This window comes from Bufo bufo, chromosome 6 (genome assembly GCF_905171765.1).
Source record: "Bufo bufo chromosome 6, aBufBuf1.1, whole genome shotgun sequence".
NCBI classification, from domain to species: Eukaryota; Metazoa; Chordata; class Amphibia; order Anura; family Bufonidae; genus Bufo; species Bufo bufo.
The window spans coordinates 301,433,303-301,577,481 of NC_053394.1; the positions used below are offsets into that span (position 1 = coordinate 301,433,303).

General features: G+C 43.9%; 1 protein-coding gene across 1 annotated transcript; it reads right to left on the reverse strand.

Moving 5' to 3' along the window:
* Window positions 1-26,500: 26,500 nt before the first annotated feature.
* Window positions 26,501-118,625, reverse strand: ZPBP2 (zona pellucida binding protein 2). The gene is made up of 3 exons (XM_040437935.1): window positions 118,549-118,625; window positions 80,069-80,246; window positions 26,501-26,783 (listed from the first exon to the last, which is right to left on the reverse strand). Exons 2-3 carry the CDS (start codon window positions 80,214-80,216, stop codon window positions 26,686-26,688), a joined length of 246 nt encoding a protein of 81 aa, XP_040293869.1. The 5' UTR covers window positions 80,217-80,246; window positions 118,549-118,625; the 3' UTR covers window positions 26,501-26,685.
* Between the last annotated feature and the right edge of the window lie 25,554 nt (window positions 118,626-144,179).

A 144,179-nucleotide genomic window follows, 5' to 3' on the forward strand; every position in this document is an offset into this window, starting at 1 on the left:
TCAATGGGGGATGGATCAGTTTTCTATTGTCCAAGAAAATCCAGCCGACACTCGATCAAACTAACAGCGGGAAGGAGCAAACTCCACGTGGAATATATGAAGAAATCTCGGCAACCGAATCTTGCTTCAATCATGTTCTTTTATTATATCACCATGTTATACATATTTCAAATAACACGTGTTCCGGCTATTAGCCTTTCTCAATCATGGGAGAGAAAGGCTAATATCCAGAACGCGTGTTATTTAAAATATGTATAACATGGTGATATAATAAAAGTACACAATTGAAGCAAGATTCGGTTGCCGTTTTCTATTGTGTCCGAGAAAACGGATCCGTCCCCATTGACTTACATTGTGAGTCATGAAAAATGCTGCTTGCAGCGTTATTCTCTCCGCGATGGGGACGCAACCAGATGGAATGGAATGCATTCTGATGCATTCTGTTTTGCTCAGTTCAGTTTTGTCCCCATTGACAATGAATGGCGACAAAACTGAGGTGTTTTCCCCTGCTATTGAGGTCCTATGACGGATCTCAATAGCTGAAAGGAAAAGCGCAGATGTGAAAATAGCCTTACAGTCTCCTTCTAGACTAGGAACATACAGCACGTCTTTCACTGGTACAACCATATTATGTCCGTTTTGTCTGGGGCACACTAACATCCCATGTTAGGGTTCTTCTGAATTTATGCTGCTTCCATTTGCCAGATAGATTGACTCCTTGTTATTTAACCACCTCAGCTCCCCTAGCTTAAACACCCTTAATGACCAGACCACTTTTTACACTTCTGCACTACACTACTTTCACCGTTTATTGCTCGGTCATACAACTTACCACCCAAATGAATTGTATCTCCTTTTCTTCTCACTAATAGAGCTTTCATTTGGTGGTATTTCATTGTTGCTGACATTTTTACTTTTTTTGTTATTAATCAAAATTTAACGAAATTTTTGCAAAAAAATTACATTTTTCAATTTCAGTTGTAAAATTTATTTTAAAAAAACGACATATATATATAAATTTTTATCTAAATTTATTGTTCTACATGTCTTTGATAAAAAAAAAATGTTTGGGTAAAAAAAAATGGTTTGGGTAAAAGTTATAGCGTTTACAAACTATGGTACAAAAATGTGAATTTCCGCTTTTTGAAGCAGCTCTGACTTTCTGAGCACCTGTCATGATTCCTGAGGTTCTACAATGCCCAGACAGTAGAAAAACCTCACAAATAACCCCATTTCGGAAAGTAGACACCCTAAGGTATTCGCTGATGGGCATAGTGAGTTCATAGAACTTTTTATTTTTTGTCACAAGTTAGCGGAAAATGAGGATTTTTTTTTTCCTTAAGAAGTCTCATATTCCACTAACTTGTGACAAAAAATAAAAACTTCCATGAAATCACTATGCCCATCACAAAATACCTTGGGGTGTCTTCTTTCCAAAATGGGGTCACTTGTGGGGTAGTTATACTGCCACAAAAATTTGTGGCAGTATTTTTTGCCACAAGTTAGCGAAAAAATTTTGCCACAAGTTAGCGAAAATTGATTTTTTGTTTTTTTTTCTCACAAAGTCTCCCTTTCCGCTAACTTGGGACAAAAATTTCAATCTTTCATGGACTCAATATGCCCCTCACGGAATACCTTGGGGTGTCTTCTTTCTGAAATGGGGTCACATGTGGGGTATTTATACTGCCCTGGCATTTTAGGGGCCCTAAAGCGTGAGAAGAAGTCTGGAATATAAATGTCTAAAAAATTTTACGCATTTGGATTCCGTGAGGGGTATGGGGTGTTCATGTGAGATTTTATTTTTTGTCACAAGTTAGTGGAATATGAGACTTTGTAACAAAAAACAAAAAAACTAAAAATCAATTTCCACTAACTTGTGCCATAAAAATGTCGGAATGGAGCCTTACAGGGGGGTGATCAATGACAGGGGGGTGATCAATGACAGGGGGGTGATCAGGGAGTCTATATGGGGTGATCACCCCCCTGTCATTGATCACCCCCCTGTAAGGCTCCATTCAGACGTCCGTATGTGTTTTGCGGATCCGATCCATGTATCCGTGGATCCGTAAAACACATACGGACATCTGAATGGAGCCTTACAGGGGGGTGATCAATGACAGGGGGGTGATCAATGACAGGGGGGTGATCAATGACAGGGGGGTGATCAGGGAGTCTATATGGGGTGATCAGGGGTTAATAAGTGACAGGAAGGGTGTAGTGTAGTGTGGTGCTTGGTGTACTTATTACAGAGCTGCCTGTGTCCTCTGGTGGTCGATCCAAGCAAAGGGGACCACCAGAGGACCAAGTAGCAGGTATATTAGACTCTGTTATCAAAACAGCGTCTAATATACCTGTTAGGGGTTAAAAAAAAATCGCATCTACAGCCAGCCTGAACGATCGTCGCTGGCAGGCTGTAGATCCACTCGCTTACCTGCCTGTGTGCGCGCGTTCACAGGAAATCTCGCGTCTCGCGAGATGACGCGTATATGCGTGACTCTGCCTGGAGCTGCCGCCTCCGGAACGCGATCCTGCGTTAGGCGGTCAAGTCAAGTTCTGTGAAGAAGTTTCTATCACCATCATGTGACTGGTTGCTCCAGAGTCAATGCACCAGCCTTGCAGAATCTCACTGGTTGTTACTTTAAATGTGCCAATCCAATTATCTGTATATGGATCAAAGATAGTGGTTTTGACCTTTTGTTTGGTCCCTTTCAGATGTAGCTTTAGCTGTCCTGCTTTTCATATTGTACAGTTTATTGTACTGTTTCTTTAGGTGTCCCTGTTTAAATCTGAAACATGTTCTTTTTTCCTTTTTGTAATATCTTGTCTCTGTAGCTTCAAAGGGGTTTTGTCACTTCAGCAAATAGCATTTATCATGTAGAGAAAGTTAATACAAGGCAGTTACTAATGTATTTTTACTATCCATATTGCCTCCTTTGCTGGCTGGACTCAATTTTTCCATCACATTATACACTGTTTCCATGGTTATGACCACCCTGCAATCCTTCAGTGGTGGCTGTGCTTGCATACTATAAAAAAAGTACCAGCCTATGTGAGCTCCCACGGTCCCGGTCACCAAAGAGGTCAGCATTTTTTTCCTATAGTGACTGTACAAGCAGGGCCGGTACAAGGCAGGGGCCGAAGGAGCGGGTGCCCTGGGCGCTACCATTTGCGGACAGGAGGGGGGCGCAGGCAGGGCCGCTGATAGGCCAGTACAGCTGGCCCAGTTGTACCGGGCCCGGGTGGCAGGGGGGTCCGGGCTGCCGACTCCCGAGCCATTTTAATTTTTTTGCTGCGCGCTTCTAAAGGTTAAAGGGGCGGGGACTGAGTCAGTGACGTCACGGGGGAAGCCTCTCTGGGCGGCGCTGTAATCGGCTGGTGCGCTGGAGGCCGGGGAGATCCTCCTGCTGCAGTGTTGTTGTGCCGAACGAGCGCTCAGGCTGGTGCTCCGGGGGTAGCGCAAGTTGGAAACGGCAGATCAAAGGGGGTGGATCAGGCTGATGTGCTGATATCGTAGTGGCGATCTCCAGTAACAGCAGGCAGTGTGGGGGCGGCGCTCACTCACTGACGTCACACGCTTCTCCTCCCACTAGGCGGCGCAGGCGCGTGACGTCAGTGAGTGAGCGCTGCCGCCCGCACTTGTTACTGGAGGGTGGAGGGAGGAGGCAGGAGCTGAATGTAAGGTCGGTATGTGTCATCCACAGATCCCCCTCTATAACAGTGCCATCCACAGATCCCCCCATAACAGTGCCATCCACAGATCCCCTCCATAACAGTGCCAGATCCACAGATCCTCTCCATAACAGTGCCATCCACAGATCCCCTCCATAACAGTGCCATCCACAGATCCCCTCCATAACAGTGCCATCCACAGATCCCCTCCATAACAGTGCCATCCACAGATCCCCTCCATAACAGTGCCATCCACAGATCCCCTCCATAACAGTGCCATCCACAGATCCCCTCCATAACAGTGCCATCCACAGATCCCCTCCATAAAAAGTGCCATTCACAGATCCCCTCCATAACAGTGCCATTCACAGATCCCCTCCATAACAGCGCCATTCACAGACGACCCCCCAGCGCCATAAATATCACTTGTAGACAAATCTGCATGTTGTTTCAAGGCGGCGTCTGGGGAGGGGCCAAGGGCGGGGCCAGGGGTGTGGCTGAAGGAGGGATCAGGGGGTGGAGCTGAAGGGGGCCCCGTCATGTATGCTGTACGGGGCCCCATGATTTCTATCAGCGGCCCTGGGCGCAGGTGAAGTGCCAGCAGTGTACAGCTTCACTGTACCACATTAGCCAAGCGCCACTTGCTGTACTTGCTGTGCTTGCTGTGCTGAGTGCGCTCCTGCACCCGCCTACACCGTCCACACCAGCCATGTCAGCGCTGCTCCTTCTCTCCCCCTATGAATTTTGTGCCGACTGCGCTCCTGGCTCGGGCTCCCTTTCCTCCTCTGCGTTTCCTCGCCCCCCCCCCCCCCCCCCCATGGAGGATTCATTTGGTTGATACCACCGGCGTGCGCCGTGTGACGTCACGCGGCTCACGCCGGAGGCGAGGTGTGAGGTGAGAGAGGGAGGACTCGCGCAGCCTACAGGGAGCTGTGTCGGCGCGTGAAGAACAAGCCACGAGGAGCCTGCCTTCACTAGCTGCTACTCACACACAGACTGTAAAAAGTAAGAAAATAATGTAATACAAATAACAAACTAATTTTTTTCTTAAAAAGGGGGGGGGGGGGGGGCGCAGTTTGCCATCTTCGCCCTGGGCACCAAATGGCCTTGTCCCAGCCCTGTGTACAAGCACGAGCACCACTGATGGACTGCAGGGTGGTTGTAACCATGGAAACTAGCAGTGTATAATGTGATAGAAAAATGAATCCAGCCAGTAAAGGAAGCAATATGGATAATAACAATACATTAGTAAGTGCCTTGTAATAACTTTCTTTACATGATAAATGCCACTTGCTGAAGTGACAAAACCCCTTTAATAGCTATTCCAAAGTCATGTACTGTGGGGTCCTGCATGACTTGCTTTCTTTGTTTATATTTATCTATTACCCTGTTTTTCACAAATTCTAGTGTCAGATCTGTCTCAGGTCGTGTCTCAAGCATGTTGATCAGTAAACTATATGAATCAGGAAAACTGCAAAGCAGCGTGGCTACAATAAGACTGTCTTTAATATCCTCACCGACTGACCTTAGTTGTGTTACCACCTCCAGCATTGCATTTATATGCTCCTGCATTTTCTTTGTTATACCTCATTTTGTACAGTTTCCTCAGCAGAAATAGCTTACTATTCAGACTGGATCTTTCATGCAATTTCTGTAGTGCATTCCACATGCCCTTTGCAGTGCTCTCATGTCTGATGTGGATCGGTTGGTCATCCTCCACTAATAAGCTTATTGTGGCCCTTGCCTGTTTTTCTTGCCCGATTCCTGACAATTGATCTCTGGTCTCTCTGTACTATAACCTCCCATAAGTTATCTCTGGAAAGTAATATTTCCACTCTAAATTTCCACTGTTAAGGTTGGCTACTGTAAGTTTCAGTTCTGAGCTGCCAGCCATATTTCCCTTTATATGTACAGAGTGTCTCTTCCTTATATTCTGAGGATGAGACTTCTAGAAGATTCCTGGTGTATGTCCACTCATCAAGCTGTGCTGTTCTGTTTTCTTGTGTGTGTCCTGGGACCATAACCTGTTGCAGTGTTTGCAGCTTTTAAGAACAGCACTCAGACCTTGTGGTAGAACACAAACTGGTTTACTTTACTTGGGACAAAACAGCAACCTTTAAATGTAGACCTCACAGAGAATATGGTATTGAAGCACAATAGGGGAAAATTATAAACTATCACTGAACGAACACAAAACCCCTAAAATATAACTTTTAATATAGACCTTAAAATTATATCAGATAAACCTTTAAATGTAATATCATCATCTAGATTGAGATAACATCTACATCATCACCATACAGTACATACACTGGAATAAACAGTGATTCTTAACACAGTGCCGTCTGCTGTCAGCTTAACCACCTCAGCTCCCCTAGCTTAAAGAGGACCTTTCACTTGTAAAAACTATGTGAACTAAGTATGCTGCCATGTAGAGCGGCGCCCGGGGATCTCACTGCACTTACTATTATCCCCGGCGCCGCTCCGTTCTCCCCTTATGCCCTCCAGTACCTTTGCTCCTTTAGTTATAGTAGGCGGGTCTTCCCTTGTCCTGTGGGCATCTCCTTCTCCTAGGCTGCAGCACTGGCCAATCGCAGCGCACAGCTCACAGCCTGGGAGGTTTTTTTCTCCCAGGCTGTGAGCTGTGCGCTGCGATTGGCCAGCGCTGCAGCCTAGGAGAAGGTGATACCCACAGGACAAGGGAAGACCCGCCTACTATAACTTAAGGAGCAAAGGTACCGGAGGGCATAATGGGAGAACGGAGCGGCGCCCGGGGATAATAGTAAGTGCAGGGAGATCCCCCGGGCGCTGCTCTACAAGGCAGCATACTTAGTTCACATAGTTTTTACAAGTGAAAGGTCCTCTTTAAACCCCCTTAATGACCAGACCGCTTTTTACAATTCTGCACTCCACTACTTTCACGGTTTATTGCTCGGTCATACAACTTACCACCTAAATGAATTTTACCTCCTTTTCTTCTCACTAATAGAGCTTTCATTTGGTGGTATTTCATTGCTGCTGACATTTTTAATTTTTTTGATATTAATCGAAATTGACCAAAATTTTTGCCAAAAAATGTCATTTTTCACTTTTTGTTGTAAAATTTTTCAAATATAACTACATTTCTATATAAATTTTTCTCTAAATTTATTGTTCTACATGTCTTTGATAAAAGAAAATGCAATAAGTGTATATTTATTGGTTTGGGTAAAAGTTATAGCGTTTACAAACTATGATGCAAAAATGTGAATTTACGCACTTTGACTTTCTGAGCACCTGTCATGTTTCCTGATGTTCTACAATGCCCAGACAGTAGAAACACCCCACAAATGACCCCATTTTGGAAAGTAGACACCCTAATGTATTCGCTGATGGGCATAGTGAGTTCATGGAAGTTTTTATTTTTGTCACAAGTTAGCGGAAAATGTTTTTTTTTTGTTTTTTTTCTTACAAAGTCTCATATTCCACTAACTTGTGACAAAAAATAAAATTTTACATGAACTCACCATACCCCTCACGGAATACCTTGGGGTGTCTTCTTTCTAAAATGGGGTCACTTGTGGGGTATTTATACTGCCCTTGCATTTTAGGGGCCCTAAAGCGCGAGAAGTAGTTTGGAATCTAAATGCGTAAAAAAATGCCCTGTGAAATCGTAAAGATTCTCATTGGAATTTGGGCCCCTTTGCGCACCTAGGCTGCAAAAAAGTGTCACATGTGGTATCGCCGTACTCAGAAGAAGTAGGGCAATGTGTTTTGAGGTGTATTTTTATATATACCCATGCTGGGTGAGATAAATATCTCTGTAAAAGACAACTTTTCCAATTTTTTTTATACAAAGTTGTCATTTTACAGAGATATTTCTCACACACAGTATATACTGATATACTGTACAGTATGGAATCCAATGACTCAACCTGGTCCAGTCTAGAACTTACCCCTCATAAGAACTGACTAGATTAGTTTGACAGGACTGATACCTCATAAGTGTGTGCTGATACAATATTATACACCTATTTTCAATTGGATGCTCCAACATAGCATCTCTTTGAAAACCTTCAAACAGTTTATCCACAACAGGAGAGACTTACTGGCCTATAGTTTCCAGACTCAGTTTTTGACCCCTATCTGCATATTGGCACCACATTTGCTAAGTGCCAATCCTGTGGAACAGACTCTATCATTAAAGAGTCCATAAATATAAGACATAAGTGTCTGTTTATTACATTACTTAAAAAGGTTTTCCGAGATATTTTTCTGAGATCAGTATCTGATTGGTGGGATCCGACACCCTGGACCCCCACGATCTGCTGTTTGAGAAGGCACTGGTGCTCCTGTGAGCGGCATGGCCATCTCTGTGCCTAGGCCACATGACCGATGAACGTGCCCTCACTTGGCAGGTCATGTGGTCATGGTGCTACTGCGAGCGCCGCAGCCTTCTCAAACAGCTGATCGATGGGGGTCCCGGGTGTCGGACATCCACTGATCAGATACTGATGACCTTTCCTGAAGATGTCATGAATTACCATTTCAGAAAACCTGTTTCATTTTCTTTAGATATGGGGATGTATGTCAGATGGCCCCAGCGATATGTCTATTTTAATCTTTTTAAGACGTTGCTGCACTGGTTCAGACAAGCTACATTTAATGAAGCGTTTACTTTGACACTCTGCATTTCATCTAATATTTCATTTTCCTCAGTGAAGTGGACAATTTTTTTTAAATAAATTTGCATTCTCCTCATCGCCCTCGAAACCCTTCTCTTGTCACACTTTAAAGGTATGATGCAGTTTTGGATGCCAAAATCCAAAGTGAATTAAAAAAAAATATATAAGAAGTCATATCTGCCCTTTATACTTACCATATTTTTCGCCCTATAAGACACACTTTTTTCACCCAAAGTGGGGGAAAAATGTAATTGCGTCTTATGGGGCAAATACTAATTATTATTATTATTTATTATTAAAGCGCCATTCATTCCATAGCGCTGTACATGTGCACATACATAATACAGACAATTGCACTAATCATAAACAAGACAAGTTACAAACTGGTACAGAAGGAGAGAGGGCCCTGCCCGTGAGGGCTTACAATCTACATGGTATGGGAGAAGGACACAGTAGGAGACGGTAAAGTTGGTCATGGTGGTATAGAGGCAGCAGGGTCACTGGTTGTAGGCTTGTCTAAAGAGGTGGGTTTTTAGGTTTCTTCTGAAGGATTTCACTATAGGTGAGAGTCTAATATGTTGGGGTAGCGAGTGTGGGGGATGTACGGGAGAAATCTTGGAGGCAAAACGGAAAAAAAAAACCGGTAGTGTGAAAGAAGCCTTAAGCATTAAGAAAGACGAGTTAATGAGGCTTTACTCTGCAAATTCAGCATTACCAACAATCTGATTGTTGTTCTGATTCAACAGGGTTAGTAGGAGGTGCGTGATTTATCAACATGGTCGGAATTGCCAAAAAATTTCTTTGTGACCAAAAGTATTTATCATAGAGGAAGTGAAACACAGGTACAAAATTAGATAAAGATCTCATAATATGTGTTTCTTAAGAAATTGACTAATAAGCTATAGGAGGTTTAAAAGATCTACCAAGAAGTGGAATATAGAAATGTGTGCCACAATAGTAGTGGTCAGAACACAAGACCGCCTTGGCAGTATATAGACAAAAATGTGGAAGTATAAATAGTACATAAAGCTAGAACACCTTCCCATATAATAAAATATAACTTTTAATAATATCTTTAAAACGTATGCTCACATAAAGCTCAGACCCCATGGGTCAAGATACCAGATACGAATGGGATACCTATTTCAGAACAATGGGTTATTTATTCTGGAATTACTCACGGTTTGATGAATAAGGCCCATAAATTTGCAGGGGACTCACCGCAGAGACGGACGTACAGGGAGTGCAGAATTATTAGGCAAATGAGTATTTTGACCACATCATCCTCTTTATGCATGTTGTCTTACTCCAAGCTGTATAGGCTCGAAAGCCTACTACCAATTAAGCATATTAGGTGATGTGCATCTCTGTAATGATAAGGGGTGTGGTCTAATGACATCAACACCCTATATTAGGTGTGCATAATTATTAGGCAACTTCCTTTCCTTTGGCAAAATGGGTCAAAAGAAGGACTTGACAGGCTCAGAAAAGTCAAAAATAGTGAGATATCTTGCAGAGGGATGCAGCACTCTTAAAATTGCAAAGCTTCTGAAGCGTGATCATCGAACAATCAAGAGGTTTCATTCAAAATAGTCAACAGGGTCGCAAGAAGCGTGTGGAAAAACCAAGGCGCAAAATAACTGCCCATGAACTGAGAAAAGTCAAGCGTGCAGCTGCCAAGATGCCACTTGCCACCAGTTTGGCCATATTTCAGAGCTGCAACATCACTGGAGTGCCCAAAAGCACAAGGTGTGCAATACTCAGAGACATGGCCAAGGTAAGAAAGGCTGAAAGACGACCACCACTGAACAAGACACACAAGCTGAAACGTCAAGACTGGGCAAAGAAATATCTCAAGACTGATTTTTCTAAGGTTTTATGGACTGATGAAATGAGAGTGAGTCTTGATGGGCCAGATGGATGGGCCCGTGGCTGGATTGGTAAAGGGCAGAGAGCTCTAGTCCGACTCAAACGCCAGCAAGGTGGAGGTGGAGTACTGGTTTGGGCTGGTATCATCAAAGATGAGCTTGTGGGGCCTTTTCGGGTTGAGGATGGAGTCAAGCTCAACTCCCAGTCGTACTGCCAGTTTCTGGAAGACACCTTCTTCAAGCAGTGGTACAGGAAGAAGTCTGCATCCTTCAAGAAAAACATGATTTTCATGCAGGACAATGCTCCATCACACGCATCCAAGTACTCCACAGCGTGGCTGGCAAGAAAGGGTATAAAAGAAGAAAATCTAATGACATGGCCTCCTTGTTCACCTGATCTGAACCCCATTGAGAACCTGTGGTCCATCATCAAATGTGAGATTTACAAGGAGGGAAAACAGTACACCTCTCTGAACAGTGTCTGGGAGGCTGTGGTTGCTGCTGCACGCAATGTTGATGGTGAACAGATCAAAACACTGACAGAATCCATGGATGGCAGGCTTTTGAGTGTCCTTGCAAAGAAAGGTGGCTATATTGGTCACTGATTTGTTTTTGTTTTTGAATGTCAGAAATGTATATTTGTGAATGTTGAGATGTTATATTGGTTTCACTGGTAAAAATAAATAATTGAAATGTGTATATATTTGTTTTTTGTTAAGTTGCCTAATAATTATGCACAGTAATAGTCACCTGCACACACAGATATCCCCCTAAAATAGCTAAAACTAAAAACTAAAAACTACTTCCAAAAATATTCAGCTTTGATATTAATGAGTTTTTTGGGTTCATTGAGAACATGGTTGTTGTTCAATAATAAAATTAATCCTCAAAAATACAACTTGCCTAATAATTCTGCACTCCCTGTATTGCTAGTAACCGGACGTAGTGAGGATGTTTGCTGATAAACAATCTGTAATGGCGACAAATAGGGAGCACATAGAACTAATGAGGATACCTAGTTTTCCCTATACATCCCTCGCTAGATCTCAGCCCAGGGACACCCCTTAGTGGTAGGGGTTCCCTGTCCTCGTTCCTTGTCTCTATATCCCTGTAGAGCCCTATTACAACGGCTAAACAAGAAATAATATAAATCTCCTGAGTAATACTGAATGTCAAATAGGTATACCACTAGATACAAAGACCAAACAAATCTTGGAAGATATGAAAATAAAAAACATTAAACCCGACGCAGCGTTTCCCCAGTCAATGTGTATTAAGACCGATTCGTCAGGGGACCATATATACTTAGCTTAAGTTTCATGATGGAGACTGTCACTTTCTGTCCCTCAATCATAACCCTCTGGGAGACTTGAGCCAAGATGTGGGCTTTTGGGATGTCAGGTGTCTCACTCTTAGTTTCATACTGGCGCCTTAAATCTCATTTCCTCCCCTCTGGGTCCGCCCCCCTCCCACCCCCAGTCCAGCAGGATTGTCCTCCCCCTCTTCTACCACTTATATATTGCCAGAATCAATTTATATGGGTCACTCCAGTATTATATAATAAAGTAGGACCTACTTATCCTCTTTTCGCTCCACATGTTTCTTTATTATTATAACCCAACGATATAGGGAAAAACGCCTCTGTGAGACGCATATGCGTTCCACAGACTGGAAGTGACGTCGCACATGCGTTCCACAGACCGAAAGTGACGCCGCGTATGCGCTCCACAAACCGGATATTGCATCACCGCCATGCGCTCCACAGCCCGATGCTGCGTTCCATAGACAGGAAGTGTCAATGCATTGCTCAGAATAACTGAGATAGATAAAGCCAGTAAATCACTAGAGCAGATACACACTCCATATTCAAACACTGGGGCAATATGTGGGCTCATCATTAGTTATTTCTTTATCCATGTTATATCTGGCTAGGTAGATATATATATAAGGGAGAAAGAGTTAGAGAAGGGGGGGGGGAGGGGGCATAACGATGAGAGGGATATATGATAAATATATGCAAGGCTCTAAACACCTATATTATTAACGTTGCCCACAGGAATAATCCTAGATGGGGGACACCTCATTTAAATTTGAGTAACACCATCCTGGATTAGATAAATCATCTTGGATCAATTCCGATCCAATATATATACAAATGACAATTCTTCAATGTATATTAAGACCATATTTGACAGTTGCCCAGGAGGGCGAGGAGAAGGACCGGAGACATAAAAGGATTCCAGGGTAGGTAAGGGGATTTTATATGGAGAAGAAAAAAAGTAAAGTCCATAGGACTCAGGAGAACATTACGTAGTGACCCTATGATGCTTTCTATTTATAAAAAACATCCAAACAATATTTGTTCGTTAAGGCCATCAGAGCTAGATGTCTTAAGTCTATAAATCCATTGGCATTCTTTTTGTAGTATCCTCCTGTCCCAATCACCCCTACGTGGTGAGAAAGAGAGTAACCTCAATGATTTGGAACCTCAAAGAGTTTGGATTCCCCTCATGGAATTCATGAACGTGATTAGCCACCGGTTTATCTCTTCTATGTTCAACCCCTTAAGGACACAGCCTTATTTCACCTTAACCCCTTAAGGACATAGGACGTACCGGTACGCCCTATTTCCCGAGTCCTTAAGGACACAGGACGTACCGGTACGTCCTGACTTAAAATCTGTATTCCGGCGCCCGAGGGGTTAAACGGAACGGGATTTCGGCTGAAATCCTTCAGCCGGCATCCTGTGACAACGCCAGGGGGGGTCATGTGACCCCCCCGTGTCGGCGATCGCAGCAAACCGCAGGTCAATTCAGACCTGCGGTTTGCTGCGCTTTTTGCAGTTTCTGATCCCCGCGGTCCCTGACCGCGGCGATCAGAAACTTTAGAGTGGCTAAAATCTATATTTTTCACCCCCCCCTGCACCCCTGCATGATTTGATGCCGGCGGGTGGTGCGGGGGGGGGGTGTCGCATGCGGTGGGGGCGTTGCGGGAGGCGGGCGGTGCGGCAGGCGGGATCGCGATCCCCCGCCCGCCTCCCCATGAATGATCGTTGGCTTCTAGTGGGTATACCAGGGTGCCAGCACATTGCTGGCACCCTGGTATAAACGGCTGACATCTGTGCAGATGTCAGCCGTTTAACCCTTTCCATACCGCGGTCCGTACGGACCGCTGTATGGAAAAAGTTAACTGTCGTCGGTCAGGGAGCTCCCTCCCTCTCCATCGGGGGGCTGCTGTGCCTTTGCAGCCCCCCGATGGAGAGGGAGAGAGCCCCCAGAGAGCCCCCCTCAGCCCCGTGCTTACCCTTCCCCGTCTGCGAAGTTCTGAGCAGACGGGGAGGGTTCCCATGGCAACAGGACGCCTGCTCAGGCGTCCTGCTGTCCATGGTGCTGAACAGATCTATGCTGAAAGCATAGATCTGTTCAGTGTAAGTAAAATACAGTACAGAACAATATATATTGTACTGTACTGTATTATACAGACATCAGACCCACTGGATCTTCAAGAACCAAGCGGGTCTGGGTCAAAAAAATGTAAAAAAAAGTGAAAAAAGTTAAGATAAAAAAAAATAACATTTATCACTGAATAAAAATTAAAAAAATAAAATAAACTACACATATTAGGTATCGCCGCGTCCGTAACGACCTGATCTATAAAATGGTCATGTTACTTTCCCCGCACGGTGAACGCCATAAAAATAAAAAAATAAAAACTATGAGAAAATTGAAATTTTGCCCACCTTACTTCCCAAAAAAGGTAATAAAAGTGATCAAAAAAGTCGCATGTACGCCAAAATAGTACCAATCAAACCGTCATCTCATCCCGCAAAAAATGAGACCCTACTCAAGATAATCGCCCAAAAGCTGAAAAAACTATGGCTCTTAGACTATGGAAACACTAAAACATGATTTTTTTTTGTTTCAAAAATGAAATCATTGTGTAAAACTTACATAAATAAAAAAAAAAGTATACATATTAGGTATCGCCGCGTCCGTATCGACCGGCTCTATAAAAATATCACATGACCTAACCCCTCAGATGACCACCGTAAAAAAATAAAAATAAAAACAGTGTAAAAAAAAGCCATTTTTTGCCATCTTATGTCACAAAAAGTGTAATAGCAAGCGATCAAAAAGTCATATGCACCCCAAAATAGTGCCAATCAAACCGTCATCTCATCCCGCAAAAAATGAGACCCTACTCAAGATAATCGCCCAAAAACTGAAAAAACTATGGCTCTTAGACTATGGAGACACTAAAACATTTTTTTGGTTTTAAAAATGAAGTTATTGTATAAAACTTACATAAATAAAAAAAATGGTATACATATTAGGTATCGCCGCGTCCGTGACAACCTGCTCTATAAAATTACCACATGATCTAACCTGTCAGATGAATGTTGTAAATAACAAAAAAAAAAAACGTGCCAAAAAAGCTATTTCTTGTTACCTTGCTGCACAAAAAGTGTAATATAGAGCAACCAAAAATCATATGTACCCTAAACTAGTACCAACAAAACTGCCACCCTATCCCGTAGTTTCTAAAATGGAGTCACTTTTTTGGAGTTTCCACTCTAGGGGTGCATCAGGGGGGCTTCAAATGGGACATGGTGTCAAAAAAACAGTCCAGCAAAACCTGCCTTCCAAAAACCGTATGGCATTCCTTTCCTTCTGCGCCCTGCCGTGTGCCCGTACAGCGGTTTACGAACACATATGGGGTGTTTCTGTAAACTACAGAATCAGGGCCATAAATAATGAGTTTTGTTTGGCTGTTAACCCTTGCTTTGTAACTGGAAAAAAAATATTAAAATGGAAAATCTGCCAAAAATTTGAAATTTTGAAATTGTGTCTCTATTTTCCATTAAATCTTGTGCAACACCTAAAGGGTTAACAACGTTTGTAAAATCAGTTTTGAATACCTTGAAGGGTGTAGTTTCTTAGATGGGGTCACTTTTATGGAGTTTCTACTCTAGGGGTGCATCAGCGGGGCTTCAAATGGGACATGGTGTCAAAAAAACAGTCCAGCAAAATCAGCCTTCCAAAAACCAAACGGCGCACCTTTCACTCTGCGCCCCGCTGTGTGGCCGTACAGTAGTTTACGGCCACATATGGGGTGTTTATGTAAACAGCAGAGTCAGGGCAATTAAGATACAGTCTTGTTTGGCTGTTAACCCTTGCTTTGTTAGTGGAAAAAATGGGTTAAAATTGAAAATTAGGCAAAAAAATGAAATTCTCAAATTTCATCCCCATTTGCCAATAACTCTTGTGCAACACCTAAAGGGTTAACGACGTATGTAAAATCAGTTTTGAATACCTTGAGGGGTGTAGTTTCTTAGATGGGGTCACTTTTAGGGAGTTTCTCCTCTAGGGGTGCATCAGGGGGCTTCAAATGGGACATGGTGTCAAAAAACCAGTCCATAAAAATCAGCCCTCCAAAAACAAAACGGCGCACCTTTCACTCTACGCCCTACTGTGTGCCCGTACAGTAGTTTACGGCCACATATGGGGTGTTTCTGTAAACGGCAGAGTCAGGGCAATAAAGATACAATCTTGTTTGGCTGTTAACCCTTGCTTTGTTAGTGGAAAAAATGTGTTAAAATGAAAAATTTGACAAAAAAATTAAATTCTCAAATTTCCTCCCCATTTGCCAATAACTCTTGTGCAACACCTAAAGGGTTAATAATGTATGCAAAATCAGTTTTGAATACCTTGAGGGGTGTAGTTTCTTAGATGGGGTCATTTTTGGGTGGTTTCTATTATGTAAGCCTCGCAAATCGACTTCAGACCTGAACTGGTCCCTAAAAATTGAGTTTTTGTAAATTTCTGAAAAATTTCAAGATTTGCTTCTAAACTTCTAAGCCTTATAACATCCCCAAAAAATAAAATATCATTCCCAAAACAATTCAAACATGAAGTAGACATATGGGGAATGTAAAGTCATCACAATTTTTTGGGGTATTACTATGTATTACAGAAGTAGAGAAACTGAAACTTTGAAATTTGCAAATTTTTCCAAATTTTTGGTAAATTAGGTATTTTTTTGTGCAAAAAAAAATAATTTTTTTGACTTCATTTTACCAGTGTCATGAAGTACAATATGTGACGAAAAAACAATCTCAGAACGGCCTGGATAAGTCAAAGCGTTTTAAAGTTATTAGCACTTAAAGTGACAATGGTCAGATTTCCAAAAAATGGCCTGGTCCTTAAGGTGAAAATGAGCCCGGTCCTTAAGGGGTTAAGGACCAGGCCATTTTTTGCAAATCTGACCAGTTTCACTTTATGTGGTGATAACTTTAAAACGCTTTTACTTATCCAGGCCATTCTGAGATAGTTTTTTCGTCACATATTGTACTTCATAACACTGGGAAAATTGAGTAAAAAAAAATCATTTTTATTTATAAAAAAATACCAAATTTACCAAAATTTTGGAAAAATTTGCAAATTTCCAAGTTTCAATTTCTCCACTTCAATAATACATAGTACCGTATTTTTCGCCCCATAAGACGCACTTCCCACCCCCCTTCCCCAAAAGTGGGGGAAAAGTGCGCCTGCGTCTTATGGGGCGAATGCTGGTAATTTACATGGCAGTCTGTGATGTATTAGTGAGGATGGAGGAGGGACTGTAGTAGGCGGGGAGAGCGGAGGGCCGTGCAGGCACTGTACTCTGGCCCCGCAGCTCAGTATGTACTGTATTATATGTAGTGTTAATCATCAGATCTAAACTGAATAATGATGCGCTCCCCCTGTGTACCGTACTTACATGTCACGCTCCTGTATGGCCCCGCAGCTCTCCCCGCCTACTACAGTCCCTCCCTAGGAATCTGTGAATGGGATAATGATGGGGGGGGGGGGATCTGTGGATGGCATTATGATGGTGGGGGCGGGATCTGTGGATGGCATTATGATGGGGGGGGGGGTCTGTGGATGGCATTATGATGGGGGGATCTGTGGATGGGACTGTTATGGGGGGATCTGTGGATGACACATATAGCAGTGTCATCCACAGATCCACCACCCCATAACAGTGCCATCCACAGATCCCCCCCCCATCATAATGCCATCCACAGATCCCCCCCACCATCATAATGCTATCCACAGATCCCCCCCACCATCATAATGCCATCCACAGATCCCCCCCCACCATCATAATGCCATCCACAGACCCCCCCATCATAATGCCATCCACAGCTCCCCCCATAACAGTGCCCTCCACAGATCCCCCCCATAACAGTGCCATCCACAAATCCCCCACCCCATAACAGTGCATCATCCACAGATCCCCCATAATAGTGTCATGCACAGACCGCCATTAGTTCAAACACACCAAAAGCACACCTTTTGGTTAAAAATATATTTTTTCTTATTTTCCTCCTCAAAAACCTAGGTGCGTCTTATAGGCCGGTAAGTCATAGATGGCGAAAAATACGGTAATACCTCCAAAAATAGTTATTAGTTTACATTCCCCATATGTCTACTTCATGTTTGGATCATTTGGGGAATGCCATTTTATTTTTTGGGGACGTTACAAGGCTTAGAAGTTTAGATGCAAATCTTGAAAATTTTCAGAAATTTTTAAAAACCCACTTTTTAGTGATCCAGTTCAGGTCTGAAGTCACTTTGTGAGTCTTACAAAATAGATACCACCCAAAAGTGACCCCATTCTAGAAACTACACCCCTCAAGGTATTCAAAACTGATTATACAAACACCATTAACCCTTTAGGTGTTCCCCAAGAGTTGATGGGAAATAAAGATGAAATTTCTTAATTTCAATTTTTTGCCAAATTTTCCATTTTAATCCATTTTTTCCACTAACAAAGCAAGGGTTAACAGCAAAACAAAACTCTATATTTATTGCCCTGATTCTGCGTGTGCCCGTACGGCAGTTTAGGACCACATATGGGGTGTTTCTGTAAACTAAAGAATCAGGGCAATAAATATTGAGTTTTGTTTGGCTGTTAACCTATGCTTTGTTACGGGAAAAATGGATTAAAATGGAAAATTTGCCAAAAATACCTGTTTTAGCACAGTTTTTATTATTTACAATGTTTATCTGACAGATTAGATCATGTGCTATTTTTATAGAGCAGGTTGTTACGGACGCAAGGATACCTAATATGTTTACTTTTTTAAATTTATTTAAGTTTTACAAAATAATTATATTTTTGAAACAAAAGAAATCATCTTAGTGTCTCCATAGTCTGAGAGTCATAGTTTTTTATTTTTTGGGCGATTGTCTTAGTTAGGGTCTCATTTTTTGCAGGATGAGATGACTGTTTTAATGGTATGATTTTGGGGTGCGCATACCTTTTTGATCACTTGCTATTACACTTTTTGTGATGTAAGGTGACAAAACTCATGTGATATTTTTATAGAGCAGGTTCTTCCGGACACGGCAATACCTAATATGTATACCTTTTTTTATTTATTAAGGTTTTACACAATAATATCATTTTTGAAACCAAAAAAACTTGTTTTAGTGTCTCCATAGTCTGAGAGACATATTTTTTTTTTTGGGGGCCATTGTCTCATGTAGGGGCTCATGAGGCGACAGTTCGAATGGTACTATTTTGGCGTACATATGACTTTTTTGATCACTTTTATTACCTTTTTTGGGAAGTAAGGTGGGCAAAATTTCAATTTCATCATAGTTTTTATTTTTTATGGCGTTCACCGTGCGGGAAATGTAACATGACCATTATAGATCAGGTCGTCACGGACGCAGTGATACATAACATGTGTAGGGAATTTTTTTTTTTTAATCAGGGATAAAAGTGTTTTGTTTTTTACTTTTTTTCACTTTTTTAACATTTTTTTTTTCCCAGACCCACTTGGTTCTTGTAGATCCAGTGGGTCTGATGTCTGTATAATACAGTACAGTACACTATATAGTGTACTGTACTGTATTTCACTTACACTTTGTCTGAACAGATCTCTGCCTTTAGCACAGATCTGTTCAGCACCCTCCCTGCAGGCACAAAAACAGAGGGCTGCAGGGAGGGGGGGAAATTAACTTTGAAATACAGGCACTTTTAGGTTTCTGATCTCTGCGGTCACGGACCGCAGGGATCAGAAACTTGCATGAGCGCTACAAACCGCAGGTCTGAATTGACCTGCGGTTTGTATCGATCGGCAATGCGGGGTGGGGGGGGTCACAGAGCCCCCTAGGCATTGTCACAGGGTGCCTGCTGAATGATTTCAACAGGCACCCCGTTCTGATCACTGCCGGCCGTGCGGCAGTGATCGGAACTACACAGGACGTACAGGTACACCATGTATCCTTAAGTACCAGGACATCAGGGAAAAGCTGTATGCCCTGTGTCCTTAAGGGGTTAATGTCTCCTAGATGTTCCCCAATTCTTCTCCTCAGCTCCCTTTTCGTCTTCCCCACATAATTGAGGGGACACTGGCAAGTAATCAGGTATACCACTCCAGAGGTTCTGCAATTCACAAAAACTCTGATCTCATAGTTCCTTCCCGTCGAGACACTTTTAAATATCTTGGATGCTGCAACGAAGGGGCATGCTACGCATCCACTGCATCTAAATATTCAGAGAGGTCTCCTGTCTAGCCACGTTCCTAGAGCTTTTGGTTTAGTGTATAAGCTGTGTACGAGATGGTCCTTGATGGATTTCCCTCTTCTAAAGGTGATAGCTGGTCTCAATGGTAGTAGATCCATCAAGTCCCTATCAGTTCGTAAAATGCCCCAATGTCTTCTGAGGATTTCAAATATCCTCTCATGGGCATTATCATATGTCCCAATCACTCTTATTATCTTTTTTTCTTGATCCTTTATTTGGGGCCCCAAAAACTGATCTCTATCCGTGACCATGGAATGCTTAAAAGCTCTTTTTAGTGTCTCATCCGGGTATCCTCTCCTCAGAAATCTGTTCTTAAGATCCCTTGATTGTGAGAAAAAGGTAGATGTATCAGTACAATTTCTTCTGATGCGTATGTACTGGCCCTTTGGAATGCCCTTCTTTACCGGTTCTGCATGGAAACTTCCCCAAGGTAAAAGGCTGTTTGTGGCCGTTGGTTTCCCAAAGGTCTCAGTACATAACATCTCCTTCCTCTTTGAAATTCTCACATCCAAAAAAGGAAATCTCTCTCTCACTGATCTCACATGTAAATTGTAATCCTATAGGATTCTGGTTTAAGGAGTCGACAAATGATCTGAAGGCCACCTCTGGACCATCCCACAGTATAAAGATATCATCAATGTATCTTCCCCAGAAGATAATGTGGGTGGTCCAGGGTTCCTCCACGTCAGTAAATACCAGCCGGTCCTCCCACCAGCCCAGGAGCAAAATTTTCAAAGGTGGGCGCACAAGGGCTGGTGGTAGAACACATCCCTAAATAGAAAAAAAATTGTGAGTCAGAACAAATCTGAGGAGGGATACAATTAACGAGTTATGGGCCCTAAATTGGATACCCCTAGTCTCCAGGAAAGAGAGTACAGCCTATATCCCCCATTCATGTGGTATGCTGCTGTAAAGGGCCTCGACATCTATAGAGGCAAGCAAAGTGCTATTCTCCATAGCAACATCCTGAATTTTTAACAATAGATCAGTCGTGTCCCTAATGCAGGAGGGTAAAGACGAGACAAACGGTCGGAGGATTTTATCTATATATATACTGGTATTCTGTGAAAATGAGTCTATCCCAAACACTATTGGTCTTCTTTTTAGTGGGTTCCTTCCCTTATGAATCTTCGGGAGCGCATAGAATGTCAGTATTTGTGGATTTTTTGGAGTCATAAATTTAAGTTCCTCACAGGAAATCAATTTATTCTCAAAGGCCTCAACCAAAATCCGCTCCAATGCGCAAATGAACTCTGAGGGATCCCTCTGTAACCGTCCATAGCATTTGGTGTCATTCAATAAGGAGTCACACATCCCATTATACAAAAGATGGTCCATTATCACAATGTTCCCCCCTTTGTCTGAGGGTTTCACAATCATATTACTGTCCCTTTGCAAACCTTTCAGGGCCTCCCTTTCTCCCCACGTTAAATTACATTCTTGGTCCCTATGCGGGTGTATTCTTTCAATTTCTTGTGTTACTAGCCTAGAAAAAATATCAATAGCAGAGTTTTCTTGGGGGGAAGGGGGACATTCTTCTACTCTTAGGATGTAAATCTGTGAAGGGACCCAGTCCATCTTGTTCGGCTATATCTTCGCTTAGCGATAGCAATAGCCTGGTATCTTCAAGACATTCCATTGGTATACCAAGTTTGGTGCACTCCTCCCTATCATTATTTTTATAGAACTTATGCCACTTCAATTTCCGTGTGAAGAGGCTCAGGTCTTTCACCCAGGAAAATGTGTCAAAGTTCACAGTGGGGACAAAGGACAAGCCAGCTGTCAAAATCCGATTTGTAAGATTAATAATAAATTTTTAATCTCTTTGCGCCTTTCCTCCCTCTGTGTATAATCTCTGTCCCTCAGATGATAGGGTGGACCCACTTGGTCCTTCCCTCCTTTCTCTAAAAAAACGGTGGATGTCCCTTCCCCCCCAGCAACAGCAACAGTATCCGATGAGGAGGAGGAATATCCTCTGCCATTTCGTTGCCATCTCGTCCCTCATCTAGGGTGAAACCCGCGTCTATTTCGACCCCTATCAGGCACTCTTGCCCTGGTAAGTTTTTCTGTATCAGAGGAATCGATATCTGTGCTCGAGTCCTCAATAACTCTACCTTCAGATTTTTCTTTTAAGAAATCAAATGCTCTCTTTTCCCTAAATGCAGTTAGTTCAGTAACAAACTGTCTGTGTTTCCTATCTTTAATCTGTGTTTGAAACCGTTCAACAGAGGGTTGTAACGTGGCTTCTCTTCTATTAAAGTCAGGATCACTTTTAAACGTGAGTGCTAGTTCTATTTGTTTATTGAGTTTACTGCATATATTATTGAGGATTTCTTTCTCCTCTTCTAGCAGTACCCTCATAAATCTAATAGAACTATCAATGGATTCCTTTTCCCATTTTTCTAATAGTCGTGGGGAACTAGATCTTAAAGCAGGGACTATTCGTATTCTCAGACCCTTAGGTACAATCCCGTTTTTGATATAATTCTCTATTGTGGTCGGGGCTATGTGTGAAAGAACCTACCCCCTAATGTACGCCCCAACAGAACTAGCGGCTTGAGTTGTGCCATAACCGCTTCTGTCGAGAGTACACCTGAAAGAGGGCATACCCTGTAGGAGAGTGAAAGGAAAAGGGCGGGCTGGGAGGGGAACACTGCTGCCGTCCGTCCCCTCTGGAGAAAAGTGCGTGCCAGATATAGGGCAGGGCGCCCCTCCCACAAATACAGGCCAATTAATCGGCCTTAAAACTTGTGGTCGGGGCTATGTGTGAAAGAACCTACCCCCTAATGTACGCCCCAACAGAACTAGCGGCTTGAGTTGTGCCATAACCGCTTCCGTCGAGAGTACACCTGAAAGAGGCCAAAAACCCAGCATGAAAATACAAAGCGTGTTCATTGACGTATTACAACGCCAAATTCTGAAAGGCACAAGAAATCTCGCTAACGGGGTTCGGAACATAACGGCTGTAACAAGACGAGCGCCACCGGCCCAACTTACGGATAATGTGTGCTGGCACCTGATTCCTGAAGCGGCCGAGGCTGCCCCAATCCTGAACGAATGCCCTGACACCGTGAGGGGGTCAAAACCTAGATTGACCGCCAGTATACGCGCATGCGCTATGAATTGGGAGGTGGACAACGCTGCTGTCCCGAAGGATAACAGTGGGGTGTTAGTGCCGCGACCGGCCAGTGCCCCTGACAATTCCTGCAGGACGTGGACCGGACCCCATTTGTGAGACGAGGGGGAAGAATTTGACCTGGGTAGGGGGACCTGACTGGGAGGTCTTGGTCATTTAGACCACAGTACGGCCTGTCCAATGGTTACCCCAAACATGCGCTGCTGCCACCAAATTCCCGTGGCCTCGCAAATCTCCTCCGGCCACGCCCCATTCAGCCAATGGGGGCCAAAAATAGCAGCGAAACCAGTGCTGACCCCGCTGTTGGAGAATATGACGGGGGAGTTGTGCAAGACCGCCGGGTCAAACATGGACACGCCATTCCAATGACTCAAGAAGTGGTCCCACATGCTCAAATCCGCTTGCGCTTGACTGTCCAGGAACACTGGACTATCCTGACAAGGGGCTGCTGAGAGGAGTGGTAACAATCTGGCTACGAAAACCTACCCTGAGGAATGACGCGCATCGCAAAATTTACATGCCTAACAACGACTGCAGTTCCACCTTGGTGGTGACCCTACCAGTGACGAAACTGTGAATGACTGCGCGGACCCAACCAACTTGTCTTCCGGCAACCTAGCTGACATGCTCTCTGTGGCTGTAAAACAAGCAAAAAGACGGACCGTCACTACCACTGTTTAGCAACAATTTGACTACCACCCGTGCCTTGACACCACCACCGCCACTGCAGAAACCATCATGCAAAGGTAACTGACCCTGGTGACCACCTGACAGCTGAGGTACGGAGAAAGAGGAGACGTGTGACAGTGGAAAATAAATTGGAGACAAAGAAGGAGGACCTTACCGGAAACAGGACACGATGCTGATATGAGAAGAACACAAGGAACCAACCGTGGAAATAGACCTATCCGCATGAATTAAGCAGAATAAGTATTTTTTATTTTTTTTTTAACAACGCTTGCGCCTGCGTTCAAGTGACCCGAAGCTGGGTGACGAGACACGATTGTCAGATTGCCGGGGTTCTCACGGAGTTGGATGAACGGCTGACGTGCATATGCAAAAATAAAAACACAGCTATCTATGTAGCAAGCAAATTGCGACAAGTGTATGAAGACAGGCAAATGAGAAACCTGCCCATCTGAAACAGAACAATGAAATAAAATGCCATACAATGTGAAGGGTCTGGCGTGCCCCTGCTGGCCTACGTCTAGGGGCGCCTGTTACTGGGGGTACTACCCCCAACAACTCATCACCATCACGCTGTATGGCATTAACCCCCTACCTAACTGACAGCACGGCGGCCCGTGCCAGACTTTGCCCCCCATATAACAGTCATGGTGATTATACAAAATTCGTCTTGACAGAAAAGTTTAAAACAGCTAGGCTGTGATTAATCAGGCAGATTGAAACTCCGCCCTCAAAGACTAGCCTTCTCATTGACATTCCCCCCCCCCCCTCCCCCCGTCCTTACTCCCTTACAAGCCTCCCCCAATGCAGAAAGATAGAGCCTAATGCGAGTAGCCCCAGCAAATATACGAACGGAGTCCCGCTGACTCCTGCTACCTGCGTGCAAGTCACGTGGGAGCGGGGCGTGCTGCCAGACTGCCGTTCCGGTGTGGGGATGTCCCTCTCATACCTTAGAGGGACCGACCCCACCGACCGGACTAAGGAGCCGATACTGCGCTGAGGCAGCAGCTACTTACGCGCCGCACGAGGAGGAACAGGACGCCGGACTGCAGGAGGAAGCGCCGACCGGAAGTGATGCTCTGTCGCCTAGGAGATGCTGACGCCGCCGGCTGTAACAGGAACACTGCTGCCGTCCATCCCCTCTGGAGAAAGGTGCGTGCCAGATATAGGGCAGGGCGCCGCTCCCACAAATACAGGCCAATTAATCGGCCTTAATACATGTACGTGTTTCCCACCAGGACTTCAAAATCTCCTTATAATCATCGTACAGATCTTTAAATATTGTTTTCAGCTAAGTATATATGGTCCCCTGACGAACCGGTCTTAATACACATTGACTGGGGAAACGCTGCATCGGGATTAATGTTTTTGATTTTCATATCTTCCAAGATTTGTTTGGTCTTTGTATCTAGTGGTATACCTATTTGACATTCAGTATTACTCAGGAGATTTATATTATTTCTTGTTTAGGCGTTGTAATAGGGCTCTACAGGGATATAGAGACAAGGAACGAGGACAGGGAACCCCTACCACTAAGGGGTGTCCCTGGGCTGAGATCTAGTGAGGGATGTATAGGGAAAACTAGGTATCCTCATTAGTTCTATGTGCGTTCCCTATATGTCGCCATTACAGATTGTTTACCAGCAAGCATCCTCACTACGTCCGTCTCTGCGGTGAGTCCCCTGCAAATTTATGGGCCTTATTCATCAAACCGTGAGTAATTCCAGAATAAATAACCCATTGTTCTGAAATAATAGGTATCCCATTCGTATCTGGTATCTTGACCCATGGGGTCTGAGCTTTATGTGAGCATACGTTTTTAAGATATTATTAAAAGTTATATTTTATTATATGGGAAGGTGTTCTAGCTTTATGTACATAATAGTAGTGGCCTTGATTAAAAAAAAAAGATTTTCTATCAAGCAGGTTATTGTGGTTTACTCACTAATACAGAGAATGACATGCCTAATTCCTGCAGTGAGTGGAGACGTGGCCGCACATGTGTTGTCAACCTTGATTACAGTCTTCGAGTCGTAACATGGAAATAGCTGAGCGATGCATTTATGTATTTCCCATAGACATTACTGAAGAATGAGAACTAAATCTCTGAATTGGCAGATTTCCTGTGGATGGCCTCCACAAATCAGACATTTGTGCAATGCGCATTCTTCTGAAAAACTGTTCAAGTGCTGTGTCATTACCACGGACAGAACTCCATATCAGCATAACATATAAAAACGAGGTTGGTGCTAGAATGGTACTTACTCTACTTGCTTATTTGAAAGCGAGAAGACAGAGTAAAATCATGTGATTAGAGGGGTTTCCCATAAAGGACATTTATCAACTTTCCACAAGATAGGAGATACATTTCTGATTGATGGGGGCCCCACCACTGAAGCTTCTCGGAACAGGGTTCCTGATTCCTCCTCAATGCATAACCAGTTTCTGTCAGGCCCGTGGACATTAAATGAAGCATGCTCCATTTAAAATTATCATTGTGGTCATGCAATAAGAAGGAATTGGGGGCTTGGAACCCCTATTCTAGCGGTTAGGGGATGTCCATAATGTGTATAAGCAATAATATTGTTACAAACATGCGAACAAAGAAACTATATAATTGTAATCCCTTCCTGCCATGAGGGGGCAGAAAAGATTCACTAAATTATCCTTCTTTCCAATCTCTAACTCTTTAATAAATGGAGCAAATTACACTGAAGGAGACAATGTATATAATGCAAAATGTGGCCTTTGTAAAAAAAACTAACAAAAAAAAAAAAAACATTGACCTTAAGTTATCTCCATATACATCATTGCCAATGGTGATATTTGTTATGTTTAAATTAACAACCAATACAAAGTGAACTAAATATACAAACCAATGTACTTTTGCTCAAATTAGCTTTAATCAATATTATCTAGACTCTCATGCTGAGTTTGAAGATGATGTATGCACCAAGATGGCTCTTGAATATGAAGGTGGTTCTATCATGGTAAAACAGTACATTAACGAACAGTGAGTTAGAACTTATCCAAGCTGAAAGGCAGAGAAGATAAGAAGTATGATGATGTATAATGTTACCCGTCAGCAATCTGTTGCTCCATAGTAGGTAATCTTGATGTCTTTGCAAACCTCACACTGAGAGCTGTTGTCTGAGCTATACGTTCCTGGATCACAAACCACTACCAAGAAAAACAAGACATTACAACTAGAACTAATACATTTCATATCATAATACAGAATTGCATAACATAGTATATTTACTATAATACCATTGCAGACAATTCAAATGAAAATACATTTTTATATGAGTATACCAAGCACAGTGCTGGATAGTGTACTGTAGCTGACCCCTACTGATCAGATATTGCTGATCTGTCCTTGGTCTTCGGAAAACTTTTTGATCAATCATGTATCTGCACGGTGACAGGGAGGGTAGGGTAATTTCACTACCAAGGGAAGCTGAAAGAGGAAGGGAGGGACTATACATACTTGCCATACAGGCACACTGTCAATTTCTTACATTCCCCTGGAGGTACACATTGAATAAGTTACCAAGACCAAAAAGATTTAAATACTTAGGAATTGGTAATTGGTTAAAAAAGAGAGATCAATGAGCATGTACCACTAGGGTTAAGGCCAAGGTGTGCTGTTCTATAAAAGGGGTTACTTCATGAAGATAAGCCCTGTCATGTTCTACTAGGGTACATACACTACTCCACAAAATGTTAGGGATATTTGGCTTGTGGGAGAAATTTCAGCATGAACCTAAAATGGACGCTAACCTTTACAGGTGAACTTAACTGCCTCCGGACCGCCTAACGCAGGATCGCGTTCCGGAGGCGGCAGCTGCAGGCAGAGTAACGCATATACGCGTCATCTCGCGAGACGCGAGATTTCGCTCAAAGCCGGCCCGCGCATCGCGGGCCGGCAAAAGTTCAAGGAGTATTTAGTCAGCAACCTGCCAGCCAATGATCGTTGCTGGCAGGTTGCTGATTTTTAAAAAATCGAATCACAAGCCATCTAACACCTTATATTTATAAATATAAGGTGTTAAATGGCTTCTCTGCTCCTCTGCTGGTCCTTTTGGTCGGTTGGTTCCAGCAGAGGAGCAGACATCACAGTGAGTACACCCAACACCACACTTACCCCCCAGATCACCCCCATCACCCCAATAAACCCCTTGATCACCCCTTGATCGCCCCTGTCAATCACCAATGAAAGGGAAAAAAGTGATCAGTGTAAACTGTCACTTTTTTCCCCCACTAGTATTGACTGTTAGGTTTTAGGATAGTTTAGGTCCCTTGGTTAGGTAGTTAGCGTCAGTTAGCGCCCAGCCCACCGCACCGCAGTCACTTATTCGCTGATCAGCGTATCGCTAATCAGCATTTGTACTTTTATAGTATCTGTAAGTGATCAAAACTGATCACAGTCAGATCTATAATAGTATTAGTGTCACCTTAGTTCACCCTCCACCCAAAACGCAGTGTTTGCCCGATCAGGCCTGATCGGTCGCCCACACGTGCGTTCACCCATGCCCGCCCCGCCGCAGTGACAAAAAAATTATTTTTTATCACTTTACAAGCGCTGCGGCGATAAAAAAAAAATCAGTTTTGATATTTTTTATCAATCGCAGCGGCCTTCGGTACTTCGATAGCCTCCCATTTGTAAGACAGGCTTGCTTTTTTTCTTGGGTAGTCTCAGGGAATACCCCTAAATTTAGTAGTCCAAATGTCAAACAGGGGGTATTCTTCTGAAGAGGCCTACAGGCTTCTGACCCAGTCGGATGAGGAATGGCAACCCTCATCTGACGAATCTAGCGGGTCAGAATATGAACCTGTAGAAAGCAGTGGCAGTCTGACCCAAAGTTCGGACGAGGAGGTTGAGGTCCCTGATAGCACCAGGCGTACCCGGCCCCTTGTTGCTAGACCACAGGTTGCGCAGGATCCGCTTCAAGAGCAGCAGAGTGGGGCTGGCGCTGTCGCATTATGTGGCGAGGCATACACCAGCAGCGCAGCCCTCCCTGGACCTAGTACCAGCACTGCCGTACAACATGGTGAAGTGGTGAGCACCAGAAGGGCAGTTGGAGCTGGTACGGTGGCACGTGCAAAAGTTACCCCGTCGCAGCCACCGCACAGACAGGCCCGTAGGGGCTGGCAAACCCTGATTGGCAGTCCCCAACTTCAGCCGCACCTGTAGTTCCCCCTTTCACCGCCCAGTCTGGAGTTCGGGTTGAGACAGCTCAGATCGGTTCGGCACTGGGATTTTTTGAGCTGTTCTTGACTGCGGAGCTCTTGGACTTAGTCGTGGCAGAAACAAATCGGTATGCCACTCAATTTACAGCCGCCAACCTGGGAAGCTGTTATGCCCAGCCTTTCCGGTGGAAACCAGTCCAAGTTTCCGAATAAAAAAAAATTCTGGGCCTTCTCCTCAACATGGGTCTAACCAAAAAGCATGAATTGCGGTCATATTGGTTCACGAACCCAATTCATCACATGCCCATGTTCTCTGCTGCTATGTCCAGGGCACGATTTGAGGCCATCCTGCGTTTCCTGCACTTTAGCGAAAACACCACCTCCCGTCCCAGATGCCACCCAGCTTTTGACCGGCTCCACAAAATTCGGCCCCTCATAGACCACTTCAACAACAAATTTGCAGATTTGTATACCCCTGAGCAAAACATCTGCGTAGACGAGTCCCTTATACATTTTACCGGGCGCCTTGGTTTCAAACAATACATCCCAAGTAAGCGCGCCCGGTATGGGGTCAAATTGTATAAGCTCTGTGAAAGGGCCACAGGCTATACCCACAAATTTTGGATCTATGAGGCAAAAGATCAGACCCTGGAGCCGGTCGGTTGCCCTGACTACCTGGGGAGCAGTGGGAAGACAGTCTGGGACTTGGTGTCACCCTTATTTGGCAAGGGGTACCATCTTTATGTGGACAATTTTTACACAAGTGTGCCCCTCTTCAGGCATTTGTTCCTAGAACTGATTGGCTGCTGTGGCACCGTGCGACCTAGTCGCCGGTGCTTCCCCCAATGGCTCGTTACCACCCATCTTGCAAGGGGGGAGAGGGCTGCCTTGTGTAACGAAGAACTGCTCGCGGTGAAATCGAGAGACAAGCGTGACGTTTACATGCTCTCCTCCATTCACGCAGACACGACAATACAAATTGAACGGGCAACCAGTGTCATTGAAAAGCCCCTCTCAGTCCACGACTATAATGCGCTCATGGGAGGGGTGGACTTCAATGACCAGATGTTGGCTCCCTATTTAGTTTCACGACATACCAGACGCTGGTATAAGAATGTGTCTGTATATTTGATTCAATTGGCGATGTACAATAGTTTTGTTCTCTACAGTAAGGCTGGGAGAACGGGATCCTTCCTCAAATTTCAGGAAGAGATCATCGCGAACCTCCTGTATCCAGGAGGTTCCGTGGCCCCAACCACCAGTGTAGTGAGCCGTCTACACGAGCGACATTTCCCCAATGTCGTTGCTGGTACCTCAACCCAACCGTCACCCCGAAAAAAATGTTGTGTCTGTAGCAGGAGTAGAATAAGGCGTGACACCCGCTATTTCTGTCCTGACTGCCCTGACCACCCTGCCCTATGCTTAGGGGAGTGTTTCCGGAAGTACCACACACAGGTACACTTAGCATAGGGATTGCATCTCACAGGACAGGCACACAGGGCTATTAGGGCCCTTTCTCTGCTGCAAACCTCTCCTTTCACCTGGAATAAAGTGCATAATGTACTTCGCCACATCTTTGGGCGATTTTTGCTTTGCACATTGTCCCATGGGGAAGGAGAGGTTTGCCCTATAAAAGGTAAAAAAAAAAAACACCGGTAAGCAAAAAAGTTAACGTTCAGTTCAAAAAGTTAAATAAAGTTTATATGTTCCGTTCAAATGTTATTATAAAGTTAATAAATTTATTGCGTTGCGGCCTGGTTTTTTCTTTTTTTTTACCTTCCAGGTGGACCAACCGATCGACTAGCTGCAGCACTGATGTGCATTCTGACAGAAGCATTGCTCTGCTGTCAGATTACACAAAAGTCAGTGTATGCGGCGCTGCAAGAAGAGATTTCTCCTCTGCAGTAAAAGATACGTTTGCCGAGGCATATGAGCTGAGGAGGTGGCGGTGTTCATATATAATTTTCCGCTAACTTGTGACCAAAAATATAAAATTCTAGGAACTCGCCATGCCCCTCACGGAATACCTTGGGGTGTCTTCTTTCCAAAATGGGGTCACTTGTGGGGTAGTTATACTGCCCTGGCAATTTAGTGGCCCTAATGTGTGGGAAGTAGTTTGAAATCAAAATGTGTAAAAAATGACCTGTGAAATCCTAAAGGTGCTCTTTGAAATGTGGGCCCCTTTGCCCACCTAGGCTGCAAAAAAGTGTCACACATCTGGTATCGCCGTACTCAAGAGAAATTGGGGAATGTGTTTTGGGGTATCATTTTACATATACCCATGCTGGGTGAGAGAAATATCTTGGCAATAGACAACTTTGTATAAAAAATGGGAAAAGTTGTATTTTGCCGAGATATTTCTCTCACCCAGCATGAGTATATGTAAAAAGACACCCCAAAACACATTGCCCAACTTCTCCTGAATACGGCGATACCACATGTGTGACACTTTTTTGCAGCCTAGGTGGGCAAAGGGGCCCACATTCCAAAGAGCAAAAAAATTACACTTTTCACTTTCAGTTGTAAAATTTTGCAAAAAAAAAGGACATCCATATACAAATTTTGCTCTACATTTATTGTTCTACATGTCTTTGATAAAAAAAAAATGTTTGGGTAAAAAATAAATGGTTTGGGTAAAAGTTATAGCGTTTACAAACTATGGTACAAAAATGTGAATTTCCGCTTTTTGAAGCAGCTCTGACTTTTTGTCACAAGTTAGCGGAAAATGATGATTTTTTTTTTGATTTTTTTTTTCTTACAAAGTCTCATATTCCACTAACTTGTGACAAAAAATAAAAACTTCTATGAACTCACTATGCCCATCAGCGAATACCTTGGGGTGTCTTCTTTCCAAAATGGGGTCACTTGTGGGGTAGTTATACTGCATGGCATTCTAGGGGCCCAAATGTGTGGCAAGTAGTTTGAAATCAAAATGTGTAAAAAATGGCCGGTGAGATCCGAAAGGTGCTCTTTGGAATGTGGGCCCCTTTGCCCACCTAGGCTGCAAAAAAGTGTCACACATGTGGTATCTCCGTACTCAGGAGAAGTTGGGCAATGTGTTTTGGGGTGTCATTTTACATATACCTATGCTGGGTGAGATAAATATCTCGATCAAATGCCAACTTTGTATAAAAAAAATTGGAAAAGTTGTCTTTTGCCAAGATATTTCTCTTACCCAGCATGGGTATATGTAAAAAGACACCCCAAAACACATTGCCCAACTTCTCCTGAGTACGGGGATACCAGATGTGTGACACTTTTTTGCAGCCTAGGTGGGCAAAGGGGCCCACATTCCAAAGAGCACCTTTCGGATTTCACCGGCCATTTTTTACAGATTTTGATTTCAAACCACTTCTCACGCATTCGGCCCCTAAAATGCCAGGGCAGTATAACTACCCCACAAGTGACCCCATTTTGGAAAGAAGACACCCCAAGGTATTTCGTGATGGGCATAGTGAGTTCATGGAAGTTTTTATTTTTTGTCACAAGTTAGTGGAATATGAGACTTTGTAAGGAAAAAAAAAAATCATCATTTTCCGCTAAATTGTGACAAAAAATAAAAAATTCTAGGAACTCGCCATGCCTCTCACGGAATACCTTGGGGTGTCTTCTTTCCAAAATGGGGTCACTTGTGGGGTAGTTATACTGCCCTGGCATTCTAGGGGCCCTAATGTGTGGTAAGTAGGTAAATGACCTGTGAAATCCGAAAGGTGCTCTTTGGAATGTGGGCCCCTTTGTCCACCTAGGCTGCAAAAAAGTGTCACACATGTGGTATCGCCGTATTCAGGAGAAGTTGGGCAATGTGTTTTGGGGTGTCTTTTTACATATACTCATGCTGGGTGAGAGAAATATCTCGGCAAAAGACAACTTTTCCCATTTTTTATACAAAGTTGGCATTTGACCAAGATATTTATCTCACCCAGCATGGGTATATGTAAAATGACACCCCAAAACACATTGCCCAACTTCTCCTGAGTACGGCGATACCAGATGTGTGACACTATTTTGCAGCCTAGATGCGCAAAGGGGCCCACATTCCTTTTATGAGGGCATTTTTAGACATTTGGATCCCAGACTTCTTCTCACGCTTTAGGGCCCCTAGAATGCCAGGGCAGTATAAATACCCCACATGTGACTCCATTTTGGAAAGAAGACACCGCAAGGTATTCAATGAGGGGCATGGCGAGTTCATCGGAAAAAAAAAAATTTGGCACAAGTTAGCGGAAATTGATATTTTTTTTTTCTCACGAAGTCTCCCTTTCCGCTAACTTGGGACAAAAATTTCAATCTTTCATGGACTCAATATGCCCCTCACGGAATACCTTGGGGTGTCTTCTTTCCGAAATGGGGTCACATGTGGGGTATTTATACTGCCCTGGCATTCTAGGGGCCCTAAAGCGTGAGAAGAAGTCTGGAATATAAATGTCTAAAAATTTTTACGCATTTGGATTCCGTGAGGGGTATGGTGAGTTCATGTGAGATTTTATTTTTTGACACAAGTTAGTGGACTATGAGACTTTGTAAGAAAAAAAATAATAATTTCCGCTAACTTGGGCCAAAAAAATGTCTGAATGGAGCCTGACAGGGGGGTGATCAGGGAGTCTATATGGGGTGATCACCCCCCTGTCATTGATCACCCCCTTATAAGGCTCCATTCAGATGTCCGTATGTGTTTTGCGGATCCGATCCATGTATCAGTGGATCCGTAAAAATCATACGGACATCTGAATGCAGCCTTACAGGGGGGTGATCAATGACAGGGGGCTGATCAATGACAGGGGGGTGATCAGGGAGTCTATATGGGGTGATCACCCCCTGTCATTGATCACCCCCCTGTAAGGCTCCATTCAGACGCCTGTATGTGTTTTGCGGATCCGATCCATGTATCAGTGGATCCGTAAAAATCATACGGACGTCTGAATGGAGCCTTACAAGGGGGTGATCAATGACAGGGGGCTGATCAATGACAGGGGGCTGATCAATGACAGGGGGGTGATCAGGGAGTCTATATGGGGTGATCACCCCCTGTCATTGATCACCTCCCTGTAAGGCTCCATTCAGACGCCTGTATGTGTTTTGCGGATCCGATCCATGTATCAGTGGATCCGAAAAAATCATACGGACGTCTGAATGGAGCCTTACAGGGGGTTGATTATGACAGGGGGGTGATCAGGGAGTCTATATGGGGTGATCACCCCCGTCATTGATCACCCCCCTGTAAGGCTGCATTCAGATGTCCGTATGGTGTTTTGCGGATCCGATCCATGTATCAGTGGATCCGTAAAAATCATACGGACATCTGAATGCAGCCTTACAGGGGGGTGATCAATGACAGGGGGGTGATCAGGGAGTCTATATGGGGTGATCACCCCCGTCATTGATCACCCCCCTGTAATGCTGCATTCAGATGTTATCAAAACAGCGTCTAATATACCTGTTAGGGGTTAAAAAAATCGCATCTGAGGTGTGAATGAGGCTTAATACTACTTCCCTTGCAGTAGTCACGGCAGGAGAAATGTCTGACAGGCTGCATCTTCCCCAGTAAAATCAGTTGTTTGCTAGGGGTGAACTTATTTAAGAGGTGTAATGTCTGATCGTAAAACCCCTTTATTACTATCTAGTACACACGTACAAGGGGGAAAAATAAGAAATTAGTTGGGAGGAAGATCGGACACAATGTCATAAAATATTATTTTCCTGAAAAAGTAGCAGATGCGGAACAGACTATCTATAACCTTGCGTGAGAAATTATTGAATCCTATAGCAATTTTGTAGTGTAGAATTTGCAACTGTTACTCACATTAAGGGACTGACAAGCTTTTTGGCTGGGGCATGAAGTTAATGAACCCTGCATGATATAAGGTCCATTTTGACACTTGACAATTACACACTGGAAATAGAACTAAGCATATGGGAGCCGTATTTGACCCGAAAACCCCTGGAGTGTTGAAATCATATGACTGGTTCTAAGTTATCAGGCACATGCCCCCATTTGCTCTGCAAGGTTGAATGGATTAGGCAGTGGCTGAGGGACAGACAACAGAGGGTTGTAGTCAATGGAGTATATTCAGACCATGGTCTTGTTACCAGAGGGGTACCTCAGGGATCTGTTCTGGGACCCATATTGTTTAATATCTTTATCAGCGAACTTTCAGAAGGCCTCGATGGTAAGGTGTGTCTTTTTGCTGATGACACAAAGATTTGTAACAGGGTTGATGTTCCTGGAGGGATACACCAAATGGAAAAGGATTTAGGAAAACTAGAGGAATGGTCAAAAATCTGGCAACTAAAATTTAACGTTGATAAGTGCAAGAAAATGCACCTGGGGCGTAAAAACCCAAGAGCAGAATATAAAATCAGTGATACAGTCCTAACCTCAGTATCTGAGGAAAGGGATTTAGGGGTCATTATTTCAGAAGACTTAACCCCTTAAGGACTCAGCCCTATTTCATCTTAAGGACTTGGCCATTTTTTGCAAATCTGACCAGTGTCACTTTAAGTGCTGATAACTTTAAAACGCTTTGACTTATCCAGGCCGTTCTGAGATTGTTTTTTTGTCACATATTGTACTTCATGACACTGCTAAAATTGGGTCAAAAAATTTAATTTTTTTGCATAAAAAAATACCATATTTACCAAAAATTTAGAAAAATTAGCAAATTTCAAAGTTTCAGTTTCTCTACTTCTGTAATACATAGTAATACCCCCAAAAATTGTGATGACTTTACATTCCCCATATGTCTACTTCATGTTTGTAGCAATTTGAGAATGATATTTTATTTTTTGGGGATGTTACAAGGCTTAGAAGTTTAGAAGCAAATCTCGAAATTTTTCAGAAATTTACAAAGAAACAATTTTTAGGGACCACTACAGGTCTGAAGTCACTTTGTGAGGCTTAAATAATAGAAACCGCCCAAAAATGACCCCATTCTATAAGCTACACCCCTCAAGGTATTCAAAACTGATTTTACAAACTTCGTTAACCCTTTAGGTGTTGCACAAGAGTTATTGGCAAATAGGGATGAAATTTGAGAATTTCATTTTTTTGCCTAAATTTCCATTTTAACCCATTTTTTACACTAACAAAGTAAGGGTTAGCAGCCAAACAAGACTGTATCTTTATTGCCCTGACTCTGCCGTTTACAGAAACACCCCATATGTGGCCGTAAACTACTGTACGGGCACACAGTAGGGCGTAGAGGGAAAGGTGCGCCGTATGGTTTTTGGAAGCGAGATTTTGCTGGACTGGTTTTTTGACACCATTTCCTATTTGAAGCCCCCCTGATGCACCCCTAGAGTAGAAACTCCATAAAAGTGACCCCATCTAGGAAACTACACCCCTCAAGGTATTCAAAACTGATTTTACAAACTTTGTTAACCCTTTAGGTGTTGCACAAGATTTAATGGAAAATAGAGATACAATTTCAAAATTTCACTTTTTTGGCAGATTTTCCATTTTAATATTTTTTTTCCAGTTACAAAGCAAGGGTTAACAGCCAAACAAAACTCAATATTTATGGCCCTGATTCTGTAGTTTACAGAAACACCCCATATGTGGCCGTAAACTACTGTACGGGCACACAGTAGGGCGTAGAGGGAAAGGTGCGCCGTATGGTTTTTGGAAGGCAGATTTTGCTGGACTGTTTTTTTTTGACACCATGTCCCATTTGAAGCCCCCCTGATGCACCCCTAGAGTAGAAACTCCAAAAAAGTGACCCCATTTTAGAAACTACGGGATAGGGTGGCAGTTTTGTTGGTACTAGTTTAGGGTACATATGATTTTTGGTTGCTTCATATTACACTTTTTTGTGCGGCAAGGTAACAAGAAATAGATTTTTTGGCACGTTTTTTTTTTGTTATTTACAACATTCATCTGACAGGTTAGATCATGTGGTAATTTTATAGAGCAGGTTGTCACGGACGTGGCAATACCTAATATGTATACTTTTTTTATTTATTTAAGTTTTACACAATGATTTCATTTTTGAAACAAAAAAAATCATGTTTTAGTGTTTCCATAGTTTAAGAGCCATAGTTTTTTCAGTTTTTGGGAGATTATCTTGGGTAGGATATGATTTTTGCGGGATGAGATGACGGTTTGATTGGTACTATTTTGGCGTACATGCGACTTTTTTGATTACTTTTATTACCTTTTTTGAGACGTAAGGTGGGCAAAATTTCAATTTCCTAATAGTTTTTATTTTTTTATTTTTATGGCGTTCACCGTGCGGGGAAAGTAACATGACCGTTTTATAGATCAGGTCGTTACGGACGTGGCGATACCAAACATGTGTAGGGAATTTTTTTTTTTTCATTTTTAATCAGAGATAAATGTGTTTTTTGATTTTTACTTTTTTTTTTCACTTTTTTTTGACCCAGACCCACTTGGTTCTTGAAGATCCAATGGGTCTGATGTCTGTATAATACAGTACAGTACAATATATAGTGTACTGTACTGTATTCTACTTACACTTTGTCTGAACAGATCTCTGCCTTTAGCACAGATCTGTTCAGCACCATGGACAGCAGGATGCCTGAGACGGCGTCCTGTTGCCATGGGAACCTTCCCCGTCTGCTCAGTACTGGTCAGAACTTCGCAGACGGGGAAGGGTAAGGACGGGGCTGTCGGGGGGGCTGTCTGGGAGCTCTCTCCCTCTTCATTGGGGGGCTGCAAAGACACTGCAGCCCCCCGATGGGAGAGGGAGGGAGCTCCCTCTCACTGTTAACTTTTTCCATACAGACCGCGGTATGGAAAGGGTTAAACGGCTGACATCGCATCACAGATGTCAGCCGTTTATACCAGGGTGTCAGCAATGTGCTGACACCCTGGTATACCCACTGTACACCAACGAATTTTTAAGAGGAGGCGCCTGCCCGCCCGCCTCCCGCACCGCCCACAACTCCCCCCCTGCACCACCCGCCGGCAAAAAATCATGCAGGGGTGCAGGGGGGGGTGTGCAAAATCTTTATTTTAGGGACACTAATGTTTCTGATCCCCGCGGTCAGGGACCGTGGGAATCAGAAACTGCAGAAAGCGCAGCAAACCGCAGGTCTGAATTGACCTGCGGTTTGCGGCGATCGCCGATACGGGGGGGGTCACATGACCCTCCCTGGCGTTGTAACCCCCGCGGCGCCGGAATAACGATTTAAAGTTAGGACGTACCGGTACACACTGAGTCCTTAAGGGGTTAAAGGTAGGCAGACAATGTCATAGAGCAGCAGAAAATGCTAGCAGAATGCTTGGGTGTATAGGGAGAGGCATTACCAGTAGAAAGAGGGAGGTGATCATGCCGCTCTACAGAGCACTAGTGAGACCTCATTTGGAGTATTGTGCGCAGTACTGGAGACCATATCTCCAGAAGGATATTGATACTTTGGAGAGAGTACAGAGAAGAGCTACTAAACTAGTACATGGATGGCAGGATGAGACAGAGGGGATATGATAGAAACTTTTAAATACATAAAGGGAATCAACAAGGTAAAAGAGGAGAGGATATTTAAAAGAAGAAAAACTGCTACAAGAGGACATAGTATTCAATTAGAGGGGCAAAGGTTTAAAAATAATATCAGGAAGTATTACTTTACTGAGAGAGTAGTGGATGCATGGAGTAGCCTTCCTGCAGAAGTGGTAACTGCAAATACAGTGAAGGAGTTTAAGCATGCATGGGATAGGCATAAGGCCATCCTTCATATAAGATAGGGCCAGGAGCTATTCATAGTATTCAGTATATTTGGCAGACTATATGGGCCAAATGGTTCTTATCTGCCGACACATTCTATGTTTCTTTTTCTATGTTGACCCTTGCTGTTGATCAGTATTACAGCTGCGCCTTGCCCCTAGCTATTCTTTCTGGGAACTAGCCAGGGAACTGATAACCATTTTCGACAATATTCAATTTAAGGGTGCATTTGCTACTGTCCAGAAAATGTGCCTTACTCTCACGCTTTTCTCCAAATCTTTGTCAATACCTTTCAATCCAAATGTGGCTAGACACTGTCTGGAGGTTTAATTAGTTGGATGAATTTACAGTGCTCTGTCCACTTCAGTGCAACAACTGAATGACAGCATTTTATAGATGAGACACAGGCAGTCTTGTAAGTCCGTCTCAGATTTCCACAAAGGCTTCTTCGACTTTAGTGTTTTCAAGATAGATGAGATAAATCCTTTGTTTTACTACTTTTGATATGCTGAATTAAGAGATAAAAAATGCCAAAATGGACAACTCCTAGCTGGGGTTCAGGGACAGAACACATCTATGTTGGCTTTAGCATCATTACACAATGAAATAGATTGTACAGTGGTGGAATGGTTCAGGCATAAACAGCTGTCACAGTCTCTCCTGTGACATAGGTCAGAAGATCTAAGAGACTGGCTGCACGTGATGTGAGCAGACAGCCTTTTTGGTTTTACTTGTTTCTGTGTTGTTGCTGGGTATGACCACACCTCTTGTCTCAGGTGAACCTTAAATGGTCATTCCAACTCCTCTATTTAGTCTGGACTCACCCATCTGGCTATGCGGTTGATAGCTCCTTTCTGGTTCTGAAGAGCTGGTGTCTGGTTCTCCTCTGAGTTCCTGCTTGTCCGCGTACATTGGAGTTAAGTGTCTTTACTCTATTTCTTGTTCTTTATATTCCGCTAACTATTGGTATTAGGCCTGAGGCAGTCTCCTGTTCCTTCAGCTGGGAAGGAGCAGGTCATCTCTTGTCCTGACACTATTTCCAGGGCCCTTTAGGTTCAGATAGAGTTCTAGGTTCCAGCGTATGAACATTCCTACCATCGAGGTCTGTTCATACTAATAGTAGTCAGGGCTCGGTTTAGGGATTCACGAGGTGGTGACCTGTTCCCTTTCCCTAGTTTCCAGGCCTAGTACCTTTTCCCTCCCCCCTTGTGGTCGGTGTGGAGTTTACTACCCACACTGTGCCGTGACATCAGCTTGAAGGAATTTTAAAGACAGGAAGTTAATTGCCTCCTTGAAAAGAACAGTTAAGGTGCATTTAGATGGGAACGACCTGTCACGGTCATTTTAGTGTTTGACCGTGACGCGGTTGCCGTGCAGACTCGTTGCTTGTGGCAATGTGTAGTTTGTTGTTTGCACGTGCACTTTCCTTTTATATGGTGTTTTCCCTGTTTTGGTTGGCACAGGGTTAATTACTAGTGGTGTGGTGGGTGTGACCTCAGGCCTCCTTATACACTCACCTAAAGAATTATTAGGAACACCATACTAATACGGTGTTGGACCCCCTTTTGCCTACAGAACTGCCTTTAATTCTACGTGGCATTGATTCCACAAGGTGCTGATAGCATTCTTTAGAAATGTTGGCCCATATTGATAGGATAGCATCTTGCAGTTGATGGAGATTTGAGGGATGCACATTCAGGGCACGAAGCTCCCGTTCCACCACATCCCAAAGATGCTCTATTGGGTTGAGATCTGGTGACTGTGGGGGCCATTTTAGTACAGTGAACTCATTGTCATGTTCAAGAAACCAATTTGAAATGATTAGAGCTTTGTGACATGGTGCATTATCCTGCTGGCAGTAGCCATGAAGGGATGGACATGGTCAGAAACAATGCTCAGGTAGCCCATGGCATTCAAACAATGCCCAATTGGCACTAAGGGGCCTAAAGTGTGCCCAGAAAACATCCCCCACACCATTACACCACCACCACCACCAGCCTGCACAGTGGTAACAAGGCATGATGGATACATGTTCTCATTCTGTTTAAGCCAAATTCGGACTCTACCATTTGAATGTTTCAACAGAAATCGAGACTCATCAGACCAGGCAACATTTTTCCAGTCTTCAACAGTCCAATTTTGGTGAGCTCGTGCAAGTTGTAGCCTCTTTTTCCTATTTGTAGTGGAGATGAGTGGTACCCGGTGGGGTCTTCTGCTGTTGTAGCCCATCCGCCTCAAGGTTGTGCGTGTTGTGGCTTCACAAATGCTTTGCTGCATACCTCGGTTGTAACGAGTGGTTATTTCAGTCAACGTTGCTCTATTATCAGCTTGAATCAGTCTTCCCATTCTCCTCTGACCTCTAGCATCCACAAGGCATTTTCGCCCACAGGACTGCCGCATACTGGATGTTTTTCCCTTTTCACACCATTCTTTGTAAACCCTAGAAATGGTTGTGCGTGAAAATCCCAGTAACTGAGCAGACTGTGAAATACTCAGACCGGCCCGTCTGGCACCAACAACCATGCCACGCTCAAAATTGCTTAAATCACCTTTCTTTACCATTCTGACATTAAGTTTGGAGTTCAGGAGATTGTCTTGACCAGGAGCACCCCCCTAAATGCATTGAAGCAACTGCCATGTGATTGGTTGACTAGATAATTGCATTAATGAGAAATAGAACAGGTGTTCCTAATAATTCTTTAGGTGAGTGTATATTGGTGTGTTGGAGCCTGAGGTCATAGTTTGTTGGTTGTCAGTCTGTGTAGGAGCTTTGCTCCCTGGCTGAATGTGGTGTCTGTGTGAGTCACCCTTATTTATTATATTGTTTACCTTGCCCTGGCTGTGTGTCCCCTCTGGTGTGTTTCTGTTATTCCTCCCCCACCTGGTGTATGTTGTTTTGGTGTGGTCTGTGTTTGGAGGTTTATATGTTGGTGTGCCTGCTCGGAAAGGGGCTTGCTTTCCCGGAGGGGTTTAAGCAATAGCAAGACTGTGGGCTTCCCAGCCTGGAGCCGTCCTTCCATCTCGGCTGCGGCAGGTAAGTGTGGATAGCATTTGTTTTGTTGCTGTTTTACTTACCTGCCGTACTGCTTATCCCATAGTCTTGCATCCTGCCAGCTACAGGGCCTCTGGGGACACCATTCATCTGTGGTGAAGGATGAATGGGTGGTCTCCGCCCTGTCATCAGGCCTAGGGCATAGCAGGGATACCTAGGGTTCTAGGTTGGTGAGCATGAGTCCCCGTACCTTCAGAGGCGGCTCATGCACTAGGAGTCTAGGGAGATTTCAGGGTTGCATTAGGAGGTGACCTGCTCCCTGTTCCCTGCTATCTGGCGTTGCAGCCACTGTCATTGCACGGTGCGGGGTTTTCCCCACTCCCCGCCGTGACACGACCATTCCTCTGAAAGGTCGTTCCCGATCATATGGCTGCCTAAATGTGCTACCGATAACACGATGAACGAGTGAAACGCTCATTCATCAGGTGATCCTGCCGCTCATGCAGGCAGCACTGATGGCTTCTGAGCAGTAGATTCTGCTGTCCCTAAACAGCGATCTGCTGCTCAAAAGCCATAATTTTCATACAGTGAAGGAGATTGCTGCATGTAAATGCGCAATCTCCTTCACTGAATGAGCAGCCAACTGTCGGGATGGAACGATTCCTTTCCGACAATCGGCCGCTCAGTAGGCTCGTCTAAATCCATCTTTAAGGAGGACATTTAGCAAAACTGGTATTAAGGAAAAATTGGCTTAGCAACCAATCAGATACCATGTTTCTTTTTTCAAAGCTCCTTTGGAAAATTAAAGGATCATTCTGATTGGTTGCTATGGGCAACTTAGCCAGTTTTCCCTGGCACCAGGTTTGATAAATGTCCCCCTTAGTTCCCTTTCCTGAAGCATTCTCCAATGAATGCATTTAGGTTGTAATGGTAAGCTGGTGATCTCTCCTACAAGACCAAAGAGCAGGTAACAATCCTAGGTCTGAGCTATGTACCTCATTTATTTCTCAATATTTATTTAGCCCCAACATATTTTGCAGCTTTGTACCATAATTGCAATTATTAAAAACCCATCCCTTTCTCAATGGGACTTGCAAGCTACTTCTCCTTGCTCAGAAATATCCTAGGGTCAATTTTATATTCACCCAGTCAAACTGTGTTTTTGGCTTATTAACTCCCACATTCTGATAGTCTTAACTTTTATTTATTTTTCTGTTCAAATAGTCATACGAGGACATATTTTTGGGGACAAGATGGCATCATTTAATTTACCATGTCTTGTATTGGAAAACGGGAAAAATCTTTGTGGGGTAAAAATGAAAAAAAAGAAAAAAAAAACACAATTCTTGCCAAGATTTTTTGGGTTTTGACATTACAGCGTTCATGGGCAACTAAAATGACATGATGCCCGTATTTGTATAGTTTTTATTTAGTTTTATTACTTTTAAAAAATATAAAAACCTTTGAAAACAATCTAAATTCTGACAGCCATAACTTTTTTTTATTTTTAGGTCTAAAAAGCTGTATGAGGGCTTGTTTTTTGCAGGAAGACTAGTTTTTATTGGAACCATTTCTGTACAACATTTTGATCACTGTTATTCATTTCGGAGGGGCGCAAGGTGAGTAAAAAAACTACGGCGTTCACCATGCAGGAATAATTTTTAAATATTTAAATAGTTAAGACATTTTTGGATATGCATTTTTTTTTATTGTTTATATATTTTATGTGTAAAGTTGGGAAAGGGGGGTGATTTAAAATGTAACTGCCCGTTCATAAGCCTTTTGACATGTCATAAATTTTGACTGATGGAATCCAGGTTCTGAGACCCCCTACTTATCGGTTAAATGAAGGGGCAGAAGTGCTCTTTAGCTAATGAAAGTTTGCCAGTCACATGGTACTTCACTGAATACTTCTTACTCTTCATTTCGGTGATCGGTAGGGGTCTCAGCACCTGGAGTCCACTGATCAAAACTTCTGACATGTCGATATGATATGTCCAAAGTTTCATGAAAGGGCCGTTACTCTTTAAACTTTTAGTATTTTTGTATATATTTTTTTTTTACCTAATAACTATTAGCTCCTTTTGGGAGATCTTTTGGTCCCTTGTCCCATTCACCTTAATAGAGAATCTGATGAATGGGATTCCGACGTGCTCCCTGCTAAGCTGTGCCTTGGGCACAGCATAGGAGGAAGCTAATCATGGAAGGCCTGGAAAGCTCCAGCAGGCCCCAGGCTGTCATAGTAATTGATCAGAGCCCCGCAATTTCAGTGCAGGGGCTCCAATCGGAAGGCAGAGGGAGCCGTATCCCTCTACCTAACCGCACAGTTGCAGCGATCGCTTTTGAATGCAGCTTCTGAGGGGTTAAATGATGGGGTTCGGGGTGATTGTTGTTCCCAGTCACTGGGGACAGGTGCCTGCTGTATTATACAGCCGGCACCAGCTGCGTATGGTGCAGGCTTAGCGGTTAGCATGATTGCCTTAGTCATGTTGGCGTCCTAGGTTCAAATCCAACCAAGGACAACATGGAGTTTGTATGTTCTCCATTTGTTTGCATGGGTTTCCTCCCATGCTTCAAAGACATACTGATAGAGAACTTAGATTGTCCTCCTTGAGTCCTCTCCATTATATGCAGGAGTCCTCTCAATGCATTTTTCTGCTGGTTTGTAGGAACACGGCATCAGAATGAAATTCTGAAAATAAACATTACATAACTGGACTCAGCATCATGATTACTCTAGTTTGGGAAGTGTTTCGAGCTGACAGATTCATTTTCAGTGAGTAAAATAATAATAACAGTATTAGAAATTAATTAGAATTTTCCAAAGACATCTCCCAATACTGCTGGATTGTTTTTGTTTGTATCTTTCTGTGTTTTATCTGTCACCTCTTTGGTTTGGATTCAAAAAGACCAAAAACAGACTGTTTTAGTTGGTGTCAAACTCAAGCACCAGCCATCTGTGGTTATATATGAACATGATGTAACAGATGATCATAAAACAATTATATACAGTATGAACATGCTGTAAGAAAGATCAAGAGCTTAAAGCTGGGCATACACTTGAGATAAAAGTTGTTCAAACCAGACAATTCTGTCAGTATTGACAAAAGATGTCATGTCTAAGAGGGCCTTCTAACGGTTTCCTCAACTAGAAAAAGGGTTCTTGCATGTTGGATTTCAATATACAGTGGGTCTTTTTAGCTGCCCAGTTAATAACTCTGGAACGCTTTTTACTTATAGAAGCGATTCTGAGATTGTTTTCTCGTGACATATTGTACTTCATGTTAGTGGTAAAATTTGAGTCAATATGCTTCACCTTTATTTATACAAAAATTCCAAAATTTACAGAAAATTTTGAAAAATTTCACCTTTTTTGAAATTTGAATGTCTCTGCTTTTAAAGCAGATTGTGATACCTCATAAAATAGTTGTTACTGTACATTTCCAAGATGGTCTACTTCATATTGGCATCATTTTGTAAACGTCATTTATTTTATTAGGGCGTTAGAAAGGCTTAGAATTTTAGAAGCAATTCTTAAAATTATTAAGAAAATTTCCAAACCCCACTTTTAAGACCAAGTTCAGTATGAAGTCATTTTGTGGGCTTATATAGTAGAAACTACACCCTTCAAGTTATTCAAAACTGATTATAAAAACGTTGTTAACCCTTTAGTGTTCCACAAGAATGAAAGGAAAATGGAGTGAAATTTCAAAATTTCACATTTTTTTCAGATTTCAATTTAAATCTATATTTCTCTGTAACACAGCAAGGATTAACAGCCAAAGAAAACTCAATATTTATTACTCTGATTCTGCAGTTTACAGAAACACCCCCCATGTCATGGTAAACTGATGTAAGGACACACGCAGGGCACAAAGGGAAAGGAGCGCCATGTGGATTTTGGAGGACAGATTCACTGGATAATTTAAAGTTGCCATGTCACATTTGAAGACACCTTATCACCCCTAGAGTAGACCGTCCCAAAAAGTGACCACATTTTGTAAACTAAGGGATGAGTGACAGTTTTAATTGGCACTATTTGGGGTACATATGATTTTTAATTGCTCGAGATGGCTGTTGTGGCACAGTTTTTATTATTTATTCTCCTGACAGGATAGATCATGTGTTGCTTTCATAAAGCAGGTTGATACGGACTTGACAATACCAAATATGTGTATTTTTTTGTTGTTTAAGTTTTACATAATAACGTATTTTTAAAAACAAAAGTGTTTGTGTCTTCATTTTCTGAAAGCTACATTTCTTTTATTTTTCTGCCGATCGTCTTGTGGATGGGCTCTTTTTTTGCAAGAAGAGCTGACATTTTTATGGTACATATGATTTTTTGATCAATTAATATGACACTTTTTTGGGACAAGGTTACCAAAAAATTGCTATTTTGGCACAGTTTTCCTTTTTAACAGCCTTCAACTGAGGAGGTAGATGTCATATTTTTATTGAGCAGATTTTTACGGATGTGGCGATACCTAATATGTCTTTTTTTATGTATTTCAGTTTTACACAATAAAAGTATATATTTTTTTTAAATCATGTTTTAGCATCTCCATTTTCTGAAAGCAATATTTTTTTTATTTTTTGGGCGATTATGTAGGGGCTTATGTAGAGATGATGGTTTGATTGGTTCCATTATGGGTTGCGTATGACTTTTTGATCATTGGTATTACACTTTTTGTAATGAAAGGTGACCAAAAAATGTCATTTTTTGCATTTTTTTTTATGGGGATCACCTTAGGGGGAAAGTCATTACGGACGTGGAGATACCTAATATATCTACTTTTTTGAAAATTTATTTCAGCTTTACACCAATAAAAGTATTGTTGAGGAAAATTAATAATGTTTTAATGTCTCAGTTTTCTCAAAAAAAGCCATATTTTTTAAATCTTTTGGGCGATTGTCTTAGGTAGGGTTTAATTCTTTGCGGGAAGAGATGACTGTTTGATTGGTACTACTTTGGGGTCTTTTTGATCGATTGGAATTACATTTTTTGTGATGTAAGGTGACAAAAAAAATGAAATTTTTTGCTCAGCTTTCATTTTAGTTTTTTTTTACGGCGTTCACCTGAACTGGTAGATTATGTGCCATTTTTATAGAGCACGTCGTTACGGACGCGGCGATACCCAATATGTCAGTTTTTTATTTATTTAAACACTATTTTATGGTGATTTTTATTTTTTACTTGAAACTTTCATTTTTTTATTATAAAAACACTTTTTTCACTTTTTTTTACTTTTTATATTTGTCCCACTGTGGGTGTTCTGCCTCCAGCAGAGAGATTCATTTCAGTTCACGTCTATTTCGTTTCTAATTCACTCTGCTGCAATTTCTGTATTCCTGTAGTTATTAGTTAGGTAACAGCACCATCTAGCAGTGGTAAAAATATATGAAGACAGAACAGTAAAACAGATGCTAGTCACCAGCGATAGTGGATCTGACTACACGGAGCCGCCATCCCACACGTGGTCCTGAGTATAAGATTGCAGCGGCTGCCATACAGTCACAAGAAGTGAGAGTGCAGCGCCCAGGAAGTGCAGCACGACCCAGACCACGTTGAAGTCCATTTCTTCATAGACTGAGTCTGCACAGAGACATTAAGCAGCCAGCAAAAGGCACACAATGTCCACTAGCCAGGCATCATCATACAGGACCAGGTCACGAGCAAGCTGCTCTAGCAAGTCCTCAATAAGAGAAAAGGCTGCTCTCGCCCGTGCAAAAGTAAGGCCTTCCTTTGCTGCACCAGAGATGCAACTAAAGCTAAGGCAAGCAGATCAAGAAACAGAAAGAGCATGTGTGTAAGCGTCAATGGAAAAGAAGATAGTATGCCTGCAAGCGTCATTGGAAGAAGAGAGAGTACGCCGTCAAGCGTCAATGGAAAAGGAGAGAGTACTTCTGCAAGCGTCACTGGAAAGACTTGCCGCAGAGAAAGAAGCGACAGCCGCAATAGCCAAAGCAGAGTACCTAAAAGCCTTGTATTTCCCCGAATCCAAGAAACACAGCCAAATACTTGGGCCAGACCTTGTAGAACAAGATCCAGCACAGGGTGTCTCAGATTATGTCCATCAGCATCCCAAGAGAGATGACAACTGTGATCCAGTATATCAGCCAGCTTATACAGAGTGCCAGAGATCCTACCTTGAATCATAGTACCTCAAGCAGGAGGGTATGCAACAAGGCTATGCTGACCACAACTACCGCCCTACAGAACATAAGCTACAACCTTCACTTTGACTTAAAGGGACACCCTTTGCATCAGAACGGTATTATACAGACTTCCCTAAGCCAGAAACACACACAGCATAACAACAACACACCAGGTAGTCAATAGAAGCTATAGAAAATGCTTTATTTAAGAGAATTGATAATTTTCCTAGAATAGTGTATAGGGGTCACCAGAAGCTCAGGGAACTCAGCGACTTTTTAATAGAGTTACAGGTTGCTCAAGCAGGAGATCTACCATGGCTAGCATTCCTGGACACCACCAGAGGTGTCAACCCGATTGTCCAAAAACTCCCTTATAACCTACAGGAGAAGTGGATTGCGCATGGTTTTTATTATAAGCAGGTTCATAATGTACCATTTTCCCCCTTTGTGGTGTTTGTAGACTTTGTTACTCAACAGGCAAGGATCATGCCCCACTACCCCTGGTGTCAAACCTCATAAAACACCAGTGGCAGTCCACAAAACTAACGTTGCCTCCACAGGTTCTCCTTACAGGCCGTTTAAGTCTTCTCAAGAAGAGAACAAACACAAAGATCTTACCAAAGAATGCCCTCGCTCAAGAAACCACATTATCTAATAAAATGTAGAGCCTTCAGGAAGAAGTCTCTAGAAGACCGCAAAGAATTCCTGAAAGAAAATAACATCTGCTTCAGGTGCTGCACTACAACATCGCACTTCGCCAGGAACTGTAAGGTCAGTGTAACATGCACAGAATGCGGTAGCACAGAACACAACACGGCTTTACACCCTGGACCACCCTCTCAGGTATCACCCCAAGCAGAGAAGCATGACAGGAAACAGATAGACACTGACGTAGATACCGCAGTTCTCACTTCTCACTGTACTGAGATCTGTAAAGGACTCGCAGGAGGGAAGTCCTGCTAAAAAATTTGCCTTGCCAGAGCGGTCATCGAGATAAGGCAATCAAGTTATATGCAATCTTGGATGATCGAAGTAATCAGTCTTTAGCTAAATCCACCTTCTTTGACACCTTTAACATCGTAGCGCCCGGTTCTCCCTACCCCTTAAGCACATGTGCAGGTACCGTTGAGATGGCGGGGAGGAAAGCAACTGGGTACAAGGTGGAGTCCATAGATGGCCAGACCTGCTTGCCACTGTCAACCATACTGGAGTGCAACCACATTCCTGACAACCGGTCTGAGATACCTACACCAGAGGTAGCAGCCTAGCACCCTCATCTGAAGCGTATAGCTCACCTGATACCAGAACTGGACCCAGAAGTCCCGATAGTCTTACTCCTTGGAAGAGACATACTACGAGTTCACAAGGCTAGAGGACAAGGTTAACGGTCCCCAAAACGCTCCATACGCCCAGAAACTTGACCTAGGATGGGTCATCATAGGAGACGTCTTACTAGGTGGAGCACACAAGCTGACTTCAGTCAATAGTATGCTCACCAACACACTTGAAAATGGACGTCCTTCCCTATTCTAGCCATTTTGCAGCAGTTTTCTAATAAAAGAATTGCCACATAGAATTGCCTGTACCTTGTCCTTTCGTGGATCCTTCCTGTGAAGACCACGCCTGCGATGGTGAGTAAGATCATTTAGGGTGCACAGTTTTCCACAGGACAAGAGAAGACAACAAGGTCGCAATGTCCATAGAAGACAGGCTGTTATTGGAGATCATGGATCAAGGAATAGTAAAAGACAAGTCAAAAAGCTGGGTCGCACCTTTACCGTTTAAACCCCGGAGACAACGGTTGCCTAATACCAGAGAAATTTTCTACAATCGATTTATCTCCCTCAAACATAAAGTTCAGAGGACACCAGAGACTAGAGAACATTTCTTTACTTTCATGGAAAGAATATTCCAGAACAAACATACAGAAATGGCACCTGCGCTCCAAGACTCAGAGGAGTGTTGGTACTTACCCATATTTGGCGTGTATAATCCTAAAGAGCCAGGGCAGATAAGAGTAGTATTCGACTCGAGCGCCAGATGTGAAGACGTTTCTCTGAATGATGTCTTACTGTCTGGTTCAGACCTCAACGACTTCTAGAGGTACTTCTACGCTTCCGCAGAGATTCCGTAGCGTTTATATGGCTGACATACAACAGATGTTCCACTGCTTCCTCGTCAAGGAAGAACACAGAAATTACTTGAAGTTCTTCTGGTACCCCCACAACGACCCCAATGAAGACATTGTAGAGTACCAAATGAGAGTGCACATCTTCGGGAACAGTCCTTCCCCTCCAGTTGCTATCTACAGTCTCAGGCATTCAGCCCGAGAGGGTGAAGCAAAGTATGGGTCAGATGTCAGATCCTTTATGGAAAAAGATTTCTACGTGGGCGACTGATTGAAATCTACACCCACGAACAAGAAAGCAATCAGTCTCCTGAAAAGGGCTCAAGAAATGCTTGCGCTATCTAATTTGAGGTTGCACAAAATCGCCTCCAACAGCCGTGAGTTAATGGAGGCCTTCTCACCCCAAGATCATTCAAGTGATCTAAAGGACTTGGATCTTAGCACCGACTCCCTTCCCATGCAGCGGAGCCTCAGTTTGCTCTGGGATTTAAAGGCAGACACATTCACCTTCCAAATCAGCAAGGAAGAAAAGCCCTTCATACGCAGAGGAGTCCTGTCCACCATAAACAGCTTATATGATCCTCTGGGATTCGTAGCACCTGTTACCATCCAAGGTAAAATGATGTTAAGAGACTACACTACAGAGACGTCTGATTGGGATGTTCTGCTTCCCACAGAAAAAAAAAGGATCTGTGGACAGGTTGGAAGAAGTCTCTTGAAGTGTTAACCAGCCTTCATATGGCACGACCATATGCTTCCGTGCCATCTACTGAAGTCAAGATGCAAAGACTATATATCTTCTGCGATGCTTCAGTCAAAGCAATTGCTGCCATAGCATACTTAAGGACTATTGACGTGAAAGAACAATGCCATATAGAATTTGTCATGTGCCGGACCAAACTGGCGCCACTCCACGAACACACGATTCCTAGATTGGAGCTCGGCGCTGTGGTGCTTGCAGTGGCGTTGGCTGACATAACTTCTGGAATAAACCTAGAAATCAAGGAAGTTAAGTTTTACATGGACAGCAAGGTAGTCCTAGGATATCAACAGCAAAAGAATCACAGGTGGCACTGCTGATGCGTGTTCACACTGGTGTGTGCCTGCACAAGCCTCTCGATACCTCCAAACAAAAACCAACAAGGTGGTGCACAATCCAAAAGATAAAGTCATTAAATCTTGCAAACTGAGATAGGCAGCACTCACCAATCGTTCATTTGCTTCTTTATTTCAAGCAGAAATAAATAAAGAAGCAAATGAACCATTGGTGAGTGCTGCCTATTTTTTCTTCATCTCAGTTTGCAAGTCCTGGGATACATCTGCCACGAAACCAGACGTTTTTACGTCTACGTCTGCAATCAGGTGCTAACGATCAGGAGATCCACTTGTCCTAAACAGTGGTAATACGTGCCCACACAGCATAATCCTGCGGACCATGCAACTAGATCCGTCGCACCAAGCCACCTTAAGGATACAACATGATTTACGGGTCCTGCATTCCTGTACCGTTCAACGTCTTACAACATCGGATCCGACACATTCGAATTGGTAGATCCAGATACAGATAAAGGAATTCGACCTGAAGTATTTACTCTACATACAGTGACTTCTGATCACTAACTCAAATCCCATTGCTTCGGCAGGCTCTCCACCTGGATGTTGCTCTTTTGTGCTATAGCCTGTGTAGTCCATACAGCTCAGACATTACCTGTGAGCCAGAAGCCCTGCAAAGGTTGGCATAACTGCAAACATACCTTTACCGTTCCGAATCTGGAAAGGTTCAAGAGCATAATAATTCGCACTGTACAACGTGAATGTCATACAAAGGAAAGACTACCTCAGCAAAAGCCAAACAGTCTCCATGAATAACGCTTTGAAAAAGCTTGATCCCACCATTGACAAAAATGGATTGCTAAGACAGAAGGACCCAGTAGTGGCGTCAGCAGAGAGAGATTCATTTCAGTTCACGTCCATTTCATTTGCAATTCATTCTGCTGCAATTTCTGTAGTTATTAGTTAGGTAACAGCACCATCTAGCAGTGGTAAAAATGTATTGCACCTTGTTTTCTTGTTAATAAAGATTACTGTTTTGTGGGAGGGGCTAGGCATTGTGGGTAGTGCAAAGCATTCTGGGAAGGAGAAGCCCCAGTCTTCAGTCTACATACAGACTACAGGAAATCCATGCAGTTCTCCTTCTTAAACTCCACCATCTTTGTGCATGTATATCTGGTGAGTGAGATCTACCTTGTTTCAGGGAAATTATGTTCGCAGAGCTGTTTAGCTAGGTATAAGTGTCACTCAGGGAGTTATTTCTGTTAGCTAGACATGCATTTCTATGTATAGGCAGCCATTTTGGACATCTGCTTTCTCTGTCAATGTATTACTGTACATGCTATTCTATATGTTTTAGGCTACTTTCACACTGGCGTTTCTGGGTCCGCTTGTGAGATCTGTTTCAGGGCTCTCACAAGCGGCCCAAAATGGATCAGTTTAGCCCCAATGCATTCTGAATGGATAAGGATACGTTCAGAATGCATCAGTTTGCCTCCGTTCAGCCTCCATTCCGCTCTGGAGGCAGACACCAAAACGCTGCTTGCAGCGTTTTGATGCCCACCTGACAATGCGGAGCCAAACAGGTCTGTCCTGACTTACAATGTAAGTCAATGGGGACTGATCCGTTTTCACTGACACAATATGGTGCAATTGAAAACGGATCCGCCTCCCATTGACTTTCAGTGTAAGTCAAAACTGATCCGTTTGCATTATCATGAACAGATACAAGCGTTTGCATTAAAGGTGCGGATCCGTCTGTGCAGATACAAGACGGATCTGCACCTAACGCAGGTGTGAAAGTAGCCTTACTTACACAAGCCATTTGTATTCTTGTAGTTTTACCAATTTATAAGTTAGACTACAGAAAACAGTCCTCTTATTTGGAAGACAGGAATGGTTTATACTGAATGTCAGGCGGCACACTGTGTGAAAGTGTATGAAGACAGAACAATGGAACTTCACCTTTTCAGGGTTTGATCCCTGTTTCAATTCAGTACAATACATTAAGTATTCTACTGAATTGAACTGTCAGCGTCTTACACAGTAAGACGCTGACAGTTGCCTAGGAGACACAGCCTGCGGGATGGATCTTCTGGGGTTCCGTAGCTGGCAGGCTCCAATGTAAGGCATCGGGCCTGCCATGGCAACTATCGGCCCCCTGTCAGCGCATGTGAAAGGGTTAATACGCCGATATCACCGCATACAGCGATGCCGGCGGAAGCAGCAGGGGCCGGTTATTAGTAACAGCCGGGCCCATGCTGCGGATCGAGTGGGTGCAGCTCCTGTATATGCACGTGAGTATGTGGCAAGAAGCCGCATTCCCTCACGTACATGTACTTGAAAAGGAGTTAAGGTGGACTCTGGAGAAATAACTGTAGTAGCTGGGAAACATATGAACAGTGGTGCTTGAAAGTTTGTGAACCATTCTGATTTTCTATATTTCTGCCATAAGTTTAAACTAAAACATCAGATTTTCCTAAAAGTAGATAAAGATAACCAATTCAAACAAATAAGTTAAAAATATTAGACTTTATTTGCGAAAAATTAATCAATATCACGTCTCAGAGTGGCAAAAGTATGTGAACCTTTGCTTTCAGTCCATGGTGTGCATCCCTTGTGTAGCAACTAAACACTTTTGGTAACTGTGGATTAGTCCAGCACATCGCCTTGGAGGGAATTTTAGCCCGTTTCTACATAACAAAAAAGCTTTTAGGTCTCTTTCAGACAGGCGTTGCGGGAAAATGTGCGGGGTGCGTTGCGGGATACACGCGCAATTTTTCCACACGAGTGCAAAACATTGTAATGCGTTTTGCACTCGCGTGAGAAAAATCGCGCATGTTTGGTAACCAAACCCGAATTTCTTCACAGAAGTTCAGGCTTGGGATCGGGGTTGTGTAGATTGTATTATTTTCCCTTATAACATGGTTATAAGGGAATATAATAGCATTCTGAAATACAATAAAATTGCACTGGAGGGGTTAAAAATATTAAATAAAAATTTTAACTCACCTTAGTCCACTTGATCGCGCAGCACGCGCATATCCTTCTGTCTCCTTTGCTGAACAGGACCTGTGTTAAGCATTCATTGCAGGAACAGGACCTATGGTGACGTCACTCCGGTCATCACATGATCTTTTATGGTGATGGATCATGTGATGACCGGAGTGACGTCACCACAGGTCCTGTTCCTGCAATGAATGCTCACCACAGGTCCTGTTCAGCAAAGGAGACAGAAGGAGATGCCGGGCTGCGTGATCAAGTGGACTAAGGTGAGTTAGATTATTTTTTATTTATTTTTTAACCCCTCCACGCGCTATTTTACTATGCATTCTGTATTCAGAATGCTGATTATTTTCCCCTTATAACCATGTTATAAGGGAAAATAATAATGATCGGGTCTCCATCCCGATCGTCTCCTAGCAACCGTGCGTGATAATCGCACCGCATCCGCACTTGCTTGCGGATGCTGCGATTTTCACGCAACCCCCATTCACTTCTATGGGGCCTGCGTTGCGTAAACAAGAATCAGATTATAGAGCATGCTGCTCTATACCAAGTGATGCGTGAAAATCACCGCTTATGTGAACAGCCCCATAGAAATGAATGGGTCGGTATTTCAGTGCGGGTGCAATGCGTTCAACTCGCGTATCGCATCCCGCGGAATACTCGGCCCGTGTGAAAGGGGCCTTAAGGCTAAGGCTACTTTTGATGACATTTGTCGCGCAACAATTTTTTATAATGACAGTCTATGGTGTCGCTCTGCGACACAACACAACAGTAGCAAAAATCCATCCAAGATGGATTTTTCTGCGACTGTCGCGTAGCCCTAGCCTAACTCTGTCATGTTGGTGACTTTCCTCCCATTAACCCCTTAATGACCGAGTCATTTTGCACCTTCGCGACCAGGCTCATTTTAAAAAATCTGACATGTATCACTTTATGTGGTAATAACTTTGGAATACTTTTACTTATCCAAGCCATTCTGAGACTGTTTTCTTGTGACACATTATACTTCATCACAGTCCTAAATTTCAGTCAATATATTTCACCTTTATTTCAATGTCTCTGCTTTTAAAACAGAAATATTTATTGCTTAACATTCCCCATATGTCCCCTTTATGTTGGCATCATTTTGTAAATGTCATTTTATTTTTTCGGGGACGTTAGAAGGCTTAGAATTTTAGAAGGAATTCTTAAAATTTTTAGGCTAGATTCACACGACCGTATGTGTTTTGCGGTCGGCAAAAAAACGGATGATGTCAGTATGGCATCCGTGTTTTTTTTTGCGGATTCCATTGTACAATGCCTATCCTTGTCCGCAAAACGGACAAGAATAGGACATATTCTATTTTTTTTGAGGGGCTATGGAATGGATCAACGGATGCGGACAGCACACTGAGTGCTGTCCGTATCTTTTGCGGCCCCATTGAAATGAATGAGTCCGCACCTGAGCCGATGCGGAACAAAACCACGTTCGTGTACATGTAGCCTTAGGCCTCATGCACATGACCATTGTTTGGGTCCGCATCCGAGCCGCCGTTTTGGCGGCTCGGATGCGGACCCATTCACTTCAATGGGGCCGCAAAAGATGCGGACAGCACTCCATGTACTGTCGGCATTCGTGGCTCCGTTCGGCGGCCCTGCTAAAAAATTTATACATGTCCTATACTTGTCCGCGCTTTGCGGACAAGAATAGTATTTATTATTGCCGGCGCCCGTTCCGTTCCGCAAATTGCGGAAGGCAACACAGAAATTTCCAAAACCACTTTTTAAGGACCCAGTTCAGGTCTGAAGTCACTTTGTGGGGCTTAACCTAGTAGAACCACACATAAATTGATCCCATTTAGAGTAACTACACCCCTCAAGTTACACAAAACTGATTTTACAAACTTTGTTAACCCTTTAGGTATTCCACGAGAATTAAAGGACAATGGAGAGGACATTTCTAAATTTCAGCCAAACAAAACTAATATTTATGACCCTGTGATTCTGCGGTTTACAGAAACACCCCACATGTGGTGGTAAACTACTGTATGGGCACATGGCCGGGCGCAGAAGAAAAGGAGCATCGTATGGTTTTTGGAAGGCAGATTTTGCTGGACTGGTTTTTAGACACCATGTCGCATTTGAATCCCCCCAGATGCACCCCTACAGTAGAAAAAAATCTAAAAATGACCCCATTTTGTAAACTACAGGATAAGGTGACAGTTTTATTGGTACTATTTTGGGGTACATATGATTTTTAATCGCTCTATATTATGTTTTATGTGAGGCAGTTAACAAATGAATGGATGTTTTGGCACCGTATTTATTTTTTGTTTTTTAAAACATTCATTTACAACAAGGTTAGATCATGTGCTATTTTTATGAGCAGATTGTTACGGATGTGACGATGTCAAATATGTCTACTTTCCTTTGTTTGTTTCTGTTTTACATAATAAAGCATTTTTTGAAAATAAATATTCATGTTTTTGCGTCTCCATTTTCTGAACGCTATTATATTCTTTTTCTGCCCGATTGTCTTGGGTAGGGGCTTGTTTTTTTGCAGGAAGAGTTGATGTTTTTAATGGTACCATTTTTGGGTACATATGATTTTTTGATCATTCATTATTACACTTTTTGGGGCAAGGTGACAAAAAAAAATGTGTAAATTTGGCACAGATTTTATTTATTTTTACGGCGTTCATCTGAGGGGTTAGTTCTTTTACGGACGTGGCAATAACTAATATGTATACTTTTTATTTATTTATCTATTTAAGTTTTACACAATAATAGCATTTTTTTTACACAAAAGAAAGAATGTTTTAGTGTCTCCATAGTCTGAGAGCCATAGCTTTTTTATTTTTTGGCTGATTGTCTTAAGTAGGGTCTCATTTTTTGTGAAATGAGGTGACAGTTTGATTGGCTCTATTTCAGGCGGCATACACCCTTTTGATCGCTTGGTGTTGCACTTTTTGTGATGGTAGGTGACAAAATTTTTTATTTTTAGGCATTTATTATATTTTTTTTATGGTGTTCACCTGAGGGGTTAGGTCATGTGATATTTTTATAGAGATGGTTGTTACGGACGCAGCGATACCAAACATGTTGAGTGTATTTTATTTTCTTCACTTTTACCCAATTATAGATGTGCGTATATGGGAAAATGTTAGATTTTTTTTTTTTTTTTACTTTTCATTTTTTTTACACTTTTTTTTGACTCAGGCATACTTGGTTCTTGAATATCCAGTGGGTCTGATGGCTCTACAATACAGTGCAGTACACTGTATAGTGTACTGCAGTGTATTTTTATACACAGCAAGCCTGATCAGGCTCCTGCTTACATACTATGGCAAGCCTGGATGCCTGTGTAAGGTGTCCAGTTGCCATGGTAACCATTGGGATGCTGCCACAGCAGAGCAGCGGCCCGATGGGAGGGGGGAAGGAGGGACCTCCTCCCTCTGTTATGATCAATCGGGACACTGCCACCGCAGAGCCCGATGGTGGAGGGACCTTCCTCCCTGTTAACACCTTCCCTACAGAATGTGGCATTTAAGGGGTTAAACGGCCAACATCAGTGCCAGCACAGATGTCGGCCGTTACAGTAGATTGTCAGCTGTATGTTACAGCTGACAATCTATTACCGCTCGGCCATCCTGAAGCATTGTGGGGGCGGGGAGGGGGGGTTGGCCCCCTCATTATTACCTGATTGCTCGGCCATCCTGAAGTGGGGGAGATTGGGCACAGTAAACACCGCAGCGCAGCCCCGATCTCCTCAATACTCACTGAGGAGATCGGAGCTGCGCTGCTGAACGTCTGACTGACCAATCGCAGCGATCCAAAGGCAGCGACCGCTGTGATTGGTCCCCTGCCGGGTGCCCGGACAGCTCAGCTGTCTGTAGCACCCGTTTAGATGCTGGTGTCACTGCAAGTCTACATGCGGTGACACTTTCATCTCATGACGTACTGTGCACATCATGATGCGGTAACTTACACCACATCATGACGTACACAGTTCGTCATTAGTCACTAAGTGGTTGCTTGCTTCAGGTCCTTCTACAACGTTTTTATTGGATTAAGGTCAATACTTTGACTTGGAATTTCAAAACTTGAAAGTTATTTTTCTTTAACCATTCTTTAGCAGAAAAACTTTTGTGTACTTATTTGTTTTCTTGCTGCAACACCCAAGTTCTCTTGAAATTCAGCTGACAGACAGATGTCATGAGTTTATTGTTCCATCAATGATGGTAAATCATCCTGGCCCACATGTAGTAAAATAGGCCCAAACCATTATACTACTACCACTATGTTTCACAGACAGGATAAAGTTATTATGCTGGAATGTAGTATTTTCCTTTCTCCAAAGATAACACTTCTCATTTAAACCAAAAGTTCTATTTTGGTCTCATCTGTCCACAATAAACATTGTTACATTGTATTGTTACAATAACATTCTGGCTGGTCCAGATGATCTTTAGCAAAGTGCAGATGGACAGCAATGTTCTTTTTGGAGAGCAGTGGCTTTCTCCTTGCAGTCCTGCCATGCAAACCATTATTCTTCCATGTCATGAACCTTAAAGGGCATCTGTCAGCAGTTTTGTACCTATAAAAGTGGCTGACCTGTTGCATGTACGCTTGGCAGCTGAAGGTATTTGTGTTTGTCCCATGTGTAATACCCCAGAGTGGTATTACCATTCCTACACCCTGCTACCATCTATAATGGGCTAACAATAATGTCATCTGTGTATTTATTACAGGTCCTCTTACACTGTGCATTAATTGTTCTGCTATGTAACTGTTATTTGTTGTATTACATGTTAAGCCTGGTTCACCAGCAGGTGGCAGCGCATATGGAGAGATCTTTAGATAGAATGGAGCTTACCATTCCATTCTCCCCCTTTTGGGCAGAAGTGGGCCAGTCCCATTTCCTACCAAGGGAGGGGCTGGAGGAAGTGGCTGTCTAGTCTATAGTTGGAAGGAGATTCACCCTGACTCCTTAGGCTACTTTCACATTAGCGGTTTCAATTTCGCTATTGAGATCTGTCATAGGATCTCAAAAGTGGAAGAAAACGCTCAATGTGGACAAAACTCAACTGAACTAAACGGAATGCACCAAAATGCATTTAGTTCTGTGTGGTTGCGTTACAATTGCGGACAGAATAACATTGCAAGCAGCGTTTTTCTGTCCCCAATGTGGTGCGGAGCAAGACGGATCCATCCTGGTACACAATGCAAGTCAATATGGACGTATCCGTTTTCTCTGACACAATGGAAAACTGATCTGTCCCCTATTGACTTTCAATGGTATTCATGAGGGATCCGTTATGGCTATAGAAGACATAATACAACCAGATCCATTCATGCTGCAGATCTTCTAGGTGTAACTGTAACACCCCCTTTGCTCCTAGAGGCTCATTTGCATATATTAAAAAACTTGTGATACCTTATAAAATAGATAACTACTTAACATTTACCATATGTCTACTTTATGTTGGCATCATTTTTTAGATGTCATTTTATTGTTTTGGGACATTAGGCTTAGAATTTTAGAAGCAATTCTTAAAATTTTTAAGAAAATTTCCAAAACATATTTTTTAAGGACCAGTTCAGTTATGAAGTCACTTGGTGGGGATTACATCGTTGAAACCACCCATAAATACCCTGATTGAGAAACTACACCCCTCAAGGTATTCAAAACTGATTTTTTACTAAGGCCTCTTTCACACAGGCGTTGCGGGAAAATGTGCGGGTGCGTTACGGGAACACCTGCGATTTTTCCGCGCAAGTGCAAAACATTGTAATGCGTTTTGCACTCGTGTGAGAAAAATCGCGCATGTTTGGTACCCAAACCCGAACTTCTTCACAGAAGTTCGGGCTTGGGATCGGTGTTCTGTAGATTGTATTATTTTCCCTTAGAACATGGTTATAAGGGAAAATAGCATTCTGAATACAGAATGCATAGTAAAATAGCGCTGGACGGGTTAAAAAAACTAATAAAAAATTTAACTCGCCTTAATCCACTTGCTGGCGCTGCCGGCATCTCGGCTGTCTCCTTCTTTGCTGAACAGGACCTGTGGTGAGCATTCATTCCAGGACCTGTGGTGACGTCACTCCGGTTATCACATGATCCATCACCATGGTAAAAGATCATGTGATGAATCATGTGATGACCGGAAGTGACGTCACCACAGGTCCTGGAATGAATGCTCACCACAGGTCCTGTTCAGCAAAGGAGACAGAAGGAGATGCCGGGCTGCGCGAGCAAGTGGATTAAGGGGAGTTAATTATTTTTTTTATTTTTTTTTAACCCCTCCAGCGCTATTTTACTATGCATTCTGTATTCAGAATGCTATTATTTTCCCTTATAACCATGTTATAAGGGAAAATAATAATGATCGGGTCTCCATCCCGATCGTCTCCTAGCAAACGTGCGTGAAAATCGCACCGCATCCGCACTTGCTTGCGGATGCTTGCGATTTTCACGCAGCCCCATTCACTTCTATGGGGCCTGCGTTGCGTGAAAAACGCATAATATAGAACATGCTGCGATTTTCACGCAACGCACAAGTGATGCGTGAAAATCACTGCTCATGTGAACAGCCCCATAGAAATGAATGGGTCGGTATTCAGTGCGGGTGCAATGCGTTCAACTCACTCATCGCATCCGCACGGAATACTCGCGGAATACTCGTGAGAGGGGCCTAACTTTGTTAACCATTTATGTATTCCACAAGAATTAAAGGAAATGGAGATGACATTTCTAAATTTCACTTTTTTGGCAGATTTTCCATTTGACTCCATTTCTACTGTAACACATGAAGGGTTAACAACCATACAAAGCTCAAAATCTATTACCCTGATACAGGGCGCAGAAGAAAAGGAGAGCCATATGGTTTTTGGAGAGATTTTGCTGGACTGGTTTTTAGACACCATGTCCCATTTGAAGCCCCCCTGATGCACCCTACAGTAGAAACAACCAAAAAGTGACCCCATTTTGGAAACTACGGAATAAGTTGACAGTTTTATTTATACTATTTTAGGGTACATATGATTTTTGATCGCTTTATATTACACTTTTTGTTAGGCAAGGTTACCAAAAATAGCTGTTCTGGCACAGTATATATTTTTGTTTTTTACAATGTTCATCTGACAGGTTAGATCATGTGCTATTTTTATAGAGCATGTTGTTACGGACGTGATGATATCAAGTATGTCTACTTTTTTATTTGTTTGTTTCAGTTTTACATAATAAAGCATTTTTGAAAACAAAAACATGTTTTTGTGTCTCCATTTTCTGAAAGACATATTTTTTATATTTTTCTGCCGATTGCCTTGTGTAGGGGCTCATTTTTTGCGGGAACAGTTGACATTTCCATTAGTACCAATTTTGGGTACATAATATTTTTTATCATTCAATATTACACTTTATGGGCCCTAAGTAGAACAAAAAATTGGTTGTTTTGGCACAGTTTTTATTTTTGTACAGTATTCATGTTAGGGGCAGATCATTTGATATTTTTATAGAGGAGGTCATTACGGACGCAGCGTAACCTAATATGTCAATTTTTTTATTTGGTTTTACACAATAAAAGCATTTTAGAAACAAAATGTCAAAGCCATATATTTTTTATTTTTGGGGGCGATTGTCTTAGGTAGGTTCTCATTTTCTGTGAAATTAGGTGATTGTTTCATTGGTACTATTTTGGGGTGCATATAACTTTTTGATCACTTTGTATTACACTTTTTGTGATGTACAGTGACAAAAAATGGCTTTTTTGGCAGTTGTTTTTATTTTATTTTTAATGTGTTCATGTGTCAAGGGTTAGGTCATGTAATATTTTTATAGAGCTGGTTGTTGCGACATGGCGATACCTAATATGTCTACTATTTTTTATTTATTTCACTTTAACACAATGAAAGCATTTTTGAAACAAAAAAAAACATGTTTTAGTGTATCCATATTCTGAGAGCTATAGCTTTTTTAGTTGTAGACATGGTGACAGTTTAATGGCATGACGAGTATACTCGTCATGGAGCACTAAGTAGTTAATAGGAGAAAGGCATTTAGTTGTTTAGAGGTAACCTTGGGTTCCTTTGTGATCTTGCAGACTATTACATGTCTTGCTCTTGGTATGATATTTGTTGGTCAACCACTACTGGAGCGGCTAATAATGGTCTTGAATAGTGATGGACGAACATTGGCCGAGACGATTCGGGAACGCGATCGCACGAATGCGATCAAATGTTCGCAGCGGGCCCCATTCACTTTAATGGCAGGCGAACCTGAAAAACCTTCAGGCCATATTTGCAGCCACCAAATACTTATTATTAGTGCACAAATAGTCCCACAACATGGACAATGACATACTGGAGGGGGATCAATGACAAAAATTCCCACAAGAAATATGAATTTTAATCAGGGGACATTTTTATGCGTCTTAAAGGGAAATTCTCAAAAATGTGCCCTGCTGGAGCCTAGAAATTTTTTATTTTAGGCCACGGAAGTATGGGCCCTAAAAATTAGGCATTCACCTGTTTTAAAAAAAAAATGGTGATTATGTGGCTTGAGGTACATTATGCGGTCACTGAATAACTATTTAACTGTAGCCCACTGGAGTACAGGCCCAAAAGATTAGGCATTCACCGTACAGAAAAGATCAAGTGATTATGTGGCTGGAGATATATTAGACGGTCATTAGATATCAATTTTACTGCACGCCAGTACAAATACATGTCTAATACATATGTTTAATCCCTTAAGGACTCAGCCCTATTTCACCTTAAAGAGAACCTGTCACCAGGATTTTGTGCATAGAGCTGGGGACATGGCCACTAGCTCATCTGCAATACCCAGTCCCCACAGCTCTCTGCGCTTTTATTGTGTTAAAAAACAGTTTTGATCCATATGCAAATGACCTGATATGAGTCCTGTATCCGGAGATGAGTCAAGCGGAAAGGAGCCCAGCACCGCCCCGCGTCCTCCGAATCTCCTCCTTGCTGGCTGACGTCACAGAGCTGGAGCGCCGAAATCTCGCGATGCGCGAGCTAGCGCATGCGTAGTTCGTTCCCTGTGCTGATGCCAGTACAGGGAATGAACATAATGCCGACACTGCGCATGCGCTAGCTCGCACATCGCGAGATTTCGGCGCTCCAGCTCTGTGACGTCAGCCAGCAAGGAGGAGATTCGGAGGACGCGGGGCGGTGCTGGGCTCCTTCCCGCTTGACTCCTCTCCGGATACAGGACTCATATCAGGTCATTTGCATATGGATCAAAACAGTTTTTTAACACAATAAAAGCGCAGAGAGCTGTGGGGACTGCGTATTGCAGATGAGCTAGTGGCCATCTAGCAGCCCATGTCCCCAGCTCTATACACAAAATCCTGGTGACAGGTTCCCTTTAAGGACTTGGCCATTTTTTGCAAATCTGACCAGTGTCACTTTAAGTGCTGATAACTTAAAAACGCTTTGACTTATCCAGGCCGTTCTGAGATTATTTTTTCGTCACATATTGTACTTCATGACACTACTAAAATTGGGTCAAAAAAGTAAATTTTTTTGCATAAAAAAATACCATATTTACCAAAAATTTTGAAAAATTAGCAAATTTCAAAGTTTCAATTTCTCTACTTCTGTAATACATAGTAATACCCCCAAAAATTGTGATGACTTTACATTTCCCATATGTCTACTTCATGTTTGTAGCATTTTGGGAATGATATTTTATTTTTTGGGGATGTTACAAGGCTTAGAAGCAAATCTTGATATTTTTCAGAAATTTACAAAAACCCAATTTTTAGGGACCACTACAGGTCTGAAGTGACTTTGTGAGGCTTACATAATAGAAACCGCCCAAAAATGACCCCATTCTATAAACTACACCCCTCAAGGTGTAGCACAAGAGTTATTGGCAAATGGGGATGAAATTTGAGAATTTCATTTTTTTGCCTAATTTTCCATTTTAACCCATTTTTTCCACTAAAAAAGCAAGGGTTAACAGCCAAACAAGACTATCTTTATTGCCCTGACTGTGCCGTTTACAGAAACACCCCATATGTGGCCGTAAACTACTGTACGGGGACACAGTAGGGCGTAGAGGGTAAGGTGCGCCATATGGTTTTTGGAAGCCAGATTTTGCTGGACTGGTTTTTTGACACCATGTCCCATTTGAAGCCCCCCTGATGCTCCATAAAAGTGACCCCATCTAAGAAACTACACCCCTCAAGGTATTCAAAACTGATTTTACAAACTTTGTTAACCCTTTAGGTGTTACACAAGATTTAATGGAAAATAGAGATACAATTTCAAAATTTCACTTTTTTGGCAGATTTTCCATTTTAATATTTTTTTTCCAGTTACAAAGCAAGGGTTAACAGCCAAACAAAACTCATTATTTATGGCCCTGATTCTGTAGTTTACAGAAACACCCCATATGTGGTCGTAAACCGCTGTACGGGCACACGGCAGGGCGCAGAAGGAAAGGAATGCCAAGGTTTTTGGAAGGCAGATTTTGCTGGACTGTTTTTTTTGACACCATGTCCCATTTGAAGCCCCCCTGATGCACCCCTAGAGTAGAAACTCCAAAAAAGTGACCCCATTTTAGAAACTACGGGATAGGGTGGCAGTTTTGTTGGTACTAGTTTAGGGTACATATGATTTTTGGTTGCTCTATATTACACTTTTTTGTGCGGCAAGGTAACAAGAAATAGATTTTTTGGCACGTTTTTTTTTTTTTGTTATTTACAACATTCATCTGACAGGTTAGATCATGTGGTAATTTTATAGAGCAGGTTGTCATGGACGTGGCGATACCTAATATGTATACATTTTTTTTATTTATGAAAGTTTTACACAATGATTTCATTTTTAAAACAAAAAAAATGTTTTAGTGTCTCCATAGTCTAAGAGCCATAGTTTTTTCAGTTTCTGGGCGATTATCTTAAGTAGGGTCTCATTTTTTGCGGGATGAGATGTAGGTTTGATTGGCACTATTTTGGGTTGCATATGACTTTTTGATCGCTTGCTATTACACTTTTTGTGACGTAAGATGACAAAAAATGGCTTTTTTTACACCGTTTTTATTTTTTTACGGTGGTCATCTGAGGGGTTAGGTCATGTGATATTTTTATAGAGCCGGTCGATACGGACGCGTCGATATCTAATATGTACACTTTTTTAAAATTTATTTAAGTTTTACACAATGATTTCATTTTTGAAACAAAAAAAATCATGTTTTAGTGTTTCCATAGTCTAAGAGCCATAGTTTTTTCAGTTTTTGGGCGATTATCTTGGGTAGGGTATGATTTTTGCGGGATGAGATGACGGTTTGATTGGTACTATTTTGGCGTACATGCGACTTTTTTTGATCACTTTTATTACCTTTTTTGGGAAGTAAGGTGGGCAAAATTTCAATTTTCTCATAGTTTAAATTTTTTTATTTTTATGGCGTTCACCGTGCGGGGAAAGTAACATGACCGTTTTATAGATCAGGTCGTTACGGACGCGGCGATACCTAATATGTGTAGTGTATTTTTATTTTTTTATTTTTATTCAGTGATAAATGTTTTTTTTTTATCCTAACTTTTTTCACTTTTTTGTACATTTTTTTGACCCAGACCCACTTGGTTCTTGAAGATCCAGTGGGTCTGATGTCTGTATAATACAGTACAGTACACTATATAGGGTGCTGTACTGTATTTTACTTACACTTTGTCTGAACAGATCTATGCCTTTAGCATAGATCTGTTCAGCACCATGGACAGCAGGATGCCTGAGAAGGCGTCCTGTTGCCATGGGAACCTTCCCCGTCTGCTCAGTTGTAGCCACAACTGCGCAGACTGGGAAGGGTAAGGACGGGGCTGTCTGGGGGCTCTCTCCCTCTCCATCGGGGGGCTGCAAAGGCACAGCAGCCCCCCGATGGGAGAGGGAGGGTGCTCCTTGAGCTGTTAACCTTTTCCACACAGCGGTCCGTACGGACCGCTGTATGGAAAGGGTTAAACGGCTGACATCGCATCACCGATGTCAGCCGTTTATACCAGGGTGTCAGCAATGTGCTGACACCCTGGTATAACCACTGTCCACCAACGATTATTCAAGGCACCGCCTGTGACACCCCCCCTGCACCACCCGCCCACATAATATCATTCAGGGGTGCAGGGGGGGTTAATAAAACTTTATTTCGGGCATTTTAAAGTTTGATCGCGGGGATCAGAATCGGCTAAAAGCGTAGCAAACCGCAGGTCTGAATTGACCTGCGGTTTGCTGCGATCGCCGATACAGGGGGGTCACATGACCCCCCCCGGCGTTGTGACAGGATGCCGGCTGAATGATTTCAGCCGGCATCCCGTTCGGATTAACCCCCGGGGCGCCGCAATCTTATTTTAAACTCATGACGTACCGGTACGTCATGGGTCCTTAAGGACTCGGGAAACATGCCGTACCGGTATGTCATGCGTCCCTAAGGGGTTAAAAGAACTAAAAATATAAAATTGGATAAAAAACATGGCTAACGATATCCCCCCTCTTGAATAAACCCCAAATGATGATATGAACAAGTGATTATGTGGCTGGAGGTACATTAGGCGGTCACTGTATAACAATTTTACTGTTGGCCAGTTAGATGACAGGCGCCAAAAATTATACATTCACCGTACAGAAAAGATCAAGTGATTATGTGGCTGGTGGTATATTAGACAGTCATTGGATAACAATTTTACTGCAGGCCAGTGAAGTACAGGGCCCAAACAATACGCATTCACCGTACTGAAAAGAACAAGTGATTATGTAGCTGGAGGTATATTAGACGGTCATTGGATAACAATTTTACTGAAGGCCAGTGGAGTACAGACACCAAACATTAGGCATTCACCGGACAGAAAACATCAAGTGATTATGTGACTGGAGGTATATTAGACGGTCATTGGAAAGCAATTTTACTGCAGGCCAGTGGAGTACAGGGCCCAAAAATTATACATTCACCATACAGAAAAGTTATTATGTGGCTGGAAGTACATTAGGCGGTCACCGTATAACAATTTTACTGTTGGCCAGTTAGATTACAAGCCCCAAAAATTATGCATTCATCGTACAGAAAAGATCAAGTGAGTATGTGGCTGGAGGTATATTAGACAGTCATTGAATAACAATTTTACTGCAGGCCAGTGGAGTACAGGCCCCAAACATTAGGAATTAAACGGACAGAAAACATCAAGTGATTATGTGGCTGGAGGTATATTAGACGGTTATTGGATAACAAATTTACTGCAGGCCAGTGGAGTGAAGGCCCCAAACATTAGGCATTCACCAGACAGGAAAGATCAAATGATTATGTGGCTGGGGGTATATTAGGCGGTCATTGGATAACAATTTTACTGCAGACCAGTACAAATACATGTCAAATACATATGATTAAAAGAACTAAAGATATAACATTGGATTAAAAACATGGCAAACAAAATCCTCCCTCATGAATAAACCTCAAATGATAATAGGTCAAATTCGATAACGCGTGGTCGTCACAGGTGTTGAATACCACCGAGGCCTAACAATTAGGCATTCACCGTACAGAAAAGAACAAGTGATTATGTGGCTGTAGGTTTATTAGATGGTCACTGAATAACAATTTTACTGCAGGCCAGTGGAGTACAGGCCCCAAACATTAGGCATTTACCGGACATAAAAGGCCTTTTATGCCACTGTATTTACATAAGATAGGGACCATTCTTTGTTCTGGGTGGTGGCGGATATGTGTGGGCTTGCATGAGGAAATTGAATTATACGTGGTCGTCACAGGTGTTGAATTCCTCCGAGATCCATGCCTCATTAATTTTTAGAAATGTGAGGTAGTCCACACTGTCGTGAGCTAGGAGAGTGCGCTTATCGGTCACGATCCTCCCTGCTGCGCTGAACGTCCTTTCGAACAGGACACTCGACGAGGGTCAGGCCAAGAGTTCCCTGGCAAATTGTGCCAGCTCTGGCCACAGGTCAAGCCTGCACACCCAGTAGTCAAGGGGTTCCTCGCTTCTCAGAGCATCCACATTGGCCGTTACCTAATGTAGTTGGACACCTGTTGGTCTAGGCATTCCCTGAGGCTGGATCCGGAGGGGGGCTGTCAATGGGTTGGCTGCAAGAATGATCTCCTATACAAAGTGACCAGTACATCTTCAAACAGCCCTCTTCTTGCATGAACGGTAGGAAAGGTACCTGCACCTGTTTTGCTGTGGGTGGAAATTCCTCTGCCAGCGCCCTTAACAGCAGAATGCAGAATCTCTCGCAGCAAGGCCCGGAAATGCTGCATTCTGACAGCCCTCTGTGATTCTGGTAACATGTCTGCCATTTTGTTTGTACTGGGGGTCTGAGTATGCTGCCACCCAGTACTGGTCCTTGACCTTTATGCTTTTTATACGGGGGTCCCTCTTCAAACATTGGAGCATGAAGGCTCGCATTTGCACTAAATTAGAAGCAGTAGAGCACCCTGGATCCTGCTCATTGCCCAGGATAATGTCGTCCTCGGTCTCCCCCCCCCCATCCACGGACAACACAAGGGATCCCCGAAAAGTTTAAAGCCTGCTCTTCTTGCTCCTCCCCCCAGGCACCATCCTCTTCTGACTCCTCTTCAGACTCCTGTCCTTCTGCATAGTTCTACAGGTAGTCGTTAACGGCACATTGCTGCTGGAGCAGCCTATCAAGCATATACAAGGCGGAGTTCCAGCGCGTCGGGCTGTCACAAATCAGACGTCTGACGGGCAGATGAGGTCGCCGCTGAACGTCAGCAAGGCGAGCCATGGCCGTGTAAGATCTTCTAAAATGGCCATAGATTTTCCTGGCCTGCCTCAAGACTTCCTGGACCCTGGTGTATTTAGCAATGAATCGCTGCACGACTAAGTTCAGGACATGTGCCATTCACGGCACGTGTGTCATTTTGCCCTGTTTCAGTGCGCTCAGCAGATTGGCACCGTTGTCACACACCACTTTACCAACTGTCAAATTGAGCGGGGTTAGCCACTTATCGGCCCGTGGCCACAGAGCTGAAAGCAGTGCAGGACCAGTGTGTCTCTTGGCTTCCAGGCACAGCAGCCGCATGGCAACGTCTCACAGGTTCTGGGGAGCTTGGGGGGTGCAGCGGAAGAGGCGGCAGCAGTGGAAAAGGAGGAGTCAGCCAAGGAGGAGACAGAGGATGGAGTAGGAGGAGGTGAAGAAGAGGCAGGCCTGCATGCAATCCGTGGCGGTGACACCAAATCCACATGGGTGCCACGGGTTGCATGCTTGACAGCAGTCAGAAGGTTCACCCAGTGGGCAGTAAAAATTATGTACCTTCCCTGCCCGTGTTTGCTAGACCACGTGTCTGTGGTCAGATGTATCTTGGCACCGACACTGTGTGCCAGAGATACATTCACTTGCCGCTGAACGTGGCCATATAGCTCTGGAATGCCCTTCTGGCAGAAATATTTCCTTCCGGGGACCTTCCATTGGGGTGTGCAAATGGACACAAATTTTGTAAAGGCCTCCGAATCCACCAGCTTATATGGCAGTAGTTGGTGGTCAGCCGTTGGGCAAGAGGGTTATCCGGCGTCATCAACTTTTTACGTTCGAACATTTGGGCCACGGAAGCCTGCCTTTTGCCAGATGAATGCAACGACATCACGGTGGAAGGTGGAGTGGAGGACAAATGGGAGGAGAAAGGAGAGGCAGGACGTGGAGCGCCGGGAGTGTGGCTTTGTGGTTTCTGACGGTGTTGCTCCCACTGGGCTCTGTGATGGGAAGCCTTGACAACACAGGCTGCAGATCGCAACACTATTGTCAACAGCTGACACTTTAAAAAAGCCCACACCGCGGAGCCATGTGCCGGCGTCCTGGGAGTGCCAGATTTGACCGTGCATGGTGGATGGCTCGCTCCAGATACATTTGCAGTCTGCTTTTTACCTCCTGTGCACTGCGAGTTCTGCCTGCTTCTCCTCCTTCTAGTCCCTATCTGCTGCTCTGTCTTATTCTGAACTCCCCTCCTCTTCCTCTCTTGTGGGCACCCATGTGACATCCATCGACACGTCATCATCGTCACTTTCACCACCACTTACATTAGAGATCTTGGAGTAGGCAGCAAAAGCGGGGACCTCCGTCCTTGAGCTGATCTGGGTACTGTCGTCAGACCGCTGGGTGGCAGCCGTTGCTACCTCCTGTTCCTGATCCGATGCCAAGAATGGCTGCGCATTGGTAAGGTCAGGGAATGGATGGGAAAATAATTCCTCTGACTCGAGTGGAGGGGCTATGGTGGTGGTGGTGGTGTCTTTGGGGGTGCACACAGCACAGCCTGAGGAGGGTGCAGAAGCACCTTTGACGTGCGTCCTTTGACGTAATCGCACGAACCTTCTCCAACTTCCCACATAGGCTCCATCCTGGTGCACCTGCCCGCTCCTACCACCCCTGCGGAATGGCCTGCCTCTTTCTCTGCCTGTCATTTTCAAAATTACCCTGTGACAAAGTCCCTATAGAAGAGCAGTATTTGTGTAAGCAGGTATATTGCAGGCCTCAATCAATATTTGGTGGAAGCCGATATATCAATTCCTTGTATCAGTATTTTGTGGAAACAGGTATATAGAACCCCTTAATGAGTATTTGCTGGAAGCTGGTATATCAAACCCCTTAATCAATATTTGATGGTAGCCGGTGTATTGCAGGCCTCAATCAATATTTGGTGGAAGCCGATATATCAATCCCCTCTATCAGTATTTTGTGGAAACAGGTATATAGAACCCCTTAATGAGTATTTGCTGGAAGCTGGTATATCAAACCTTTTAATCAATATTTTGCGGAAGCCGGTGTATCACACTCCTCAATCAATATTTTGTGGAAGCTGGTGTATCACACCCCTCAATCAGTATTTTGTGGAAGCAGGTATATCACACCCCTTAACCTGTTTTTTTGGGGGGCAACAGGTATATAACACCAGTTGCAATTAGTTATTCCAATAGCGTTTGTCCCTCTATCTAGCTGCGGTATCTCAGCAGAACCGCACACAACTGCTGCACAATACAAATGCACTATAATATACTTTCTAATATAGAAAGTATATTATAAGTATATCACACCCCTCAGTATGTCACACCAATCGATAGCACACCTATACCAGTCCCTAAAAGGACTTTTGTGGTCCTATTAGCTAGCGTTTGGTGTCCCTAACAGTCTGTCTTTGCTCCACACAGAAAACTCTCCCTATACTGGCAAAAAAACTGAATGTAAAATGGCTGCCAGATCGGGTTTATTTATAGGGTAGAGGGTGTGTCCATACGCTGAAACATCTCAATTGGCTGTCCTGTCCCACCTGATGGATGTGTCATGGGTCAAAGTTCAGCATAGACCTTTTTTTAGTAACCTTTTTAACAGCCTGATAAGCATCAACAACTCTTCTGTGCTCCTCAGAAATCTCCTTTGTTATTACACTTCTACAAACATGTGTTGTGAAGATTTTGTCTTCAAATTATTTGCTAATCTTAAAGGTTCACATACGTTTTCCACTCACAGACATGTGATATTGGATAATTTTTCTCAATAAATAAATGATCAAGTCTAACATGTTTGACTCATTTGTTTCATTTGGTTATTTTTATCTGTTTTCAGGGTTTATGTAGTTATACGATTTCACTGCTAATAAACAATATCAAGCATATGCGTCTCAGTCGACTAATATTCTCACGGTAGAAAGGAGGCGCTAAAATTATATACTTTAATAATAGATATTAATAATAATAATAATAGTTCCTCGAAGCGTCAGCGAAACGCGCATCGGAGTTCGGTGGTCTCTCCAAGTTCTCGGTCTTTATAGGAAACTCCTCATAATGATCTGGTGTTTTGGGTGTATTTTCATGGCATTTTATCACATATGTAGCAGTAGCCTGGTGCCCAAGTGGGGTGTATTATGGTAATTTTTTTGCCTTAAATATTTGGGCTGCTTTCTGAATGTGTGTCCTAATGCCTTGTACAGGATCAGGGTGGAGTATGTAAGTGTGGAACACTACCGATTATAGTGGTCATTATACATTGACTTTTGTCTATACTTGTGTGAGTTATAGTTAACATGTGACCATTACCTTGGGGAGAGTATCTTTATCATGGCATCTCATGTATTGCTGCTAAACTTTTTATAATGTCATTCATAATATAATTTTACATTATATGTGTGTGTGTTTGAATATTTGTTTTTTTGTTATACAGGAGCTGTAGCACAAGTATGTCGCTGTCACCAGCGGCCAAACAATTGCACTGAATTTCACAGTGCGAATGTAACATAACAGATGTAGCAGAGGTTGTGTCACTGTCAGCAGTGGCCAAACAATTGCACGCAATTTAGCGCAGGTTACGCTAATAATATATATGGCAGCCAGATAAAACAATAGTTCTTATAGGACTTTTGGGTCTTTAACAACTTTCACCAGTAAAACCTGCCTTACAAACAAACCAATTCCTGTCCCTACACTATCTGTCCCTCCTGCTGCAGCTCTCCCTGACTAAGACTGAGCCGAACCATGTGTCATCGGGTGCTATATAGCACCCGATGACGTGTTCCGGCCAGGCAATCACTGTAATGCCAGTAGCCAACAAACGTGCGGGAAACACCGCGATGTGCCGAGCATCACGATGCTCAAGTAAAAAAGTGTTCAGCCGAGCATGCTCGCCCAACACTAACTACCTACCCAGCTATCTGTTGTGTCCGCACAGGTTAACTGATCTATGGTGACAGCTACTAGTCACATTCGGTTTATCAGGCAATACTGGACTAATATGCGGCACTTTTGACATGTTGTGGCTTTTATAAAGATAGGGATTTTTTAGGAAAGACTTGACCTATATGTTATAGTCCTCTGTCTTTCCTTTTACATTCTTGAGCCTGCAATGTGTCAAATTGTTTGTAATAAACTAATTATATTTTGAGGATTTGTGATACTTTTTTCCCCGCCATTTTGAATTATCTATTAATAAAGTATATAATTTTAGCGCCTCCTTTCTACAGTGAGAAAATGTATGTAGTTTTAGTCAAATTTATGCAGAAATATAGACAATCCTGAATGGTTCACAAACTTTCACACACCACTGTATGTAAAAGGATGTCTCTATGACTAGGGATCGACCGATTATCGGTTTTACCGATATTATCGGCCAATATTCAGGATTTTGACAGTTATCGGTATCGGCATCTATTTTGCCGATAGTCCGATAACGTATTGGGAACACAGAACGCGCTGCTCTCAGCGCTCTGTGTTACCTCAGCAGCACAGGGGAGAAGGAAGCAGTGTCTCCCTCCCCCTGTGATTCTGCTGCCGCCAATTAGAGGGGAGAGGACAAAAGAAGGGGAGGGGCTGTGGCCACCGCTCCACCAATGAAGTTAAGTCTTTCATTAATTCATATACAGGAGGCGGGAGCTGGCTGCAGAATCACATAGCTGGCTCCCGACCTCTATGAGCTGTAGCTGCGATCTGCGGTAGTTAACCCCTTAGGTGCCGTGGATCGCAGCTACCGCTCATAGAGGTCGGGAGCCGGCTATGTGATTCTACAGCCAGCTCCCGCCTCCTGTATATGAATTAATGAAAAACTTATTTTCATTGGTGGCGCAGTGCGCCCCCCACCCCATCCCAGTATTAAAAACGTTGGTGGCGCAGTGCGCCCCCCCCCAGTATTAATCATTGGTGGCAGTGGCCACAGGATCCTCTCTCTCCTGCTCCTCCGATCGGAGCCCCAGCAGTGTAAGCCTGGGGCTCCGATCGGTTACCATGGCAGCCAGGACGCTACTGAAGCCCTGGCTGCCATGTTCAGCTCCATGCTGCTGTGTGCACAAAGCACAGAGCAGCAGGGACAGTGTGAGATCCTATTCACCCTGATAGATCTCTATCAGGGTGAATAGGACAAGGGTTCTAGTCCCTAAGGGGGCTAAAAGTTAGTAAAAAAAATAAATAAAATTAAGTATAAATGAAAAAGAAAGATTTTTAAAAAATTAAATAAATACACGTTAACAATAAACATAAATTTTCAGCAGATTTGTGTAGGAATTTTTTTTTTTTCAAAAATGAAAATTCCTAGAATATCGGTATAAATTATCGGCTATCGGCCTGAAAGTTCACAAATTATCGGTATCGGCCCTTAAAAATCAATATCGGTCGATCCCTATCTATGACACAAGCCTTGATGTGACCCAATCTATACTTTAAAGTAATCTGAAGGTATAAAATCTTCTCATACTCCCTGAAGATGTGAACTGGTAGTCTGCAAAGCAATCATGAACACAATGAATGCTTTTTCAAACGTTTTAATATTTGCCTGCATGTAGGGGCCAATTTCCACCCCCAGCAAGAGTAATGATGGTAAAGCGGGACTGATCTAGTCACTATTTCCTTTCTTTAATCTAGACAACAAATTATTTGAATTGCTGGGCTAAGTCAATATGCCTGACAAAGAGGAGATTACATTATTCCTTAGTGGCTGTGTAATCAATTCACACTGCATGCGTGGCAGAGAACACACTATGATATATAAGTTATTTCCGATCTATCCAGCAGCTCTTCATATCTGGTCTTCAGAAGAAAGGACACTGGCAGGAGACAGCCGGAGGGGTTTAAGTAGAATATAAAATACTGGAATCACAGACAGAAGGTGTAAACTAGACTATGAAGAAGAGATGTACAGCAAAATATAGTGATTTTAACTTTCAAGAGAGGTTACCTTTCACGATTTACATTCAACTTAAAACATCAGTAATGTAAATCTCCTATGATTTACATAAAGCTGCATTAAGAAAGATTAATGTCTATATTCTTCATTATGTGGATTCTTTGAGGCTTCATAATTATGTTGGAAATTTAAATGACTTAAGCTGTACTGGTGATGTACTCTATAGAGTCGCTGTACATGAGCCAACAGGGTTATGGCTGGAATAAGGCTCGTTGATACCTGAGGGCAGCAAAGGCTAGCCTGGTGGTGTCTCTCAGAAGAGCTGCTTGACCACAAATTACTAAAAAAGGTAATGCTGGCTATGACTGACAGAATACACAGTGCCTGGCATCTTGCTGTATAGTCACAGCAAGTGGCGTACTGCCAATAGCGGCAGACCACGCTATTGCTATGGGGCCCTTTTGGGGCCAAGAGTGCATGCAATGCCCCACCCCCTGCAGTTATTTATGTATTATGCCGCTCAGGTGGGCCCTGCTTCCCCTATTCTCAGGCCCCCCTCCCCGACTGTGTGCACACACAGTGCACGGACCAGCGGCGATGTCCCTGACCCTGCCAGCACTGCAGCCAGGTTAGTGCTCGGTAGCATTTAGCAGGTTAAGCGCATGATGGTAATTGGCTAGTGTATCGCTCGCACCAGCAGACAAAACTGAGCGGACAGGACCTGGCAGTGACTTTCTCACGTGCTGCTGCCTGCTTCAGCTTTCAGCCTGGCACCATACTCCAGCAGCCCCCAGCATTGCCTGCCCCTTTGTGCCACTGCCAACACAAAGTGAGTTCTGTGCTGTGCCTCTGTGTATAAAAAGTTCATGGTGGGGGGATAGTTAGTGGGGGGGAAGAGGGGGTTCTGCAGCAGCAGCAGAGTTTTTGGGAGGGGGGGGGGGGCACACTGTGTTCTGTTTGTAACTTATAAGGCTTATCATATAGAGGACAGTGTGCCCATGAACTGTGGGGTTAGGTGTGGTGAGGCTGGGGCACACTAAGCATCAGCAGCAAAAAGAGTTGAGATGTGGGGGGATGGGCTGTGTCAGACTTCAGCACAGTGGCAACAGGAGGAGCTATGTGTATGCGGGGCCCCTACCCTGCACTCACTCAGCTGTGCTCACATACATATGGCGCCCTGTGCTAAAGCCTGACATAGCCCATCTATGGCAGGCTTTATCAAAGCAGAGAGGAAGGAGCAGTGATGTGTGCTGTACATGTCTAACTGCAGCTTCAGTGAAATCAGTGGCGTACATATAGGGGTCGCAGTTGCGACCGGGCCCGGCACTCCAGGGGGCCCGGCCGCCTGTGGACCCCTGGCCCCGCCCTGCAGTAGTACTGTGTGTGCTGGCGCTGCGCCTGCCAGTATAATAACCCGGGCGGCCGGCCCGGGGCCCACCGCCCAGTGTTTCGCTGTAGAGCTAGGCCTACCCTCCCTTGAGTCTCTGTTAGGCACCAGACATGACGTTTCCCTAGGCTGCGCAGGCGCACAACGACGCCGAGACCCGAGACGCAGCAGGGAAAAGGGAGCGCGCAAAGAAGCCGGTGCCGACCGTCCGGATTGGAACTAGATAAGATTATTAATATTTGTAATATAAAAAATAATTGGTCACTGAGTTCAGACTCAGAGTGGAGTCTGACTGGGCAATGTTACTGTCTGTATTGCCTTCATATGGTATGGTAAAATTAGATACTTCATTGGCCTATCAATGGCTTTTAACTCTGCTATATTTCTGTAGCTTGCAACCTCTGACTGCCCAGTTGGTCTGAAACTACTACACCCAACATGTTCTGGCAGTAATAGTAAATGGATATTGGTGCAATTCTGAGCTACTAGTCTATATAATACATATAATGTATTATATAGACTAGTAGCTCAGAATTGCACCAATATCCATTTACTATTATTGCCAGAACATGTTGGGTGTAGTAGTTTCAGCCCAACTGGGCAGTCAGAGGTTGCAGGCTGCAGAAATATAGCAGAGTTAGGGCTGTTTCACACGAGCGGATGCCGTGCGTGACATCCGCTCCTTGAATGACAGCCAAGACCCGATGCGGACAGCAGAAGCACGGAGCATTAACATGACTGATAAAGCTCCGTGCCTCTCTGTGATCTCTTTACTACGAAATCACAGTGAGATAAAGTTGTCACTGTGATTTCGTAGTAAAGAGATCACAGAGAGGCACGGAGCATTATCAGTCATGTTAATGCTCCGTGCTTCTGCAGTCTGCATCGGGTCTTGGCTGTCATTCACGGAGCGGATGTCACGCACGGCATCCGCTCGTGTGAAACAGCCCTTAGGCTACTTTCACACCTGTGTTAGGTGCGGATCTGTATCTGCACAGACGGATCCGCACCTATAATGCAAATGCAAACGCTTGTATCCGTTCAGAACGGATCCGTTTACATTATTCTTTTTAAAAACAGATCCGTCCTGACTTACATTGAAAGTCAATAGGGGACGGATCCGTTTTCAATTGCACCATATTGTGTCAGTGAAAACGGATCCGTCCCCATTGACTTACATTGTAAGTCAGGACGGATCCATTTGGCTCCACATCACCAGGCGGACACTAAAACGCTGCAAGCAGCGTTTTGGTGTCCGTCTCCAGAGAGGAATGGAGGCAGAACAGAGCCAAACTGATGCATTCTGAACTGATCCTTATCCATTCAGAATGCATTGGAGCTGAACTGATCCGTTTTGAATCGTTTGTGACATCCCTGAAACGGATCTCACAAGCGGACCCAGAAATGCCAGTGTGAAAATAGCCTAAGGCTACTTTCACACTGGCGTTTTGAATTCCGTTTGTGAGATCCGTTTCAGGGATGTCACAAACGGTTCAAAACAGATCAGTTCAGCTCCAATGCATTCTGAATGGATAAGGATCTGTTCAGAATGCATCAGTTTGGCTCCGTTCAGTTTGGCCCAGCCGTTACTTTCAATGTAAGTCAGGACGGATCCGTTTTGACTTAGACTTTTTTTTTTTTAAGAATAATGCAAACGGATCCATTCTGAACGGACACAAGCGTTTGCATTATAGGGGCGGATCCGTCTGTGCAGATACCAGACTGATCCGCACCTAACGCAGGTGTGAAAGTAGCCTTAGTTATAAAGCCATTGATAGGCCAATGGAGTATTTTACCATATGAAGGCAAAAGAAATGCATGACAAAACCAGCTCTGCTACATAATGTAGCTGGTTTTACGTGGGAAATGCATTGCTGGTACCTGATGCTGACACCTGCAGTTCTGAGTAAAAGTACATAGTTATGGTTGAGGCCATTTGTTAACTCTGCTACATCTGCTTATAAAGGGATGAACAGACTGCGCACATTGGGGTATACCTTCTTGTTCTTGCATTAGTCTTCAGCCTGTGGCTCTCTAGACCTGGTGGAAGTACAAATTTAGGCGGTTTGGGGGTGGAGGGAGGTTGGGGGGGCGGCGATGGGGAGGGGGCCCCATGGATCAGTTTTGCACCGGGGCCCCATGGATTGTGTGTACGCCACTGAGTGAAATCCTTGCTCCCATACACCACTGCCATATCAGTGGTGTATGAGAGTACCGATTATAAAGCGCTATAGGCACCTGAATTCAGCATCTATTTCTCATAGAGAAAAAAAGTCTCAGAAAATGAAATTTTAAAGCACTTACAATAGAAGTTAATAAACTTAATATTTAAATGTTTAGGTACACTCTAATTTCTTTAACTCTCTAATGACTGGTTCATTTTCTATTTTTGGTTTTTGATTTTTACTCCCAGCCCTCCCAAAGCCATAACTTTTGAATTTGTCCATTCACATAGCTGTATGAGAGCTTGTTGTTTCCGGAACAAGATGCACTTTCTAATGAAACCATATACGGTTGCATAAAATGTGGTGGGAAGCCAAATGGGGTGGAATTAGAAAAAAAAACACTATTCCACCAGAGTTTTATGTTTTTTTTTTTTTTTTTTTACACCATTTCCTATGCGGTAAAACTGGCCTGTTACCTTTATTTTCCAGGTCAGTATTATTATGGCAATACCACATATGTATAGTTTTTCTTGTGTTTTAATACTGATAAAAAATACTTTGAAAAAAAATATTTTGTAGTTGTGTATTGTGTTATGTGGATACTCCTTTTTTGCAGGGTGATCTGCACTTTTCAATGATTATTGGAAAATAGTTACTGCAACAAAGTTGGTTATAAATTATTATTTTTTTATCCCTATCTGCTTATTAGAAATCTGCAGATTTGTCTTTAAAAGGGGCAACGTTTTCCAGTATGTAAAAGAAGAAGACTTGAAGAAGTGACTACTGGTGCTGACGTATATCACATGCTATGCACTTTCCCTCATAGAGGTATTTATCTGTATCTCTTGAATGCTGCCAAAATTTGACCATTGAGTCCTATTTTTTTTTATGACTTCAAGGTGTTGACTTGTGATCGAGTATCTATGGAAGATGCCCATGACCCTATCACTGATTGTCCTTCCTTGCAGTACTTTTGGTAGGTACCACTGCATACCAGGAACACCCCACCAGTTTTGGAGATGCTCTATTGCAGTCGTCTAGCACTATAATCTGGGCCTTGTCACTCAGATCCTTACAGAAATTCAAATGTATAAACCACCATATTTACTGAATCTTTGCAGCTCCTCTTGCTCTATAACATGCTGCCTGAAACTTACATTGCATTTCCATGGTGACAGGTTCCCTTTAAGGTTAGCTGTTGTGTGTGTGTATATATTATAATAATAAACTAAAAAAAAAAAGAAATAATAATATATATATATATATCTCTAAAAATTTTTTTTATTATAAAACATACCTAGAGAGCTATCCTAGATGCCAAAATACTGCCTTCCTCAGTCTGGAAAGGTTGCAATTAGAGATGAGCGAATTTCATATTAAATAAAAAATTGTTTGTGTGATTCGTTTACTGGTAAAAGGTGAATTGCGTTATGGACCATAACGGAATTCTATGACGGAATGCATAACGGAATGACTTTAGGAGATGGGAATCTGTACATTCTTCTGCAATGAGCCATGGCTACTGATAAAACGTGGTTTGTAGTAACTATCAATTAGTGGGAGCAGGCAGTGATGTGCTGCTCTCTACCATGCACAGTACATTGATCTCTAGACTCTGGGTTAATATTTACCGAAACAGCAGATCCGGAGCTGATAAGATGGAGGTAGGGTTGGGAAATTTAAGTAACATAATATCTTCATTTCCTAGAAATGACTAGAATTGTGTAAACTGGCAGTCACTTAATTACTAAAACACTATAATCATAATCAAAAAAGGGATTATAAGGCATTCCATAATGCATTCCGTGGTAACGGAATCCATAACGCAATTCACCTTTTACCAGTAAATGAATCGCAAACAAATTTCATAACCGGAAATTCGCTCATCTCTAGTTGCAATCTCAGACAGCATTCTCAAAATAACTTGTTTATTCGGTCATCAGATACTAGTTTGAATCAACTCGGTGAATATGTATAGTTTCCCTCACATAACTAAAAAGCGTGTATTACTGCACACTGTACCATGTAATTAAATATCCCCCATTTCCATGTATTGTGAGGGGTAAAAAGATATTCTTACCGCAACAGCCGGGACAGTCATGGTGTGTGACCTGATTTTTCCCAAAGCCTGGGCGGCAGCTGTCGACACGTATGATATCCAGGCTGTGTTCTATATAATTTATCTCTGGGATATTCAGAAACTCCTCTTCCAACACGTGAGACTGCATCCTAAAGAATTCCACAATTAAGGTTTTGGCCTGCAGCATGGGAAAGCGATCAAAATGATTAGGAGATAAAAGTAAAAGGCCCTCTCCTTATTGCAAAGTGCATATACTGTAAAAGTGGCATTTATTTCTAGACTAAAATTATCTGTTTATTAGAAGCAAATGACAATGCAAAGTTCATTAAAGAGACTGTTGGGTTTAGAAATCCTTTTTAAACACCATGTTAGACAAATCCTTCATACAGGACACTCATTTATTGGCCACAGCAGAAAATGACTTCCAAAAAGTGTCTTTCAATCTGGAGGACCCAACATGACAGCATGCCTGTCAATTACACTGGCTACCAACTGATTTCAGCTGACAGCAGGCAATAATTAATTTATCTTGTAGTGGTGTTGCAGGGAAACTGTACACATGATACCAAGTACCCCTACTGTGTACAGTTGTCTGAGGACCTTAAAGGATTTCTCCGGGAATTAAGAAAATGAAAATACGTAAATATTACTTCATGATAAATATATTCCCAAATACCTTTCATTAGTTATAATGGCTCATTTTGTCTAAGGAGCAATGATAAGGAGAAACAAAATGGCTACTGTCCTATTAGTACACATATAACCTGTCCTAATCACACAGGAGGGCAAGTTACTTCACCACACTGAGATAAAGAGCTGCCTCGTCCTCCTCTCTGTTCTGCTTGTCAGGGATTATGATCCTGAATACACATATGATCTTTAGCTGAATCTATGTAGGAATAGAGTTCATGAGCAGACGTGGCTAATGAGCAGCAGCACTTGTGTGCAGCCTCCATTACCACAGTCCTAAAGAGCTGCCTGTCCGTCCTCTCTGTACTTCATGTCTACTCTTGAACTCCATTCCCACAAAGATTCAGCTAAATATCATATTAAACTGTATTCAGGATCATAATCCCTGACAAGTAGGAGAGTAGGAGGAGGCAGCTCTTTACCTCAGTGCTGTGAAGTAACTTGTCCTGCTGTGTGATTAGGACAGGTTTTGTATTCACTAATAGGACGGCGGCCATTTTGTTTCTCATAATTAATGCTCCCTAGATAAGATGAGCCATTATAACTAATGAAAGGTATTTGGGAATATATTTATAACAAAGTAATATTTACGTATTTTCATTTTCCTAATTCCCGGAGAACCCCTTTAACAGCTAGCCAGCTTGTGATCAGCTTATCCTTGGGAGACCCTCCTAACAAAAACTGATTGTCCAAAGAGGTGAACCCCTATAAATGGGTTGTCCCAAGATTTAAACTTATCCCCATATACAATTCCTTCCAAATATAACAATATCCCAGTGATCCAGACCTTGAGCCCTAACAGAACATCAAATGCACCAAATATTGCGACTTTTCAACCCTACATGGGTTTTGGGATTGACATGTCAGAACGTACATAAGAGAATAACTGCAATAACTAAAAAAAGATGGCTGGCTCACAGTTAATTTGCATATATGAGCCAGACATTTTTTTTTTAGTTCTGTATGTTTTAATCACTAATTGGTAGTTAGTGGGCCGTGCTTCAGTTTAGCACACTGGCGGGCATCCCTGATATTTTATCCTATTATTTACAATAACGCAATAAAACTTTATGTTTATTAAATGTATTGGTAAAATATCAGATATGTAGCCAGTCACTTTAGAAAGAAGTTCATTGCTAGGTGGGTCAGGTCACTGGATTGGTCTGTGAAGTATCAGATGGTTATCTACAGTAGCTCACATGCTTGTTTATCAGGTAATCGCATCCTTTATGCAGTCACAGAAATCATCATTTGCTGGCAACATGTAATAGCAGTGGTCTCCTCCACTGATGAGCAGGCGACTGTCGGGAAGAAACACTTCCTTCCCGATAAACGTCAACTTCATCTACCAATCTAATATAGCCCTTAAGGTCCCTTTTACACAGAACAACGATCTAGCAGATTGTCAGGAAGGAGGCGATTCTTCCCAACAATCTGCCGATCGCTAGCGGAGGAGATCGCGGCATTTACATGCACCAATGTCCTCCAGAGTATGGTTATGCCATTTGCTGCGGTAACTGAGGGGTTAACTTCAGCGGATCGCAGCTCCCTGTCATAGAGGTCGGGTGCCGGCTATTTGATTCCGGCACCCGCCTCCTGTATTTGTATTAACAGGTAAGTTATCTTCATTGGTGGTGCAGTGCCCCCCCCCCCCAACACCCCAGTATAATAAACATTAGTGGCGCAGTGCCAATGAGGGTTAAAAAAAAAAAATAATCACCTCCTCAAATTGATTGCGTAGCTGCCGGTCTCCTGTTCTTTCTCCAGGACCTGTCAAAGGACCTGTGGTGATGTCACTGAGCTCATCACATGGTTCATTACCATGGTTATGGATCATGTGATGAGCGCAGTGACGTTACCACAGGTCCTTTTCCTCACAGATGAAGACAGAAGAGAAGCCGGGCTGTGCAAACAAGTGGATTAAGGCGAGTTAAATTATTTTTTATTTTATTTTTTAACCCCTCCAGCCCTATTTTACTTAGCATCCTGTTTTAAGAATGCTTTTATTTTCCCTTATAACCATGTTATAAGGGAAAATAATTACATCTACACAACCTTGAACCCAAACCTGAACTTCAGTGAAGAAATTCGGGTCTGGGTACCACAGACACATTGCACCCGCGCGATAAAAACTGAACAACGGAACGCAATCGCAGTCAAAATTGACTGCAATTGCGTACCTACCCGCGTCGGTTTGCCGCAATGCACTCGGGACGCATCCGGAGCTAAAACGTGACGCCCGTCTAAAAAAGGCCTAAGGCTACTTTCACACTTGTGGCAGTATGATCCGGCAAGCAGTTCTGTCGTCGGAACTGCCTGCCGGATCCGCCGATCTGGATGTGACTGAAAGCATTTATGATGGATGCAGATCCATCTGACAAATGCATTGCAAGAACGAATCAGTCTCTCCGCTTGTCATGCGTCTTGTATCTTTTTACACATTTTTACCGGTCTGCGCGAAGGACGGATCCGGCATTCCAAATGCCGGATCCGGCACTAATACATTCCTATGGGGGAAAATGACGGATCCAGCATTCCGGCAAGTCCTTTAGTTTTTTTCGCCGGAGATAAAACCGTAGCATGCTGCGGTTTTATCTTTTGCCTGATCAGTCAAAATGACTGAACTGAAGACATCCTGATGCATCCTGAATGGATTGCTCTTCATTCAGAATGCATGGGGATATGCCTGATCAGTTCTTTTCCGGTATAGAGCCCCTGTGACGGAACTCTATGCCGGAAAAGAAAAACGCTAGTGTGAAAGTACCCTAAAATATTAAGTTTAAATCCCCCTTTCCCAATTTTACATATAAAATATATAAACAATAAATAAATAAGTTTTAAGGCCGATTTATTGGCCTGTATTTGTGGGAGGGGCTATGGCACGCTATTTAGGCTCTTTTCCCCCTCCCCTACATCCTACGTCTGCTCAACACAGATCGTGGCCATATCCGTGTGCGTCTGGTTAGTTGCCTTACTGCTCCCTATCCACACCGTGCGCTGTGTCCACCGTTTTCGCGTCTAACTCGTTCGCCCGCCTTCCCAGGTAAGTTTCAGTTTCAATTTCAGTTTCTCACAAACTGGGGTAATATCGACACTGAGATATTTTGCAGACACTTTGCTGGTCTTAGGGCTCCTGCTTGTTCTCTGTGTCAATCCATCTACCACACAGCAGAATGGTGTCACAAAGCTGCCTCAAGTGCCGATACTAGCCCTCCCGCACAGCTGTCTAGGCACCCTGATCCCCAGTATGCCTCTGGTTTGGTCGACAAATTGGGAAGGCCCATTCAATATCTCGGCAGATCACAGATCTGTAATAATTAAAATTTTTCCTCCTGTAATTATAGTCAGTGTAGGCTGTTACATGTTTGTGTGAATTGTTTCAGAGCCCATCCCAAGTCAGTCTGTACATTAAAAGCACATAAGTCGTATCTGAGTGTCCATAACGTTGATTGTCTGCTGCACTTCCTACGCAACCACCACGACCATAGCTTCGTTCAGTTCCTCATGTCAGGGTTTAGATCAGGTTTCCACACTGGCCTAATCGCCTTGCCTGAATCGTCTTATGAGTGCCGGAATTTATTGTCAGCGGAGCTCCACCCTCGGGCAGCAGATGAACTGATTTCCATCGAGTTGACTAAGGGGTTCCTAATAGGCCCCTTTTCTTCTCCTCCTTTTGCACGGTGGAGAGTCAGCCCCATAGGCGTAGTCACAGGCAAATTTAGTAACAAACAAAGGTTGATCATTGACTTGTCAGCCCCACATGGTCATTCCACCCCCAGTATTAACTCTCTCATACTCTCCGAAGAAGTCAGCATGAAATACTCCTCCATAGATCAGGCCATCGCCATCATACTGCAGTTAGGACGTAACTCTATTCTGTCAAAAGCTGATATATCTGACGCCTTTAAGCTACTCCCCATCAGTCCAACTTTGTGGCAGTGGCATGGTATAAAGTGGAGAGATCTTTATTATTTTGCCTCTAAGCTCACTTTCGGTTCAAAAAGCAGTCCATGGTTGTTTGACAAACCGGCCCAGGCTCTCCACTGGATACTAGTCAACGAGTTCCATTGTAGTTTTGTTATTCATTACTTAGGCGACTTTCTGTTGTTGGAACGCCAATCCAATCCTATCCAATCCAATAGCACTGCGGTCGCTGCTGAACTGTTTTCACCAACTTGACATTCCCGTTTCCCCAAAAAAGGTTGAAGGTCCGTCCCCAGTTATTACTTTCTTAGGTATCATTCTGGACACGGTAAACATGGTCGCTAAATTACCGGAAAACAAACTGGACAGGATTAGGTTCACCCTCCACAATTTCACGCAGACCAGAACCATTAAAAAAGTTGAATTACAGTCTCTTTTAGGCATGTTAAATTTTGCTATGAGAGTCATGCCCCAAGGTAGGCCATTCGTGTCACGACTACTAGCTCTCCTTCCTTCAGCTCCCTCCCAAGACAGCCTCGTATGCCTTGACGACCAAATAGTAGCCGACTTAGCCATGTGGGACTATTTTATTAGTAACTGGAATGGTATTTCTCTCCTCATCCCGGTGGTGTCCAATAGTTCCCCTATAGTCTTCTCTGATGCAGCTCCCAGTTCTGGATTCGCAGCCATTTTTGGCACACATTGGCTAGCGGACGTATGGCCTGACGAAGTCAAGACACTGCCAGGGTTTCTTCAGTCTTCAGCTTCCTGTGAGATTTACCCCTTAGTCGCAGCCGTTCATGTGTGGGGTCACGAGTGGACCGGTCACACGGTGTTGTTCATTTCCGACAATGCAGCAGTTATAGATATCCTAAATAACGGGTCATCTAAATCCCCGCAGGTGTTGCTATTCCTCAGACGGCTAGTGCTCCTTTCATTACAATACCAGTTTCGCTACATATGCTCACATATATCAGGACAGAAGAATGTCGCAGCTGATGCGCTGGCTAGAGCTAATTTTGGCCTTTTCTCGCAGGTATTTCCCTAGGCAGACGCCAGCGGAGCCACAGTCCCTCCGTTCCCTTCTCTGGTTTGGACATAAACTCTCACTTAGCTACAGCTCGTTCTCTACTGGCCAAGTCCCTGTCACCCAACACGGCCAGGGCTTATCAAACAGGTTGGAGGGCTTTTCTTAAATTTCAAGACAAATTTCCCCAAGGCGTCCTCGATTTTACCGACTACATCCTGGCCTTCATTGATTATTGTCACTCTGAGTTGAATTTGTCTTACTCCACAGTCAAGTCTTACTTAGCCGGTGTACAGCATTTCCGAGCCTCCAGTCAACCAGAAGCTCCCTCACTGTTCTCCATTCACGTAGTCAAGGCTACACTTAGGGGACTTGAGAAATGCAATCCTAACACGCGGCCAGGCCGCCAGGCCATCACCGGGCAAATATTTTGTCAGTTGTCTGACATGTTAGACCATAGCCCTTTCGGAGCCCAGCAAAGTCTAGTTATAAAAGCAGCCATATACCTGGCTTTCTATGGCTTCCTGAGACCAGGAGAGTTTACCTCAGCCCGTAGCAGCCGCAGGTATCTGACTGTCGGACAACTGAAGACTGACACAGACAATTTCATTCTCTCGCTCATGTGCACCAAAACTTCACAGACAGGCCCTCCTACCCAGATCACGTACTACCCAACCACTCACCGCTGGAGCCCCGTTCAAGTATTACACAAGTTGTTAAGTAGTATTGACAGTTCGTCACCTCAGAGGCCACTATTGCCTTTCAATGCAGCACACCTCACGAGCTCCCAGTTTGTTTCACATGTTCGCTCCCTGATGGCTAACCTAGGATTAGACCCGGCATCCGTACCCGAACATTGAAATGTCTCACGCCTGTCAGAATCTTGTACTATAAATGCGGTTCGTAAATAAAGTTTTTGGGTGGCTTGCTCTTTTTGGCCTCCTTCAGTCATCCCTACGACGTTGCGGTTACGGCACAAATCAAACCGTTTAGTTAACTACTAGTTAGGGTCCCGGTACAGGGGTAGCCCCAACCACAAGTTTTAAGGCCGATTTATTGGCCTGCATTTGTGGGAGGGGCTATGCCACGCTATTTAGGCTCTTTTCCCCCTCCCCTACATCCTACGTCTGCTCAACACACCCACCCTTCCCACCCTCCTTTTCATCATCTCACCAGGGGATGGCCTCCTTCAGTCATCCCTACGACGTTGCGGTTACGGCACAAATCAAACCGTTTAGTTAACTACTAGTTAGGGTCCCGGTACAGGGGTAGCCCCGACCACAAACATATTACATAGCGCTGCGTCCGAAAAGTCCAAACTTTTAAATTATTAAAAAATATCTCCTATGTGGTGAGCAGCGTAACAGAAATAAATAAAAACCATGTGATTCGCCATTTTTTTGTCACCTTGTCACCCCAAAAAATAGGATAGGACTGTTCTATTATGGGCCGAACATTTTATAAAATGCGAAATGCACGCAGCTTTTTTTGGTGTTTGTCGCCCCCCCCGCGTGGTATTGAGTATCGCAATACTTTTTTATGGTGACGAAAGCGAATCAAAATTTTGGTATCGAAACAACCGTATGCCGATCGGATCGGCGTAGCGTTGTCATGATACCAAAATTTTGATTCTGTTTCGATTTGGTGACTAAAAATTTTATTTGGCTCCTAAATTTTTCAGTTCAAGAGCCAATGGCTACTAGGCATTTTTTTTAGTCTGGAGCACTGAGGCAGAGTGGGCGGTGGTGTAACATCAATTACTCACGTGACGCGCCTGCTTCATTCATAAAGTGGGAAGAGCATGCGCGTCACGTGAGTTAGTGACATTACGCTGCCGCCCGCTCTGCCTGTTACCGGAGCTTCATTGTAATGTAATAAAAATGGGCTGATTTAGAGTTCAAGTAAAAGTTACTACCAGTTAAGTTAGTCTACTGCTGTGAGCGGCAGGGCCGGGGCTGTTATGGGAGGGGGATCAGTGGATGGCACTGTTATGGGGAGGGAGGTCTGTGCACTGTTATGGGAGGGGGATCTGTGCACTGTTATGGGGAGGGGGATCTGTGCACTGTTATGGGGAGGGGGATCTGTGCACTGTTATGGGGAGTGGGATCTGTGCACTGGTATGGGGAGTGGGATATGTGCACTGGTATGGGGAGGGGGATATGTGCACTGTTATGGGGAGGGGGATCTGTGGATGACACTTATGGGGGAATCTATGGATGACACTATATAGCATTTTATGCTATATGTGTCATCCACAGATCTCCCCCATAGCAGTGTCATCCACAGATCCCCCTCCCCATAACAGTGCCGTTCACAGATCCCCCTCCCATAACAGTGCACAGATCCCCCTCCGCATAAGTGTCCATCCACAGATCCCCCCCATAAGTGTCCATCCACAGAGCCCCCCATAACAGTGCCATCCACAGATTCCCCATAACAGTGCCATCCACAGATTCCCCATAACAGTGCCATCCACAGATCCCCCTCATAATAGTATCCATCCACAGATCACCCGTAACAGTGTCCATCCAAAGATCCCCGTAACAGTGTCCATCCACAGATCCCCCCATAACAGCGCCATCCACAGATCCCCCCCCATAACAGTGCCATCCACAGATCTCCCCCCCATAACAGTGCCATCCACAGATCCCCCCATAACAGTGTGCCATTCAGATCCCCCCCATAAGTGTCCATCCACAGTTCCCCCCCATAAGTGTCCATCCACAGATCCCCCATAACAGTGCCATCCACAGATCCCCCCCATAACAGCGCCATCCACAGATCCCCCATAACAGCGCCATCCACAGATCCCCCATAACAGCGCCATCCACAGATCCCCCATAACAGTGTCCATCCACAGATCCCCCCATAACAGTGCCATCCACAGATCTCCTCCCCCATAACAGTGTGCCATCCACAGATCCCCCCATAACAGTGCCATCTAGAATTTGTTTTATTATGGCCTTTGAACATAATTTTTCAAGTAAAATCATATAAACCCCTTTTTTTGTCATTTTGGTGTTTTTTCCCGATTAATCGATGAAATTATCGACAACTAATCGATTATTCAAATAATCGTTAGCTGCAGCCCTACTCCTAAGTATAAAAAGAGCAGAGGTTTAAAGGGCATCTGTCAGCAAATTTGTACCTATAAAAATGGCTGACCTGCTGCATGTGCGCTTGGCAGATGAAGGCATATGTGTTGGTCCAATATTCATATGTGCCAACATTGCTAAAAAATGTTTTAATATATTTAAATAAGCCTCTAGGAGCAACGGGGGCATTGCCATTACACCTAGAGGCTCTGCTCTCTCTGCAACTGTCACACCCTCTCCACTTTGATTGACAGAGCCAGGCAGTGAGAATGTCAGCACACTTGGCCCTGTCAATTAAAGTGGAGAAAGTGTAGCAGTTGCAGAAAAAATTGAGCCCCTAGGTGTAACAGCAACGCCCCCATTGCTCCTTGAGGCTACACTGTATATATTAAAACATCATTTTTCTCAGCAATGCGGGCACATATGAACATGGGACCAATACAGATGCCTTCAGCTGCCAAGTGCACATTTTCATCCATTTTTATTGGTACAAATCTGCTGACAGATGCCCTTTTAAATGAATAAATTACAAGTTTTACTGAATCCTCTCACAAAACTATATATCAATGTTCAGGCACCTTCGGCACTCCAGCTGCTGTGGAACTACAACTCCCAGCAAACATATTTGGCTATTTTAACTCCCATAGAAATGAAAGGAGCATTCTGGGAGATGTACCTTCAGAACAGCTGGACTGCTGAAGATTGCCTGCAGCTTGCACTGCATTTCATGGTGATAGGTTGCTTTTAATGTATGGTATGAAAGATATCCTCATTTTATTTTGGGACATTAGTCCTGTCCCATGGGAGATCTGTTTCTCATTTGGTATGATCCTAAGGCTGGTAGTGGAAATAAAAAGGGTCAGGGGAGGTATTAGTGAGGGATTCTACCCTCCCACGTCCCTTTCCACTACCCTGGCCTCCCTGCCTTCACTGTATTTTTTCTCTCTCCCCTACAACCTCTGTTAGAACTTTTACACCCTACTCTCCTCCAGGAAGTCCCTCTTAATGTCAGAAGTCTCTGCTTCTGAGGAAGCTATTTCAATTGCAGTATCATTTGTATAGGATTTGCTTAGGAATACATGTGACTTGTTTTCCATAAATTCCTGCCAATTGCACACAAATTGCTGATGTTTGCGGTCTCTAGTATTGTACTAGAAATGCTAAATTACCCCCTGAAATATAGCGTCCTTCTACTTGAGTTCTGGAAACCCACAAGTGCCTCTGTAACATAAAATAATACATCATAAATGAGATTACTGTGACTAGGCAACCCAATTATTTGGGTTACAGTGTGTTGAAGTATTTGTATCCACCTGTATTACACCCCCACTGTTATGGCAGGGATATTGTTCCCAGCACTCAAACAACTCCATGAAACCTGATCTCACAGAGTCTTTAGAGCCGTCAGCTCTGAGTGGTTTACTACAGAAAGTCTTAACACATGGAAAGAGTGTATAAACATCTACTATTTGCATAATTCTGCAGAACGAAGCCCTTTACCCTGATGACTATAAAAGCAAATTCCTGTATGCTCCTCTTTCGATATTTTGCCCAGGCTCATAACTTACTTTGATATTTTTTTTTTATGTTTTCAAATTGATTCCAGATATAAAGCTCTCAAAAGTCAGGGAACATCATGAATTGTGACCTAAAAAATTATCAAAGACTTTCACCGCAAACCTGGTGTTTCAATGTAAAGAAGTGTAATTAAGAGACATAAGCTGCCTCATTGGAGGCAAGGTGGAGTATACAGTATGTACAGCGGATATAAAAAGTCTACACACCCCTGTTAAAATGTCAGGTTTCTGTGATGTAAAAAAAATGAGACAAAGATAAATAATTTCAGAACTTTTTCCACCTTTTAATGTGACCTATAAACTGTACCACTAAATTAAAAAACAAACTGTAATATTTTAGGTGGAGGGAAGAAAACCAAAAAAACTAAAATAATATGGTTGCATAAGTGTGCACACTCTCTCATAACTGTGGATGTAGCTATGTTCAGAATTAAGCAATCACATTCAAGTGCCTCTGATTAACCCCAAATAAAGTTCAGCTGCTCTAGTTGGTCTTTCCTGAAATTTTCTTAGTCGCATCCCACAGCAAAAGCCATGGTCCACACAGAGCTTCCAAAACATCATAGGGATCTCATTGTTAAAAGGTATCAGTCAGGAGAAGGGTACAAAAGAATTTCCAAGGCATTAGATATACCATGGAACACAGTGAAGACAGTCGTCATCAAGTGGAGAAAATATGGCACAACAGTGACCTTACCAAGAACTGGACGTCCCTCCAAAATTGATGAAAAGACGAGAAGAAAACTGGTCTGGGAGTCTACCAAGAGTCCTACAGCAACATTAAAGGAGCTGCAGGAATATCTGGCAAGTACTGGCTGTGTGGTACATGTGACAACAATCTCCTGTATTCTTCATATGTGTCACGGATGGTGTTGCAGAAAGCTGGAACTTATAAATAAACATCCGACCGGCTTGATCCCAAACTAAGGAGCATATGGGTGAGCCCTATAAAACCCCTAGAGCTCTCCCTTACTACTATGCCCATGCAAAGATCTTTATGGTAGATGATTGCATGTCCACGTACCTTATACTATCTGACACCTGAAAACCCTATAATAGTGAGGGGACACGACCACCGGCTCCCTGCACTTAATACGGACGGAGTCAGGGTCACCTACAATCAAGCCAGCAAGTAAACACAAATAAAGGAAACAGACTTATCTGAGGAATCAGAAGAAGGAGCATCCAGCAGTGAACAACTCATCCAGGAAGAAGTATAAACCGCAAAGTGAGGCAGTATGGGAGGGAATATAAAGGGAGACAATCAGTGCAAATAGATGACAGCTGGGAGAAGGAAAGGAGATGACAAAGTGAAACCAAAACAAAGAACTTCATGCAAGAGGTAGCGAAGAACGTCAAACAGACCTTCTCACAGAGCTGGCGGTGACAATATGTCTGGGCTATGGGGTAGAGTGGCAAGACGAAAGCCTTTTCTTATGAAGAAAAACATCCAAGCCAGGCTACATTTTGCAAAAACACATCTGAAGTCTCCCAAAAGCATGTGGGAAAAGGTGCTGATGAAACCAAGGCCATAATTCCAAAAGATATGTTTCGTGCAAAAACAACACTGCACATCACTAAAAGAACACCATACCCACAGCGAAGCATGGTGGTGGCAGCATCATGCTTTGAGGCTGTTTTTCTTCAGCTGGAACTGGGACCTTAGTTAAGCTAGAGGGAATTATGAACAGTTACAAATACCAGTCAAAACTGGCACAAAACCTTCAGGCTTCTGCTAGAAAGCTGAACAAGAAGAGGAACTTCATCTTTCAGCATGACAACGACCCAAAGCATACATCCAAATCAACAAAGGAATGGCTTCACCTGAAGAAAATGTAAGTTTAGGAATGGCCCAGCCAGAGCCCAGACCTGAATCCGATTGAAAATCTGTGGTGTGATCTGAAGAGGGCTGTGCACAGGAGATGACTTTGCATTCTGACAGATTTGGAGTGTTTTTGCAAAGAAGAATGGGCAAATTTTGCCAAGTCAAAATGTGCCATGCTGATACCCAAAAATTTATAAAATCAAAAGGTGCTTCAACAAAGTATTAGTTTAAGGCCCCTTTCACACGGGCGAGTATTCTGCGCGGATGCGATGCGTGAGGTGAACGCATTGCACCCGCACTGAATACCGACCCATTCATTTCTATGGGGCTGTGCACATGAGCGGTGATTTTCACGCATCACTTATGCGTTGCGTGAAAATCGCAGCATGCTCTATATTCTGCGTTTTTCACGCAACGCAGGCCCCATAGAAGTGAATGGGGTTGCGTGAAAATCGCAAGCATCCGCAAGCAAGTGCGGATGCGGTGCGATTTTCACGCACGGTTGCTAGGAGACCATCGGGATGGAGACCCGATCATGATTATTTTCCCTTATAACATGATTATAAGGGAAAATAATAGCATTCTGAATGCATAGTAAAACAGCGCTGGAGGGGTTAAAAAAATAATAATAATAATTTAACTCACCTTAGTCCACTTGATCGCGTAGCCGGCATCTCCTTCTGTCTCCTTTGTTGAATAGGACCTGTAAGGAGCATGAATTACAGGAACAGGACCTTTGATGACGTCACTCCGGTCATCACATGAAACGTCACATGATCTTTTACCATGGTGATGGATCATGTGATGACCGGAGTGACGTTATCAAAGGTCCTGTTCCTGTATTTAATGCTCATCACAGGTCCTGTTCAACAAAGGAGACAGAAGGAGATGCCGGGCTACGCGATCAAGTGGACTAAGGTGAGTTAAATTATTATTATTTTTTTTAACCCCTCCAGTGCTGTTTTACTATCCATTCTGTATTCAGAATGCTATTATTTTCCCTTATAACCATGTTATAAGGGAAAATAATACAATCTAGAGAACACCGATCCCAAGCCCGAACTTCTGTGAAGAAGTTCGGGTTTGGGTACCAAACATGCGCGATTTTTCTCACGCAAGTGCAAAACGGATTACAATGTTTTGCACTCGCACGGAAAAATCGCGGGTGTTCCCGCAACACACCCGCACATTTTCCCGCAACGCCCGTGTGAAAGGGGCCTAAGGGTGTGCACACTTATACAACCATATTTTATTTTTAGATTTTTTCTTCCCTCTACCTAAAAGATTTCAGTTTGTTTTTCAATTGAGTTGTACAGTTTATAGGTCACATTAAAGATGGAAAAAGTTAGGAAATTATTTATCTTTGTCGCAATGAGCAGAGAAGGACTTGCTCCACCAGTAGTAAACTGCATGGCCTTGTCATGCCACTCTGCTGCAAAGACTTGCTGAACACAGACATATGAATACAAAACAGGACAACAAATAATACAAGCAGGAGTTCACGCAAGGGAGCAGGAGTGGCAATGAGCAGAGAAGGACTTGCTCCACCAGTAGTAAACTGCATGGCCTTGTCATGCCACTCTGCTGCAAAGGCTTGCTGAACACAGACATCAGAATAAACACAAAGTAACTAAAACATAACAGGCAGAACAGATAACAGACAGACGACGTTAATGAACAAGTAAGGAAACCCACAGAGCACAGACAGACAGACACGGATCCCATGGGTCAGCAGCATGGGAGAGAGAGTACAAACCAGGAGCAGGACAAGACAACACACACCAGGAGAGCTGACCCAGAACTGAGGAAACCTCAGCCTTATATACAGGTTCCATGGGTGCAGCAGAGAGACCACACCCATGGAGCAGACAGAGGATTAACTCCTAATAGAAACACAGGGGAGTTAACCCATACAGAACCACAAATACACAGGAACAGAACTTCAGCGAGGAGCGCCGAACAAGCAAGAACGGAAGGTCACAGTCAAAGGTAACGACTGTGACACTGTGTTTTGCCATTGTAGGGAGAGGTTGCTTTGTGGAGCAGAGACAGACTGTTAGGGACACCAAACGCTAGCTAATAGGGCCACAAAGCAAGGGTTAACAGCCAAACAAAACTCATTATTTATGGCCCTGATTCTGTAGTTTACAGAAACACCCCATATGTGTTCGTAAACCGCTGTACGGGCACACGGCAGGGCGCAGAAGGAAAGGAATGCCATACGGTTTTTGGAAGGCAGGTTTTGGTGGACTGTTTTTTTGACACCATGTCCCATTTGAAGCCCCCCTGATGCACCCCTAGAGTGGAAACTCCAAAAAAGTGACTCCATTTTAGAAACTACGGGATAGGGTGGCAGTTTTGTTGGTACTAGTTTAGGGTACATATGATTTTTGGTTGCTCTATATTACACTTTTTGTGCAGCAAGGTAACAAGAAATAGCTTTTTTGGCACGTTTTTTTTTTTTGTTATTTACAACATTCATCTGACAGGTTAGATCATGTGGTAATTTTATAGAGCAGGTTGTCACGGACGCGGCGATACCTAATATGTATACCATTTTTTTTATTTATGTAAGTTTTATACAATAACTTCATTTTTAAAACCAAAAAAATGTTTTAGTGTCTCCATAGTCTAAGAGCCATAGTTTTTTCAGTTTTTGGGCGATTATCTTGAGTAGGGTCTCATTTTTTGCGGGATGAGATGACGGTTTGATTGGCACTATTTTGGGGTGCATATGACTTTTTGATCGCTTGCTATTACACTTTTTGTGACATAAGATGGCAAAAAATGGCTTTTTTTTACACTGTTTTTATTTTTATTTTTTTACGGTGGTCATCTGAGGGGTTAGGTCATGTGATATTTTTATAGAGCCGGTCGATACGGACGCGGCGATACCTAATATGTATACTTTTTTTTTATTTATGTAAGTTTTACACAATGATTTCATTTTTGAAACAAAAAAAAATCATGTTTTAGTGTTTCCATAGTCTAAGAGCCATAGTTTTTTCAGCTTTTGGGCGATTATCTTGAGTAGGGTCTCATTTTTTGCGGGATGAGATGACGGTTTGATTGGTACTATTTTGGCGTACATGCGACTTTTTTTGATCACTTTTATTACCTTTTTTGGGAAGTAAGGTGGGCAAAATTTCAATTTTCTCATAGTTTTTATTTTTTTATTTTTATGGCGTTCACCGTGCGGGGAAAGTAACATGACCATTTTATAGATCAGGTCGTTACGGACGCGGCGATACCTAATATGTGTAGTTTATTTTATTTTTTTAATTTTTATTCAGTGATAAATGTTATTTTTTTTTATCTTAACTTTTTTCACTTTTTTTTACATTTTTTTGACCCAGACCCGCTTGGTTCTTGAAGATCCAGTGGGTCTGATGTCTGTATAATACAGTACAGTACAATATATATTGTTCTGTACTGTATTTTACTTACACTGAACAGATCTATGCTTTCAGCATAGATCTGTTCAGCACCATGGACAGCAGGACGCCTGAGCAGGCGTCCTGTTGCCATGGGAACCCTCCCCGTCTGCTCAGAACTTCGCAGACGGGGAAGGGTAAGCACAGGGCTGAGGGGGGCTCTCTGGGGGCTCTCTCCCTCTCCATCGGGGGGCTGCAAAGGCACAGCAGCCCCCCGATGGAGAGGGAGGGAGCTCCCTGACCGACGACAGTTAACTTTTTCCATACAGCGGTCCGTACGGACCGCGGTATGGAAAGGGTTAAACGGCTGACATCTGCACAGATGTCAGCCGTTTATACCAGGGTGCCAGCAATGTGCTGGCACCCTGGTATACCCACTAGAAACCAACGATCATTCATGGGGAGGCGGGCGGGGGATCGCGATCCCGCCTGCCGCACCGCCCGCCTCCCGCAACGCCCCCACCGCATGCGACACCCCCCCCGCACCACCCGCCGGCATCAAATCATGCAGGGGTGCAGGGGGGGGTGAAAAATATAGATTTTAGCCACTCTAAAGTTTCTGATCGCCGCGGTCAGGGACCGCGGGGATCAGAAACTGCAAAAAGCGCAGCAAACCGCAGGTCTGAATTGACCTGCGGTTTGCTGCGATCGCCGACACGGGGGGGTCACATGACCCCCCCTGGCGTTGTCACAGGATGCCGGCTGAAGGATTTCAGCCGAAATCCCGTTCCGTTTAACCCCTCGGGCGCCGGAATACAGATTTTAAGTCAGGACGTACCGGTACGTCCTGTGTCCTTAAGGACTCGGGAAATAGGGCGTACCGGTACGTCCTATGTCCTTAAGGGGTTAAGGGGATTAATATACCTGCTTCTACCAAATATTGATTGAGGCCTGCAATACACCTGCTTCCACAAAATACTGATTAAAGGGATTGATATACCTGCTTCCACCTCATATTGATTGAGGCCTGCGATACACCTGCTTCCACAAAATACTGATTAAGGGGTTTGATATACCAGCTTCCACCAAATACTGATTGAGGCCTGTGATACACCTGCTTCCACAAAATACTGATTGAGGGGTGCGATATACCTGCTTCCACCAAATATTGATTGAGGTCTGTGATACACCTGCTTCCACAAAATACTGATTAAGGGGTTTAACCACCTCAGCCCCTATAGCTTAAACACCCTGAAAGACCAGGCCACTTTTTACACTTCGGACCTACACTACTTTCACCATTTATTGCTCGGTCATGCAACTTACCACCCAAATGAATTTTACCTCCTTTTCTTCTCACTAATAGAGCTTTCATTTGGTGGTATTTTATTGCTGCTGACATTTTTACTTTTTTTGTTATTAATCGAAATTTAACGTTTTTTTTGCAAAAAAATGACATTTTTCACTTTCAGTTGTAAAATTTTGCAAAAAAAAACGACATCCATATATAAATTTTTCTCAAAATTTATTGTTCTACATGTCTTTGATAAAAAAAAAATGTTTGGGTAAAAAAAAATGGTTTGGGTAAAAGTTTACAAACTATGGTACAAAAATGTGAATTTCCGCTTTTTGAAGCAGCTCTGACTTTCTGAGCACCTGTCATGTTTCCTGAGGTTCTACAATGGCCAGACAGTACAAACACCCCACAAATGACCCCATTTCGGAAAGTAGACACCCTAAGGTATTCGCTGATGGGCATAGTGAGTTCATAGAACTTTTTATTTTTTGTCACAAGTTAGCGGAAAATTATGATTTTATTATTTTTTTTCTTGCAAAGTCTCATATTCCACTAACTTGTGACAAAAAATAAAAAGTTCTATGAACTCACTATGCCCATCAGCGAATACCTTGGGGTGTCTTCTTTCCAAAATGGGGTCACTTGTGGGGTAGTTATACTGCCCTGGCATTCTAGGGGCCCAAATGTGTGGTAAGGAGTTTGAAATCAAATTCTGTAAAAAATGGCCAGTGAAATCCGAAAGGTGCTCGTTGGAATGTGGGCCCCTTTGCCCACCTAGGCGGCAAAAAAGTGTCACACATGTGGTATCTCCGTATTCAGGAGAAGTTGGGGAATGTGTTTTGCGGTGTCATTTTACATATACCCATGCTGGGTGAGATAAATATCTTGGTCAAATGCCAACTTTGTATAAAAAAATGGGAAAAGTTGTCTTTTGCCAAGATATTTCTCTCACCCAGCATGGGTATATGTAAAATGACACCCCAAAACACATTCCCTAACTTCTCCTGAATACGGAGATACCACATGTGTGACACTTTTTTGCAGCCTAGGTGGGCAAAGGGGCCCATATTCCAAAGAGCACCTTTCGGATTTCACTGGTCATTTTTTACAGAATTTGATTTCAAACTCCTTACCACACATTTGGGCCCCTAGAATGCCAGGGCAGTATAACTACCCCACAAGTGACCCCATTTTGGAAATAAGACACCCCAAGGTATTCGCTGATGGGCATAGTGAGTTCATAGAAGTTTTTATTTTTTGTCACAAGTTAGTGGAATATGAGACTTCGTAAGAAAAAAAATAAAAAAAATCATAATTTTCCACTAACTTGTGACAAAAAATAAAAAATTCTAGGAACTCGCCATGCCCCTCACGGAATACCTTGGGGTGTCTTCTTTCCAAAATGGGGTCACTTGTGGGGTAGTTATACTGCCCTGGCATTCTAGGGGCCCAAATGTGTGGTAAGTAGGTAAATGACCTGTGAAATCCGAAAGGTGCTCTTTGGAATGTGGGCCCCTTTGCCCACCTAGGCTGCAAAAAAGTGTCACACATGTGGTATCTCCGTATTCAGGAGAAGTTGGGGAATGTGTTTTGGGGTGTCATTTTACATATACCCATGCTAGGTGAGAGAAATATCTTGGCAAAAGACAACTTTTCCCATTTTTTTTATACAAAGTTGGCATTTGACCAAGATATTTATCTCACCCAGCATGGGTATATGTAAAATGACACCCCAAAACACATTCCCCAACTTCTCCTGAATACGGAAATACCACATGTGTGACACTTTTTTGCAGCCTAGGTGGGCAAAGGGGCCCAAATTCCTTTTAGGAGGGCATTTTTAGACATTTGGATACCAGACTTCTTCTCACGCTTTGGGGCCCCTAAAATGCCAGGGCAGTATAAATACCCCACATGTGACCCCATTTTGGAAAGAAGACACCCCAAGGTATTCAATGAGGGGCATGGCGAGTTCATAGAAAAAATATAAAAATTGGCACAAGTTAGCGGAAATTGATTTTTTTCTCACAAAGTCTCCCTTTCCGCTAACTTGGGACAAAAATTTCAATCTTTCATGGACTCAATATGCCCCTCAGCGAATACCTTGGGGTGTCTTCTTTCCAAAATAGTGTTAATTGTGGGGTGTTTGTACTGCCCGGTGTAGGAGAGTACCTGGGGTGGTGGTAAACGGGAGGTACGTGCCAGCGGGGGTCCTGGCCCCGCTGGAGTAAGAGCCGGAAAAGTGCATTTTGCAGCGGTTACGCTGTTAACAACGGATCCGGGCCGGCTCTTATTGGGAGCAGGCAGATATGCGGGCGGGTGCCTGTCTCCCCACGGTCCAGGCCAGGTTTTGCAGGGAAGGGTTAAAACCTGACCAGCAACAAGGGTGTGGTTCACAGTGTGGAGCTTCTGTGTTCTCTGGCTGTGAGAGTGAGGAGTGGAGGTGAGCTGGGCTGCGTGCTGAGGCCTGTAAAGGAGTGTGCAGGGACCCGCAGCTGAATCCAGGAGGGATCCATGTCCTGTGGCTAGGAGCCGGACCCATGGACTTACTTCCCCAAGGAGAAAAGGTGACATTACTCCTGGCTTTAAATAGACTTTGCTTTATGTGACTGAAACAGTCCTCAAGCAGCCTGCAGCAGGGACTTGCTGTGTTTGAACTATTATTTTGCTGTGTGTGACCACCCTCCCTGTGAACTGCACCGTCTTTCACAAATATGCACCGTGTGAATAAACAAAGCATTGTGTTTTACACTAAGACCGGTCTGTGATGCCTCTATACTGCACTCGCTACCACTGCCTACCAGAGCGGATCCCCACAATTGGTGGCTTCAGCGGGCAAACAGCAGTGAGGCCGAAAAATTGTGTTGTTTGAACTGTACGTCATATATTAAGCCGGCAAGTTTTGTGGCTCCAGATAAGATGGAGGAAGCCATTAGACACTTGGTGCAAAGTAATGAGGAGGCTACTCGGAGACATGAGGAAGCCCTGAGAGACCAGCGGCAGTTAAATAGTCTACTGGCCCAGCAACTGGCGACTATGCAGGAATCCATGCGTGTGTTACAACAACAAGCCGTCCCAGGGGGAACCGCAGTCCTACCTGCTGCCCGGGATAAGGTGCGCTCAGCGTTAAGAAAGATGGGCCCCGAGGATGATATCGAGGCGTTCCTGATGGTCTTCGAACTCACTGCGGAACAGGAAAGGTTACCTGCAGAACAGTGGGCCGAAGTAGTAGCACCATTTTTAGTGGGAGACGCACAAAAGGCCTACTCCGACCTCAGTCAGGAGGAAGCCAAGAGCTATAAGAGGCTGAAGGGGGAGGTGTTGGCTCGTCTTGGGGTTAATACCTATGTGCGTGTACATCGAGTCTACCAGTGGGCCTTCTCTGAGTCCCGGCCTGCTCGGTCCCAGGCCTATGACCTGTTACACCTAGTAAAAAAAGGGCTGCAGCCTGAGACATTGAGCCCCTCGCAGATGGTGGAACGGGTGGTGGTCGATCGTTTGGTGCGGACCCTGCCAAGGGCCATACAGCGCTGGGTTGGTCAGGGAGACCCCGGCAACCTGGATCAGTTAGTAAGCCTAGTCGAGAGGTATGTGGCGACCCAGGACTTGGTGCGGGACTCAACACAGGTACGGGAATCCCGTCAGGCTCCCTCACAGGCTAGGGATCCGGAAAAAGGGACCCAACCACAAAGGGGGGGGAAGGCTAGTCCTACTCCAGGGAAGAGAGACCGGGGAGGGACCACGGGGATTCAATGTTGGCACTGTCACGGCCTGGGACATAGGGCAGCGAACTGTCCTCAAACACCTGAACCCATGGACTGCGGGTTCGCTCGCCGGTCCTCTTTCTTTGCCCGGCCTGTATGTACCGCAGATGCCTGGCCGGACGCCGATATGCCACTTCTGTGCCAAGTCTTGATCGATGGGCATCCGATTAATGCTTTGCTGGACTCTGGGAGCCTGGTAACCCTAGTGCATGAGTCCTTAGTGTCTGAGACACTCCCAGAGAAGCAAACCCTGTCCATTGTCTGTATCCATGGGGATCGCCGGGAGTACCCCACTGCCAGGGTTACCATGTCCGTGTTGGGCAAAGAGGTGCAGCATGTCGTCGGAGTGGGACGCCAAATCCCTTATGCCGCCATACTGGGAAGGGATTTTCCTTTATTCTGGACTCTATGGAAGAGCGATATGCCTTCCCTTAGGGACAGACGACAATCTGGCCCAGTGCCCGAGGATCCCGATGCGGGGATACCAGCCGTAGGGGTCACCACATCACCTGTAGAGTGTCATCCCGATAGGTTTCCCCTAGAGGTGTTGGCAGGCGAATCCGTGGAAACCCCGTCCATCCCGGACCTGGAGGTATCCAGTGACACGTTCGGGACCGCCCAGCTCCAGGATCCGACATTATTGCGGGCGAGGGAAGGGGTGACAGTGGTAAATGGGGTGGCTCAGCACCCAGGGGCCGACTCGGTTTTTCCCCATTTAGCTTTTAACCAGGACCTGCTGTATAGGGTGGACAAAGTGCAGCACGAGGTAGTGGAGCAGCTGGTGGTACCCCAGCCATACCGCCGTGTGGTACTGGACTTGGCCCACTCCCACGTGCTGGGAGGACACTTGGGCGTAAAAAAAAACCAAGAGCGGATTCTGCAAAGGTTCTATTGGCCCGGGGTTTATGAGGAGGTCAAAAGGTTTTGCCAATCCTGTCCAGTGTGTCAGATGACGAGCCCCCAACCCCACTATCGCAGTCCCCTAGTACCCATGCCCATCATTGAGGTCCCCTTTGAAAGAATAGGGATGGATCTGGTAGGCCCCATAAACAAGTGGGCCAGAGGGCATCAGCATATCTTGGTGGTCTTAGACTATGCCACCAGATATCCTGAAGCGATCCCACTACGTCATACTTCAGCTAAGCTCATAGCTAAAGAACTCATGGGCATGTTCGCAAGAGTGGGGATTCCAAAAGAGATCCTGACCGACCAGGGGACACCCTTCATGTCTAAGGTGACGAGGGAGCTCTGCAAGCTTTTAGGGGTTAAACGGTTACACACGTCCGTATACCATCCTCAAACCGACGGACTAGTGGAGCGCTTTAACAAAACCCTAAAAACTATGCTTAAAAGAACCGTAGCCAAAGACGGAAAGGATTGGGACTTGTTGCTGCCGTACGTATTGTTCGCAGTGCGAGAAGTGCCCCAGGCCTCTACGGGATTCTCGCCCTTCGAGCTATTGTACGGTCGACGGCCAAGAGGGTTGCTGGACATCGCTAAAGAGGCGTGGGAGCAACAGCCCACCCCACACAAGAGTATTATAGAGCATATAGAAAAGATGCAGGACCGTATCGAGACAGTCCTACCAATCGTCCGGGAACACATGGAGGCCGCCCAACTGGCACAGAGCCGGGTATACAACCGGAGTGCCCAGGTCCGGACATTTAACCCGGGTGACCGGGTACTGGTGCTAGTCCCCACCATTGACAGTAAGTTTTTGGCACGGTGGCAAGGTCCCTACGAGGTGAAAGAGAAGGTAGGGCCAGTGAATTACAAGATATCCCAGCCAGGCCGGCGGAAGCCAGAACAGGTATATCATGTAAATTTACTGAAATCGTAGAGAGATAGGGAGTGTCTCATTGGGGACGGCCCAAGCACTGTCTTGTCTGCGGGGAAGATCCCAGCTCCACCCGAGGTCCCGGAGGGCACCTCCACGGTAAAGATAGCGGGTGGTCTGTCGACCAAACAAGCTCAGGAAGCCAAAGAGTTGGTGAGTCGAAATAGGGACGTGTTCTCTGAGCTTCCTGGTCGAACTTCGGTAGTCCGACATGACATCGTCACCGAGCCCCACGTCAGGGTACGGTTAAAGCCGTATCGTGTACCGGAGGCCCGGCGACAGGCCATTTCAGAAGAAGTAAGGTCGATGTTGAGGTTAGGGGTGATTGAGGAGTCAAGGAGCGAGTGGGCCAGCCCCATAGTCCTCATCCCAAAACCTGACGGTACTCTGCGCTTCTGCAATGACTTTAGAAAGCTCAACGAAGTGTCGAAATTCGATGCCTACCCCATGCCCCGGGTAGACGAGCTCATAGAACGGCTAGGGAAAGCTCGCTATTTCTCGGTCCTCGACCTCACAAAAGGATATTGGCAGGTGCCTCTCACGGAGGCGGCAAAGGAGAAGACTGCCTTTGTCACCCCCGAGGGGTTTTTTTAGTACCAAGTTTTGCCCTTTGGCCTGCATGGCGCTCCAGCCACCTTCCAGCGATTGATGGACGTCATACTACGGCCCCATCGTCCATATGCTTCGGCATATCTGGATGACATCATCGTGTGTAGCCAGGACTGGGAGAGTCACCTGCCCAAGGTACAGGCCGTAGTCGATTCACTTAGAAAAGCCGGACTGACGGCCAACCCAAAAAAATGTTCGATCGGGTTCGAGGAGGTCCGGTACCTGGGATACGTGATTGGGCGGGGAGTTGTCAAACCCCAGGTAGACAAGGTTGAGGCAATCAAGAGCTGGCCCAGACCTCTTACCACCAAGCAAGTACGTTCGTTCCTAGGGATGATAGTATATTACAGGCGCTTTATCCCCAACTTTGCCACAGTAGCGGCCCCATTGACAAGACTTTTAAAGGGGAGTAAGACTGTGATGGTCCGCTGGGATGAGCAGGCGGAAGAGGCGTTCTCCCGTTTGAAGTCGGCTCTGTGTGGGTCCCCGGTTTTGGTGACACCAGACTTCACACGGGAATTTGTCGTTCAGACGGACGCCTCTGGAGTGGGCCTAGGGGCAGTACTCTCTCAGGAAATCAGTGGGGAGGAACACCCTGTTGTCTTCCTGAGTCGCAAACTCACCCCAGCGGAAACCAGGTACAGCGTGATAGAGAGAGAATGCCTGGCCATTAAGTGGGCCCTCGAGTCCCTTAGGTACTATCTGTTAGGGAGAAGGTTCCGTCTGGTGACCGACCATTCCCCTCTTCAGTGGATGAGCCGGGCCAAGGAGGGGAGTGCCCGGGTCACCAGGTGGTTCTTATCCCTCCAGAATTTTAAGTTCAGTGTCGAACACAGGGCAGGCCGCTTACAGGGGAATGCCGATGCCCTGTCCCGGGTACACTGTTGTACGTGTGTCCAACCGCTCAGGATTGAACAGGGTGTGCAACCCTTCAGGATTGAACGAAGGGGGGGGATATGTAGGAGAGTACCTGGGGTGGTGGTAAACGGGAGGTACGTGCCAGCGGGGGTCCTGGCCCCGCTGGAGTAAGAGCCGGAAAAGTGCATTTTGCAGCGGTTACGCTGTTAACAACGGATCCGGGCCGGCTCTTATTGGGAGCAGGCAGATATGCGGGCGGGTGCCTGTCTCCCCACGGTCCAGGCCAGGTTTTGCAGGGAAGGGTTAAAACCTGACCAGCAACAAGGGTGTGGTTCACAGTGTGGAGCTTCTGTGTTCTCTGGCTGTGAGAGTGAGGAGTGGAGGTGAGCTGGGCTGCGTGCTGAGGCCTGTAAAGGAGTGTGCAGGGACCCGCAGCTGAATCCAGGAGGGATCCATGTCCTGTGGCTAGGAGCCGGACCCATGGACTTACTTCCCCAAGGAGAAAAGGTGACATTACTCCTGGCTTTAAATAGACTTTGCTTTATGTGACTGAAACAGGCCTCAAGCAGCCTGCAGCAGGGACTTGCTGTGTTTGAACTATTATTTTGCTGTGTGTGACCACCCTCCCTGTGAACTGCACCGTCTTTCACAAATATGCACTGTGTGAATAAACAAAGCATTGTGTTTTACACTAAGACCGGTCTGTGATGCCTCTATACTGCACTCGCTACCACTGCCTACCAGAGCGAATCCCCACACCGGGCATTTGAGGGTCTCCGCAATCATTACATGTATGCCCAGCATTAGGAGTTTCTGCTATTCTCCTTATATTGAGCATACGGGTAATGAGATTTTTTTTTTCCGTTCAGCCTCTGGGCTGAAAGAAAAAAATGAACGGCACAGATTTCTTCATTCGCATCGATCAATGTGGATGAAAAAATCTCTGCCAAAAAAAGAAAAAGGAGGGGAAAGGCGTCTGCCAGGACAAAGGAGCTCCGCCCAACATCCATACCCACTTAGCTCGTATGCCCTGGCAAACCAGATTTCTCCATTCACATCAATCGATGTGGATGAATAAATCATTGCCGGGATTTTTTTTTTTTTATATATATACAAAGTGTTTGCCAAAGTATATGAACACCGCCACCTCCTCAGCTCATATGCCTCGGTAAACGTATCTTTTACTGCAGAGGAGAAATCTCGTCTTGCAGCGCCGCATACACCGACTTCTGTCAGAATGCACATCAGTGCTGCAGCTAGTCGATCGGTTGGTCCACCTGGAAGGTAAAAAAAAACAAAACAAAAAAGAAAAAACCAGGCTGCAACGCAATAAATTTATTAACTTTAGAACAGAACATATTAACTTTTTTTTAACTTTTTTACTTACCGGTAATTTTTTTTTTGTTTAGTTTTTTTTACCTTTATAGAACAAACCTCTCCTTCCCCATGGGACAATGTGCAAAGCGCAAATCGCCCAAAGATGTGGCGAAGTACGTTATGCACTTTATCCCAGGTGAAAGGAGAGGTTTGCAGCAGCTGTGAGTAAAAGGGCCCTAATAGCCCTGTGTGCCTGTCCTGTGAGATGCAATCCCTATGCTAGGTGTACCTGTGTGTGGTACTTCCGGAAACACTCTCCTAAGCATAGGGCAGGGTGGTCAGGACAGTCAGGACAGAAATAGCGGGTGTCACGCCTTATTCCACTCCTGCTACAGACACGACATTTTTTTCGGGGTGGCGGTTGGGTTGAGGTACCAGCAACGACACTGGGGAAATGTCGCTCGTGTAGACGGCTAACTACACTGGTGGATGGGGCCACGGAACCTTCTGGATACAGGAGGTTCTCGATGATCTCTTCCTGGAATTTGAGGAAGGATCGTGTTCTCCCAGCCTTACTGTAGAGAACAAAACTATTATACAGAGCCAATTGAATTAAATATACAGACACCTTCTTATACCAGCATCTGGTGCGTCGGGAAACTAAATATGGAGCCAACATCTGGTCATTGAAGTCCACCCCTCCCATGAGCGCATTATAGTCGTGGACTGAGAGGGGCTTTTCAATGACACGGGTTGCCCTTTCAATTTGGATTGTCGTGTCTGCGTGAATGGATGAGAGCATGTCAACGTCACGCTTGTCTCTCCATTTCACCGCGAGCAGTACTTCATTACACAAGGCAGACCTCTCCCCCCTTGCAAGACGGGTGGTAACGAGCCGTTGGGGGAAGCCCACGCGACTAGTTCGCGCGGTGCCACAGGCGCAAATCTGTTCTAGAAACAAATGCCTAAAGAGGGCCACACTTGTGTAAAAATTGTCTACATAAAGATGGTACCCCTTGCCGAATAAGGGTGACACCAAGTCCCAGACTGTCTTCCCACTGGTCCCCAGGTAGTCAGGGCAACCGACCGGCTCCAGGGTCTGATCTTTTCCCTCATAGATCCGAAATTTGTGTGTATAGCCTGTGGCCCTTTCACAGAGCTTATACAATTTGACCCCATACGCTTGCTTGGGATGTATTGTTTGAAGCCAAGGCGCCCGGTAAAATGTATTAGGGACTCGTCTACGCAGATGTTTTGCTCAGGGGTATACAAATCTGCAAATTTCTGGTTGAAATGGTCTATGAGGGGCCGAATTTTGTGGAGCCGGTCAAAAGCTGGGTGGCCTCTGGGACGGGAGGTGGTGTTGTCGCTAAAATGCAGAAAACGCAGGATGGTCTCAAATCGTGTCCTGGACATAGCAGCAGAGAACATGGGCATGTGATGAATTGGGTTCGTGGACCAATATGACCGCAATTCATGCTTTTTAGTTAGACCCATGTTGAGGAGAAGGCCCAGAAAAATTTTAAGTTCGGAAACTTGGACTGGTTTCCACCGGAAAGGCTGGGCATAATAGCTTCCCGGGTTTGCGGTTATAAATTGTGTGGCATACCGGTTTGTCTCTGCCACGACTAAGTCCAAGAGCTCCGCAGTCAAGAACAGCTCAAAAAATCCCAGGGCCGAACCGATCTGAGCTGTCTCAACCCGAACTCCAGACTGGGCGGTGAAAGGGGGAACTACTGGTGCGGCTGAAGTTGGTGACTGCCAATCAGGGTTTGCCAGCACCTCAGGGATTCTAGGGGCTCTACGGGCCTGTCTGTGCGGTGGCTGCGACGGGGTAACTACTGCACGTGCCACCGTACCAGCTTCAACTGCCCTTCTGGTGCTCGCTACTTCACCATGTTGTACGGCAGTGCTGGTACTAGGTCCAGGAAGGGCTGCGCTGCTGGTGTATGCCTCACCACGTGATCCGGCAGCGACTCTGCTGCTCTTGAAGCGGATCCTGCGCAACCTGTGGTCTAGCGACACGGGGCCGGGTACGCCTGTTTCTATCAGGGACCTCCACCTCCTCGTCCGAACTTTGGGTCAGAGAGCCACTGCTTTCTACAGGTTCATATTCTGACCTGCTAGATTCGTCAGATGAGGGTTCCCATTCCTCATCCGACTGGGTCAGAATCCTGTAGGCCTCTTCAGAAGAATACCCCCTGTTTGACATTTTGGACTACTAAATTTAGGGGTATTCCCTGAGACTACCCAAGAAAAAAAGCAAGCCTGTCTTACAAAGGGGAGGCTAGCGAAGTACCGGAGGCCGCTGCGGTTGATAAAAAATATCAAAACTGATTTTTTTATCGCCGCAGTGCATGTAAAGTGAATGTGCAGTGATCAAAAAAAATAAAAATTTTGTCACTGCGGAGGGGCGGGCGTGGGTGAACGCACGTGTGGGCGACCGATCAGGCCTGATCGGGCAAACGCTGCGTTTTGGGTGGAGGGCGAGCTAAGGTGACACTAATACAATTATAGATCTGATCACTTACAGATACTATAAAAGTACAAATGCTGATTAGCGATACGCTAATCAGCGAATAAAAGTGACTGCGGTGCGGTGGGCTGGGCGCTAACTGACGCTAACTACCTAACCAAGGGGCCTAAACTAATCCTAAAACCTAACAGCCAATACTAGTGGAAAAAAAAAAGTGACAGTTTACGCTGATCACTTTTTGTCTTTCACTAAGTGATTGACAGGGGGCGATCAAGGGGTTAATTTGGATGATGGGGGGTGATGGAAGGTGATCTGGGGCTAAGGACAGTGTTTGGTGGGTACTCACAGTGAAGTCTGCTCCTCTGCTGGATCCAACCGACGAAAAGGACCAGCAGAGGAGCAGAGAAGCCATATAACAGATCATAATTACTAATATGATCTGTTATATGGCTTGTGATTCGATTTTTTAAAAATCAGCAACCTGCCAGCGACGATCATTGGCTGGCAGGTTGCTGATGCAATTCTCCTCGAACTTTTGCCGGCCCGCCATGCGCATGCGCGGGCCGGCTGTGACCGAAATCTCGCGTCTCGCCGGCAGAATGAAACAACCACCTCCAGGACGCGTCGCTGCGTTCGGCGGTCCAGAGGTGGTTAATATACCTGCTTCCACAAAATACTGATTGAGGTGTGCGATATACCTGCTTCCAAAAAATATTGATTATGGGGTTCTATATACCTGCTTCAACTAAATACAGATTGAGGGGTGCGATATACCAGCTTCCACAAAATACTGATTAAGGCTTTTTTATATACCTGCTTCCACAAAATACTTATTGAGGGGTGCGATATACCTGCTTCAACAAAATACAGTTTAAGGAGATTGATATACCTGCTTCCACCAAATATTGATTGAGGCCTGCAATACACCTGCTTCCACAAAATACTGATTAAGGGGATTAATATACATGCTTCCACCCAATATTGATTGAGGCCTGCAATACACCTGCTTCCACAAAATACTGATTAAGGGGTTTGATATACCAGCTTCCACCAAATACTGATTGAGGTCTGCGATACACCTGCTTCCACAAAATACTGATTGAGGGGTGCGATATACCTGCTTCCACCAAATATTGATTGAGGTCTGTGATACACCTGCTTCCACAAAATACTGATTAAAGGGATTAATATACCTGCTTCTACCAAATATTGATTGAGGCCTGCGATACACCTGCTTTCACAAAATACTGATTAAGGGGTTTGATATACCAGCTTCCACCAAATACTGATTGAGGCCTGCAATATACCTGCTTACACAAATACTGCTCTTCTCTAGGGACTTTGGCACAGGGTCATTTTGAAAATGACAGGCAGAGGAAGAGGCAGGTCGTTCCGCAGGGGAGGTAGGGGTCGGGAAGGTACACCAGGCGGAGCCTAAGTGGGAAGTTGGAGAAGGTGCGTGCGATTACGTCAAAGAATGCACCAGAGTTGGTTGAGTGGCCCACTCAGCCCTTCCGCTTCTGCACCCTCCTCATCCTCTGTATCTGCATCCTCCTCACTCTCTGCTGTGTGCACCCCCAAATACACCAAAACCACCATAGCCCCTCCACTTGAGTCAGAGGAATTATTTTCCCATCTATTCCCAGACCTTACCGATGCAAAGCCATTTTTTGCATCGGATGAGGAAGTGGAGGTAGCAATGGCTGCCACCCAGCGGTCTGACGACAGTAACCAGATCAGCCCAAGGAGGGTGGTCCCTGCTGTTGCTGCCTACTCCTAGATCTCTAATGTCAGTGGTGGTGAAGGTGACGATGATGACGTGTCGATGGACGTCACGTGGGAGCCCACAAGTGAGGAAGAGGAGGGGAGTTCAGAGGGAGAGACGGAGCAGCAGATAGGGAGGAGAAGCAGGCAGAACTCGCAGAGCACAGAAGGCAAAAATCAGACTACAAATGTATCTGGAGCGAGCTATCCACCATGCACGGTCACATCTGGCGCTCCTAGGACGCCGGCACATGGCTCTTCAGTGTGGGCTTTTTTTTAACGTGTCAGCTGCTGACAATAATGCTGCCATTTGCAGCCTGTGCTGTCAACGCATAAGTCGCGGTAAGCCCAACACTCATCTAGAGACGACCGCCTTAAGAATGGCACCTGGCCTCCCATCACCGAGCCCAGTGGGAGCAACGCCGTCAGAACCCACCAAGCCACACTCCCTGCACTCCACGTCCGGCCTCTTCTTCTTCTCCACCCATTTGTCCTCCACTCCACCTTCCACCGTGCCGTCGTTGCGTTCATCTGGTAGAAGGCAGGCTTCCGTGGCCCAAATGTTCGAGCATAAAAAGTTGATGACGCCGGATAACCCTCTTGCCCAACGGCTGACCGCTGGCTTGTCTGAACTGCTAGCCCTCCAACTACTGTTATATAAACTGGAGGACTCGGAGGCCTTTAGAAAATTTGTGGCCATTGGCACACCGCAATGAACACTCCCCAGAAGGAAATATTTCTCCCAGAAAGGAATCCCAGAGCTATATGGCCACGTTCAGCGGCAAGTGAATATATCTCTGGCACACAGTGTCGGTGCCAAGATATATCTGACCACAGACACGTGGTCTAGCAAACACAGGCAGGGAAGGTACATAACTTTTACTGCCCACTGGGTGAACCTTCTGATGGCCGTCAAGCATGTAACCCGTGGTACCCGTGTGGATTTGGTTTTACCGCTACGGATTGCATGCAGGCCTGTCTCTTCTTCGCCTCCTCCTAATCCATCCTCCGTCTCCTTCTCGGCTGACTCCTCCTTTTCCACTGCACCAGCCAAGCTCCCCAGAACCTATTCGACGTGCCAGGTGAAACGTTGCCATGCTGTGCTGCGGCTCTTGTGCCTGGAAGCCAAGAGCCACACCGGTCCTGCACTGCTTTCAGCTCTGCGGTCACAGACCGATCAGTGACTAATCCCGCTCAATTTGACAGTTGGTAAAGTGGTGTGCGACAACGGTGCCAATCTGCTGAGCGTGCTGAAACAGGGCAAAATGACACACGTGCCGTGCATGGCATATGTCCTGAACTTAGTCGTGCAGCAGTTCGTTGCCAAATACCCCGGGTCCAGGACATCTTGCGGCAGGCCAGGAAAATCTCTGGCCATTTTAGAAGATCTTATACGGCTATGCCTCGCCTTGCTGATGTGCAGGGGCGACACCACCTGCCCGTCAGACGTCTGATTTGTGACAGCCCAACGCGCTGGAATTCCACCTTGTATATGCTTGATAGGATGCTCCAGCAGCAACGTGCCGTTAACTAATACCTGTACGAACTCTTCAGCAGGACAGGTTCTGGGGAGCTTGGTTTCTTTTCACCGCGCCAATGGCTGCTCATTCGTGACGCATGCAGACTTCAGCGGCCATTTGATGAGATCACCAAACTGTTCAGTCGCAGCCAGGGCACCATCAGTGACATCGTACCTTACACCTTCTTTCTGGAGCGTGCATTGCGTAGAGTCATTGATCAAGCCCTCGAGGAACAGGAGGTAGAAGATGAGGAAGTCGCAATGCTGAATAAATTCCCAGGAGGGACTACTCCACCTGAGACAAGTCAGCAGGAGTCTGAAGAGGAGTCAGAGGAGGATGGTGGCTGGGGGGAGGAGGAGCAAGAAGGCTTTGTGGAGGAATTTGAACTTTTCGGGGATCCCTGGCGTTGTTCGTTGCTAGGGGGAGGAGACCAAGGACGACATTCTCCTGGGCGATGAGCAGGAGCAAGGGCGATGAGAAGGAGCAAGGGTGCTCCACCGCTTCCAATTTAGTGCAAATGGGGGCCTTCATGCTCCAGTGTTTGAAGAGGGACCCCCGTATAAAAAGCATAAAGGTCAAGGACCAGTACTGGGTGGCAACATACTTAGACCCCCCGGTACAAACACAAAATGGCGGACATGTTACCAGCATCACAGAGGGCTGTCAGAATGTAGCATTTCCAGGCATTGCTGCAAGAGATGCTGCATTCTGCTGTTGCGGGCGGTGGCAGAGGAATTTTCACCCATAGCGAAACAGGTGCAGGTACCAACCCTACCACGCCTGAAAAAAGAGGGCGGTTTGAAGATGTGTTGGTCACTTCGGATATGAGATCATTCTTTCAGCCCACCCATCGACAGCCGCCCTCCAGATAAAGTCTCAGGGAACGCCTAGACCAACAGGTGTTTGACTACATCGGGTTAACTGCCGATGTGGACGCTCTTAGAAGCGAGGAACCCCTGGACTACTGTGTGTGCAGGCTTGACCTGTGGCCAGAGCTGGCACAATTTGCTAAGGAACTCTTGGCTTGCCCCTCATCGAGTGTCCTGTCCGAAAGGACGTTCAGCGCAGCAGGGGGGATCTTGACCGATAAGCGCACTCGCCTAGCTCACGACAGTGTGGACTATCTCACATTTCTAAAAATTAATGAGGCATGGATCTCAACTGAATTTCCTCATGCCAGCCCACACATATCCGCCACCACACAGAACATAGAATGGTCCTTGTCTTATGTATATACAGCGGCATAAAAGCCCTTTTATGTCAGGTGAATGCCTCATTTTTGAAGCCTGTACTGGACTACAGTAAAATTGTTATCCAGTGACCGCCTAATGTACTTCCAGCCACATAATCACTTGTTCTTTTCTGTCCGGTGAATGCCTAATTTTTGGGGCCTGTACTCCACTGGCCTACAGTAAAATTGTTATTCAGTGACTGCCTAATGTAACTCTAGCCACATAATCATTTGTTCTTTTCTGTCAGGTCAATGCCTAATTTTTGCGACCTGTACTGGCCTACAGTAAAATTGTTATCCAGTGACCGTCTAATATACCTTGTGACGGACTGAACCGTCACTGGGGCTGCTGGAGAGAACTGAGGGCTAGCCTCCTTCCTACAGACTATGGACCAAAGAACTATGGAGATCCCCCTGCCTCCCCTCAGTCTCTTGGGGTTACAAGGAACTATTAACCCTTATTTATGTGTGGAGTATTATAGGCCATGTTATGTTTTATTAGTTTGGTAGAGGAATCTACCGACCTCTGACCCCCGCTTCCCGAGGACTCCAAGCACTCCACTTGACACCGTAAGCACTGCCGACCCCACGAACCGCCGCAACTTGGTCTAGTCGTCTTCTACCTAACCTGGACCTACAACAAGGTTTCCAGGTTCCAGTGGGTGACCCTCTCTTCCTTCAGAGAGCGATGCAGGAACAATCTCTTACAAGAGCTAGGGATTATACTCTGGAGAGTATGATTAACGCAATCCCCAGAGTGCAGTTCTCCAATCCCCAAAACATGAGCCCAGACTTCATAAATGGTAGAACAGGACACTTTAATGGGGCAACATGTCAGCCTTTTATGCAGGTCTTCCAGCAAGGGACACTCCCATGGGAGACCTTGTTAAAGACTGAGACCGTTTCTTACATAAACCAATCACATGCAGTTACAGGCAGAAAACACACACATGTGATACAATTAATCAACACAATGGGATAACGTGATCACTCACAGGCAGAAAAGACCCACCTGTGATACAATTAACCAACACAATGGGATAACTTAATCATTAACAGGCAGAAGCTACGCACTTTTCCCTTTGTAGAATAATGAGCCGGGGGAGGGGGGGGGGGAATCGGTGGTCGGTAGATTCCTCTACTAATAAAACATGACATGGCCTACAATACTCCACACATAAATCAGGGTTAATAGTTCCTTGTAACCCCAAGAGACTTGAGGGGGGGCCTCTCCAGCAGCCCCAATGACGGTTCAGTCCGTCACATATCTCCAGCCACATAATCACTTGTTCTTTTCTGTCAGGTGAATGCCCTCAGGCCTCTCCAGCAGCCCCAGTGACAGTTCAGTCCGTCACATACCTCCAGCCACAAAATCACTTGTTCTTTTCTGTCAGGTGAATGCCTAATTTTTGGGGCCTGTACTCCACTGGCCTACAGTAAAATTGTTATTCAGTTACTGCCTAATGTACCTCCAGCCACATAATCAATTGTACTTTTCTGTCAGGTGAATTCCTACTTTTTGGGGCCTGTACTCCACTGGCCTACAGTAAAATTGTTATTCAGTGACCGCCTAATGTACCTTCAGCCACATAATCACTTGTTCTTTTCGGTCAGTTTGAATGCCTAAATTTTGGGGCCTGTACTGGCCTACAGTAAAATTGTTATCCAGTGACCTCCAGCCACATAATCACTTGTGAGAAATCCAGCACCAGCGCCGTTCAACAGATTCGCCGCGCCTGCACACTTCTTTCCCCATTTTAGGCAGAGGCACAAGGCCGGCTAGATCGGGATGTACGGGCCGGCACATGCGCATTAAACGCTCTCATGCCTCTGCCCATAATGGGGAATGAAGTGCGCAGGCGCAGCAAATCTGTTGAACGGTGCTGGCGCTGGATTTCTCACTAAGAGGAGGACGTAATCAGAAGAACCTAGGGCGGGACAGAAGGGTGAAAGGGGAGGGGTTTCGTATGAAAAGCGCCGAGGGGCCTGGGCAACGGCCGAATGAACGCCGCCCCTGGGCACCTTCAGAAGCTAATTAACATTGAATAAAAGTGTTTTTCTGAGAAAATCGGCGATGGACAGCAATATGGAAGGTAGCATTCTAATATGGGAAATGTAATGGAGATCCTGATGCTAGTGTTCTATAATGGTGATTTTAGGTGAAAGACTCCCTTTAATCAGTATTTTGTGGAAGCAGGTATATCAAACCCCTTATTCATTATTTTGTTGAAGCAGGTATATCACACCTCTCCATCAGAATTTTGTGGAAGCAGGTATATCGCACCCCTCAATCAGTATTTTGTGAAAGTAGGTATATCGCACCCCTCAATGTGAATTTGGTGTAAACAGGTATATAAAAACCCCTTAATCAATATTTTGTGGAAGCAGGTATATAGAAGCTCTTAATCATGATTTGGTGGAAGCAGGTATATCGCACCCCTCAATCAGTATTTTGTGGAAGCAGGTATATCGTAGGCCTCAATCAATATTTGGTGGAAGCAGGTATATTGCTATGTTAGAAAGTATATTATAAGTATAGCAGACCCCTCAGTATATCACACCTATCCATAGCACACCTATACCAGTCCTTAACCCCTTAAGGACTCGGCCCTATTTCACCTTCTGGACTTGGCCATTTTTTGCAAATCTGACCAGTGTCACTTTAAGTGCTGATGACTTTAAAACGCTTTGACTTATCCAGGCCATTCTGAGATTGTTTTTTCGTCACATATTGTACTTCATGACACTGGTAAAATGAAGTAAAAAAAATTCATTTTTATTTATAAAAAAATACCAAATTTACCAAAAATTTGTAAAAAATTGCAAATTTCCAAGTTTCAATTTCTCTACTTCTATAATACATAGTAAGACCTCCAAAAATAGTTGTTACTTTACATTCCCCATATGTCTACTTCATGTTTGGATCATTTTGGGAATGATATTTTATTTTTTGGGGATGTTACAAGGCTTAGAAGTTTATAAGCAAATCTTGAAAACCCAATTTTTAAGGACCAGTTCAGTTCTGAAGTCACTTTGCGAGGCTTACATAATAGAAACCACCCAAAAATGACCCCATTCCATAAACTACACCCCTCAAGGTATTCAAAACTGATTTTACAAACTTTGTTAACCCTTTAGGTGTTCCACAAGAATTAATGGAAAATAGAGATACAATTTCAAAATTTCCCTTTTTTGGCCAATTTTCCATTTTAATATTTTTTTTCCAGTTACAAAGCAAGGGTTAACAGCCAAACCAAACTCAATATTTATGGCCCTGATTCTGTAGTTTACATAAACACCCCATATGTGGTTGTAAACTACTGTACGGGCACACGGCAGGGCACAGAAGGAAAGGAATGCCATACGGTTTTTGGAAGGCAGATTTTGCTAAACTGTTTTTTTTGCCAGCATGTCTCATTTGAAGCCCCCCTGATGCATCCATAGAGTAGAAACTCCATAAAAGTGAGCCCATCTAAGAAACTACACCCCTCAAGGTATTCAAAACAGATTTTGTTAACCCTTTAGGTGTTCCACAAGAGTTATTGGCAAATGCAGATGAAATTTCTGAATTTAAATTTTTGGGCAAATATTCTATTTTAATCCATTTTTCCCAGTAACAAAGCAAGGGTTAACAGCCAAACCAAACTCAATATTTATGGCCCTGATTCTGTAGTTTAAAGAAATACCCCATATGTGGTCGTAAACAGCTGTACTGGCACACGGCAGGGCGCAAAAGGAAAGGAATGCCACACGGTTTTTGGAAGGCAGATTTTGCTGGACTGGTTTTTTTGACACCATGTCCCATTTGAAGCCCCCCTGATGCACCCCTAGAGTAGAAACTCCAAAAAAGTGGCCCCATTTTAGAAACTACGGGATATGGTGGCAGTATTGTTGGTACTAGTTTAGGGTACATATGATTTTTGGTTGCTCTATATTACACTTTTTGTGAGGCAATACAATACACAATAACAGCTTTTTTAAAACAAAAAAAATGATGTTTTAGTGTCTCCATATTCTGAGCCATAGTTTTTTTATTTTTTGGGGCGATTGTCTCAGGTAGGGGCTCATTTATTGCGGGATGAGGTGACTGTTAGAGTGGAACTATTTTGGTGGGCAAACGCCTTTTTGATCGCTTGCTGTTGTACTTTTTGTGATGTAAGGTGACAAAAAAAATGGTTTATTTAGCACAGTTTTTATTTTTTATTTTTTACAGTGTTCATCTGAGGAGTTAGGTCATGTGATATGTTTATAGAGCCGGTCGATACGAATACCTAATATGTACATGTTTTTTTCCCCCCTATTTATCTTCTTTTTTTTTTTACTTTATTTGGGGAAAATTACGTTTTTGTTTATTTTTACTTGAAACTTTTAATTTTTTGGGGGGAAAACTTTATTTTTTCAACTTTTCTTTTCACTTTATTTTTTGTCCCACTTTGGGACTTGAACTTTTGGGGGTCTAATCCTTTACAATGCATTCCAATACTTCTGTATTGGAATGCATTGGCTGTATGAGTAAGAGCTTCCGGCCTGTGAGATCCAGGGGGCTGGTTCTCACAGGCTCATCACCGGAATGCAGCGCAGATGCCTCAGGAAGGCATCGTGCTGCCTTCCATACCATCGGGTCCCCCCCACAGCCCCATGGTGACCCGATGGCACCACCGCCGCCGCATAAGGTAAAAGCCGCAAACCGCAGGTCTGAATTGACCTGCGGTTTGCGGCGATCGCCGACACGGGGGGTCACGGGATCCCCCCGCGCATTTAGCCGAGGTGCCTGCTCAATGATTTGAGCAGGCACCATGTTCCGATCACCGCCCGCCGGGCGGCGGTGATAGGAACAACACATGACGTACCGGTACGTAATGGGTCCTTAAGGACCCGGGAACCATGCCGCACCGATACGTCATGGGTCCCTAAGGGGTTAAAAGGACTTTTGTGGGCCTATTAGCTAGCGTTTGGTGTCCCTAGCAGTCTGTCCCTGCTCCACAAAGCAACCTCTCCCTACATTGGCAAAACACAGAATGTAAAATGGCTGCCAGATCGGATTCTGTTATAGGGTGGGGGTGTGTCCATGTGCTGAAACATCTCAATTGGTTGTCCTGTCCTACCTGATGGATGTGTCATGGGTCAAAGTTCAGCGCAATGCCAAAGAATATTGGATGTGTCATGGGTCAAAGTTCAGCGCAATGCCAACAATATGTTGGACAAATCGCGAACGCGCAAAGTTCGTCGCGAAATGACCGCCGGGCAAACCGCAAGGCCATCTCTACTCCCGTGGCCTAAAATTACATTTTTCTAGGCTCCAGCAGGGCACATTTTTGAGAGTTTCCCTTTAAATACATAATTTTTGGGGGAATTTTTGCCATTGATCCCCCTCTGGTATGTCACTGTCCATGTTGTGGGACTATTTGTTCACTTCTAGTAAGTATTTGGTGGCAACAAATATGACCTGAAGGTTTTTCAGGTTCGCCTGCCATTAAAGTCAATGGGGTCAGCCGCGAACGCGCTGTTCGAGGAAAATTTGATCACGAATGCGCATTTGCGAATCCTCCCGGCCGATGTTCGTCCATCACTATTCATTAGTTATACTGAAGGACTCTCTAATGATTAATTAAAATAGGAAATAATTTACTTTCAATATAACATCACTAATAGTGAAAATGATCTTTTTAAGTGATAATTATACGTATTATTCTACATAAACTTATATCATCCAAATATACAGTACATAAACAGCATAAATAGTGTGCTGACTGAATCCTGTCTGAATGATTATCCATGTCAATGCAATAATTTGCCTTAAATATTTCTATGAAAGAGTTTAAAAAAATTGCCTAGCTATATGTGCAAAACAACATTGTGGGACAAAACATTTACAGTACACAGTCGAGTCACATTATTATGACCATCAGCTAATATCCTGAGTACCACCGTGTGTCAGCTGGGATTGACTCAATACGTCCTGGTAGGTTGTCATAGGTATCTTGAGCCATGCTGACTGCAGTACATCCAACAGGTGCTGGAGAGTGCTTGGGGAGGATCCATAGAGCAAATAAGATGATTGAGGTGGTCCCACAGATGCTCAACAGGGTTCAAGTCTGGGCAAGGGTAGTACTTGGAAGTCTTGGTCATGCTTTTCCAACCAGTGTCTGACATTTCTAGCCATGACATGCCGCATCATCTTGCTCGAGGATCCCATCCGCCCCAGGGAAGACAATCAACGCGTATGGGTGTACTTGATCTGCAAGGATTGACTGTTTATACGATACGGTTGTATATGTCAAGAAATTAGTCATACCTTTTCCAAGCGTATACTTGTCTCCTTTTGACAGACGTGCGAATTTCTAGAACAATCTTTATCCCACCCAACAGAAAATGGGTAGACTGTTGACAAAATAGCAAGGTTGTATAAGAATAGTACTGTATCAAAATATGAGAAATAACAGAATGCAGGTACTTAAAACTGGCTCAACTCCCACAATAAATTCTATTAGTGCTTCTTGTAGACAAGTAGCTCAAGAATTTCATTTTAATTTCTAGTAGTATAGCCCTGCACTGAAGCTTATAGGCGGGGGTGCCAAGACTTGAACCCCACTGATTTAACCCCTTCCTGTATATGGGCATAACTGTACATCCAGACTGAATGATAGTTTCTGCTATTGGGCGCACAGTTACTCCCGAACTTTTACCATAGGCTGTAACACTTTATAGAAAACCAGAGAGGCCGGATTTGGCGACCAGGCCTACTTAATCCCAAAGTTAAATAGCGTATATACTGATCCCGTGGGACAGAGGGATAAAACTTAGCATTTAATAACGATACATTCTAAAATAGATAGACACTAGAGGATGAGCCTCTACAACAAACATAATGAAAGACAGCCCTACGGGCATAGACTTGTACATATATACACAGTGTGGCCAAGATGGTATAAATGGTAAAAAAAAACAGGAACGTTCTCACCCGATTGTAGACCAGGGTTTCTCACAGAGATGGTTGATGATGGAGACGGACCTGTAGTACTTGGTAGCCACACTGGAGGAAGATAGGTATATGTGCCCCTTTAACAAAGGTGGGTGACAGGGTAGTTAACCCTAGACGTCCCTGAGAAAGGGGCAGGGGCTAGTACGCCCTACCTATCTATACGGGGAACTTGCCCCGCAAGGAGCGTCCCGTCCGGATACCTGACCCTGTGGGGACAGATTCCCTAGTAGTCCCTTAAAAAATTGCTCCCAAGGGGCACATATACCTATCTTCCTCCAGTGTGGCTACCAAGTACTACAGGTCCGTCTCCATCATCAACCATCTCTGTGAGAAACCCTGGTCTACAATCGGGTGAGAACATTCCTGTTTTTTTTTTACCATTTATACCATCTTGGCCACACTGTGTATATATGTACAAGTCTATGCCCGTAGGGCTGTCTTTCATTATGTTTGTTGTAGAGGCTCATCCTCTAGTGTCTATCTATTTTAGAATGTATCGTTATTAAATTCTAAGTTTTATCCCTCTGTCCCACGGGATCAGTATATACGCTGTAACACTTTATAGTCTCCGTTCTCCCTAACAGCTGCTGGCAAGGAACCAATCATAGTGGTCCTTTGTCAGTGATCACTATGATTGGTTAGTCTGCACACACTAACGATCAGAGCATAAATAGTGATTGCAGGCTGTGATCAAACACAGATTCTGTCCATGGAGATCAGAGCCTGCAAGAAGATATGGCTCTGACCCACTCCCCATTGCACTATCTGTGTCCCTCCCAAGCACTACGCCTGCCATCTATGCCCCCTTAACCACCTCAGCTCCCCTAGCTTAAACATCCTTAATGACCAGACCACTTTTTACAATTCTGCACTACACTACTTTCTCGGTTTATTGCTCGGTCATGCAACTTACCACCCAAATGAATTTTACCTCCTTTTCTTCTCACTAATAGAGCTTTCATTTGGTGGTATTTTATTGCTGCTGACATTTTTACTTTTTTGTTATTAATCGAAATTTAACGAAATTTTTGCAAAAAAAATGACATTTTTCACTTTCAGTTGTACATTGTTTTTAAAAAAACTACATTTCTATATAAATTTTTCTCTAGATTTATTGTTCTACATGTCTTTGATAAAAAAAAATGTTTGGGTAAAATAAAAAATGGTTTGGGTAAAAGTTATAGCGTTTACAAACTATGGTACAAAAATGTGAATTTCCGCTTTTTGAAGCAGCTCTGACTTTCTGAGCACCTGTCATGTTTCCTGAGGTTCCACAATGCCCAGACAGTAAAAACACCCCACAAATGACCCCATTTCGGAAAGTAGACACCCTAAGGTATTCGCTGATGGGCATAGTGAGTTCATAGAACTTTTTATTTTTTGTCACAAGTTAGCGGAAAATGATGATTTTTTTATTTTATTTTTTTTTCCTTACAAAGTCTCATATTCCACTAACTTGTGACAAAAAATAAAAACTTCCATGAACTCACTATGCCCATCACAAAATACCTAGGGGTGTCTTCATTCCAAAATGGGGTCACTTGTGGGGTAGTTATACTGCCCTGGCATTTTAGGGGCCCTAATGCGTGAGAAGTAGTTTGAAATCAAAATGTGTAAAAAATGCCCTGTGAAATCCTAAAGGTGCTCTTTGGAATGTGCACCCCTTTGCCCACCTAGGCTGCAAAAAAGTGTCACACATGTGGTATCGCCGTACTCAGGAGAAGTTGGGCAATGTGTTTTGGGGTGTCTTTTTACATATACCCATGCTGGGTGAGAGAAATATCTCTAAAAGACTACTTTTCCCATTTTTTTATACAAAGTTGTCATTTGACAGAGATATTTATCTCACCCAGCATGGGCATGTGTAAAAAGACACCCCAAAACACATTGCCCAACTTCTCCTGAGTACGGCAATGATGCTGCAGTCCCACACGTCAAAAAATTTTGATGGCTGGCAGCAGCTCAGGATTGGCGCCGCCACGATCAGCAGTGGGTGTCAGCTGTAATGGCCGAGATCGGTGCTGACACTAATCCCAGTCTTTTAACCCCTTAGATGCCGCAGTGAGTAGCCACAGCGGCATCCATGGGATTACCATAGGGGGGAAGCTCTCTCCCCAATTGAGACACTGGGCTACGATGGTCCCAATGGTTACCATGGCAACTGAACTCCTTACAAAGGCATCCAGGCTTGCCATGTAATGAAGCCCCCCTGACAGGCCTTGCAAAACTGAGAGTGCTACACTCTGCAATATGAGTATTGCAGAGTATAGTACAGCCATCAGCCTCACTGGATCTTCAAATAAAAATAAATAAATAAATAAAAAGAAAAAAATATATATTTATAAAGTAAATAAAAATTTCAATAAAAAATTAATTGGCTCATCTAATTTATAACTGATTAAAAATAAATAAATAAACATAAGTGTTATCGTCAAATTGCTGTTTTGTCATCTTACCTCCCCCAAAAATTTAAAGGATAACTGTTGTATTATTATTTTTTTGGAGTATTGGATTGTGGTGATTAATATCACCTTGGTGGCCTAATTTCAACTTTTCACTGTGTATTCAATTACCCCTTAATTCCACATTTTTGTTCCCTGTACTGCCTACTTTTACCTGTGCTTAAAATAGGGTTGCTAGGCATGGTCCGTCTATCTGTTGAAGGATGGAGGACGCTGCGTGCAAGGTCAGATTACTGACAGCCAGGGACTGTAAGTAAATGATTAAGGCCAGGTCCTCCCCAGCAGCTGATAACAGTGCCTGGGCTGTGTGCACGTCTCCCTGTCCCTGCGCTTGGCAGACGCTCCCTCACTCAGCAGAGCAGGAGAAGGCAGAGTGGAACCAGGCACAACAGGGAAGGGAGATCAGCCATCGGCGCAGTGTATAAATGAAAGCAACATGTGGTAAGAGGACCCCTTTGTGCTGCAGGAGATTAACCCTTTAGGGGGGAGGGCTCTGGTAACTGACACTTTTGGGGGGCTATTGTTACTGGCTAGTGAGGGCAGGCGGGATTAGCCTCAGGGTGAGGGCAGTGGCGGCCATCTTAACTGAATAGTGAAATTGCAGTTTTATGCAGACTGGTTGCTAAGGGCTGAATCTTATTAAATATGGGGTAAGTCAGTCTAATAGTAACTGATTCTGGAATATCATGTTATTAGTAACTACATATATGAAAAGTGAAATTAGGGTCTAAATGTGACAGTTATCCTTTAACAAAAAGTGATCAAAAAGTCATATGTATCCCAGGCTGGTACCAATAAAAAAAAATACAGCCAGTCCCGCATGTCCCTCAGACAGCTAAAATAAAAATGTTATGGACAGGGGCAGACTGGGAATGTAGAGTGGCCCCATGCTGTAGGCGGTTCAACTTGACAGAAGGTGAGGCAACCGTAGGTAGGAAGAACAGTAGAAGTAGACTGGGCCAGCAATACCGTAGTGCAGCACAAAATACCTGCCCAGCAAAACTAAATACCACACTGCAGCATAAAATACTGCTGTAGCACCATTCTGAGGATGGTGAGACAGTTGAATTCAAGAGGACACCTGCGAATGTTGGCCAGGTGCTTAAAGGGGTTGTTCAAGTTATATTTATTGATGACCTATCCTCAGTTACATTATATAGTTATATTTTGCATGGCAATATATTAACATCAATAACAGAGCTGGACCATGCACCCCACAGGGAAATTTCCCATTGGACCAATGCCCAAGGGACCACCCGAGCCCTCCTCATGACTGCTGGCGAGGTACATAACAATCTGATGCTCTCAGCACTTAATATTGCTAGGAGTATCAGGTACTTAAAGGGGTTGTCCAAGTTATATTTATTGATGATCTATCCTCAGGATAGGTCATCAATATCAGATCGGCAGGGGTCCGACACCCGGCACCCCCGCTGATCAGCTGTTTGAAGAGAAGGCGCTGCCTCCCCTTCACTGTTGCAGTACGCCAGTCCCTCAGGAAGAGCGAAGGTGAGGTCACGGGGGTAGTTAACAGACCGAGGGTTACTCTTGGTACTCATGATTTGTAGAAGACCCTGGGCAGGCGTACAGCAGTGATGGAGAGGCTGGCACATGGATCCTCTGGGGAACTCTCTGTATATAGGGACCAGGCCGGGTGGTAAGTGAGGTGCCCTGGGTGTTGGGAGTTTAGTGTGCCGGTAGCGAGATCCCTTATAGTTCGTGACGCCAGTGCTAGTAACGGTGGCACACCGATTTGTTGTACGAATAATTGAGATACACAAAGTTGTAGTAAACCAGAACTCCTTTTTACTGAACAGTTCAACTATTTACAGGTTTCAGATAAAGTTTCATATGCAGGATAATGGTATCAGGCAGGCTTGACATAAATGGCAGGTAAAATCCTAGCAAGATAACTCAGAGGGAATAAACTCACAGATCAGGCTGTACTTTCTGCAGAATCCTGTCTGACTTTCTCCAAGGCCCGGATGCCTAATAGCTGGCTTTATCCTTGGGAGGGGAATCTTCGTCTGGCATGAATCCACTTGCTGTCAATAACCTTCTGCCCATCAGCTTTCTACTTTGCTGGTTAAAATTAGCACTGCTCTGTACTTTGTAAGCTGCAGGATAACTTCAGGAGGGAACTTCTTCTCCTGGACTAACTTCTGAGCTTTTCTTACTCAGGAACCTCAGGCAGGCTAGACTGAGCTACTTAGCCTCCTGGACTGGACTGAACTAACCCTTTCGTGTCTGGGCCTAACTATATATACTAGGGGTTCCCTAGTTCCCTCTACAGCTTGGGAGGAGAAACTACACCCCTAGCAGGCCTGGTACACAGGAATTAACATGAAAATATGCATTACAATGCAATACAAAACACAATAGCATTTTCCCACAGGAGGTGGGGGCAACATGACCCTTAGTAGTGACCACCTTTACGTAGTGGGACACTACACTGTTTACCTTCTCGCCATTGCATCTGCAGTGGTGAGCAGGTGTAATTACACCCAAGCCGTTCCATTCATTTCAATGGTACGGATCGCTTCTATACACTTGTATAGGAGCGATCCGTCCCATTGAAATGAATAGGACAGCTTGGGTGTAATTACACCTGCTCACCGCTGCAGATGCAATGGCTAGAAGGTGAACAATAAATGGGAGACAGAGCTGGCACGGCGCGCGCCTTCTCTTCAAACAGCTGATCGGCGGGGGTGCCGGACCCCTGCCGATCTGATATTGATGACCTATCCTGAGGATAGGTCATCAATAAATATAACTTGGACAACCCCTTTAAGTACCTGATGCTCCTAGCAATATTAAAGGGTTTCTATCACTTCATATGACATAATTAGCTGGCAGACACTAGCGATCTGCTAGTGTCTGCTCTGGCCAACCATCCTACTATAATCACTTGTGGGGCAGCGGTTTTGCTAAAAAACTAACTTTTATAAATATGCTAATGAGCCTCTAGGTGCTATGTGGGCGTCATTAGCACCTAGAGGCTCCGTCTACCTTCATACACAGCGGCCGCCCAGCACGTCCCTCCAGCCCGCCCATGTCCTCCTCCGTGTGACGCAGCGGCCGAATTCTCGCGCATGCGCCGTGCGCGGCTGTATTCGGCGCATTAGAGATGTCTGAGCTCGGAGCGGTCAGACATTCAATGCGCATGCGCACTGACAGAATTGCAATTTTTGCCCACCTCATCTCCTAAAAAAAATATTTAAACAGAGATCAAAAATTACTATGTACCCCAAAATGGTACCAATAAAAACTACAGCCTGCAAATAATAATCCCTCACAGTTACATTGCTGAAAAAATAAAAATGCTAGTGATGTTGGTATATAGAAATGTAAAATATAACTTATTTTTAATAAAATATTTTTTTTAGTGCAAAAGTAGTAAAACGTAAAAAACCTATATAAATTTGGCATCATCATAACGTATAACAGAATAAAATTAGCATATTATATCTACTGCATGAGGAACCCCATAAAAAAAATAAAAAACACTGAAAGAATTGCAGAATTTTTGCCCACCTTACCTCCTAAAAAATTGTATAGAAAGCGATCAAAAAATTATTTGTAAATAGTACAAAAAAAATTACAGCTTGTCCTGTAACAAACAAGACCTCACACAGCTCAGTCAACAAAAAAATCTAAATATTATGCCATGTTAGAAATCCAGATGCTGCTCCTTCCCTTCTGAGCCCTGCAGTGACCCCGAACAGCAGTTTACAACCTATGGGTTATTGCCATATTCAGAAAAAAATGCATAACAAAATTGTGGGTGCATTTTCTCCTGTTTGGACTAATTTGAGGCTAAATCAACATTTTATGGAATTAAATGTAATTTTTCATTTTCACAAACAAGTGTTAAATTCCTAAATTCTGTGAAACGCTTGTTGGGTCAAAGCACTCACTGCAACCCTCAAATCAATTTCTTGAGTGTAGGTTTCAAAGTGGAGTACTTTTTGGGGGTTTATTTTCTTGGGGTAACTTAGGGTCTCTTCAAATGTGACATAGCACCTAAAAACCATTCCAGCAAAATCTGCCCTCCAAGAACAATATTGCGCTCCTTTCCTTCTAAGTCCTGCCTTGTGCCCATGAAGAGATGTACGATCACACATGGGGTGTTTCTGTAAACCGCACAATCAGGGTAATAAATATTGAGGTTTGTTTTGCTATTAACGCTTGCTGTGTTACAGAGAAAAATGGATTACAATGGAAAATGTGCACAACATTTTTTTTATTATTTCATCTCCGTTTTGCTTTAACTCATGTGGAACACCTAAAGGATTAAAAAAGTAAAAAAAAATCAGTTTTGAATAATTTGAGCCAAATTACATTTTTAGTCACAAAATTTAAAATACATAAAATTTAATTAAAAAAAGACTTGGAAGAGAAGATGAGACGCGGGTCACAGTAGTGAGCAAGCTCTACATATAGCAGAATACAACACCACATACCTCTTACATCCAGTGACATCTCCGGTCAGATGTTTTTTCCTCTTCTCCTCTGTTTGTCCCAGTCCGCCATGACAATTTTTTTTTACCTGCATCTCGTCTCTACAGAGTTTGTTACACAGACAGGTTAAATGTCTAAATTTTTCCATCAACCTCCTTGTCCTGGTGACCTGACAATGTCATCTTGCTGCCACTCCCAATACTGTGCCCACTGTGCTCCCCACTGCCCCAAGTACTATACAGCTGAAATAATAGCGACCCCAGTAGACTTAATTGGGGTCATTTATCAAACTGGCGTAAAGTAGAACTGGCTTATTTGCACAAAGCTACCAATAATATTCCACCTTTCATTTTCCAAAGGAGCTGTCAAAAATAAAAGGTGGGATCTGATTGGTTGCTATGGGCAACTAAGCCAGTTCTGCTTTACACCAGTTTGATAAATGGCCCCAAATGTCCCCATAGTATCTAAAGCAATTATAATGCCCCCTAGATTGCCTCCAGTAATAATAATAACACCCTTTATTTTGCTCCAGGTAACAATGCCTGTATAGTATCCCCAAAAATAATGTCCCCTAATATGTCCCTGTAATAGAAATGCCCCTAGAGTTCCTCCCCAATAGCAACATCCCACAAACTGGCCCCACATAATAATTTGCCCCCCCACTGCCTTCACACAGTAATTTCCCCCACACTGCCCCCACGGAAGTAATTTTCCACCACACTGCTCTCATAGTAGTTTTCCCCACATAGTAATTTTCCCTCACACTGCCCCCATATAGTAATTTGCCCCCACATTGCCACCATGTAGCAGTTTGCCCTCACACTGTGTCTCCCTGTACCCTCCCAAAGTTGGCACACACAAAAAACAAACAAAAAAAAGCTAATCCTCACATGTGTCCCTTTGCCGGCGCTCGCTCGCAGATGGTACGGGCCAGGATGGTGAGGCAGGTGTACACACGTCACTGCGCTGTATCCCACCACAGGCTCGTGATGACATCATCACATCCACCTGCGCCGGGATTTTACTACTGCATAGGCCTCAGGCCTTCCAGGCCTGAAGCCTATGGCAGTGATCTGCGGCAGGGCAGGAAACTATGTAAGTCGTAGATGGCGACAAGACTAAAAAATCTTGTCGCCATCTCCAGATTTTAAGTCGCATTAGTGACCATTTTGGGCGCCATCTGGAGCGCTGTATTGGTCCCTATAAAAGATGATATTGAAAATTTTCTTGAAAATTATAAAACTTGCTTCCAAATTTCCAAGCCTTCTAACATCCTTAAAAAAATAAAATGACATTACCATATGGGGACAGGGATGTAGCCCGTACCCTCCGCAAGCCCCCTGCATGCCATGGTCAGCTTTGACAGCGGCATACAAGAGGTTAATACACCGGCATCGGTGTTCCTATCAATGCCGGCAAGCGCAGCAGGGGCTCGGCTGTCTGTGACAACCAGGTCCGTGCCGCTGATCGGGCGGGTGCAGCTCCTGTAGCAGTACTACGCTGGTCCTTAAAGGGATATTCCCATCACATACAATAGGGGCATATCGCTAAGATATGCCCCCACTGTCTGATAGGTGCAGGTCCCACATCTGGGACCCGCACATACAAGAAGAACAGAGCGGGAAGAGCTGTAGCTGGAGGACTCAGTCCACCACCAAGCGCTGCTCCCATACAAGTGAATAGGAGCGCACCGAGCACGTGCAGCCCCTGCTCTCATTCATTTCTACGGGGCAGACAGAAATAGCCGAGCCAGCTCCTCCTCGCTTCCATATTCAAGTCTCCGCCCACTGACCGAGCACAGGAGTGAGGCGGGCAAAGTCAGTAAGCAGTCCATGTCCAAGCCAAGATGGGAGAAAAGGAGTGAGAGTACCTAACGGCCCGGGTGTCATAAATAAAGGTTATATTGTCTGTCTACAGTTGCAAGAAAAAGTATGTGAACCCTTTGGAATGATATGGATTTCTGCACAAATTGGTCATAAAATGTGATCTGATCTTCATCTAAGTCACAACAATAGACAATCACAGTCTGCTTAAACTAATAACACACAAAGAATTAAATGTTACCATGTTTTTATTGAACACACCATGTAAACATTCACAGTGCAGGTGGAAAAAGTATGTGAACCCTAGACTAATGACATCTCCAAGAGCTAATTGGAGTAAGGTGTCAGCCAACTGGAGTCCAATCAATGAGATGAGATTGGAGGTGTTGGTTACAGCTGCCCTGCCCTATAAAAAACACACACCAGTTCTGGGTTTTCACAAGAAGCATTGCCCGATGTGAATGATGCCTCGCACAAAAGAGCTCTCAGAAGATCTACGATTAAGAATTGTTTAATTGCATAAAGCTGGAAAGGGTTATAAAAGTATCTCCAAAAGCCTTGCTGTTCATCGGTCATCGTTAAGACAAATTGTCTATAAATGGAGAAAGTTCAGCACTGCTGCTACTCTCCCTAGGAGTGGCCATCCTGTAAAGATGACTGCAAGAGCACAGCGCAGACTGCTCAATGAGGTGAAGAAGAATCCTAGAGTTTCAGCTAAAGACTTACAAAAGTCTCTGGCATATGCTAACATCCCTGTTAGCGAATCTACGATACGTAAAACACTAAACAAGAATGGATTTCATGGCAGGATACCACAGAGGAAGCCACTACTGTCCAAAAAAAAATTGCTGCACGTTTACAGTTTGCACAAGAGCACCTGGATGTTCCACAGCAGTACTGGCAAAATATTCTGTGGACAGATGAAACCAAAGTTGAGTTGTTTGGAAGAAACACACAACACTATGTGTGGAGAAAAAGAGGCACAGCACACCAACATCAAAACCTCATCCCAACTGTGAAGTATGGTGGTGGGGGCATCATGGTTTGGGGCTGCTTTGCTGCATCAGGGCCTGGACGGATTGCCATCATCGAAGGAAAAATGAATTCCCAAGTTTATCAAGACATTTTGCAGGAGAACTTAAGGCCATCTGTCCACCAGCTGAAGCTCAACAGAAGATGGCTGTTGCAACAGGACAACGACCCAAAGCATAGAAGTAAATCAACAACAGAATGGCTTAAATAGAAGAAAATACGCCTTCTGGAGTGGCCCAGTCAGAGTCCTGACCTCAACGCTATTGAGATGCTGTGGCATGACCTCAAGAAAGCGATTCACACCAGACATCCCAAGAATATTGCTGAACTAAAACAGTTCTGTAATGAGGAATGGTCAAGAATTACTCCTGACCGTTGTGCACGTCTGATCTGCAACTACAGGAAACGTTTAGTTGAAAATATTGCTGCCAAAGGATGTTCAACCAGTTATTAAATCCAAGGAAGGGTTCACATACTTTTTCCACCTGCACTGTGAATGTTTACATGGCGTGTTCAATAAAAACATGGTAACATTTAATTCTTTGTGTGTTATTAGTTTAAGCAGCAGTGATTGTCTATTGTCGTGACTTAGATGAAGATCAGATCACATTTTATGACCAATTTGTGCAGAAATCCATATCATTCCAAAGGGTTCACATACTTTTTCTTGCAACGGTATGTCTTCTACGGCCCTGACCCTGCTTGCAAGCTGCACTGCATATGGTGATAGCACTTGATCTCTCATAGCAGGCATTAGGGAATAATATACAGGTTATCATGAGTCCCATCAGTATCATAGCCTCATACAGTATAAGGTCTCCCTGTTGCCCCTCGACAGGAGCAGCAAGAAGACATTACTGTATTTGGCCAAAAAGACAATATTATACTGATGGGGGGGGGGGGGGGTTACAAACTGTTGTCCCATACAGTATAATGTCACCTTATGGCCCCCTTACAGTATAGTTCCTGAGTCCAGACAGAATAATGTCTCCTGGTGGCCCCATGCAGTGTAGTGACTCTTGTAGTCCACTGCCTGCCCAGCGGCCAGCCCATACACTATATAATGTCTCCTTGTGGCCCACTGCCAGCCTATACAGAATACAATGTCTCCTTGTGCCCCGCTGCAAGCCCATACAGAATATGTCTCCTTGTGCCCCGCTGCCTGCCCATACAGTATATAATCTCTCCTTGTTCCCTGCTACCTGCCTATATAGTATATAATGTCTCCTTGTTGCCCACTGCCTGCCCATACAGTGTGTAATGTCTCCTTGTGGCCCTCTGTCTGCCTAGCGGCCATACCATACAGTTATTAATGTCTCCTTGTGCCCCGCTGCCTGCCCATACAGTATATAATGTCTCCTTGTGCCCGCTGCCTGCCCATACAGTATATAATGTCTCTATGTGGCCCGCTGTCTGCCCAGCGGCCAGCCTATACAGTATATAATGTCTCCTTGTGCCCCGCTGCCAGCCCATACAGAATATGATGTCTGCAGTGGTGTCTGAATCAGTGTGTATATATACTCATAAGCACTTCCTACTTTGCTCTTGCTATATATATGCTGTGAACTGTGAATAGTAATGCTTTCTAGTGCAATGTTTTGTTTTTTTCTAGTGTAATGCTTAAGTTTAAATGTCAGTTCTTGTTCCTCTGTCCATGGCATCTAGGATTGCTCCAAACAACATTTCATTGTATTACATTGTATTGTACAGTGACAATAAAGGCATCTTATCTTATCCTTGTGCCCGCTGCCTGCCCATAAAGAATATGTCTCCTTGTGCCCCGCTGCCTGCCCATACAGTATATGTCTCCTTGTGCCCTGCTGCCTGCCCATACAGTATATAATGTCTCCTTGTGCCCTGCTGCCTGCCCATACAGTATATAATGTCTCATTCTGCCCTGCTCCCTGCCCATACAGAATAAAATGTCTCCTTGTGCCCCACTGCCTGCCCATGCAGTATATGTGGTCCATTGCCTGCCCAGCGACCAGCCCATGCAGTATATAATGTCTCCTTGTGGCCTCCATACAGCATAATATCTCCTTGTGGCCCCCATACAGTATACTATCTCCTTGTTTCCCCCCATACAGTATAATCTCTCCTGGTTGCCCCCATACAGTATAATCTCTCCTGGTTGCCCCCATACAGTATAATCTCTCCTGGTTGCCCCCATACAGTATAATCTCTCTTTGTGGCCCCCATACAGTATATTATCTCTTTGTGGCCCCCATACAGTATATTATCTCCTTGTGGCCCCCATACAGTATATTATCTCCTTGTGGCCCCCTTACAGTATAATGTCTCCTTGTAGTCCCCATACTGTATAATATCTTCTTGTGGCCCCAAGTTTTTTTTTAAAATGGGTATTTATCACGATATATATGGTTATCGCGATAAATTTCTTAATACAGTTATCGTGGGAATATTTCTGAGATCGCCCAACCGTAGGTCACTATCAACAAAAATGCAGACAGCACACAGGTGAAAAATCTAAATTTTTGGCTGATGGCTATGGATCTAATGGGACAAATACATGGTAAAAATAAAAGTTTTATTTAAAAAACAAAAAATTCCCTTTAAATGAAAAAAAAATTAGCAAAAATAAAATCCCTCAAAACAGACACAAAAATGATAAAAACATCCTGCATGATAAACAGATATGCGGACGTATATAGCTACAACTAACCCCTTAAGGACCTTACCATTTTTCACCTTAAGGACCAGGCCATTTTTGGAAAATTTGACATGTCACTTTCTGAGGTAATAACTTTGGAATGCTTTTACTTATCCAAGCCATTCTGACATTTTCTCGCGATACAATGTACTTCATGATACTGGAAAATTTGAGTTGATATAATTCACCTTTATTAAAAAATTCCAAATTTACAGAAAATTATGAAAATTTAACATCAATCACTTACATAATAGAACCACCCATAAATTACCCCATTTTAGAAACTACACCCCTCAGGTTATTCAAAACTGATTTTACAAACTTTGTTAACCCTTTAGGTGTTCCACAAGAATTAAAGGAAAAAGGAGATGACCTTTTTAAATTTCAAATTTTTTTGGGCAGATTTAACATTTTAATCCATTTTTTCCATCAAGGGTTAACAGCGAAAGAAAACTCAATGTTTATTACTGTGATTCTGCAGTTTACAGAAACTCCCCATATGTGGTCATGAATTGCTGTATGGGCACAAGGCAGGACGCAGAAGGAAAGGAGCGCCATATGGATTTTGGAAGGCACATTTCACTGGAATTATTTTAAGTTACTATGTGAAATTTAAAGACACCCTGATGCACCCCTACAGTAGAAACTCCCCAAAAGTGACCCCATTTTGGAAACTACAGGATAAGATTACAGTTGTATTGGTACTATTTTGTGGTACATATGATTTTTTTATTGCTCTATATTACATTTTACATATTGCACAAGTGACAAAAAAAATTGTTGTTTGGCTAAGTTTTTTTTCCGTTTTTTTTTTTACAGCATTCACCGTAGGTGGTAGAAAATGTAATTTTTTTTATAGAGCAGGTTGTTACAGATGTGCCAATACCTAATTTGTATATTTTTTATATTTATTTTGATTTTGCACAATAGAACCATTTTTGAAATGAAAACAATGTTTGAGTCTTCATTTTCTGAACGCCATATTTTTTATTTTTTATAGTGATTTTCTTATGTAGGGGCTTATTTTTTGTGGCATCAGGCGACAGTTTGATTAATACTATTTTGGGGTACATACGACTTTTTGATAACTTGGTATTATACTTTTTGTGAGGTAAGGTGACAAAAATGGCTTTTATGGCAAAGTTATTTTTTATTTTTTTATGCCGCTCACCTGACAGAGTGGGTTATGTGATATATTTATAGAGCAGGTTGTTACGGATGCGGCGATAACTAATTTGTCAATTTTTTTATTTATATTTTACACAATAAAAAAAAAAATTGATGCCACTGGCATCAATGTTGTCACCAATGCTGGTGGATGCAGCAGGGGCCCGGCCGTCAGAAAAAAACCGGGCCCCTGCTGCTACTGAAGACAGCGTGTGTGGGGCAGGGGTTGGATCGCAGGATGATAATGCTCGTCCTGTTGTGCCAAGTATCATCCTTGGTCCTTAAGGAGTTAAAGAAAAAAACTGAACATAACAGCACTTTCAAAGCACTAAATGCAACATCTATATATAAATAAATGCCGTATTTGATATGATAAATAAAGATGAGGTTCTTGGCAAAAATTTTTGATAAAAAAATATCTGTGCCCACCCACCAAGGCAAGGTGACCTCAGTCTAGGTGGGAACCTACTCCAATTCTAGTTGTCTGTTTTTTTGTCTTTGTAGTACCTACTTGGAGGTGTGGCCGTCTCCAAGTCTAAATGCACTCCTATTACCCAACACAGTATATGTGTTCTGCTCTCTTTAATTAAGATGCATATATGGCATGGAGATAGGTATTAAATAGAGTAAGTTCCTGTCTATACTCAGATCGATCTTGCTGTGGTGGGTGGGCACAGATAGTTTTGATCAAAATACATTTTCTTAGAGCCTCATGTTTATTTATCATATCAAATGCAGCATAAGTTATATAGAAATGTTGCCTTTAGTGTTTTGAGAGTGCTGTTATGTTCTGATTTTTTTCCTTTAAAAATAAAATCCTCTCCGCATATTTGGTATTGCCACAGCTGTAACAACCCACTCTATACCATTATTTCATAATTTATTTCACATGGTGAACACCATAAAAAAGCCAGAATCTCTTTTTTTTCTTATTTGCTACAAAAAAAACTGAATAAAAAGTGATCAAAAAGTGTTGTCACGGGGCGCCGCCGACGCACTGACTCTCCGCAGCGCCCCGCCTTTGTACAGGAGCGAGGACACATGCAGCGTCCTCGTCTCCTAGGTGATGGGGGGCGGGACGGACCCGGCCGTGCACGTCTCCTTAGCGCGGCCGGCGTCCTCGGTTCCCCCAGCAACCTGATGAAGCCTGAGCACCAAGCTGGGCACTCGGTGCTCAGCCATGAACATCAGGACGAGTCATGTGATGCTGGCCACGTCACATGACCCCTGCTACTCAGTATTTAAACAGGCAGCCTGCTGGCCACAAGTTGCCTGTTATTTAGGTTCTGCTGTGATTTTGCATACCTGGCATAGTTACCCTTTGTGTATCTCCTGACGATCCTCTGCCTGCTCTTTCTGTACTGCCCTGCTCTCCTGGTATTCAGACCCCGGCTATCTCCTGACGATCCTCTGCTCACTCATTTGGTACTTCACAACGCTCCTGGTATTTATGACCCCAGCTTCTCCTGACTATTCTTTGCTTGCTCCACTTGAACTTCGTTGCTCTCCTGGTATTGACTCGGTCCATTCACTCTCTGTTGTTTGTCTGGTCTGTCCTCCCAGCACTTATTCCAAGCTAGGGATTGCTAGGGATTGCCTTCCAGTTGTCCCCTGTCATTAGGACTTGTGAGGCAAGTAGGCAAGGCCAGGGGTGAGGGTGGAGCGCAGTGGTCACTATCCTCCCCTCTGTGTGTGTGTGTGTGTGTGTGTGTGTGTGTGTGTACGTGACCGTTACAAGTGTTATGTACTCCAAAATGATACTAATGAAAAGTATAAGTTGTCCTACGAAAATCAAGCCTTCACATGGCTCCATTAAAAGAAAAAAAAAGCTATGGGTCTTTGGATGCAAGAATGCAAAAACCTTTTTTTTTTTAAGGGTTTTCATTGTACAAAACTAGCAAAATGTAAAAAAAAAAAATGCATTTATTTACACTGTAATCGTACTGACCCACAGAATAAAGTTGTCATGTTATTTATGCTGAAAAATGAGTGCCGCAAAATTTGTTATAAGTATGTGTCAGTATTGCTATTTTTCCCAGCACTTCCCAGAAATAATTACCCAAATGGTGCCATTAAAAACTACAAGTTGTCCCACAAAAAAACAAGCCCTTATACAACTACATTCATGGAAAAATAAAAAAGCTGTAGCTCTTGGAATGCGATGGTGAAAAACAATGCTTGGTCACTAAAGAATCAATAGTCAATTTCCTGACATATTTACCTTAAAATGCCTTCTTTGTGAATCTAAATGTGGTAAATTAAAACCAATATTTGAAACATTATTTGTAAACCATTTTAAAAATGTTTCAACGAGGGGGCATCCTCTAGAAATAGAGGTTAGGGGGTTTCTACACCACCATAGAAGGAGGTTCTGTACTATAAGAGAAAAGAGATTAGGGTTTGTCATAAATATTATATACTGTAGTCATCAGCCAAACAAAAGCTAAAATTTCTCCTTCAAACACATGCAGAGACTGATTGCTCAGTATCTGGCTGGTGACAGCTGAAAGATGGAATTGAGCACTGAGAAAGTTGCTTTGCAGCAATATACCTGAGGTCTCTAGTTCAGTGTCACATCTTTTTGAGATTACATGCCTCTCTTCTCTTACAGGTTTTTACTCTTTCAAAGGTTAACTCTCTTGCACACAGAACATGTACTTGTTGCCACTACTTTTGATATCTACTATTCATATGTTCTGGAACACTTTACCGTTAAAACGTGGTTTCTGATACTAAGGCCCCTTTCACACGGGTGAGTTTTCCGCACGGGTGCAATACGTGAGGTGAACGCATTGCACCCACACTGAATCCGGACCTATTCTTTTTTATGAGGCTATGCACATGAGCGGTGATTTTCACGCATCACTTGTGCGTTGCGTGAATATCCCAGCATGCTCTATATTGTGCGTTTTTCACGCAACACAGGTCCCATAGAAGTAAATGGGGCTGCGTGAAAATCGCAAGCATCCGCAAGTAAGTGCGGATGCGGTGCGATTTTCACGCATGGTTACTAGGTGATGATCGGGATGGAGACCGGATCATTATTATTTTCCCTTATAATATGGTTATAAGGGAAAATAATAGCATTCTTAATACAGAATGCTTAGTAAAATAAGGATGGAGGGGTTAAAAAAAAATATATATTTAAACTCACCTCATCCACTTGTTCGCGCAGCCCGGCTTGCCTTCTTTCTTTTTCTTTGATGACCTGGGAGGAAAAGGATCTTTGGTGACGTCACTGCTCTCATCACATGGACCATGTGACGGACCATGTGATGAGCGCAGTGACGTCACCAAAGGTCCTTTTCCTCCCAGGTCATCAAAGAAGAAGAAAGAAGGCAAGCCGGGCTGCGCAAACAAGTGGATGAGGAGAGGTACATTTTTATTTTATTTTTTTCTAACCTCTCCATCCCTATTTTTACTAAGCATTCTGTATTAAGAATGCTATTATTTTCTCTTATAACCATGTTATAAGGGAAAATAATAAAATCTACACAACACCTAAACCAAACCCGAACTTTTGTGAACAAATCCGGGATCAGGTCTGGGTACCAAACATGCCGATTTTTCTCACACACGTGCAAAACGCATTAAACGCTTTGCACTCGTGCGGAAAAATTGCGCATTTTTCCCGCGATGCACCCACATCCTATCCAGCCCTCACAAGTGACGCCCGTGTGAAAGAGGCCTAAGAGATTGTCTTGGTACATACAGGAAAGGCATGGGTTTATTCATCCCATGAATATTATTGACCCCAGTGAGGGTCTATTCTGTGGAGGGAGGGGGCTGGTGTATTGCTTATACTAGAGGAATAATCACTTAGTCCCTTAAGGACTCGGCCCTATTTCACCTTCTGGACTTGGCCATTTTTTTGCAAATCTGACCAGTGTCACTTTAAGTGCTGATAACTTTAAAACGCTTTGACTTATCCAGGCCATTCTGAGATTGTTTTTTCATCACATATTGTACTTCATGACACTGGTAAAATGAAGTAAAAAAAATTCATTTTTATTTATAAAAAAATACCAAATTTACCAAATATTTGTAAAAAAAATTGCAAATTTCCAAGTTTCAATTTCTCTACTTCTATAATACATAGTAATACCTCCAAAAATAGTTATTACTTTACATTCCACATATGTCTACTTCATGTTTGGATCATTTTGGGAATGATATTTTATTTTTTGGGGATGTTACAAGGCTTAGAAATTTATAAGCAAATCTTGAAATTTTCCCGAAATTTTCAAAAACCCAATTTTTAGGGACCAGTTCAGGTCTGAAGTCACTTTGCGAGGCTTACATAATAGAAACCACCCAAAAATGACCTCATTCTATAAACTACACCCCTCAAGGTATTCAACACTGATTTTACAAACTTTGTTAACCCTTTAGGTGTTCCACAAGAATTAATGGAAAATAGAGATACAATTTCAAAATTTCACTTTTTTGGCAGATTTTCCATTTTAATAATTTTTTTCCAGTTACAAAGCAAGGGTAAACAGCCAAACCAAACTCAATATTTATGGCCCTGATTCTGTAGTTTACAGAAACACCCCATATGTGGTCGTAAACTACTGTACGGGCACACGGCAGGGCGCAGAAGGAAAGGAATGCCATACGGTTTTTGGAAGGCTGGTTTTTTTGACACCATGTCCCATTTGAAGCCCCCCCACTAGTTGACAATACATTAACACTAGACATTATTGTAGCAGGGATACAGAGATTTTAGTCACATACTCTGGGATGTTACATACCTTAAGATAAGCCGTCCTCGGCGTATAATAGGTGGTGAGGAATAAGCTCTGGGTACCCAATAAAATGCAAAGTGCTGCGTGAATTACACATAAAATTTCGTGCAAAGACAAAACACATAACGGTTTCCTCGAGGTTCCTGCCCGCTAGCATAAGGTGTCCAACACACAGTTTCCTTATCTTGGTATAACCAGGTAACCTATAACTGCACAAAGCATGCATCGCTGACTGACTTTGTATGTTCTGGCAATGAACATCAAAGAGAGCATGGGGGTGTCTTTACTCCGTAATCCCACCATTGTGTAATGCAAAGCCCGCAAATGAAAGGGTGGCTTTATCCTGTAATCCCTTCCCTGCATCATAGCCTGAAGAAATTTGGCTTATAGCACGATCACTATGATGTCTATGAGGAAGCTAAATATATATGGCTCTAAGGTTTGAGGCGCCTTACCTTAGGCAAAAGGCTCAGAAGGGGAGGTATTTATCGTCTCCGTGTCTTCTGGCAAGTCACAGGAGGAGGGCAGTACGTTCCCATGGATCTCCTGGAAATGAGACACCTCCGGATGGGAACAATCTGGGGCAAATAGTGGCGTTTTACCGACCGGCGGCCTACGAACACCTCAGTTCCTGAGTGGTTGTCCTGTAGAAAACCTACACCTCTCTCCACAGAGAACGATAGTACAGTTCCTGTACGCCGTGTCAGTATGGGGTCTCCGGACTGGGGGCTATCAAGTACCTCCTTCACGCACTCTTCAATGGCCGCCATATTCCCAGGCCGTCTGGGCAAACGCGGTTATTTCGTGCGGTACCTCAGGATTCAGGATACTGAGTTTGGCGTAGCTGGGCGGGGGAGTGGACTCCCTAGCCGCCTCCGCCGCACCAGGTGGTAGTGGCTTGGCAGGCCTCAGGTTGATGACTGGCGCTGGGGTCTCAGGACGTGGCGGTGGGACGGACACGTACCGGGCCAGGGCATCAGGGAGCGGGGTAGCTCCTACCTGCAGTCGCGGCCGGGTGGCCGATTCCGGTGTCCTCTGCTGGTCCTCTCGGGATTCAGGCGCCATCTGGATCACTGGTGTCTTTTCAGCCGATGCAGTGACGTCAGCAGCGTCCTCCGCGGGAGCAGGCACGACATCCACCTCCATTCCCATAGGTGTGTCGCCTTCCACTGGTGCACTGAACGAGGCGGAGGGATCCACAGCCTCCTGGAACTCGATCATCAGGTCCGGAACATCGATAGTAGAAGCCGGGACCTCATCAGTTGTCCTTTCTGGCCTCTCCGGTACGTTAGCCAGGGTAGGTACTGCTGTGTCTTTGGACACAGAGGATTTCACTGACTCCGGTCTGGCACCAAAAGTTGATGGGCCACGTCTCTGCATGAGTTGGGAGACTCAGATCTCCAGCGGCTGCTCAGGGTAGACGTCTTCCCCATCAATGGACATTGCATTCCACTTTGGACGTGGATACGCCATCTTTGCTGTCCTTCTGACTACACTGATCGCTAGCACTAAAGGAGGGGCGCAGAGGGTGGAGCTTTTATCATCTCGGGCCAGTTCAGTAACACGTCCATGGAGGGCGTTCTCTATTTTTCCCGCTCCTGAAGGGGCGTATTCGACATCTTCGCGCCTTTCTTGAGGGGGTGTTACAAGATTTTCCCGATTCTGGGGGGCGTAGACGGCATTTTCACGCTCCTGGGAGGGCGTCTCTTTGTTCTTCGGCATGAAGATGCAGCGCCATCTTGAAACGAATATGGCAAATCTCCACAATATCTAATTAACACTTTGTATACTGCAGCGCACGTGCAGCGCTTTCTTGGCACAGCAATACAAGTAAGCAAGTCACTTTTCTAGCGATTTTTGTACAATCTTCAGCCCTTATCATACAGTGAAACATGCGGTTTTAAGTCTGTTTTTTGCGCACAATTAGGGATGGACACACAATTCAATCCTATCCTGTTCGTGACGCCACTTGATGCAATGAGCAGGACACTGGGTCAGTGGGGTTGCTATGCAGTGGGTCAGATTTAGGTGTGTATAAGTTCGTGACGCCAGTTGCAGCTTGCGCAGGTACTGTAGCAGGGCCCTTTAAGATGTTATGAGCACACGTACTAGGTAAGGAATGCCAGAGGGGGAGATTGTCTCTGTATTGTGTCAACGGTGTCTCCTACCTGTAGTACGGCTGGACTCCTGTATCCTGGCTCACATGCAACAAAATGAGTGCTGTTAATAGGAGTAACTGAGGAATGATGGAATTCCACACAGATCATAGGGTCCAACTTGTCTTTACTTGGTGTTATCATATGCAGCTTTAGATTCATACAATGTACAGCAATAGTCTTGGGTCCCAGCAGGTATTGGCAATATGTGGCAGGAATTATATATATATTCTGCATCTGGTACATACGCCTATTAGAATCTGGCAGGTATCTATCTTCTGCTCTGTCTGTGGTCTGCTTGGTTTGGGCCTGACTAGCTGTGGAGGTACTTATATTCTCCTTGTTTCGGAATCTGTACTTACAGGACTGCTCGCAGGGAATGGTGGTTTTGTCCTGGAGATCTGATAGTTCTGTAGTTGGTTGCTTCCTTGGTCTACCAGCTGAGGTAAGGGACTCAGACTAGGAAGGTTGATCTTGGGTCTCAGCAGAGGCTTGAATCCTTGGTTGGGGTCCCTGTTTTCTGGGAGCTCCTACTAACACAGCCTACCCCAACAGGGGGGCTGGTTACACTGCCTAGAACTTTCTGTCCTCCTCCTGAAGTAGGACGTGGGAACATTCCACTCCTCCTCAGATAGGGGGAATCTAGCCTGGAATGGTCTGTTCCAGCTAGGTCTATTGACTAGCTATGTTCTGCCTACATATTGCTGCCACCTGCTGGTGTACATGGAAATTACAGCAAATATATAAAATACAGACATAGAAATTGCAATGCACAGTTATATTACACTAGTTGACAATACATTAACACTTGACATTATTGTAGCAGGGATACAGAGATTTTAGTGACATACTCTGGGATGTTACACAGGCGCAGTGAGTAAAGGACGTGCTCCTGCTGCCGGCTTCCTCACTGCGCCTGCGAACTTATCTGATTTTATACGCGATTTGTGATTTCTGTTTTGTAAGTATATTAAAACAAGCTTGATTTTACCAGTCTGGCGGTGCTTCACTATGTCAAGTTTTCTTGAATAACATCTAGGAGAAAAGAGAATCTTGACTGTGGGAAAAGCCCGTACCTTGGATCCAGTGACCGACCATATTGAAGGAACTTTCTCTGCATAACCTTTTCATCACCATCTTTCCTATGGATGGCTAGGAGCTGCACGGTCTCTTCTATGAAATTCAGGACTAAGTGTGAATGCGACCCTACCTCACTATAGACTTGCTGCGCTCCAAACAAGATTGTGGTTTGAGACTTTTTTCTTTTGATTTTTGAATCAATTTATTTGTGCCCGGCAGTCACTGACAGCCGAACCCCTGCTGATGCCGGTTCATTAACCATTGCTTTGCCACGGTCAATCAGAATTTATTCGTAGCTAATCGCGTTAAAAAACAGCTATTTCCTGGCTGCAGAGAGACTGTATAGTGGTGTAGAGCACTGTGCCTTGCAGTAACACGCATAGGGAGTCTGCTGTGGTAGTGAAACTATACTGTGAGTCAGTATGACACGCGTCGCTTTTAAAATCACTGCACACTTCACTTATTTGGGCAGTTATGGGGCCAAAACTGACCAAATAACTCAAGTGTGAACTCAGTCTTACAGGTCGATGTTAGCACCAAAAAGAAGCGCATTCCTTTTACACCGTCGCCAGCTGATTCCACATAGATGTCTACAGAACCTGTTCTATTAAACACTTATTCAAGTAGAGCCTCCCAACAGACTGGAGAGGGCGTCAGCAGTAAGTTTGTGTTGACATTAGGGATCGACCGATTATCGGTTTTACCAATATTATCGGCCGATATTCGGTATTTTGACCGTTATCGGTATCGGCATCTATTTTGCCGATATTCCGATAACGTATGGGGAACACAGATCTCGCTGCTGACAGCGCTCTCTGTGTTCCCTCAGCAGCACAGGGGAGAAGGAAGCAGTGTCTCCCTCCCCCCTGTGCTGCTGCTGCCGCCAATGAGAGGAAAGAGGACAAGAGAAGGGGAGGGGTTATGGCCACTGCGCCACCAATGAAGGGAAATCTCTCATTCATTCATATACAGGAGGCGGGAGCTGGCTGCAGAATCACATAGCCGGCTCCAGACCTCTATGAGCAATAGCTGCGATCTGCGGTAGTTAACCCCTCAGGTGCCGCGGATCGCAGCTACCGCTCATAGAGGTCGGGAGCCGGCTATGTGATTCTGCAGTCAGCTCCCGCCTCCCTCCTGTATATGAATGAATGAGAGATTTCTCTTCATTAGTGGCGTAGTGAGCCCCCCCAAGCCCCCCAGTATTAATCATTGGTGGCGCAGTGCGCCCCCCACCCAAGCCCCCCCAGTTTTAATCATTGGTGGCAGTGGCCACAGGATCCCCTCTCCCCTGCTCCTCCGAGCAGTGTAAGCCTGGGGCTCCTCCGATCGATTACCATGGCAGCCAGAACGCTATTAAAGGCTGCCATGGTAAGCTCCATGCTGCTGTGTGCACAAAGCACAGAGCAGCATGGACAGTGTGAGATCCTATTCACCCTGATAGAGATCTATCAGGGTGAATAGGGCAAGGGTTCTAGTCCCTAAGGGGGCTAAAAGTTAGTAAAAAAAAAAAAACACCAAAATATTAAGTATAAATGAAAAATAAAGATTTACAAAAAAAAAAAATACACGTTAACAATAAAGAGAGATCTATCAGGGTGAATAGGGCAAGGGTTCTAGTCCCTAAGGGGGCTAAAAGTTAGTAAAAAAAAAACACCAAAATATTAAGTATAAATGAAAAATAAAGATTTACAAAAAAAAAAAATACACGTTAACAATAAACATTAATTTTCAGCAGATTTGTGTAGGAAATTTTATATTTTTTTTCAAAAATAAAAATTCCCAGAATATATCGGTATAAATTATCGGCTATCGGCCTGAAAATTCACAAATTATCGGTATCGGCCCTAAAAAATCAATATCGGTCGATCCCTAGTTGACATCACTGATTTTGCCCTTACTCTGATCCGTCAGAACAATAACCGCCCCAAAAACGGATCCTGTCTGTTGAGCTTCCGCCTTCACTCGGTCACATTTATTTTTTCCTTTTTTTTCCTATTTCTACACCCCAAAAAAAGAAATATAATGATCACAATTCACCACCGAACGGCTAATGGGACGTACATATATTTCCTTTTTTTTTTTACACGACGTAAATGGCTGTAGTACAATGTTACTTCACCGTTGAACGGCAAGTAAGACTTTTTTTATTTTTATTAATAAACTCCTCCCCCAAAAAAATTATATAATCACAATTCACCGCAGAACGGCAATTAAGACATATTCTTTTTCCTATTTCTACACCCCAAAATAAGAAATATAACAATCACAATTCACAGCAGAACGGCTAATGGGACATACGTATATTTCCTTTTAATACACTACTATGCATTCCGTCATAGAATTTCTTTATGGTCCGTGGTAATGGAATCCATAACGCAATTCTGCTTTCACCACCAAACAAAGCGTGAACGAATTTCAAAATATGGAATTCGCTCATCTCTATACACCACGTAAATGGCTGTAGTACAATGTAACTTCACCACGAACGGCACTTATGACATATATTTTTTTCATATTTTTTTTTTCCTATTAATACACGGGGGAAAAAGAAGGAAAACCAACGTAAAATCAACGCACAACGGCTAGTGGGATGTAAGTATCTTTCCTATTAATACATCCCGTAAAGGGCTGTATCACACAGAACTTGCACCCCAATCACAAGCAAAGTTTGCTGGAATTACTGATGTATCATATAGTGCAAACAACCTAAAAGCAGCAGTATAATTGCAATTTGGATCCCCAATTAGTGCAGCAAGGAGTAGTCAATGACTTTACACCATTTTGAGCCTCCATTAGCACCTTCTGTGGATAGCCCCTATCCAAAAATCTTGATGTCATCTCATCAATCCATTTTTGTTGGATTAACGTATCTGTTGCTATTTTTCTGACCCTAGTGTATTGCGACTTTGGTATAGCTTTTTTTTAGGGCTAGTTGATGGGCACTCTGTTCTTATCTGTTTTTTTTCTATATAGATCAGTATAAAGATATCCATCCTCATTTTTGATCACTGTAGTGTCTAGGAAATTGACCAAATATTGGTCATATGTCAATGTAACTTTTAGTTCTTCCCACACATTATTCAAATGGTCAAAGAAAGTCAGGAGGGTCTCGAGTGGCCCCGCCCACACGCAAAAGATGTCATCTATAAATCTCTTCCAAGAGAGTGCATGTTTTTGGAATAGTTCATGTGTATAAACATATTCTTTTTCAAAAGATGACAAATGCATTTGTGTAGGGCAGGGCCACATTCAAGCCCATTGCAGTACTCAGTCGCTGCAGATAAAAGATGTCGCCAAACAAAATGTAGTTCTCATATAGTATTAGCTGTAACAGTTCCAAGAAA

Excerpts from the sequence above, each read along its gene's own strand:
- ZPBP2 (XM_040437935.1), bottom strand. The coding sequence starts at position 80,216 with ATGCAGTCTCACGTGTTGGAAGAGGAGTTTCTGAATATCCCAGAGATA. Across the intron at positions 26,784-80,068 it reads TGACTGTCCCGGCTGTTGCG|TGGTTTGTGATCCAGGAACG; the intron begins GTAAGAATATCT and ends TTTTCTTGGTAG.